General features: G+C 43.7%; 9 protein-coding genes across 13 annotated transcripts; 4 read left to right on the top strand and 5 right to left on the bottom strand.

Annotated features, from left to right (window-relative positions):
- Positions 1–56194: 56194 nt before the first annotated feature.
- On the bottom strand, positions 56195–62079 carry Zmat2 (zinc finger matrin-type 2). 2 transcript variants are annotated; one of them, XR_008219126.1, is made up of 7 exons: positions 62047–62079; positions 61621–61714; positions 59983–60106; positions 58638–58711; positions 58045–58190; positions 56993–57195; positions 56195–56337 (listed from the first exon to the last, which is right to left on the bottom strand). XR_008219126.1 is itself a non-coding variant. In XM_052741948.1 (6 exons), exons 1-6 carry the CDS (start codon positions 62062–62064, stop codon positions 57052–57054), a joined length of 600 nt encoding a protein of 199 aa, XP_052597908.1. In that variant the 5' UTR covers positions 62065–62079; the 3' UTR covers positions 56195–57051. The 2 variants fall into 2 exon arrangements, 1 of the variants encoding a protein (XP_052597908.1); XM_052741948.1 differs by having other exon boundaries at positions 56195–57195.
- Positions 62080–64182: 2103 nt separating this feature from the next.
- Hars2 (histidyl-tRNA synthetase 2, mitochondrial) lies at positions 64183–72622 on the bottom strand. The gene is made up of 13 exons (XM_052741943.1): positions 72370–72622; positions 70376–70450; positions 69902–70021; positions 69685–69780; positions 68537–68662; positions 68134–68241; positions 67872–67970; positions 67466–67559; positions 66856–66983; positions 66527–66769; positions 65688–65804; positions 65350–65496; positions 64183–65127 (listed from the first exon to the last, which is right to left on the bottom strand). The coding sequence occupies exons 1-13, from the start codon at positions 72475–72477 to the stop codon at positions 65068–65070; spliced, it is 1521 nt and encodes a 506-aa protein (XP_052597903.1). The 5' UTR covers positions 72478–72622; the 3' UTR covers positions 64183–65067.
- A 122-nt stretch (positions 72623–72744) lies between these two features.
- Positions 72745–85699, top strand: Hars1 (histidyl-tRNA synthetase 1). Its single transcript, XM_052741942.1, has 13 exons — positions 72745–72879; positions 73127–73216; positions 76964–77083; positions 79100–79195; positions 80273–80398; positions 81215–81322; positions 81489–81587; positions 81777–81870; positions 82056–82183; positions 82277–82519; positions 84501–84617; positions 84816–84962; positions 85268–85699. Exons 1-13 carry the CDS (start codon positions 72790–72792, stop codon positions 85337–85339), a joined length of 1530 nt encoding a protein of 509 aa, XP_052597902.1. The 5' UTR covers positions 72745–72789; the 3' UTR covers positions 85340–85699.
- Positions 85700–85830: 131 nt separating this feature from the next.
- On the top strand, positions 85831–88782 carry Dnd1 (DND microRNA-mediated repression inhibitor 1). 2 transcript variants are annotated; one of them, XM_052741947.1, is made up of 4 exons: positions 85831–86123; positions 86257–86374; positions 86738–87199; positions 87928–88782. In XM_052741947.1, exons 1-4 carry the CDS (start codon positions 86100–86102, stop codon positions 88380–88382), a joined length of 1059 nt encoding a protein of 352 aa, XP_052597907.1. In that variant the 5' UTR covers positions 85831–86099; the 3' UTR covers positions 88383–88782. The 2 variants fall into 2 exon arrangements, with proteins under 2 accessions (XP_052597907.1, XP_052597906.1); XM_052741946.1 differs by having other exon boundaries at positions 85831–86374.
- Wdr55 (WD repeat domain 55) lies at positions 88658–92625 on the bottom strand. Its single transcript, XM_052741945.1, has 7 exons — positions 92360–92625; positions 90409–90509; positions 90238–90325; positions 89969–90148; positions 89703–89802; positions 89442–89611; positions 88658–89362 (listed from the first exon to the last, which is right to left on the bottom strand). Exons 1-7 carry the CDS (start codon positions 92560–92562, stop codon positions 89038–89040), a joined length of 1167 nt encoding a protein of 388 aa, XP_052597905.1. The 5' UTR covers positions 92563–92625; the 3' UTR covers positions 88658–89037.
- Positions 92626–96189: 3564 nt separating this feature from the next.
- Ik (IK cytokine) lies at positions 96190–109177 on the bottom strand. Its single transcript, XM_052741935.1, has 20 exons — positions 109040–109177; positions 108057–108123; positions 105303–105395; positions 104476–104535; positions 103981–104148; positions 103697–103811; positions 103374–103444; positions 103220–103266; positions 102067–102230; positions 101163–101271; positions 100464–100503; positions 100110–100335; positions 99857–99875; positions 98969–99047; positions 98194–98274; positions 97953–98010; positions 97008–97096; positions 96718–96826; positions 96506–96540; positions 96190–96418 (listed from the first exon to the last, which is right to left on the bottom strand). The coding sequence occupies exons 1-20, from the start codon at positions 109053–109055 to the stop codon at positions 96391–96393; spliced, it is 1674 nt and encodes a 557-aa protein (XP_052597895.1). The 5' UTR covers positions 109056–109177; the 3' UTR covers positions 96190–96390.
- Positions 109178–109314: 137 nt separating this feature from the next.
- On the top strand, positions 109315–118321 carry Ndufa2 (NADH:ubiquinone oxidoreductase subunit A2). Of its 2 annotated transcripts, XM_052741941.1 has the most exons (4): positions 109315–109449; positions 109568–109674; positions 111204–111314; positions 117654–118321. In XM_052741941.1, the coding sequence occupies exons 1-3, from the start codon at positions 109349–109351 to the stop codon at positions 111293–111295; spliced, it is 300 nt and encodes a 99-aa protein (XP_052597901.1). In that variant the 5' UTR covers positions 109315–109348; the 3' UTR covers positions 111296–111314; positions 117654–118321. The 2 variants fall into 2 exon arrangements, with proteins under 2 accessions (XP_052597901.1, XP_052597900.1); XM_052741940.1 differs by lacking the exon at positions 117654–118321 and having other exon boundaries at positions 111204–111407.
- On the bottom strand, positions 111477–118876 carry Tmco6 (transmembrane and coiled-coil domains 6). Its single transcript, XM_052741937.1, has 12 exons — positions 118662–118876; positions 118403–118515; positions 115858–115973; positions 115572–115755; positions 115260–115364; positions 115007–115092; positions 114680–114796; positions 114369–114480; positions 114087–114273; positions 112745–112839; positions 112016–112183; positions 111477–111805 (listed from the first exon to the last, which is right to left on the bottom strand). The coding sequence occupies exons 1-12, from the start codon at positions 118744–118746 to the stop codon at positions 111692–111694; spliced, it is 1482 nt and encodes a 493-aa protein (XP_052597897.1). The 5' UTR covers positions 118747–118876; the 3' UTR covers positions 111477–111691.
- Positions 118877–118932: 56 nt separating this feature from the next.
- Positions 118933–131347, top strand: Cd14 (CD14 molecule). Of its 2 annotated transcripts, XM_052741939.1 has the most exons (4): positions 118933–120647; positions 123186–123335; positions 129679–129808; positions 129891–131347. In XM_052741939.1, the coding sequence occupies exons 3-4, from the start codon at positions 129806–129808 to the stop codon at positions 130998–131000; spliced, it is 1113 nt and encodes a 370-aa protein (XP_052597899.1). In that variant the 5' UTR covers positions 118933–120647; positions 123186–123335; positions 129679–129805; the 3' UTR covers positions 131001–131347. The 2 variants fall into 2 exon arrangements, with proteins under 2 accessions (XP_052597899.1, XP_052597898.1); XM_052741938.1 differs by lacking the exons at positions 118933–120647; positions 123186–123335 and adding an exon at positions 123403–126907.
- The last annotated feature ends 9414 nt before the right edge of the window (positions 131348–140761 follow it).

Genomic DNA, 140761 nt, shown 5'->3' with positions numbered 1-140761 from the left:
GATCTTGTCATACTTAGCTTCAGCTGTCAAAATGACACAAACCTAAAGCCACCTAAGAAGAGAGAACCACTACTGAAGGATTGCCTATATAAGATTGACCTGTGGTCATGTCTGTGAGATGTTTTACTTAATTGTTAATTGGTTAATTTCTTTTAGGCTTTAAGAGTGTCCCTGTGTGTTGTCTGATTAACTTGCCTTATAACACTGCAGCTCACCCATTCTGCTAGACTAGCTGGCCAGGATATTCCACGGATTCTCTGGTCTCCACCTCCCCAGCATTCCAAGAGACTTTGAACTTTGAAGTTGTAAACATTGTTGAGACTGTGATAGACTATAAGGTTTTGAACTTTTGAAGTTGGATTAAATGCATTTTGCATTATGATATTGTTACAAGCTTATGGGGACCAGGGAGTGGAATGTGGTAGTTTGGATGTAATTGGGCCACATAAGATCATAGGAAGTGGCACTATTGGGAGGGGCGACCTTGTTAGAGAACAGAGGGCCCATCCCACTGTTTTGCCATCTCTAGGCAGATGGTCCTAGGCCTTATAAGATAGCCAGCTAAGCAATACACAGAGAGCAAGCCAATAAGCACATTCCTCTATGATTTCTACTTCAAGCCCCTGCCTTGAATTCTTGCCTTGGCCTCTGCTGTGGAAGGTCATTCTATATGCTGTGATGTGTTTCACTCTGATTGGTTGATAAATAAAATGCTGATTGGCCAGTAGCCAGAAAGGAAGTATAGGTGGGACAAGCAGACAAGGAGAATTCTGGGAAGAGGAAGGCTGAGTCAGAAGTCACCAGCCAGACACAGAGGAAGCAAGATGACAAGGCAGGACTGAGAAAAGGTACCAAGCCTCATGACTAAACATAGATAAGAATTATGAGTTAATGGCCAGGTGCCAGGTTTAGCTCCAAAAATCCAAGCGATGAGAGAAAGGAGGGATTCTGCAGGTGGGGGACTTTGAGATCATGATGGGAAGACATGCAGAGATGACCAACCACACTAGTGGAAGTCCATGAACTGCAGACTAGTGGCTGTGGAGTCACATGGGACTGCTGTGGAAGGTCGTTCTATATGCTGTGGGACTGGACTAGGCCCTCTGGATATGGAAGATGGTTGTTTGGCTCAAACTGTTTGGGGGGCACCCATGAAGGGGGATTGGGATCTATACCTGGTGAATGGGCAGGCTTTTGGGAGCCCGGTGCCTGCAGTGTGATGCTTGTGCAGCGTTGGTGCAGTGGGGAGGGACTTGGACCTGCCTAGGCTCAATGTGCTGACTCCACATGGAAGACCTTGATTTTGGGGATGTGGGGATGTGGGGTGGCTTGGGAGGGAAGTCTAGGGGGCGGGAGGAGGGAGGTGGTAGGATCTATGGGTGGTATGGTAGAGTGAGTAGAAAATTTCTTAATAAAGAAAAATAAAAAAAGAATTATGGGTTAATTTAAGTGTAAGAGCTAGTCAGTAATAAGCCTGAGCTAATGCCAAGCAGTTATAATTAATATAAGCTTCTGAGTGATTATTCTATAAGTGGGCCATGGGACTGCAGGGGCGTGGCATGACCCAAGAAAAAATTCTACTACATTTGGTGTACCAATGTGGGGCTCTCCAATTTCCATAAAGCCTAAAAGAGTTTTAAAAGGGCTTTTAAACACACAATAATGGAGCTAAAAACAGTTTTCTACTTCATGTCTCATCCAGTTCAAAATATAGAGACATGAAAATACAGAGACACTAAGGTATACAGATGCCATGGCATGCACACTTGAGCTACAGTATGGCAGGTTCACAGCATATGGGCTTGACTGCAGCATGGCAGATTCCTGCCACTGTACACAGTGTCATCTCCAAGCTGCACAGCATGGTGTGTGGTGAATATAGCTTTTGCTAGTACAGACCAAAAAAAAAGGAAAGAAAGAAAAGGGTTTGGGGCTATACACGGCTGGATGGAAGCATAGAACCACTGCTTCACAAAGTTAGCAATGAGCCTGATTCCCCCAGAGCTGGCAGTAAATGTAATTCCACCATGTTGGAAAGCTGAGGTGGGTGGAGCCAGCAGGCAAAGCTGCCATTTCAGGCATAGTCAAGCTGCAGTTTAAAGCAATAGATTCACAATAAGACAGATTCAGATGGGGAAAATACAGTCTACAGGGTGTATAAAAATATACATAGGCTTGGAAAAGAGAAGAAAATGAATATAGACAGTTATATAAAGAAATAGAAAGTTTTAAAAAATAGTCTTTAAAGAGAAAGTAAAAGTAATATAAAAAATAAGTCACATAAAGATGGAAATCACACAGAGAGTCGGGATTATATTGTCTTTGGGATTTTTAACTGCCAAGAGACATTTGATTGTAAAGGCTGCTTGGTTAAACTAATATGTATATTTTAAAGGTGTTTTGACTACAAAATTTGGATCTAAGGATATGTTGCTTTGGAAAGGAAGCTCTGTTTTTGTTTCCACAAGAAGCAAGAGGCTATGAATTTGTTTCAGGTTAAGATGGTTCAGATTTGATCAGTTCAGATCTCCTGAACCTTAACAGATGCTAACTATCAACAAAGATTATAGCTGGTTTTCCCAGGACTTGACCATTACCTTGAATTTTCTCAGGATCCCCATAAGACTACCAGTGCCCACAATCAGCAAGAAGTCGCCTAGAAAACTGTACCCACATTCCCAAAAACTGGATTATGGACATTTGTCTTTATTGAGAGATTGGTTACAAATTGTTATTGGTCATAGTCAATATCTTTCTAAAGAAAAAAGGGGGATAGGATATAGATGTGATAGGATAAAAGTGATTACTGAATCACTTTTAAAGAACAACTTATTTAAAATGTTTTACATTACTATGGATTTTAGCTTATTGATACAAATTAAAAGTTAATTTTGTTATGCTGTATGTATATTTCTACTCTTGTTTAAATTGTTTTATAGACAGAGCCCACCAGCGCTGATTGTACTAAGAGGCAAGTCTTTGTCCTCATAGCCAAACACTGCACTGTAGCCTCTAGGCTTTGGGCCCAGGGGCTCAACATTGTGCCTCCACACCACCACCCATTGCAGTCCCAGTTTCAGGCCAGTAGGCAGGTCTCTTGCAGACAAGTCGGACTACCACCAGCCCCCACCAGACACTGTACCCTCAAACACCACTCTCCCAAACCCCACCCTCCCTCAGAGACTGCAACTGCTCCCTGAGACAGAGCCTGCCAGTGCCAATTGGACTAAGAGCTGCTCCGTGAGACACAGAATCCATCAGCACCGACTGGACCAAGAGTATCAATTAAGAGGCTCCCTCAGACACAGACAGCACTTGTATTAAATAGAGGAAGAGATGGGTAGATGCCAGTGCAAAAATACAGTCAACAACATAAAGATGAATATGGCTCTATCAGAACCTAGTGGTTCTACATCAGCAAGACTGAACATCCCAACACAGAAGAAACAGGAGAAATCAAACTTAAAAATGACTTTAAGAAGATAATAGAGGCCTTTAAACAGGAAATGAAAATTTACCTTAAAGAAATAAAAAAAAGACAAACAAAAAATGGGAAGAAATCAATAAATCCCTCAAAGAAAGCCAAGAAAAAGCAATTAAATAGGTCCAAGATTTGAAAACTGAAATAGAACAATAAAGAAGACACAAGCTGAGGGAATACTGGAAATGGAAAATCTGAGTAAATGAACAGGAACTACAGGTGCAACCATAACCAACAGAATGCAAGAGATGGAAGACAGAATCTCTGGCATTGAGGATACGATAGAGGAAATAGATTCATCAGTCAAAGAAAACACTAAAGCCAAAAAATTATAACACAAAATGTCCAGGAAATTTGGGACACCATGAAAAAAACCAAACCTAAGAATAATAGGGATAAAAGAAAGAGAAGAACACCAACTCAAAGGCACAGAAAATTTATTCAACAAAATCATAGAAGAAAACTTTCCCAACCTAAAGAAGGAAATGCCTATGAAGATACAAGAAGAACACCAAATAGACTGGATCAAAAAAAGTCCCCTTGCCACATAATAATCAAATCACTAAACATACAGAATAAAGAAAAAATATTACGAGCTGCAAAGGAAAAAAACAAAGTAACATATAAAGGCAGACCCATCACAATAACACCCAACTTCTCAATGGAGACTCTGAAAGCCAAAAGGTCCTGGACAGATGTTATGCAGACACTAAGGGACCATGGATGCCAACCCAGACTAGTATATCCAGCAAAACTCAATTGTCATAGATGGGTAAACAAAATATTCCATGATAAAACCAGATTTAAACAAAACCTATCCACAAATCCAGCCCTACAGAAAGGAGAAGAAAAAATCCAACCTAAGGAAGTTAGATACACCCATGAAAACACAGGCAATATATAATACCACACCAACAAATACCAAAGAAGAGAAACACACAACACTACAACAAAAAAATAACAGGAATTAACAATCAGTGATCATTAATATCCATTAACATCAATGGTCTCAATTTGCCAATAAAAATACAGGCTAGAAGAATGTATACAAAAACAGGATCCATCCTTCTCCTGCATACAAGAAACACACCTCAACTTCAAAGATAGACACTACCTCAGAGTAAAAGGCTGGGCTGGGAAAAGACTTTCCAATCAAATGGACTTGAGAAGCAAGCTGGTGTAGCTATCCTAATATCTAATAAAATAGACTTCAAACTAAAATCAATCAAAAGAGATTGGGAAGGACATTACATATTTATCACAGGGAAAATCCACCAAGATGAAGTCTCAATTCTGAACATTTATGCCCCAAATACAAGGGCAAACACATTTTAAAAGAAACATTACTAAAGCTTAAATCACACATTAACCCCACATACTAGTAGTGAGAGATTTCAACACCCTATTCTCACCACTGGATAGATCTGTCAGACTGAAACTTAAAACAGAAATAAGGGATCTAACAGAAGTTATGACTCAAATGGACTTAATAGAATCTACAGAACATTCAAACCTAACACAAAAGAATGTACCTTCTTCTCAGCACCCCATGGAACCAGATGGATTTAGCACAGAATTCTACCAGAAACTGACCACATGCTTGGTCACAAAGAAAAATCTCAACAGATACCAAAAAAATGGAATAACCTCCTCTATTTTATTGGACCACCATGGCTTAAAGTTAGATTTCAACAACAACAAAAATTACAGAAAGTCTACAATCTCATGGAAACTGAATAATGCCCAAATAATCACCAATGGGTCAAGGAAGAAATAAAGAAAGAAATTAAAGATTTCCTAGAAGTCAATGAAAATGAAAGTACAACACACCCAAACTTATGGAACACAATGAAAGCAGTGCTAAGAGGAAAATTCATAGAACTAAATGACCACATAAAGAAGTTAGAGAAATCTCACACTAGTGACTTAACAGCACACCTAAAAGCTCTAGAACAAAAAGAAACGAACTCAACCAGGAGGAACAGATGACAGGAAATAATCAAATTGAGGGCTGAAATCAATGAAATAGAAACAAAGAGAACAATAGAAAGAATCAATGAAACAAAGAGTTGGTTCTTGAGAAAATCAACAAGATAGACAAGCCCTTATCCAAATTAACTAAAAGGTGGAGAAAAAGCATCCAAATTAACAAAATCAGAAATTAAAAGGGAGGCATAACAACAGACAATGAGGAAATCCAGAGAATCATCAAGTCATACTTCAAAAACCTATACTCCACAAAATTGGAAAATCTGAAAGAAATGGACATTTTCTGAATAGGTACGACATACCAAAGTTAAATCAAGACTAGATAAACTATTTAAATAGACCAATAACCCCTACGGAAATAGAAATGGTCATTAAAAGTCTCCAACCAAAAAAAAAAACCAAGACAAGAAGGTTTCAGCACAGAATTCTACTAGAATTTCAAAGAAGAGCTAATACCAGTACTCTTCAAATTGTTCCACACAATAAAAACAGAAGGAACATTACCAAACCTTTTTATGAGGCTACAATTACCCTGATACTGAAACCACACAAAAATGCAACAAAGAAAGGGAATTACAGACCAATCTATCTCATGAACATTGATGCAAAAATACTCAATAAAATATTGGCAAACTGAATCCAAGAACATATCAAAAAAAAATTATCCACTATGACCAAGTAGGCTTCATCCCAGGGATGCAAGGATGGTTCAACATACAAAAATCTGTCAATGTAATACACCATATAAACAAGCTAAAATCCACATGATCATCTCATTACATGCTGAAAAAGCCTTTGACAAAATCCAACACCCCTTCATGATAAAGGTCTTGGAGAGATCAGGAATACAAGGAACATACCTAAACATAATAAAGGCAATTAATACAGAGAAGCCAAGAGCCAACATCAAATTAAAAAGAGAAAAAAATCAAAGCAATTCCACTAAAATCAGGAACAAGACAAGGCTGTCCATTCTTCCCATATTTATTCAATATAGTACTTGAAGTTCTAGCTAGAGCAATAAGACAACAAATGAGGTCAACAGGATAGAAGTTGGAAAGGAAAAAGTCAAACTTTCAATAATTGCAGATAATATGATAGTATACATAAGTGGCCCCAAAAATTCTACCAAAGGACTCCTATAGCTGATAAACTCCTTCAGTAAATGTGGCAGGATACAAGATTAACTCAAAAAAATCAGTACCCCTCCTATATACGAATGGTAAGTGGACTGAGAAAAAAATCAGAGAAACATCACTCTTTACAACAGCCACAAATAATATAAAATACCTTGGGGTAACTCTAACTAAGCAAGTGAAAGACCTGTAGGATAAGAACTTTAAGTCCCTAAAGAAAAATTGAAGACAATATCAGAAAATGGAAAGAGCTCCCATGCTCATGGATGGGTAGGATTAACATAGTAAAAATGGCAATCTTACCAAAAGCATTCTACGGATTCAAAGCAATCCCCATCAAAATCCCAACACAATTATTCACAGACCTGGAAAGAACAATACTCAACTTCATATAGAAAAACAAAAAACCCAGGATAGCTAGAAGAATCCTGTACAATAAAGCAACCTCTGGAGGCATCGTGATCCTTGATTTCAAGCTCTACTATAGAGCTACAGTAATAAAAACAGCTTGGTACTGGCATAAAAATTGACATATGGACCAATGGAATCAAATTTAAGACCCTGGACATTAATCCACATACCTATGAACACCTGATTTTTTACAAAGAAGCCAAAACTGTACAATGGAAAAAAGAAAGCATCTTCCACAAATGATGCTGGCATAACTGGATGTCAACATGTAGAAGATTGCAAATAGATCCATATCTATCCCCATGCACAAAATTCAAGTCCAAGTGGATCAAAGACATCAAAATAAATCCAATTACACTGAAACTAACAGAAGAGAAAGTAGGAAATAGCCTTGAATGCACTGACACAGGAAACCACTTCCTAAATATAACACCTGTAGCACAGACACTCAGAGCAACAATTAATAAATGGGACCTCCTAAAACTGAGAAGCTTCTGTAAGGCAAAGGACATGATAAATAAGACAAAATGGGGCTGGAGAGATGGCTCAGAGGTTAAGAGCACTGACTGCTCTTCCAGAGGTCCTGATTCAATTCCCAGCAACCACATGGTGGCTCACAACCATCTGTAATGAGATCTGGCACCCTCTTCTGTATACATAATAAATAAATAAATAAATAAATAAATAAATAAATAAATAAATAAATAAATAAATAAATAAATAAATCTTTTTTAAAAAAGACAAAATGACAGCCTACATAATGGGAAAAGATCTTCACCAACACCAAATCTGACAGAGGACTGATATCCAAAATATATTAAAAACTCAAGAAACCAGACATCAAAATACCAAATAATCCAATTTTAAAATGTGGTACAGATTTAAATAGAGAATTCTCGACAGAAAATCTCAAATGGCTAAAAGACATTTAAGCAATTGCTCAACATCCTTATTCATCAGGGAAATGCAAATCAAAATGACTCTGAGATACCATCTTATACCTGTCAGAATGGGTAAGATCAAAACACTGATGACAACCTATGTTGGAGAGGACATGAGGTAAGGGGAACACTTCTTCACTGCTGTAGAAATGCAAACTTGTACAGACACTTTGGAAATCAGTATAGTGACTTCTTAGAAAATTGGAAATCAATCTACCTCAAGACCCAATGATACTACTCTTTGGCATATACCCAAAGCATGATCAAGCACACCACAAAAACATCTGTTCAACTATGATCATAGCAGCATTATTCGTAATAGCCAGAACCTGGAAACAACCTAGATGCCCTTCCATTGAACAGTGAATAAAGAAAATGTGGTACCAATACACAATGGAGTATTATTTGGCTATAAAAAAACAGTGATATCATGAAATTTGCAGGCAAATGGATGAAGCTAGAAAATATTATCCTAAGTGAGGTAGCCCCAATTCAGAAAGATAAACATGGTATGTACTCACTCATAAGCAGATACTAGATGTAAAGCAAAGGATAATAAGACTACAACCCACAGCTCCAGAGAAGCTAACTAACATGGAGAACTCTAAGAGGGACACATGGATCACCTGGGAAGGAAAAATAGATGAGATATCTGGAGTAAACTGGGGGTGAGGGGGACAATAGAGGGGTGGGGATGGGGGAATGAGAACATGAGGGAACAGAATGGTCGAGCTGGGGGAGGGACATAGTGGGAGAGCAATGAAAGAGATATCTTGATACAGGGATAAATTATGGAGTGAGGGAGAAATCTGGTGCTAGGAAAATTCCCCACAAGCCTCAAAAATGACCCCAGCTTAGACAACTAGCAATAGTGGAGAGGATGACTGAACTGCCCTACCCCAGTAATCAGATCAGTGACTACCCTAACTGTCATTATAGAACCTTCATCTAATAACTGATGGAAGCAGATGCAGAGATCCACAACCAAGCATCAGGCCAAGCTCCAGGAGTCCAGTCGAAGAGATGTAAGAGGGATTATATGAGCAAGGGGTGTCGAGATCATGATGAGGAAACCCACAGAGACAGATGACCCAAACTTGTAGGAGCACAGGGACACTAGACCAACATCTGGGGAGCCTGCATGGGACTGAACTAGGACCTCTGCATGTGGATGACAGTTTTGTAGCCTAGTCTGTGGGTCCCCTGGCAGTGGGACCAGGATCTATCCCTAGTGAGTGAGCTGGCCTTTTGAAGCCTATTCCATATGGTGGGATGCCTTGCTTACTCTTGATGTGGTGGGGAGGGGATTGGTCCTGCCTCCACTGAGCATTCCAGGTTTTGTTGACTCCCCATGGGAGGCCTTACCCTTTCTGAGGAGTGGATGGAAGTGGGTTGGGGGAAGTAGGGTTGGAGTGGGATGAGGGGAGGGAGGGGGAACTGTGGTTGGTATGTAAAATATCAATTTAAAATTTTTCCACATAGGTGACATGGGTTACATATAGTTGAACCTTCCTGGCTGAGACTTGGCACCACCTCAGTAGCTGTCTTACATTTCTCTTCTATTTTTGAAGCTATAGGAAGTCATCCACATATGGTAATAGGGTTCTCTCTGGATACCTTTGCCAAAAAGTCAGGAAGGTCAGCACTTAAGGTGTCATCAAAGAGTGTGGGAGTTTTTGAAACTTTGTGGTAATCTAGTCCAGGTCAGTTGGCCCATAAGTCCTCCCTTTTGATCAGTTCACTCAAAGGCCAAAATGGGCTAACTTAAAGGTGCCTACAAGAGGCAAAAGAAGGCATCTTTTAAGTCCAGTACTGTATATATTTGTTTCTCTGGTTGAAGAAGACTTGGAAGGGTGTAGAGGTTAAGAACCATGTAATGGATGGTCTCTACCCTTTTGTTGATTTCTTTGTGATCCTGCACTAGTCAGTACTCCTTAGTGCCCAGTTTTAGAACTGGGATCATGGGAGTGGTTCAAGGGGAATGGCAGGGCATAAGGAACCCTGCTTCCTATAACCTGTTCATGTGTTTAGCAACCCTCTACTTGACTTCCCAGCTCATAGGATACTGTTTGACCCAGTACAGGTCAAACAGTATTTATTAATTGGATGACAATTAATGCTTGGTGGATAGCCAATCTTGGTGAGTTATTCTCAACCCAGACTCCCCTGTACCACTATAGCAAAACCTATAGGTATCCCAAAGTTTAAGTGTCATTTTCAAGACTTGTTCCAGACTTGGTTGGAGGAGGTATTCCTCCAACCAGGGCAGGTCACAAGAATATAGGCTAGGGGCTGAGTAGGAATCAAAGTAAGATGGATGATTGAAAGCACCACTGCTTACTTTCCAAGCCAGGGTCTCCTGATATGGTCCATAGGAATTAAAACCAGGCCAGGTCAGAGGGGTCCCAGCAAGAATGAGGCTGAGACAAGTTTATTACAAGCAATCAGACTTTTTATACCCTTTTCAGAAACAGAATATAATGGTGGTTGCCAGGAAGAATACAATTGTAGTTGCCAGGATACAATGATGTTTGCAAGCTATACAGAGTATACAATGTTAATGTCTAAGACTATTGTTCTATCAAGCTTCTGTATGCTTCACTGACTTCTAGGGAACACAGGGGTGGGGCTTGCTTAAAGTTTCAGAGGTTTAGTCCATTATCAGCATGGCAACAAGCAGGCAGATATGGTGCTGGAGGAATAGCTGACTGTCCTACATCTTGCAGGTAACAGGAAGTTGACTGAACAGTCACACTGAGGAAAACTTGAGCAAAAGAGACCTCAAAGCCCATCCTCACAGTGACACAATTCTTCCAAGACCACACCACCAAATAGTGACACTCCCTTTGGGGACCATTTTCTTTCAAACCACCATAGTGTGAATATGGGAGTTGCTTCTGCCCAAGGGAAATTCTACCAGGAGCCCTGATAGCAAGAACCACTCCATGTGTGTGGAGGGGGGATGGACCAGAGGTAGAAGAGACTGCCTCCTCTCCACAGAGCTGGGGGAACTATTTCCCTCTCCCCAGATTCAGGGGGCTGGGATGACTGGGACATATGGAAGGGGAAGTCAGCGTCTTCTTTTGGCAAGACTGAGAGAACAGGTGGAGGCTTGGGTCAACCCAGCAGAACCAAGAGATTTGAGTTCCCAGCAAGAGGGCACAGGTCTTAAGCCAAGAGGGTAAGTCTTGTGCCAGAGAAGGCCAATTGTCAATGTAGGGAAATTCCAAATGGTCTAAACCTTTTGAGGGTCCAGAGATCTGTCATTGGACCATCTGGCTCCAAAAGAGGGCCAATCTATTTCACAAAAGATCCAGGGTTTCCTAGATGAGAGACTGACACCATATCTGTCCTTGTCAACAAAACCTTCCTTGAAGTTTGAGTTTTTGTTTGTTTTGATTTGGGTTTGGTTTGGTTTCATTTGGCTTTTTTTTTTTCATTTTTTTAAGTCAGGCTTTATCTGTGTAGCCTCAGCTGCCCTGAAACTCGCTCTGTAGATTATGATGGCCTCGAACTCATAGAGAGATCCACCCACTTCTGCTTCACAAGTGCTGGAATTCAAGGCATGCACCACCACCATCTGGCATAGAGCCACCACTGTCCAGCCCTTGAAGTTTTTTAACATACATTTCAATGGTATCTTGGGACTGCTCATTCCCTCTCCCATCACAGCTCCCTTCCTTCCAGCCAACAGAATTGACAAAAACACACAATCAGACACATACACAAATGACAATAAGGACAACCACAGGTGGCCACCACACAGACTTAAACCAGGGGATCCAGTAACATCTCTCCAGCATTCTAGAAACTGGAATTTTGGCTGCATCTAGTCTTTCTTAAGTGTCCAAGCCGGAAGGCACCAGAAACAGACTCATCTCTGGAGGAGACAGATCCAGGTGAGCCTCTGAGGCATCAGGGGTATAGGCAGGAGAAGTTTGTGGGGTCCTGAAACATGGTGCTCACACTCTAGGAACTGTCACCACAGAGGAGGTCTGAGACTCCTGGTGTCTCAGTGTCTCAATCTCCAAGGATCTCTTTGGTGCCTCCAGAATGTTACAAGGTAAATCCACAAAAGAATACACATGGAATTTTTTTTAATTAATTTGCTTTTTATTCATTTTACATACCAACCACAGTTCCCCCCTCCCTCCCCTCATCCCACTTCCACCCCATCTCCCCCAACCCACTCCCATCCATTCCTCAGAAGGGGTAAGGCCTCCCATGGGGAGTCAACAAAACCTGGAATGCTCAGTGGAGGCAGGACCAATCCCCTCCCCACCACATCAAGAGTAAGCAAAGCATCCCACCATATGGAAAGGGCTTCAAAAGGCCAGCTCATGCACTAGGGATAGATCCTGGTACCACTGCCAGGGGACCCACAGACTAGGCTACAAAACTGTCACCCACATGCAGAGGTCCTAGTTCAGTCCCATGCAGGCTCCCCAGATGTTGGTCTAGTGTCCCTATGCTCTGACAAGTTTGGGTCATCTGTCTCTGTGGGTTTCCTCATCATGATCTCGACACCCCTTGCTCATATAATCCCTCTTCCATCTCTTTGACTGGACTCCCATAGCTCGGCCTGGTGCTTGGCCGTGGATCTCTGCATCTGCTTCCATCAGTTACTGGATGAAGGCTTTATGGTGATAGGTAGGGTAGTCACCAATCTAATTACAGGGGAAGGCCAGTTCAGTCATCCTCTCCACTATTGCTAGGGGTCTTAGCTGGTGTGATCCTGGTGCATTTCTGGGAAATTCCATAGCATCAAGTTTCTCCCTAGCCCTGTAATAGCTCCCTCTATCAAGATATCTCTTTCATTGCTCTCCTACTCTGTCCCTCCCCTAAAATGACCATCCCATTTCCTCATGTTCTCATCCCCATGCCCTTCCCACTCCCAGTTTACCCAGATCTCATCTCTTTCCCCTTCCCAGGGCGATCCATGCATCCCTCTTAGGGACATCCTTGTTACCTAGCTTCTCTGGAACTGTGGATTGTGGTCTGGTCATCTTTTGTTTTACATCTAGTATCCACTTATGAGTGAGTACATGAACCCAAGTATACTGAATCTGATAGAAGAGAAAGTGGGAAGAAGCCTTGAATGTATTGGCACAGGAGACCACCTCCTAAATATAACACCAGCATCACAGACACTAAGAGCAACAATAAATGGGACCTCCTGAAACTTAAAAGCTTCTGTAAGGCAAAGGACACCATAAAAAAAAGACAAAATGACAGCCTACAGAATGGGAAAAGATCTTCACCAATCCCACATCTAATACAAGATAACAAAAGCTGCTGGCCTCAAAGGCTTTCTCCCGGAGTTCTAAGAAGACTCTACAACGGCTAAGGATCTAATCTGAGGGATAAGAAAATTAATCTACACACGCCATGCTCTTTCAGTCCATTTCTTTATTGTTCTAAGTAAACTTCTCTAAATCTGCAGCTTCTTTTCAGCTCTCATTCTTATCTCCTCTCTTGCTTGACTATCCATACATTTCTAACAGGAAACCCTTGTAATCTTGAGAAAAGTTTCAAAACCCTCAAGGTCATAGCACATTCCTAGAATAGGTGTTAAAGAGCAGAACCATTACCATGGTAATGCAAGGTTCCAAGGTCTCAGGACCAGAGGGAGGAGGCGCAGTGCCCAGTGTGACAAACTGTGAGACATAGCTTTTTATCAGCAGACTTGGCAAGTGAAGAATTGGCAGGCTATTCGTGGGGTGCTTTGTTTTAGTAATCTTGGTAAGATACCTGCAACTCTGACTTTGTGCATAACTACAAAGTTTTAAACTTATGATCTATTTACAAGGTCTTTAGTCTAGTTTGAACTTACTCAGAGATAAAAATGAGCTAAATGTGTGTAGTTTGTGCTAGACTGAGGAGAGATGTTTATATTCTGTGTTAGTCTGAGCAAAAGTAACAAAGCTGGCTTTAAGTGTCTACAGTCTCATGGGACTATGGATCTGGCTATGAAGCATATCCTAGTATATTTTCTATATATCAAAATTATACAGATAAATGAAAAGTCATTTTCCTGACCACCCACACACATATGTGCCCATGAGACTGAGATGTAACCATGAGGTTACATATATACATTACATGAAGATGCATGGCAATGGGGAGATATCATAGTGTAACTGTACAAGAAGCTTACAATAAGAAACAGCCAATTCATTCAAAAGGCAATAATCCCAAAATGCCTTGTGTGATGATTTCCTCCACAAGAACCCTTAGTTCTGATAGGTTGACCTTTATCAATGATGGCTGAATCCCTACTGCATAATCCTGCAGCCTGTATTATCTCATGTTAATGGCTCCTGACAAGAAGACTGATACACAAAGTACATAAAGAACTCAAGAAACTAGACAACAAAATACCAAATAATCCAATTAAAAATGGGGTACAGATCTAAACAGAATTCTCAACAAAAGAATCTCAAATGGCTAAAAGACATTTAAGGAATTGCTCAACATCCTTAGTCATCAGGGAAATGCAAATCAAAACAACTCTGAGATAGCAACTTTCACCTGTCAGAATGGCTAAGATCAAAAACACTGATGACAGCCTATGTTGGAGAGGATGTGGAGTGAGAGGAACACTCCTTCACTGCTTGTGCAAACTTGTGCAGACACTTTGAAAATCAGTATGGTGACTTCTCAGAAAATTGGGAATCAATCTACCTCAAGACCCAGCACTACCACTCTTGGGTATATACTCAAAGGATGCTTGATCATACCACAAGGACACTTACTTAATTATGTTCATAGCAGCATTATTTATAATAGCCAGAACACGGAAACAACCTAGATATCCCTCAACTGAAGAATGAATCAAGAAAATGCGATAACTAGGCCCTCTGGATAGGCAAGACAGTTGTTTAGCTTGAACTGCTTAGGGGCCCCCCAGGCAGTGGGATAAGGATCCATTCCTGGTACATGACCTGGCCTTTTGGAGCCTAGTGCCTATGGTGAGACAACTTGCGCAGTCTTGGTGCAGGGAGGAGGGGCTTGGACCTGTCTCAACTGAATGGACCAGGCTCTGCTGACTCCCCATGGGAGACCTTGCCTTGGAGGAGGTGGGAATGGGAGATGGGTTGGGGTAAAAGGCTGGGGGGAGGGAGAGAGGAGGATCTGTGGATGGTATGCAAAATGAATAGAAAGGGGGGAGAACAAGGGAATCCGTGGCTGATATGTAGAACTGAATTATATTGCAAAATAAAAAAATTTTAAAAGAAAATGTAGTACATTTACACAATGGAGTATTACTCAGCTGTAAAAAATAATGACATCAAGAAATTTACAGGCAAATGGATAGAACTAGAAAAAAATCATCCTGAGTGAGGTAACCCACACCCAGAATGTGGAAACTTTTAAAGCCAAAAAGAAAGTGTTGCTGGCCACTGGTTCCACAGGGAACTTGCCTAAATCATGCAGCCCTCAAGCCTCACAGTTTTCTTTCATGCACAGAAACCACTGGTTAACACATCTCAGTTAGAAAGAACAATTAACAAGAAGCAAAACTACCGAAGGTAAGTTCCTGAATCCTGGAACTATGGACCAGGTCTTTCATGGATTAGATCTTTGATCCTGTTTTGGCAGGTGTTGGAGCTTATGTACTGGGTTTTAAGGTCAGAATGATGCCTTAAATATGGTGATATTTTATTTGTACTGAAATGTGATTTTATTTGTATGTTAATAAATAAAGTTGTCTGGGGGTCAGAGCTAATAGCAAGCCATAGCAGAGCTGGGTGTTCGTGGTGCACACCTTTAATCCCAACACTTGGTAGCTAGAGCTAGGTAGATCTCTGTGTGGTCAAGGATACAGCCAGCATTGGAGACACACACCTTTAATCTCAATACCAACCATAGAAGACTTGGAGGTCTGTACAGACAGGCAGTGATGAGGCAGTCATGTGGTTGGGTTTACAACCAATGAGAAGGCAGAACAGAAAGTCTATATAAAGACAAACACACAGGAAGTAGGTCTCTCTTGGCTGAAGAGGATCACTGAAGCAGGAAGGGTAAGGCTCTTAGCTCTGACCTCTTGGGCTTTTATCTTTACATTGGCTCTGTGTTTCTTATTTAATAAGATGGTTACTTCTACACTTAAGCATGGTGTCAGTTGTGCTAAGGTCTGGAGGCCTATTTCACTAGGTTCAGTTTAGACACCTTGTCTAGGGGGCTGGAAAGAGATGGCTCAATGGTTAAGAGCATGTGTTGATCTCTCAGAGGACCTGAGTTTGAGTCTCAGCATCTATATGGCAGCTCACAATTGTCTATAACTCTCTGGGGGTTCTGACACCCTCACACAGACACCATGTAGGCAAAACACCAGTGCAAAAAAAATAAATTATTTTAAAAAGAGGCCTTGTCTCAAAAAAAGAAGGTGGAGAGGCAATTGAGAAAGACAACCACACAGGCACAGGCACTTGCACAAAGATGTGCACACACACACACACACACACACACACACACACACACACACACATACACACAAGAATACATATACTCTCACCCCCATAAAAAGACAAAAGTCACATTGCAAATGTGTTAATGAACTGGGAATTAGGCTCAGTGGGTAAGAGAGTTTGGTGTGCAAGCATGAGGACCTGAGTTTGAACCCCCAAACCCACATAAAAGTTAGGCATGGCTATGTATGCTTATAACCCAAGCATTGGGAAGAGGAGTGGAGAGAGGGGAGATCCTGGTAGCTCACTGACTTTACCAAAATTGTAAGTTCTCAATTCAGTGAGAAACTCTGTCTCATTGGAATAAGGCAAAGGGTGATACAGGAAGACATATGTAATCTCTGTCCTGTACGGCCTCTGCATGAATGTGTCCATTAGCATACACTCATATGTATGCACCACATGAATGAGCATACACACACACACACACACACACACACATACATATGTTTAAGAGAAAAATATGTTAGCCAGGCAGTGGTGGCACATGCCTTTAATCCTAGCACTAAGGAAGCAGAGGCAAGCAGATCTCTGTGAGTTTGAGGTCAGCCTGGTCTGCAGAGTGACTTCCAGGACAGCCAGGATTATACAGAGAAACCTTGTCTCAAAAAACCAAAAGAGAGAAAGGGAGGGAGGAAGAGAGGGAGGGAGGGAGGGAGGGAGGGAGGGAGGGAGGGAGGGAGGGAGAGAAGGGAGGAGAAAAATGTGTTGTGGGATAATCTTTTTGTACACTGTGAAGGTGTGTCACTCTGACTGGTTTAATAAAAATCTTAACATCCAATAGCTGTGCAGGATTTTTGATACAAAGAAGACACTGAGAAGAAGAAAGGCAGAGTCACAGCCAGATGGAGAGGGAGAAAGACATTCAGGAGGACAGGTGAAATCCGCAAGTCACATGGCAACACATAGATGAATAGAAATGGGTTAATTTAAATTAAGAGAGCTAGTGAGACAAGCCTAAGCTATAGGCCAAGCTTTTACAATTAATCATAAGTCTCCATGTCACTTTTGTGAGCTGGCAGCCCAAAGAAAAGCCTGCCTACAAAAATCTGTTAGCAAGAATGTCTAAACATTCAAATACTTGAGCAGTGTCAGTATAATTATAAAATGATATAGCCTCTATAGAAATCAGAATGATTATGTACGTTCCTTACATAATTAACAATAGAATTATAGGGGTGGAGAGATGGCAAAGTGAAACATGATCCTAATTAGTCTTAACAATAAAAACCCAGAGTCGCAAGCACAAGGCCCTGGGTTCGGTCCTCAGCTCTGAAAAAAAAAAAACCAGAGTCAGATAATGAGAGTGAAAGCTGAAAGATCAGAGAAGCAGAGCAGCAGCCACTAGAAACTTCTTACTTCTATGATTCCTGAGCTGGAATGGGGGGGGGTGAGATCCTGTCTCCACCTACCTTATATTCCCATTTCCACATCCTTATTGTGCTGGGATTAAAGGCTTGCACCACCAGCAGCTGGCTCTGTTTATCTTTTAGACTGGTTCAATCTCATGTAGCCCAGGGTGGCCTTAAACTCCTGACCTTTCTGCTTCTTCCTCCCAAGAGCTGAGATTAAAGCAGTGTGCCACCACTGCCTGGCCTCTATGGTTAACTAATGCCTAGCTCTGCCCTCTGATTTCCAGTAAAGCTTCATTTGTCAGAACACAAACAAAATATCACACATTTCTCCCTTTTGTCTAAACAAAAAGCAAAGGTTTTAACTAGCATAGAAAAACTTTATACAACAAGTACAATAAGTATATACAAATATATACAGGCAATAATTACATTAACAATGTCTAGTTCATTAGCATTTGACAAATTTAGAGAAAATACTCCATTATTGATCCTATCTTGATGAGTCCAAAGTGTTGTAAATAATTCACTTTCTTTCATAACTTGCATTACCAACACAAAACTATCTTTTCATGTCTCTCAACCTTATATACCTTACACCTCTTTAGTGAGTTTCTTTTCTGAGTTTGATAACAATGGAAACTGTAACTATAACTATCTGGTCTTCAACTCCATCAGAGACCTGAAAAGGATATAATATTAAGTGGTGATATTTTATTTATGCTGAAATGTGGTGATATTTTATTTGTGCTTTAATAAATAAAGTTTGCCTGGAGATCAGAGGAAATAGCAAGCCATTTTAAGTAAACAAAGAAGTCAGGCAGTGGTAGCACATGCCCTTAATCCTATTACTTAGCAGGCAGGATCTCTGTGTGCTCAAGGCCACACTCAGGAACAGAGCCAAGTGTGGTGACACAAGTCTTTAATCCCAGTATCAACCATAGAGGCATGGATGTCTGTACAGACAGAAAGTGACAGAGCTGTGTAGGAAGAAGAAGTGAGGTAGCTGGGCTAAGAGAGCCAATGAGGGGGCAGAACAACAAGGCAATAAAGACCTGGGTAGACAGGAAGTATCTCGCATTTGGAAGCTGCAGAGTAGGTGAGGTAAGGTTGGCTGGTGGCTTTCCCTATTTCCCTGATATCTCTAAGGCTTTCACCCCTATATTTAGCTCTGTGTTTTTTATTTAACAAGGCCATTTAGAAATTCATCCACAATATTACCTAAATAAACAGGAAGTGTAGAGCAGACAACTTCCAAAAATAAGAAATGACAGAAATTGCTGGCTGCTTGGATAGTCACCCAAGGTTCTTCTGCAATGTTGGGGCATCCATCTTCAGTCTACAGGCCTAGAATATCTGACAGACTTATCCATGAAGCAGGATTTTTGAAGGACTGTTCCATCTTGTCTTGGCCAAGTTCAGCAGTCACTTTCTTTTCTGTCCTGCTTGTCCAATTTGGACAGCATACTGTCAGCAGTCAAGGCAAGGGCAATTTCTTGCCCAGTGACTAACTTTTGCCACAAAGTAAGTGAGCTCCATAGAAGTTTCTTCAGCGCCCATCATCTTCTCTGAAGTAGATTGGTATTGCCAGGAACAGACATGTCTCATTGTCACAAACAAAAGAATCCTGTGTTATTAAAACATCTTAAATGTCATATTCTGTAGATCTCTGAAGGGTTTGAAGACTACCTGTCTATCTAAAATAACCTCTGTTTGACCTTGAAAACATACCTAACATAACTAACTACAAGTTTAATCATAATAGGTGACTAACTGATAACCTGCATTTCTTTATTGTCCTAAATAGTTTGTAATAATAACTTTCAAGGACCAGAAATTTACATTACATTGTTAGATGAGCTGTATAGGTACAATGCCTTGAACAAAAGTAGAAACATATGTACAGTATTGTTCTAGCCAAAACAACCTTAAATTTGTATCAATAAATGAAAATCTATATCAATGTAAAATATTTAAAAATAATAGTTGCTTTTTCGGTTTAAAAGTAGATTTGACCTGGTCTACAGAGCAAGATCCAGGAAAGGCGCAAAGCTACACAGAGAAACCCTGTCTCAAAAAAACAAAAAAAAAGTAGATTTGATAATCTACCTTTTTGGCCTATTGTTTCTATAACATATATACAGTATAGCAAAAATAGCCTCAAATTTGAATCAGTATACAAAAATCCAAGCCAATGTAAAATATTTAAAACTAGTAGTTGCTTTTTAAAGTAGACTCAACAATCTGACTTTTTACCCTATTTCTATATCCCCTCTTTTTCTTTTTAGAATGAGATCCCTGAATCTAATCTCCTTTGTTCAGGTTTTTTCCTGACCATTATCAATAACAACTTATAGCCAACCCCCCTAAATGATGACAAATATCCATAACCCACTAAATGACCAAAAACCACCCACTCCACCTCTTGGGAATGTCAGCATCATGTATTTAAAGTTCTCCTTACTGTCTGGGGGCAACAGCATCTTTAGGGGACCCTGAAAAAATTGGGATTATTGTCAAGTCCTAGGAGAGCTAGCTGTGTCATTTGTTGTTCAGTCTCTGTGTAGTGGGAAAGTGCAGGGCTTACTTCAAGTCCTAACTAGAGTAGTCTGTGAGGCTGGACTAGCCACCTTGGAATTATCCTGAGTAGTTTGTAGTCCAAAGCCAATCTTTGGGTGGTGTTTGTCATCTTAGTGTGTAGTGGGTAGCTGTTTCAGCTTTGACCTGGAAGTTCTACTCCCATTGAGGCTTCTGGTAAAAGTCACACCTACCTATGGCCTGCCTCTGAGGCAGGGCAGAGACAGGAGCCCTTAAGACCCAAGATCCAGATGTGCCAGCTCTCTTGGTTCCTGGTGATCCTGGATGCTAGATGTACACCAAGCAGATTTCTCCAGAGAACACCACTGGATTGCATTTCACCTCTCCTGGATCCTGTAACCTATCCTTTTACTTGTTGTAAGTAAAACCCCCAAATAAACATCCCTTTTAACTATGTGGAGTTGCCTTAATAAATCCTCCAATATCTGGTGCTCACGTGAGGCAAACTCCAAAGGCCTGGGTAGCTTCCACCCTCATCCTCCTCTGTGGCTGCTGTGGCATGCTTTCCACACTTACCACACTTCCCTGTCTCTTCTCCCCTGTCTCTTTTTAAATTCCCTCCTCTCCTGGGGACCAAACACTTACCCATTCAGCCCTTAACCTCCCGGTACTGTTTCTTCCCTTCCTTTGCTTCCTCCTCCCTGACTGGTGGGCACCTGCACCTGCCTGCTGAGTTCAGTATAACCAGGGAGCACCTCTGCGGTTTCATTCCCAAAGAAAGGGAGCAGCTAAGTCTGGTCTCAGTTCCCCCAGCAAGCTTAGCCCCCAGACCAGCAAAAAGCTACCATGAGTGAGCCGTTCCCCCACCTCCCTGCACACTGGCTCCCCACCCAAGCCTAAGGCTTCCACAGTCTCACCAGCACTCTCAGAAGCTGCTCAGAACCTGCCTGGTTCCCTGAGGGTGCTGCTTCTGCAGCTGCAGAGGTGCTGAGAGAGGTTTGGAGCCACCTGGAGCCTCCGTGCCCTGAAGTTCCAGGGAGTTACAGGAAGAACTGCCTGTGCTACCTCGTGAACACTCCGCTCCCACCTGCAGCTGCTGCCAGCCAAAGCCTTCAGCGGGACCTGATTTAGAGCTATACCAGCAACACCTGCTGGCCAAAAAGCACTTCTATACCCAAAAAAAAAAAACCATTGAAAGGAAGGTAAGACAGGCAAGCCAGTGTTTGATTTCAGGTAAGAGTACTTGATAATTTTATACCTTAAAGCTGACTAACAAATTTTGAGTAATTCTTATAATATGGCCAAAAACATTACCTCACAAGAATTTTAAAACTTTTTTGCCTGTATGATAAATGGCATTTCCTGGAAATATACAACCTTCCTAAGGTGAATCTGGCCTGTACCATTTTGGCATTTACTATAATAATTCACATAGCATTCAAATACAAGTTTAATAATAATAACAAAGATGAATTATTATTGGGACTCATACAGACTTTAAAAGATAACAATGAAGACTTACATCATAAAAAGATTCTTTCTCTGGAATCTGCTAACCAGGATTTACAAGATAGTAATAAAAATTTACAAAACAGGCTTCTTAGTTTGGAATCTGCTAACTTAATAAAAAGAATTTCAATCCATTAATAATAAATGTATAGCCAAAATTGATTTTATTGATAATAAATATGAATATTTAATGGATAGAACAATAACTCTCCAGGGTGAAGTTGTAGCTACTCAGACACTTTATAAGGAAGAAAGATTATCATTAACTGATAAAATAAGGTCTATGGAATCATGTGTTTCAGAAGAATATAAAAAGTTTCATGATTCCATGAGAAATCTGAAATCCCTTGCAAGAGAGGTTCACTCCCTAAAAAAGACCCTGGGTGCTTGTTTGCAAGCCCTGGAGAAACTCTCAGTAAACATGACAAGGGACCTAATAAGCAGAAGGGCAAGACCATACAGGTTGTAACATCTCCAGATGGCTCTCATACAATGGCTTATCCTGTCATCATCCATGAGAAGCCAGCAGATGATACATACCCTGAGCCATATATGACATATATGTTACAACCAATACCAATGAGGGATTTTAAAAATATGAAGGAAGTGATAGTCATGTATGGAATACACTCTACATATGTAAGACAGATGTTAAATTCGTGGTGTACCTCACATAGAATCATTCCAGATGACTGGCAATAGTTAATTTCAGCTGTTCTAGAATATAGCCAGCAGTTACAATGGAAAAGCTCATTGAGAGAAGAGGCAAGAAAATTAGAGCAACAAGATAAACTCAGAGGTTTTGAGATCTCCCAAGATCAAATTCTTGGTGCGGGATGTTTCACTGATAGGAATGCATAAGCCACTTATGATAAGCATACAATATCCCTATGCTGTACAGCAGGTCTAAATGCTTGGGGAAAATTCCAGAACCAGGAAAACCAAGTGAGGTATACACAAAGATATTTCAGGGACCATAAGAACTTTTCACTGATTTTTTACAAAGGCTGATCACAGCTGTAACAAAAGCTGTGTTAGATAAAGAATTAAGAAAAGTATTAACTGAGTCCTTGGTGTTTGACAATGCTAATACAGAATGCAAAAGAATACTTACACCATTAAAGGTCAGATCAGCTCCTTTGGAATAATGGATTCAGTATACTACTGGTGTTGAATCTCTTAACTATAGTAATGAGGCTTGGATAGGAGAGGCAAATCCCAGTGGTAAAAGAAGGCCCCATGGTACCAAATGTTTTAAATGTGGTACACAAGGCTATATAAGTAAAACTGTACATGGGGTGCTCCTAGAAGTAATACTCCTTCTAGAAATAACCCAAACAGGAGACCCCAACCTTCAGAATTATGTAGAAGATGTGGCAAAGGCCAACATTGGACCAATAAGTGCAGATCAATAATAGATATATGAGGCAAACCTTTACCAATGGGAAATGCTTCAGGGGGCCTCTTGCAGGCCCCCAAATCAAATGTGGTCCAAACATTTCCAGCCACTGTGGAGTACATTCCTCTCCAGGACAATTAAATAAACCAATGCCTAATGTAAAGAATGATACTGCAATGAATTATAGAACAGCTCTGACAGATGAAACAAAAATTCCAAAGAACACAATAAATGAATAATTTGGCAGACTTCCATAAATGAACAAAGACCAAAGCTTAGAATTCTAATTAATGTCCTTGTTCTGGAGGGCCTGACAGACACAGGTGTGGAAGTGGCTATATAATTACACCAAAATCATGGCATCTGAATTGGCCTCTTCAAGAGATAGATGTCCAATTTCTAGGGATTGGAACCCTATCTCAGATAAAACAGAGTTCGAGATGGGTTGAATGCATAGGACCAGAAGGAAGAGAGGAAGGATGAAGCCATATGTAACAAATGTAGCAGTGAATCTTTCAGGCCAAGATCTGTTACAACAGTGGAATATCCAGATTAAAATTCCTACACTCTCAGAAAAGGAATACAGACCAATGCATGTTTCTAGGAATAATATCATAACATGATATAAAAAACAGTCACCAACCATTCAGGCTGTACATAAACAGAGCACAACTACTGTTAAAATCTCAGAAGTACCAACAGCCTTACCTTTAAAATGGCTAACTAATAAACCTATCTGGGTTGTACAATGGCCTTTGACAAAAGAGAAGCTACAAGCTTTAGAGCAGCTGGTTCAAGAGCAGTTAAATGCTCAACACATTGAAGAATCTACCAGCCCTTGGAAATTCTTCTGTATTTGTTATATAAAAAAAAAAGTCTGGTAATTGGAGAATGCTGACAGATCTGAGAGCTATTAATAAAGGAATTCAGCTGATGGGCTCCCTACAAACTGGAATGACCTTGCCCTCTCTGCTACCCAAAGAATGGCCTATAATAGTTATTGACTTAAAAGAATATTTCTTTACCATATTCTTACAAGAAAATGGAAGAGAAAAATTTGCCTTCACAGTACCTAATTATAACAATTCCCAACCAGTCAAGAGATATCAATGGAAGGTCCTTCCACAGGGATTATTAAACAGCCCTACCCTGTGCCAATACTTTGTGCAAGAACCATAGGAGATAATTCATGTGAAGTTTCCACAATCCATAACTTATCATTATATGGATGATATCTTATTAGCTGATCCAAAGTTAGGCACATTAGAAAGCATGTTTGAAGAAGTAAAAAAGTTTTGCCTCACTGGGGACTTCAAATTGCTGAAAAAAATACAAAGAGGAGATTCTATTAATTACTTAGGATATAAGATAGAACTACAAAAAATAGACCCCAAAAGGTACAACTAAAGCATTTCCAGCTTACTAGGTATCATGGGAATACCCAAAGACGGACTACAAAATTTGGCTAATACTCTAAAAGGGGACAAAGAACTAAATAGTCCAAGAGAATTATCAGCTGAAGCTGAGAATAAATTGGCTCTAGTAAAAAAGACAACTTGAGAAGCACGTGTGGATCATGTGAATCCAGAACTTAAGTGCATTCTGGTCATACTCCCCTCCAGACATTCCCCCACAGGGATTTTGATGGTGAGGAAAGATGTTATATTGGAATAGATACTTCTACCACATAAACCAAGTAAGAAGTTAAAGAATTATATAGAAAAGATCTGATTTGATTCAAAAAGGTAAATTAAGACTTCACCAGTTGACAGGAATGGACCCAGAAGAAATTGTAGTACCTTTAACTAATGAGGAAATTTCCTCACTATGGAAAGATAAAGAATTACTGACAAGAGCCTGCAGTAACTTTTTGGGAGAGATTAACAACCACTATCCCAAAAGCAAGAGAATAGAATTCATAAAGATGAGTGAATGGGTCCTTCCTCACATTGTATGACAAAAGCCAATTTCTGGAGTCCTCACATTCTATACTGATGCAAATAAATCAGGGAAAGCAGGATACAAATCAGGAGACTTAAGTAAAATGGTTCAAAGTCCATACAGCTCTGTACAAAAGACAGAACTGTATGCCATTCTTATGGTACTGATGGACTTCACAGAACCTCTCATAATAATCACTGACTCTCAATATGAAGAGAGAGTTGTTTTGCATATTGAAACTGCTGAATTTATTCCTGATAATACAGAATTAACTTCATTATTCATACAATTGCAGGAAATCATCAGAAATAAATAGGGAACATCATATATATATATATATTTCACAGAATTTAGAAGATTAAAGTATGTACACCATACCATTGACATCTATTCAGGATTTCAGTGGGCAACACCTATGAGGTCTGAAAAGGCTGATTCTGTGATTACACACCTATTAGAAGTTATGGCCATCATGGGAATACCTGTACAAATTAAGACAGACAATGCCCCAGCATATGTCTTCAATAAAATGAGACAGTTTTTTGCTTATTTCAGTATAAAGCATGTTACAGGTAGATCAAACAATCCCATAGGCCAAACAGTCATAGAAAGATCCAGTCAAACTTTAAAGAACTTGCTAAATAAACAGCAACAGGTAACAATGACTTCTAGAAATAGATTGCATAGTATTTTGTTAACTTTGAATTTTTTCAATGCTGATGAGAAAGGAACAGCTGCAGAGAGACATTGGATGACAGACAAAACTTCTGAGCTAAATCAATCAGTTTATTTCAAAGATGTGTTGACCTCAGAATGGGAACCAGGATACATCCTATGTTGGGGAAGGAGTTTTGCTTTTGTTTCTGCAGGAGAAGGAAAACTACGGATACCAACAAAATTAACAAAAATTTTATTCGAGCAGGAGAAATCCCTTGATGAGGAGAGGTAAAACCTCATCCACCAATGTGACACCTCTACAAGTCATAAGAGAAATTTAACAAACAAAGGTTGGGATAGGGTTCTGTTTTTGTCTTTCCAGGAAAATATAAATACTCATCTTCCAGAAATCATAAGGCCTTGGATATCCATATGTCTACAGCAGAAAGAAAGAATCTATTAGTACCAATCTACACAGGGTAAAATCTCACTGCCTAACATCTATATCTCTTTAAATCTACAAAAGTTGTGATTCCAATTCAATTACATACCAAGCTGGCTTTGGAGTTGGAATTGGCTCACTCCTTCTCTAAACTCAAGCATATTGCTAAAAGAAAAGGTTGAGAGATTCTTCTGTCTCATATCAAAAAAGCCCTCTTGTGTGGGACAGAAGAAAACCAATAAAAAGGGACCATTGTCTTCAAGATTCTAATTCTCTCCATGCTTACTCTTGATTTCTCAGAATCCTTTCTTACGTATCTTGTCATCTTTAAATCCAAACTTTCCATTTTGATATTAATAATGTTCAAGTTTTTGACAGTAAAAAAATGATTTTTTCCAATAGCAATCTCTGACATCTCCAGAAGGAAGATGGGGCCCCACAGCAAGTCTACCCAGTCCAGAATGATGCCATGGTGCTCATCATATGATTCTAGCCAGAATCTCAGACAATCTTACCCATTACTCTAAGACTGGCTGCAGAATCTACAGTTACTCCAAATGAGACTTAACTATCTGAGCTTTCTTACAGAACCCAACAGAGATACCATCACCCCTCAAACAGCAGGAAGCAATTCTAAGAAAATGGCACCCCTTTTCCCCAAAGGTTTCATGTTTCTGAGGGTTATGGATAATGGTTGAGGGTGGAAGAAAACACTGAACTCAGTATTCCCCTTAAGAAAAGAAAAAAGGGGAACGAATAGGTATAGGATATTAAGGTAGATTATTGTATATACTAGTAAACTAATTTAGTAAAATATCAGCCTTGGATAAATTTCACTGTTATGGATTCTTGTATATTGATACAAATGTAAACTATTTTATATTCTTATTCCAGATTATTTGTATATTGATACAAATACAGAACCATATTTGTTGTAATGTACATATATTTCTACTCTTATTTGAAATGTTTTGTATATTGATACAAATGTAAAATTATATTTGTCACTTTGTATGTATGTTCTACCTCTGTTTAGGATATTTGGTATAATGATATATATTTAGGATTATTGCCATGTTGCATGTTGTACTATACATTCCTAACTCTGCATTAGCTATTTTGCATATTGTCACAATTTTGAGGTCATTGTCCTTTTACTGTACAATTGCTTACAGACTATTTACCCTGTTTATGTGAAACCTTAGTCCTTAGGTTATCTAGGTAGATAAAACTTGCAAATTTATAATCACCTGCTGTGGGATGTTCTGTATGGCAAATGTGTTGCTCTGATTGGTCAATAAATAAATCACTGATTGGCCAGTGGCTAGGCAGGAAGTGTAGGCAGGACAAGGAGGAGAATAAAGCTGGGAAGTGGAAGGCTGAGTCAGGGAGACACTGCCAGCCACCACGATGACAAACAGCATGTGAAGATGCCGGTAAGCCACGAGCCATGTGGCAAGGTATAGATTTATAGAAATGGATTAATTTAAGCTGTAAGAACAGTTAGCAAGAAGCCTGCCATGGCCATACAGTTTGTAACCAATATAAGTCTCTGTGTTTACTTGGTTGGGTCTGAGCGGCTGTGGGATTGGCAGGTGAGAGAGATTTGTCCTGACTGTGGGCCAGGCAGGAAAACTCTAGCTACAGTCACCTATGCTTGTCATCTCTATAGTTATATTAGTTAGGTTCTCTAGACTTACCGAAACATATGTCAGATAGTTAGGTAATCTTCAAATACTTCATAGACCTGGAGAATATGGCATGTAAATGTTTTGATAACTTGGAATTCTGTTAACGTGAGACATGATTGCTCCTGGCAGCACTGTTCTGATGCCGAGAGAATGTTGGATTTCTGAGACATTTCCATTTGGAAATTTGCCTTTACCTTGGCACAAAATGGCCTACTGGGCAAAGAACTGCCCTTACCTCAACTGCTGACAGTAAAATGGTCTGACAGATACTCTAGGCCTGTAACCAATTTGAATGCACCAATGATGCTGAGAAACTTTAGGTGACTGTCCAGGCTGCCAGCTGTCTCTGTCTACTCTCACAAGACTCCCAAAAGTTGCTTGCATCCTTCTCCTGTTTCTCAAGTATTATTATATTCCTTCTCAGGTCTTTGATGGGATTGAAGACTAACAGTTGTAGTTACAATCTTCTTGTATCTTAGCTAGAACTTAGTAAGTATTAGATTTGGGTTCTTTAGGATAGGACACCCTTTGGAATGATCTTTGTAACGTGCCATTTACTATGCTCCAGACTTCTTTAGATTTTAGTATGTGTCTCTTGTTTGATATTGTTTGTGTTGGTTGTAGTTCCATCTTGTCTAGGTCATTATCCCTTACTCCTCCTGGACAATATTTGCTAATCATTCCTATTGTATATAGTTTTGTATTACATTAGAACTTTCTTATTTAGACAAAAGGGGGAGATGTAGTGGGTAGCTGTTCTAGCTTTGACCTGGAAATACTACCCCCATTGAGGCTTCCAGTAACTGTCAAGCCTACATATGGCCTGCCCCTGAGGCAGGGCAGAGATGGAAGCCCTTAAGACCCGAGATCTGGATGTGCTGGCTCTCTTGGTTCCTGGTAATCCTGGATGCTGGATGTAGACCAAGCAGAGTTCCCCAGAGAACACCACTGGACTGCACTTCACCTCTCCTTGATCCTGTAAACTCTCTCTTTACTTGTTGTAACTAAAACCCCCAAATAAACTTCCCTTTTTAACAATGTGGAGTTGCCATAATAAATCCTCCAATATTAGTGGTGTTACCACAGTCCAAGTGGAATCATTGTTGTGGAGCCCCACTATCTTTTTGGATACTTCAGAGATCACTGTTAGGAAAGTTTATTGTTCACTATAGAAAACTTAAACATCAGTAATATCAAAAGAGAAAGTTTAAATTTTAAGATTGTACTATACCTAAAAAAATGGTTTAAAGAGTCAAAATAAATTTGAAGGGTAAGAGATTTATGACAATAATAGTCTCTCTATTTTGGTCTTCTTCTGTACCATACCAGGTGGCTCTTCTGATATGAAACAGAGACTCTGAATTTTATTTTAACAACATGTTTGGATTTAGAGAAGGAGAGAGCCATGCTCCATCTCCAAAGCCAGCTTTAATTTTTAATTTAACTGAGATTACAAAAAGACCATTTGCATTATGTGTCTGTAGAGAACAGCAGAAACAAACATTTAGGAAGCTATATGAAATTTTATCATGTTGAAAATGTGATATACCAAAAAGCCAATTTATTCCTTTTCTTGGGACATTTTCTCTGGATGGTTCATCCTTTTTCTTCAGATATCTCATTTGTCCAGTAGTCTTCAGAATCATTAGTTGATTGCCTTCATTCTATTGGAAAGACAAAAACAAAACCCTGCCCCAACACTTATTTGGGGAGTTTCCCTTTTCGCAAGTTATATCTGGTCAAATAAAAAGCATTTGTTAGTCTTATAAGTTAGTTTAGATTGAAGGTCATGCTGGTTGATAAACTATCACCTTTTCTAATCAAGAGGTCTCATTTGTTCAAATCTAATCTTTATCAACTTTGTTGATATCCATAGCTTTTCTTCTCCTATGGAAATAAAAGCAAAACCTCTTCCCCAGTCTAACACATATTCTGGTTTTCATTCTGAGGTCAATACATCTTTAAAGTATATAGGCTGATTTAATTCAGTAGTTTTTTTTTTCTTTTATCCAATGTCTGTCTACAGCTGTCATTCCTTTCTCATTAGCATTTAGAAAATTTAAAGTTAATAAAGCCTTATGCAATCTATCTTTGGGGGTCTTTATTACCCCTTTCTGTTTATTATGCATATCCTTTAGAGTTTGATTAGATCTTTCTATAACTGCTTGCCCTGTAGGATTGTATGGTATACCTATAATATGTTTTATGCTGTAATATGCAAAAAAAAGTTTCATTTTACTAGAGACATATGCTGGAGAATTGTCAGTCTTAATTTGTACAGGTATTCACATGATGGCCATGACTTCTAATAGATGTGTAATTACAGAATCAGCCTTTTCAGAACTCAAAGCAGTTGCCCATTGAAATCCTCAATATGTATCTATGGTATGGTGTACATATTTTAATTTTCCAAACTCTGCAAAATGAAATATGTCCATTTTCCAAGTTTTATTTCTTTGAATACCCTTTGGGTTACTTCCTGCAGGTAGTAAAGTTTGATCGTATATACGTGGAACAAGTAGGACATTTTCTTATAATTTCCTTGGCTTGTTATCAAATGACGGAAAAATCTTTTTTCAAACTCTTGTTATTGACATGAAGACTTTCATGAAATTCTGAGGCTTCTAGAACATTTTCTGTCAATAGTTGATCAATTTCACCATTAACCTTGTGCCAGAGGACCTGGAAGACCCATATGGGATCTGATAAGTGGTATATGGGGTGAATCCTATTCCTGACTAGTTCCTGTAATCATATAAATAGCAAAGTTAATTCTGACACATCAGGAATAAGTTCAGGAGTTTAAATGTGTAAAATAAGTCTTTCTGCATATTGAGAGTCAGAAAATGTATTAAGAGATTCTGTAAAATCCATTAATACCATGAGAATAGGATATAATTCTGACTTTTGGACAGATTCATAAGGGCTTTGAGCCACTTTACTTAAATTTCCTGATTTATAACTTGCCTTTCCTGATTTTATTTGCATTAGTATAGAATGTAGGGGCTCTAGACATTGGTGTTCCCTGTACAATGTGAGGAAAGATCTAGTTAGTTCTCTTTTATAAACTAAATTCTCTTGCTTTGAGGATATCTGTTGTTAATCTCTCAAAAAAAGTTACTGCGAGCTCTTTGCCAGTGTTCATTTTCTGCCCATAAAGAGGAAATGTCCACATTGGTAAAAGGTATTAAAATTTCTGCTGGGTCCATTCCTGTTGATTGACAAAGTCTTAATTTTCCTTTTAGAATCAACTCAGAAACCTTTTCTACATATTTCTTTAATTTGTTACTCTGTGTGGTAAATATATATATATACCACACAGAGTAACAAATATATATATATATATATATATATATATATATATATATATATATATCCATTATAAGATAATGTCTTCCTTCTGCATTAAAATCTCTGGAGGGGAATGTGTAAAAGATAAAATAACCAGATGCAATCAAGCTCTGGATCCAAATGATCCACATGTGAATCCTGTAATTTCTTTTCCACCAAGCCAATTCTCTCTCAACTTCTGCTGATAATTCTCTGGGACTATTTAAGTCCTTGTCACCTTTTAAGGTTTGAAACAAATTACTTAGTTCTTGAGTTGTTACTCCATAGTAAGCTGTAGATGGGCAATGTCTCCCAGCAATTTTTGAATGTTATTAAGAGTCTGCAATTGGCTGGGTGGTGGCAGCCCATACCTTTAATCCCAGTACTTGCGAGGCAGAGCCAGGCAGATCTCTGAGTTTGAGGTCAGCCTGACCTACAAAGTGAGATCCAGGACAGGCACCAAAACTACACAGGGAAACCCTGTCTCAAAAAAAAAAAGAGTCTGCAATTGATCTCTCCTGATTTGTACCTTTTGAGGATAAATTTTTGCAGACCTTTTTTATACCCTAAGTAATTAATAGAATCTCCTCTTAGCATTTTTGGGAGCAATTTGTAATCCCCAACAAGGCAAAATTGTATTTACTTCTTCAAACATTTTCTCTAAAGTATCTAGATTAGACACTATCAGCTAGTAAGACGTTGTCCATATAATGGTAAATTATAGATTGAGGAAACTGTAAATGAATCATTTCCAAAGGCTGTCATACAAAATAGTGGCACAGAGTGGGGCTGTTTAACATCCCTTATGGAAGAACCTTCCATTGATATCTCTTAATAGGCTGAGAATTATTATAAGTAGGCACCATGAAGGCAAATTTTTCTCTATCCTTTCTTGTAAACATATAGTGAATAAACAGCCTTTTAAAGAAATAACTATAACAGACCATCCTTTAGGTAATAGAGAAGTCAGGGGAATTCCAGACTGTAAAGAGCACATTGGCTGAATTATGTTATTAACAGCTCTTAGGTCTGTTACCATTCTCCATTTTCCAGCTTTCTTTTCAATGACAAATACAGGAGAATTCCAAGGACTGGTAGATTCCTCAATATATTGAGCATTAAGCAGCTCCTATACCAGCTGTTCTAAGGACTGTAATTTTTCTGATGTCAAAAGCCATTGTTCCACCCAGACAGGTTTGTCAGTCAACTATTTTAAAGGTAGGACTGTTGATACCTTTGAAAGATCAGCAGCTGTTGTGCCCTGTTTTTGTACAGCCTGAATGGTTGGTGATTGTTCTTTATAATACCTTCTAGTATTTTTTTTCCAGAAACATATATTAGTTTATGGCTTGTTTCTGAGATTGGAGGAACATTAATCTGGGTATTCCATTGCTGTAAAAAAATCACATCCCCATAAATTCATTGTTATATTAACCACATATGGCTTTAATTTTCCTCTCTGTCCTTCTGGCCCTATACACTTAACCCATCTCACACTTTGGTTTACCTGAGATAAAGTTACAATCCCTAAAAACCAAACATTTACCTCCTAAAGAGGCCAATTTGGATGCTAAAATCCAGAAGCAACTGTTGTTAAATCTGCTCCTGTGTCTACAACACCTTGAATTACAATGTCATTTATTCCTACCTTTAGCTTTGGTCTTTGATCATTTATAGAAGTCTGCCTAAATATTTGTTCTATGGTTTCTTCTGAAATTTTTGTTTTATCATCTAAAGCTCTTCTATCATCCAAAGAGTATGGTTTTTTACAATAAGCATTAGGTCCTTAATTGCTCTGGGAAGGAGTTTCCTCCACAATGACAGGGAATGACTGAACCAAGTTTGACATGGGGGTCTGTGAGAGGCCCCCCAAGGTGTTTCCCTATGGCAAAGGGCTACCCTGTCCATCCCTTGATGATCTGGATTTATTGGTCCAATATCAGCCTTTACCACACCTTCTGCATACTCCAGAAGGGGTAGGTCTTTGTTTGGATTATTCCTAGAAAAAACATTGTTTCTAGGAATGTCCTGTCTACAGTCCCTTTTTAAGTGACCTGGTTTGCCACAATTAAGATATGTGATGTTTTGATTTTTCTTCAAGCCTCTGGAAATCACCTCTCCTATCTAAGTATCATCATGATTATGAGATTTAATACTGACTATATATCAGATCCATTCATCTATGGGTGCTGATCTTGACTTTAAAGAACTAATTACCTTTTTGCATTGTGAATTACCATTTTCAAAAGTCAAAGATTCAATTATTATTTGTCTAGCTTCTGAATTTGATACCATTCTATTTACAGCTAAAGTCAATCTTTGTAAAAAAAAAAATCAGTGAAGGTTTCTATTTGGCCTGGTATAATTTTAGTAAATGACTCAGTTCTCTTTCTGACTTTTTCAGAAAAAAAAGCATTTTCTGTCCCAAGCATTCAAAGCTGCTGCATGGCATAGAGCCAGGGTGTGGTCATCATATAGAGACTATCTTTGTATATCAGTATAATCGCCCTCTCCAAGTAGTTGGTCTTGAGAGATTTCAATACCTCTAGCCCTACTTCTTTGTTTAATGGTCCTAGCCTCATCTATTCACCAGGTCCTCTACTATAACTGAGGACCAGGCTTCAATACTGCTGTAACCAAGTCTCTCCAGTCTTGTGGACAATTCTGTTACTGGTTGACCATAAATTTAACATCTGCTTCACAAAGGGTGAATGCATACTATGTGAGACTATCACTTTCTTAAATCTCCTCAAATCTAACATTGCCACAGGAATCCAGTCAATTCCACAGCCTTGGGGATATCTGTCATTTGGTAGTTGTTCCTGTAAGGTGAGTGGATAAATTAAGGTTGGTTGTTTAAAAACCTTGTGCTATTTCTCTCTAATTTTATAATGCAATGATGAAGTTGGTTCTCCTTTAAATTCCTCTGTCTGGGTCTGAATATCTCTATGATCCATTTTAATTAATAAGTTTTTTTAAGGTTTATTTATTTATTAGGTATACAGTATTCTGTCTGCATGTGTCCTTGCAGGCCAGAAGAGGGTACCAGATCTCATTACAGGTAGTTGGAAGCCACCATGTGGTTGCTGGGAATTGAACTCAGGACCTCTGTAAGAGTAGTCAGTGCTCTTAACCTCTGAGCCATCTCTCCAGCCCCTTAATAAGTTTTCTTAAGGCCCATATCTTGGCAATCATATCAACCAACCTTTTTTAGGGAAAAACCAAGAATTATCAAGCCAATAATATAATTATCAAAATGATAATCAACATTATGTCAATTCCAGTTAAGTTGATTATCCATTCATTTAATTGTTCCATTTTTAAACTATGCACATGTATGCAGAGACATAACTCCTTCCACTGTAATAGTGTTTCCCATTTTTTAACATGGGAAAAAAAACCCTCTTCTAACCCATTCCCCCCTTTAAGAATTCCCAGTTGTCTCACAAAATCTGCTGTTGATGATAGTGAAGATGATGGTGAAGTGTGAAGCTGACTGCTGCTGTGTAGAGCAGTAGAAGCCTGAGTGGATGTCAAGGCAGCTACCTAGTGTGGCAGAAGACTGAGGAGGGGGGTCCAGAGAAAGCCCACAACCCACCCAGAGAGAAGAACCAAAGAGCTAGCCATCTGCAGAGGGGAACATGCAAAAGTGGCTAACTCTGGTGGCATTTGGGGCCCAAGTGCCTGTGGAGTTTGCTGCAGAGAGGTTGCAACAGAAAAATCCCAAACTCACTCAGAGGTTTGGGGAAAAAATAAAGGAAAATGTAGCTGCCGAGGTGATGACTTGTCAGGAGCAACTGTCATGAGCTATTGTGGGCCATGACTCAAATACAGCTTATAGTAATTGATAATTCAGATGTCAACCCACCAGAGGAATCATACTCTGATACAGTAACCTATCAAGCAAGGCTTACTCTGAAAACCATTCCTTCCATCTGTAATTTCTTGTGCAATAATAGTTGTGATATCTCCCCATTTACCATGCATTTTTATGTAATGTATACATGTAATCTCATGATTACATCTCAATCTAATGGGCACACATATTTGTGGATGGTCAGGAAGATGACTTCTCATTTAACTGTATAATTTTGATGAATAGAAACATACTAAAATATGCTTCATAATAGATCCATTGTTTCATGTGACTGGCAAATTAACCAGACCAAGTGTCCTTGCAGAACTTTCACAGAGCAGAATTGCAGGTATGTAGCCTTGTTGGATCTAAGCCCTTCAAAACATTTATGGAAAACTAGAGCAATATTGCCTTGTTATATCATAGTCCTTCAAGAAATCAATAGCAGCTATGTTGCCCTAAACTTCCTCCACTGGCACCTCCCCACTCTGATTCAAAAAGCAATTAACACTTTGCATGTACTTCTACACCAGTTTTTAATGCAACTGTCATAACGAGAAATCCATGGAACCTGTTTAATGGGCAAAGAATTTATTAAGGGGAAAAACTCACTGTACAGAATGTGGGAGCCCACAGTGACTCAGTTTCTCACTGTGACTCAGCTTGAAGCTGAAGTCCATTCTGACCCAAAAGAGTTCAAAGCTTGCTTGCTCTAGTCTCTTCAGAAGCTGTGAGAAAGCTCTGATAAGGCCCCTGTGAAAAGTAGAGGGGTTGTGAGAAAGTCCTGATTAGCTTGTGGGAAAGAACTATTTAGCAAATGCTCAAGTCTAGGCATGTTGCTGATGTTAGCAGGTGGCATATGTTTGAGATAACAAAGCTGCCTTTTCCTTGATTTAAGGACAGGCTAGACTGCTTGTGTTGTGCTTTATTCTACTTTAGCCTTTTAGTTTGTATATAAGCTAGTTGTGAAATAAACTCAGGGCTTGCTTGGTATTGACCAGGAGCCCTCCTGGTACTTATTTTCTGTCTCAGTCTATTCTTTTGTCTCTGTTTTTTCCTCAGCCTCACACGCTACTCAGCTACACTAGTCAACTCATTGGCTGGCTCCAACAACAGAACATAATTGACATAGGTTCTGGAACACTGTTCCAGCAACCTGAATCATTCCTGCACCCAAGTCCCAAGAAAGAAGGAAGAGAGCAATGTCTATGTGTATCTCAGGTCTTAAGGATCACCAAGAGAATACACCCCAGGGGCATGTATTTCAAGGTCATAGACAGGTGTAGCAGTTATCTACTATATCTCTAGGGGCAGTTTTTCAAGGTCATAAACAGAACAGCTATCCACTACATCTCCTACTTTTGTCTAAATAAGGAAGTTTTAACCTAATATAAAACTATATACAATAGGGACAATTATCAAGTATCATCCAGGAGAGGGGAAAGGTACTGACCTAAACAAAAATAGAAATATAACCAGCAAGAAAAACATCAAACAAGAGACATATACTAAAATCCAAAGATGTCCAGAACATAGGTAAATGTCATGTTACTCCAATAGCTATCCTATCCTGAAGAATCTGAATGTAGTACTTAATACGTTCTAGCTAAGATATGAGAAGGTTATAACTGTAATTATTTAGTCTTAAAGCCCTGAAAAGGAACAAAATATTACTTGAAAAAATGGAAAATACAAGCAAGTAATTTCTGAAATTCTTGCAAGAATAGACAGAAACAGCTGGCAGCCTGGCCAGTCATCTAAAGTTTCTCAGTATCATTGGGGCATCCAATTTGGCAAGCCCCAAGGGAATTTTGGTATCAGGGATGCCTACCTCAATGTGCGCTAATGGGGCAGGTATGACTCTGATCCAGGGCCAGTATTGGATGAAAGAGAAATACCTATTTTTTGTTGTTGTTGTTGTTGTTTTTTTGTTTTTGTTTTTTCGAGACAGGGTTTCTCTGTGTAGCTTTGCGCCTTTCCTGGAACTCACTTGGTAGCCCAGGCTGGCCTCGAACTCACAGAGATCCGCCTGGCTCTGCCTCCCGAGTGCTGGGATTAAAGGCGTGCGCCACCACCGCCCGGCGAGAAATACCTATTAAGGCCAGCTCAGGGAGAACAAAACTCTTTTGACTAAAGAAACCTCCTGTAGTAAAGAAAAAGTTTGTTTGCTCTTTCTTTTCAATACGAAAACAAGCCTGGTAAAAGGGAACCAGAAGTTGGCTCTTGGACCCAAAAGGCTTTCTGGGAAATGTAGTTTTACAGCTAAAAATGATGGTACTGCTCAGAAAAAGAACATGTTTTTTCAGCTTGAAATGAAATTTCTTTCCTAAGCATGGCAAGAAAGCTTAGATTTACTTGCCAAAAAGCTGAGAGCAAACAAACAGCTTGCCTCACAGGAGATAATTAAGACAAAAAAAAGCTTATGAGATCGAGTAGTGTTTAAGATTCCACAGAAACACTGATATCATTAAAAAATGCTCACGGTAAACCTAAAAAAACAGTTTTTAAAAAAATTAAGGCGTAAAGCTGTCTGAGAGTTTGTTGAATGTCAGCTCCAATGATAAACTGAAAGGATACAGAGCTCGGAGCTGTGCCACTTTTGGCTATACAGGATCCTTCAAGAAAATGCCTTATATTGTCTAATAGCTGCGCAGAGTGTTTTTTATGGTAGCTGGATAATAAAGAGCTACCTATAAGGGCAGTGGAGTCACTTAGAAATACATTATGCCCCTTAGAAGGTTTTTCTTCTCATTTCCTTTTTGGGTTTGATAACAAACAGTTTAATTTTATTTCTATTTTCTAAATGAAGTCCAAAGAAAATTACTGTCTTGTTTAAAGATAATGTAACATCTCTTCTACATGCTAAGAAATCTTTTCTAAATTTCTTCTAGGCCTTAAGAAATCTCTTTCAGGTGTTTGCTAAGTTACATATTTGCTAATAGTATCCCTATAGAGAGTTTGCTAAGAGATTCTTCCTAGTGTAAGTTAGTTCTGTTAAGAGTAAGAAGTATCTTTGCTAAGGTAGTCCTGTAGAGTTTGCCGAAGAATATAAGCCTATAAGAAGTATAAATAAGTATATGTTGAATGTGAGTTTGTGAAAAGTGTAAATATTGAATGTGAGTCTAAATGGTTAATGTAAATACATGTAGTAAATGGCCATGCTAGTTGTAAATGTAAGCTTAAATAAAAAGTGTAAATAGTAAGTCATAGAAAGGTACATATAACATATTAAGGTAGGATATAGGCTTTAAGTCTAGGGTCACAGTGAAGGTTTAATAGAGGGATTATATGGTGAAGGTTTAATAAAAAAGTAATTTAGAGTAGAGTAGGAACCTGGGACACAGAAAACAGTGTCCACAGCAGACTGCAAACTTGGCAGTTCCAGAAGCAGCTAACAACTGCAAAAAGCAGCTTCAGAGACTGCCAGCTTCAGAAACAGCAGCAGTAGAACATGTGCAGCTGAAACCCATGAGGCATCAGTGCAGTGCAGGTGGCAGACCCCTGAGACAGTGAGAGTATCAAGGTTCTGCAACCTTTGAGATGCTACACTGCAAGAAAGGCAAATGGCAGGCAGTGGCTTGGAGAGCCCAGTGGCTTGCCTCACCTTGAGAAAGGTGAATGGAGAGCAGTGATGAGCAATGGAGACTGCAGAGACCAGACTGCTTCTGGAGGCTGAGAGCAGAGCAGTGTTAGCACCAGACAAGCAGTTGAGACATGCAAGAACCTAGGAAGTTGTGGAGGTGAGAGCCATGATCCAGACTGAACAGCCAGACTGGGGCTCTGCAGGAACTGCTGAGATGCAGCAGAGCTCCCAGGAGCAAGGTGTGGCTGGAACCATGGAGTTACCCTGGGGCTACATCCAGCGATGCAACGGAACAGCATATGAAGGATTCTGGGGACCCAGGGTGCTGAGCATTGGACCATCAGCAAAGCAGGTAAGGGGACTCAAAGAAGCCACACAGTTCATAGCAGCTTGGTTTCCTCTCAAAGCCAGGGTTGCTGTAGGAAAGCCACAGCTCAGCTCTTAGCCACTAGAATGTGGAATGAGGCAATTGAAAGTTCTCTAGCCTCAGGACCCAGGGGTCCAGAAATGGCCTGGTTATGGAAGGCTACAGACTGCAAAGTGCAGCAGTAGCTGAAAGTGAAAGTTTCAGAGAGGCTTGCTTGAACTGAAAAAGAGTTTTGGTTATAGGACTCCTCATATTTCTAGCTGTTTGCTATAAAAAGACTTAAGAGCAGCTGATAAGGCAGGCCCTGATTTCAAGTGCTCAGAGGAACTTTTAGACCTGGTACCAGAATTTATTCTTTTGAACTTTATGGACTTAAATGAAATGGACAGTAGTGATTTCATTGCAATGGGACTTATGCATATAAACTGTGATGATTCATGAACTGGTTTTGTGTTAGAAACTGAATTGTTGCCGGGCAGTGGTGGTGCATGCCTTTAATCCCAACACTTGGGAGGCAGAGCCAGGTGGATCTTTGTGAGTTTGAGGCCAGCCTGGTCTACAGAGTGAGATCCAGGAAAGGCACAAAGCTACATAGAGAAACCCTGTCTCGAAAAACCAAAAAGAAAAAAAAAACTGAATTGTTTAAATGAAGAAGTTTGGATTTTAAAAATTATAAAGAAAAGAGGGAATTAATATTTCCCAGTGTATTTAATTTAAAAAAATATTTTCTTGTTATTTGAGTGGATTAATGTTATGTTTGTATAGTTATATTAAGAGATTTCTTTAAAGTGTAAAAAGTTCAGTCCCCGCCGGCGGTCTGTCATGCTCTCATGTGTAGCGGGTCCCCATCATGCGTAGGGACCCAGGTCCAATGCAGAGAGCCATTCATCCTGGGAAATGAGGTGTGGCCAGAAAGAGGGCCGCCCTCTCACCTGTCACATTGAATGCACATTCGTGTGGAACCTGGCACTAAACCATTCATAGACAACCTGCTTCTGGGTCATGGTTTCCCCTGTCCTGGAAACATAACTTACAAAGAACAGGCTGGCCTCCAACTCACTCATTCATGCCTGGATTAAAGATAGACCAGGCTAGATCCACCTGCCTCTGGGACTATACACCAGCTGGTCTGGATTGACTGCAACTGCCCTCCTTCCCCAAGTCACGAATTACACATATAAAAGAAGAAACTTCGTCACCCCAACATAGGAAAACATCTCTTCCCCTACAACCCATGCCCTCTTCCATGGTATACTCAATGAAATAAATTAAATAAGTGAATGGAGAAAGAAAGGAAGGAAGGAAGGAAGGAAGGAAGGGAGGGAGGGAGGGAGGGAGAGAGGGAGGGAGGAAGGAAGGAAGGAAGGAAAAGTTTAAAAAAAGTATAAAGAGTTCTATTAAGAAATTGCTTTTGGCCGGGCGGTGGTGGTGCACGCCTTTAATCCCAGCACTCGGGAGGCAGAGGCAGGCGGATCTCTGCGAGTTCAAGGCCAGCCTGGGCTACAGAGTGAGTTCCAGGAAAGGCGCAAAGCTACACAGAGAAACCCTGTCTCAAAAAACCTAAAAAAAAAAAAAAAAAGAAAGAAATTGCTTTTGGAAAGTTTTTAAAGTGTTAATGGTTATATTATGAGTATTGCTTTTGAATGTAGGTTTGTCGGAATTAAAATTGTGTATAGTAATGTTTATGTTAGAGTTACTTATTATGTTAAACTATTGATATTGATGCACCATGGTTTGGTGAAGTTAAGGAAGTATGTAAGTTTGATGTAAGTACAACAAAAGTTCATCCTATGTTTTATTAGCAAGAAATTCAAATGGTTCTATTAAGAGTTTGCTTTTGGATGTAAGTTTGAGAGAACTGTAACTATGTATAGCAATATTTATGTTAGAATTATGTCTACCTGTTAATGTTAATGATGAAGCTAAGGGAGTCTTTAAATTTGATGTGGTTGCATCAAGAGTTTTTTTATTTAGAAAGGGCTTGACGCAGCTAAGACTGCTGTAGTCATCTTAGACCCATTTCAAAAAGAAATGCCATCTTTATCATCCTCTACTCCTATACTGGGAGGTGTGACAGCTATGGAGATTGTTTTTTACATACATATTAAGGGGGACCTATTGGAGCCCATTTAGGTCTCCTAGTGGCTTTACCCAGCAGGTCTTCATAAAGAGGATGATTGGATGACCATGGGTCTGAGTACCAGGTGTCTGAGATGGTCTGCACTTAGCTGTGCTGTGAGGTCTTTTGCTCCCTTGGCATTCCTTTAAAAGCCCTTTGGCAGAGACAGTCAGAGCCCGATGGATTAGGATCCAGGCCCTCCAGAGACTGTTCTCTCTCTCTCTCTCTCTCTCTCTCTCTCTCTCTCTCTCTCTTTCTCTCTCTCTCTCTCTCTCCAGCTATCTTTCTATTTCATATTCCATGCTGTTCCTGCTCAAGAGTACCCTGAGGAAACATGGAGGTGGGATGGCCCCCCACAAGGCAGTTATAGCTATTACACCTGCCTATGACCTTGAGGTACCAGCCTCTGGGGCATAGCCACTGGGGACCCTTAAGACCTGGGATGCACATATGCATCCTCCCTCTTAGCTACCTCATGGTTCTGGATGCTGACATGTTGGACCAAGCCATTCAGCATGGGACATAGCTCAGCTTTCCCAGACCCTATGATAAATCTCCCATGGTTGTGACTTTACCCCCAAATGAATTCCTTTGATCATTAAATAGACTCCATGGATTAATCCCAATAACTAACAATTGTTAATGAATGGGTGTGTGTGTGTGTGTGTGTGTGTGTGTGTGTGTGTGTGTGTGTGTGTGTGTGTGTGTGTGTGTTTGGGAATTTGTAATGGAAAGAAGAATAAAGATAAAGAAGAAATAAGAACATACAACCATTGCTGAGGGTTGTGGTCATATACAGCAGGTGACAACTAGTGTTTGACAAGTCAACCTACCAGATGTGCATCTCCCTGATGGGATTCCCACCTGGCAAAGCCTTGGGGTCACTGGCTGTGGAAACCAGTGGTTTTCTATCTGTAACTTTCTTGGGTGCCACTGCTATGCCTTCTTAATAAGAATAGCTGTGGGGTTCTTTCCCTTTTCACGGCCCTTTGGTAGTGTGTTTTACATCTTTGAGCATACCTCTAGTTGTGGATGGTCAGGTTATGATTTCTGTTTCAGCTGTATAATTCTGATGTATAGAAATAATACCAGAATATTCTTCTTTACTGACACAGGAAAGTAACAGTATTCTCAGGCTCAAGGACAGCCTTTTACACATTTTGCAAAGACCTTAGAACAAGTCCAAAACAGACTAAGCTGCCCCTACAGAATATACACAAAGACTAATTCTCAGGTATTGTTTATTGCTAAATCAAAGCCAGGCTGTTTGCACTGAGATATAGGTTCTCACAGTAGTTCCCTTTCTGCTTGTACCCTGATGGCTCAAGGTTCAGGTAATTGTTTATTATCTGGGATCCCTCACCAACTTAGAGGTACATGCATGGGTCAGTATGACATTACTAGCCTAAGAGAAACTACATGACTTATCTTGTGTTGTAGGAATGGGTAGGGCCCTGAAAATGTAACCTATAATTGTCCAGAGTTTGACTGTGGAGCAGCAGCAGCAGCAGCATGGAGAAAGATGGCTGTGTAGAGCTATGTGAGAGCTGCTGCAAAATATGAGTGAAGTGTGTGTGTGTGTGTGTGTGTGTGTGTGTGTGTGTGTGTGTGTGTGTGTGTTGAGTGAGAGATGAAGAAAAAGCATGAGAGAAGTGTGAGGGAGTGAGTGGGTGAACGAGTGCGTGAGTAAAGAGTGAGTGAATAATCTACAAGTATGTGTGTGAGAGTGAGTGAGTGTGAGAGAGAGCTGTGTGTAAGAGCTTCTGCTACATAGAGGAGCTGTACCTAGGAACTGTGTAAAGTGCTGTATGGTGAGAGAGCTGTGTAAATGAGATGTGTAGCTGTGGCTGTGTGGAGATTTGTAACTGTGCGGAGGCAAGGAAGATGAAGCTGTATAGAAAAGAGATGTAGGAGAGAAATGTCTGTAAAAGAAAGATTGTAGACCTGTGGAAATAGATGTAACTGTATACAGATGTATGGCCTATGTATATAAACAAAGATATGTAGCTGTATGTATAGAATGTAGCAGTGTGGAGATACGTAGCAGTGTGGAGACAGAAAGATTCAGAGACCATTTCTTAAGATGAAGTAAAAGAGAAAGTCACCATCAGAAAGCATGTGTGTTTCCTTATTTCACCAGTCATACATAGATTAAAACTTATTCCTAGCCGGGTGGTGGTGGCGGCGGCGCACGCCTTTAATGCCAGCACTCAGGAGGCAGAGGCAGGCAGATCTCTGTGAATTCGAGGCCAGCCTGGTCTACAAAGCAAGTTCCAGGAAAGGCACAAAGCTACACAGAGAAACCCTGTCTTGAAAAAAAAACTTATTCCTAAATACCCTCAGATTAAAAAGTTTCCCATCCCTCACTACTCTGAGGCATTCCTTTTATTACCCTGAGCTGATCATGGGAGCTGGTCTCTCACAGTCTGCAATAAACAGTAAAGAGCATATAGAATGAAAAGCATTTGCCCACATGTATGAAATTATTATAGAAATCCTTCAATTCTCACTGCTGAGAAGCATTCTCTGAAGTTACCCTGGGTAGTAGCTCTGAGGGCTAGACCCCCCAGGCTACCAAAGTGATTCCAGCAGGAGCCCCTGCGTGCACCTCCAGCATGTGCTGGTGGCTGCAAAGCCACAGGCAAACAGCTTTTTCATGAATTTATGCCCCAAAAGTTGAACACCAAATGAAGTGTGATCCTAATTAGTCTTAACAATAAAAACCCAGAGTCAGATAATGAAGGTGGAAGTTGAAAGATCAGAGAAGCAGAACAGCAGCCACTAGGAACTTTTTACCTCTACAATTACTCAGCTGGAATGTTGGGTGGCCAAGATCCTGTCTCCACCAACTTTATATTCCTATCTCCACCTCCCAATTGTTCTGGGAGGTGTACACCACCACCACCAGGCTCTGTTTCTCTTTTAGACTGGTTCAATCTTGTGTAGTCCAGGGTGGCCTTGAACTCCTATATTGGTTGTAGTATTAAGGAAACTCCATGTAGTTGGTGGTTCAGTGGTAGAACTCTTGCCTGCCACACGGGAAGCCTGGGTTCATTATCCAGCCCATGCACCAGCCCAGCTAGCTCAGTCAGTAGAGCATGAGACTCTTTTTTTATTATTATTATTATTTTGCAATACAATTTAGTTCTACATATCAGCCACAGATTCCCTTGTTCTCCCCCCTCCCGTCCCCCTCACCTTCCCCCCAACCCCCCCCCCCATTCCCATCTCCTCCAGGGCAAAGCCTTCCCAACAAACTGAGATCAACCTGGTAGACTCAGTCCAGGTAGGTCCAGTCCCCTCCTCCCAGGCCGAGCCAAGTGATCCTGCATAGGCCCCAGGTTTCAAACAGCCAACTCATGCAATGAGCACAGGACCCGGTCCCACTGCCTGGATGCCTCCCAAACAGATCAAGCCAATCAACTGTCTCATCCATTCAGAGGGCCTGATCCAGTTGGTGACCCCTCAGCCATTGGTTCATAGTTTATGTGTTTCCATTCGTTTGGCTATTTGTCCCTGTGCTTTATCCAACCTTGGTCTCAACAATTCTCGCTAATTGGACTCCCAGAGATCCACCCAGGGCCTAGTCATGGATCGCTGCATCCAGATCCCTCAGTAGTTGAATGAGGTTTCTAGCACGACCATTAGGGTGTTTGGCCATCCCATCACCAGAGTAGGTCAGTTCGGGCTGTATCTCGACCATTGCCAGCAGTCTGTTGTGGGGGTATCTTTGTGGATTTCTGTGGGCCTCTCTAGCACTTTGCTTCTTCCTATTCTCATGTGGTCTTCATTTACCATGGTCTCCTATTCCTTGTTCTCCCTCTCTGTTCTTGATCCAGCTGGGATCTCCCGCTCCCCCAAGCTCTCTTTCCCTCGACCCTCGCCTTTCACTACCCCCACTCATGTCCAGGCTGTTCATGTAGATCTCATTCCATTTCTCTGTCATTGGGCTATCCCCGTGTCTTTCTTGGGGTCCTGTTTTCCAGGTAGCCTACCTGGTGATGTGAGTAGCAGTCCAGTCATCCTTGTTCCACATCTAGTATCCTGCTATGAGTGAGTACATACCATGTTTGTCTTTCTGAGTCTGGGTTACCTCACTCAGAATGATTTTTTCTAGATCCATCCATTTGCCTGCAAACCTCATGATGTCATTGTTTTTCTCTGCTGAGTAGTATTCCATTGTGTATAGAGCATGAGACTCTTAATCTCAGGGTCGTGGGTCCAAGCCCCACGTTGGGCACCAGATTGGTTGTAGTATTAAGGCAATTCTACATAGTTAAAAGTGAGGTTTATTTTGTGGGATAACTTACAAGTAAAGGGATAGGTTATAGGGTCTGGGAAAGGTGTAGTGCAGTCCAGCGGTGTTCTCTGGAAAACTCTGCTCAGTCTACCTCCAGTGTCCAGGAACCAGGAACCAAGAGAGAGCACATCCAGATCTCAGGTCTTAAGGGTTCCTGTCTCGGCCCCACATTGTAGGCATGACAGTTACCGAAGCCTCAATGGGGGTAGTACTTCCAGATCAAAGCTGGAACAGCTACCTACTATACTCCTGATCTTCCTGCTTCCTCCTCCTCCCACGTGCTGGAATTAAAGCTGTGTGCCAACACTGCCTGGCCTCTATGGTTAACTAGTGGCTAGCTCCACTCTCTAATTTCAGGAAAGCTTTATTTGTCAGAACACAAACAAAATATCATACAACAGCTAAGCAGTTAAGAGTACTTATTGAGGGTTGGGGATTTAGCTCAGTGGTAGAGCTAAAGTGCAAGTGCACCAGCAAGTGCAAGGCCCTGATACGGTCCTCAGCTCCGAAGGAAAAAAAAAGAGTGCTTACTGCTCTTGCAGAGGACCAGGGTTTGGTTTCCAGCACCAACAAGGCAGCTCACAACTATCTGTAACTCCAGTTCCAGGAGACTTAACACCCTTCAGACTCCAAGGCACCAGGCACACACGGTACATAAACATATATGCAAGCAAAACACACACACACACACACACACACACACACACACACATACAAGAGAAATATGAATAAATAGATTTTTTTGTTTTTTTGAGAGAGGGTCTCTCTACATAGTCCTGGCTGTCGTGGAATTCACTCTGTAGACCAAGCTGGCCTCAAACCCACAGAGATCCACATGCCCCTGCCTCCTAAGTACTGGGATGAAGATATGTACCACTGCACCCAGCATAAATAAATAAAATTACCATGAAATGGAAGTTCTTATTCTAGGTATAACCTAGAATAACTGAGCACAGAGATTTAAACATGTATCTGCATACCCATGTTCATAGAAGCATTATGTTTAGCAAAACTAAAACAACCCTTATGTCTAGCCACAGATAAATGTTTAAACAAAATGTAACATTTCAGGAAACAAATTTTTTTCTTGCATATTTATGTTTTCAGATGTTTTTTATTTTGATTTATGTGTATGTGTCTGAATGTTTGGCACATATGAGCAGGAGCCCCAAGAGACCAGAAGAAGCATTAGATCTCATGGAACTGGAGTCATAGGAAGTTGTGAACCACCTGACGTGAACGTGGGGAACCAAACTCAATATCCTCTGGAAGAGCATTCAGTGTTCTTAACTGCTTGGCCATGACTTAAATGGCATGTCCTATCTACCCTTTTTTAAAGGAATGAGATTCTGACAACACATGCTACAACATAGACGAACCTCTTAGACATTTTGCTAAGGGAAATAATTCACTTAGAAAAGACAACTAGAGCTGGGTGTGGTGGCAAACACAAAGTTTAATCCAAACACTTGGGAAGCAGAGGCAGGTGGATGGATCTCAGTGAGTTTGAAGCCAGTATAGTCTACGTAGGGAGTTCCAAACCAGCCAGAGAGTTACATAGTGAAGACCCAGTTTCAAAACACTGAAAAGAAAAAGAAAAGACAAGTATGAGCTGGGTGTGGTGGTACATTCCCAGTATTTGGAGGTGGAAACATGAGGATTGGGAGTTCAAGACCATTCTTTGCTATGTAAGTTCATGGTTAGCATGGGATACATGAGACCTTGTCTTGAAAAACAATAAATAATAAAAAAAACAAATATTGTATTATTCTACCTTTATGATATACTTAGTAAAATCTGTTGGGGAATATTAATTTAAACTGTGTTACTTTTGTTTATGTTGCATTTGTTTAACATTGTGAAACTGTGTTACTGTGCCTGTCTAAAACACCTGATGGTCAAATAAAGATCTGAATAGTCAATAGCAAGGCCGAAGAAAGGACAGGTTTGGGCTGGTAGGCAGAGAGAATACATAGGAGAAATCTAGAAGAAAAAGAAGTAGCCAGAGAAGGAGGACTTCAGGGGCCAGCCACCCAACTACACAGCCAGCCATGGAGTAAGAGTAAGATTTACAGAAGTAAGAGAACAGGAAAAGCACAGAGGCAAAAGGTAGATGAGATAATTGAAGTTAAGGAAAGCTGACAAGAAATAAGCCAAGCTAAGGCCAGGCATTCATAAGTAAGAATAAGCCTCTATGTGTGATTTATTTGGGAGCTAGGTGGTGGGCTCCCCAAAAGAGAAGAAAAACTAACAACAAAAACTATGGAGACAAACAGAACAGTGGTTGCTAGGGTTTAGAAATAGGAGGGAAACAGGAAGTTGTTATGTAATTTGTATAGAGTTACAGTTTTACAAGATAAAGAGTTCTGTAGATGGTCAGTGAAGGTCATTGCATAGCAGCTTGAATGCACCTACTGCCACTAAATTGAACAATGGAAAAATGTTAATATACTCAATTTTGTTATGTGTATTTTACCATAATCAAACAATTTTAAATGTTTAGATGTATTTATTTTATTTTATGAGTTGTGGTGGTTTGAATGAAAATGGCCCCCATAGGCCCATAGGGAGGGGCACTATTAGGCTGTGTGGCCTTGTTGGGGTAGGTGTGGCCTTGTTGGAGGAAGTGTGTCACTGGAGTTCGCCTTTGAGGTTTCAGATAATCAAGTCAGGCCCAGTGTCTCTGTCTCTCTCCCTCTTCCTGCTGACTGCAGAACCAGCACCATGTCTGCCTGCACACCCCCATGCTTCCTGCCATGATGATAATGGACTAAACCTCTGAACTGTAAGCCAGCCCCAATCAAATGCTTTCCTTTGTAAGAGTTGCCATGGTTATGGTGTTTCTTCACAGCAATAGAAATCCTAAATAAGACAGAAGTTGGTACCAGGAATTGGAGTATTGCTGTGATAGGCCTGACCATGCTTTTGTTTGGAGGAATTTGGGACTTTGGGAATTTGGGTTAGGAAAGCAATGGAATGCTTTAATAGATGCTTAATGGACCATACTAGTAGAAGCATGGAAGACAGTGGTGCTGAGGGTGATTTGAACTGTGGGATCTTGGCTCAAAGGTTTTAGAGGAGAATAATATTAATATATGGCCTAGATATTCTTGTGATATTTTGGGAAAGAATGTGGCTGCTTTCTGCCCTTGTCTAAAAAATCTGCCTGAAGCTAAATTAAAGAGTTATGGATTAACAGCTTTGGCAGAGGATGTTTCGAAGCAACCTAGCATTGGTTGTGTTGCTTGGTTATTAGTGGCCAGTATTGTGCAAATCTGTAATGAAAAGGAGAAAATTGAGAAAGAAAAAATACAAAATATACAGTTTGAGAAGAAAAGAGCTCCAGGAAAAAGTTTAAAGGAAAGCCTGATGCTAAATAAAGGGAGTGGTGACCTCAGGGCAAGACCCCACTCAGCTAAGTTTCCAACTTGAGAAAAGGAACTAAAGAGTAGCTTAGGTCTAGGTATGGTGGTACACACCTTTAATCCCAGCACTCAGGAGACAGAGGCAAGCAGATCTCTAAGTTCAAGCCCAGCCTGGTTTACAGAGTGAGTTCCAGAACAGCCAAGCTTAGGCAGTGAAGGAAACCATCAAAAAAAAAAAAAACTGGTGAAGATATAATTGAATGAGGGGGCCATATTCCAGAGAATATTCAACAGAACTTAGTAGCTTCAGCCACATGGCTCTGGCTTTAGAGTCAAGGATAGAAGGCAGGGCTTATGGAATCTCCCTCCACAGCTAAGGAAAGCTGCTGAGGCCAGGCATGTGTCAGGGGAGTCCCTGCATGGAGGCCCAGAGAGGCCATTGTGTGAAGCTGTGAAGGTGAAGCCTGTATTGTCTTGGAGAACCCAAAATGCTGGAGATGCCAAAGTCATGAGAGAGCTGCTAACAGGGAATGGAACCAACCAAGAGAAAGAAGTCAACAAAACTGAAAGGAGTTGGAGATTTGAAGAGCATTTTGACATCAGACATGGAGATGCACTTTGGAGTTTGCTCATCTGGTTTTCAGTCTTGCTTTGGTCCTGTATTTCCCCACTGTGCTCCCTTTTGGAATGCTAATGTATATCCTGTGCCATTGTGTGTTGGAAGTACACAATCTGCTTTTTCATTTAAAGGGGTTTACAGTTAGGAGAATGCACAAGTCTCAGAAGAGACCGTGAACTTTGGACTTTGGCGGGGCGTGGGGGTGGGTAGGGTGTTCAAGACAGGATCTCTCTGTGAAGCCATAGCTGTCCTGAAACTCACTTCGTAGACCAAGATGGCATGGAACTCAGAGATCCACCTGCCTCTGCCTCCTGTGCTGGGATTAAAGTGTGCGCCATCACTGCCCAACATGAACTTTGGGCTTTTTTTTTTTTTTTTTTTTTTTTTTTTTTGGTTTTTCGAGACAGGTTTCTCTGTGTAGCTTTGCGCCTTTCCTGGAACTCGCTTTGGAGACCAGGCTGGCCTCGAACTCACAGAGATCCGCCTGGCTCTGCCTCCCGAGTGCTGGGATTAAAGGCGTGTGCCACCACCGCCCGGCCCGAACTTTGGGCTTTTAAATCGTGCTGATACTGTGATAGACTACAGGCGAAGGGGCTCTAGGCAACCTGAGAATGGCAACAAGGCTCTGGCAGGTCTTCCTCTTCCCTCTCTCCTCCTTGCTAAAAACCATTAGATTGCATTCCTAAAGCTAGCCACCAAGATCTGTTCCCTCATTTGGCCACTTCCTCCTCCTGAGGCTGACCACCAAAGTCCAGCTACCAAAGTGTTGAAGTCTAGTAACCAAAAGCCCCCTTTTGGCTGCTCTAATTAACATGTCCAATCAAAACAAACCAACTCATCCTAACACTGGGTTTCCTCTTTCCCCTTATAAACTGTCATTTGCCTAGGGGCCACATGTGTCTCCTCTCTATTAAGAGGAGTCCTTTGTCCCTCCAGGGCAAATATCTTTGTCCGCTCCCTCATTCCCTTACCCTTCTCCCTCATCCCCCTCCTATCTTGGTCTCTTATTCCCTGCTCTTTGCCCTCTGGGATAAATAAACTTCCTTTGTACTGAGAACTTTCAAAGGAGACTTTTGAAGTTGAACTAACTGAATTTTTCATTATGATATGGCTACAAGCCTATGGGGGCCAGGGAGTGGAATGTAGTGGTTTGAAATGAAAATGGCCCCCATTGGCTCACAGTGAGTGGCACTATTAGGAAGTATAGCCTTGTTGGAGTAGGTGTGGCCTTGTTGGAAGAAGTATGTCTGTGGGGGTGGCCTTTCAGGTTTCAGATGATCAAGTCAGGCCCAGTGTCACACCCTCTTGCGGCTGTCTGCAGATCCGGATATAGAACTCTCAGCTACCTCTTCGGCACCATGTCTGCCTTGTGCCTCCATGCTTCCAGCCATGATGATGATGAACTAAACCTCTGAATTGTAAGCCAATCCCAATTAAATACTTTCCTTTATAAGAGTTGGCCTGGTCATGGTGTCTCTTCACAGTAGTAGAAATCCTAAGACAGAAGTATGTGTTTTTGCCTGCATGTATGCATGCGTGTGTACCACACAAGTGCCTGGTGCCTGAGGAAGCCTGAAGATGGAGTCTGATCCCCTGGAACTGAAGTTACAGATGGTTGTGAGGCCAAGACGGCACACGGTAGGCTAGAAAGCAGCAGGGGCCAGCCAATAGTGAAAGACAGGTAAATCCATTCCCCGAAAAACTGCAATGGAGAAATTATGCCAGTACATAGAGCTGCATACGAAAAGAACTGAGAAAGCTAAGAATGTCCTGAAAAAGCTTGAAACGAGGAACAGCAGTCTGAGAAGCAATCCCCTCCTGGGGAAAGAGATGATGTGAAAGTATGTACATCGTGAGAGCTTGATTTTGAGAGAAGGAAGTATACAGAAAAAAACAGTCCCGCAGTCACGAAAAAGAATAAATCCTAGAATCAGACCTCGATCTAACCAAACAGGTGCATTCTGCTTTACGGACACGAGAGGGCACTCTTGAACTCAGAAATCTGATTACTCTCATTGGAAATTGCTGAAACGGGAAAACAAAACATTCAAAACGCACAGAACATAGCAGGCATCGCGTTTCATGAAAAAAATTAAAAATTAAAATTAATGATCTTCTTTTAAAAACTAACCATGAAATATGAAAACTGGAGAGCAACACTCCAATGAAAGAGAAAAAAAAAACTATTTAACCAGAATTATAACTCAGAAATTGACAAAAAAAAAAAAACTTAAAGAACAAGAACAGAGTTGGCTGAAGTCACAAGACGTTGAAGAAAATATATCAATTCAGAAAAAAAAGGAACAAAATTAAATGTTAGATGTCCTAAGAGAAATTTTAATTTAAATATAACTATTAATATTAAGTAAAAAAAAAAAAAAAAAAAAAAGTAAAATCAAGAAAGTGGGTCCTTGGAGAACAAGATAGATACGGCTCCCAAAGAAGAAAATAATAGAATACATTCAAAGTGTTAACATCGGAAAACTTTCTGGAATAAAATTTGTATCTGCACATTGAAAAGGTGTTACAAGAACTCACCTGGAATGGCAAATTATGAGTATCTTAGAAAGATAGTTAAAAGAGTATACTTAAAAGAGGCTGGAGAGATGGTTCAGCGGTTAAGAGAAACTGGGTTCGGTTTCCAGCACCCAAGACGCCCCACATATACATTCACACAATCACATAGACATAAATAAAAATAAAATCTTCTTAAATGTTTTAAATTAAATGAAAAAACCCTCCAGATTTCAAAGGGGGAAAAAAATGACACTATAAAAAATACAAGTATACCTAACTATTGGAACCAAAATATTACTAAGTAGTCTAATTTTTTAAATTAAGTCCTGTTATTGTTGTTAGACCTTCCACTATTTTCTGGAGGTACGTAAGACGTGCCAAGGATCTCAGTATTTGAAATCGCAATTTATCCAAGAAGTTTTAGTTATTTTCAACGTGGAAAAGTAGCCGAGGGTTCGTAGCAGCAAAAGGACTGGAGAGCGCCCGCGGGCCCCGAACCAACCACTCACTGGTTTTGCAAGCGGTTGGTTGATGGTGCTCGAACTCCACCACGAGTGGCAAAGTAGCGAACTGAAGCATCGTCGAAGTAACCGCTGAGCTAAAGCCAGTCCGGCGGTCCCTTCCGCGATTTTTCTACATGACTGTGAGAGAAACATACGTCATCCAGACGCTGAAAGTTGTGCGGTGACAGGGCGTGCGAGACTGACCAATCGGATCCTGTTCCGGCCACTAGGCGTGTTCTAACCGGGTGCCCAGAGCGCCTGCGCGGACTCCCGCGCTCACCAAGTATAGCGCTCCTCGCTTTGTCCAGGTCGCTTTGCAATCGTACAACTACCATCCTCGTCCCTGTGTTACCGTAAGCTTTTTCAGTCACTGTCTCACCCACCCAAGGAAATGGAAGCTTTGCAAAGTGCAAAAGGTTATTTCAGACGTAGCTCGGAACTTCATGGCTTAAAGCGGCTCTCCCAGATATATATTCGCATTTGTTCTGTCTTATAATTTCAAATACCTAGTCAACTCTTGGACCTTTTGTGCACTGAAAACAACTAATTTTCCTCAAAATTCCTGTCTCTCCAGTTAGCCACCATAATATTTGTGTGGATTCCAGACACAATGTAGGACTTTTGTTGTTTTGCTATGAATGTTTGATGGGTAGTCTTTTTATTTAGTTAACTCAGACACAGCATTTAGAAAGTAAAGGCAGAGATTGGCTACATAAGATCCTGTCTCAACAAAAACAAAATTAAGTCTTGAAGAGTTTTCTCGAGTTATATAACTCATCTCCTTTGTAGCACTGGCTTTAAACTTTCCTTTGTATCTATTGATGTACACAGAAGAATGCTATTTGTGTATGACTTTAGTTTTGGAGACAAAGTCTCACTCTATAACCCAGGTTGGCCCTTAAACTTGCCATCCTCCTGCATCAGCCTCCCTAGTAGGAGATTATAGAGCACCATCACACCAGTTTCTGTCTTTGTAGGGCTGGGAATCAAACCCAGGGCCTCGTGAAGGTTATGCATACCACAAGAATCATTTTTTTCTGTAGACAGGGTTTCATATAACCAGGGCCTAGAACTTGTTATATAGCTGAGGATGACCTTGAGTTTCTGCCCCTCCTGGATTACAGTGTGCCCAACACACCTGGTTGTAAGAGTTCCCAGGGACTGAACCTGGGGCTTTGCACATGTTTGGCAAGCACTTTACCTACTGAGCTATATTCCCAGCCCCTCAAGTGTTTTTAAAGATAAACTTGGTGGCAAATGTCTGTAATTCCAACAATTAGGCAAAGTAGAGGCAGGAGGAACAGGATTCAAGGCCATCCTTGGATACCTAGTGAGTTCAAGGCCAGCCTAGGCTACATGAGATCCTCTCTGAGAAGCCACGGAGCCACCTTGCATTCCCTGTTTCTGTTCGGTTTGACAGTCTCACTATGTAGCCTTGGCTGGCCTGGAACTCGATCTGTAGACCAGGCTGGCCTCAAATTCAGAGATCTGCTGCCTCTGCCTCCTGAGTCGTGAGATTAAATGCATACTTCACCACATCTGGCTCCTGGTATTTTAAATAGTAATTCCACCAGAAGGTAAATCCCCTACCTGTAGATCTTGACACCTTGCTCCAGAAGATACCAATGACTTAACCAGGTATGATCATGAGTGCCTGCAGTCCCTAAATACACGGGAGACCGAAGCAGGGGGATCATAAGATTTTGTCTCAAAGTTTATCTCCTAAACACTCAATGAATAAATGAACACAAGTAGGACAGTAGGTACATTCAACTAAAGTACAAGCTTTCCAGATTAAATTTCTCTTTCAGAGATTCCCGAGTTATCTGGAATTGTGTTCTAAATTCCCACCCCACCCTGTTTCTACCTTCCTAACTCCCGTCTTAGCATCCTCCCCTAACAAAACCTAGCCACATCATTTACCTGTCCCCAGAGTTTACAAAAGCTAGAACACATGATTACAATGGAAATGGCACCATAGTAAATGCTCATCATTGCTGAGTTGAATGTGTAACTTCTCAAAGTTAGAATCTCCTCTCACTAAAACCTTATCAGTCTTAAAAAATTAAAAGGATCCACTCAACAAGGGTACTTTCTCTAGGACAGGTAGTGTAAGTAATCTTGCCAACGAACGCATCCGTGAACTTACCTGCAACTGGCCTGCAAACTCGTTTGATAGGTCTTGCTATATAAACCAAACTGGCCATGATCTTATAGCAATCCTGTTCTGCTTTCCAAATACTGGGGTTACAGGTGTGCATTACCATGCTCAACACTGCATTTAAATTCCTGAGTCAGGCATTAAGCCAACATATAGATGCACATATTTATTCAGCATTCCCAATAGCCAAATTCTATATGAGAACTCATTAAGCAAAAGGCAGACCTATCAGTAAGTTAATCTTACATACAAACCCAAAGGGTGGGGTCCAGGGCTTTGTGGGATCCAGTGTTTCAGATAATACATAAAAGTGAGGAACTACATAGGTCAGAGAAAGAGTCATATTGTGGCAGTCTTGTTAACTCAAATGGACCCCTTTATTGAGCGCATAGAGCCAGCAAAAGGAGTTTCATCTGTTTACATGACTTGTATGACTGTCCCCTATGCCCTCATCCCCATTTCACCCTTGAACCCCCTACACAAGGCACAGTATGTGATCCAGTTCTCAGTGTTGGTTTGTTTTGCTTTTTTGGGGGGTGCATTTTTTTAAATCATTTTTTAAAAAGATTTATTATGTATACAAAAGAGGGTGCCAGATCTTATTACAGATGGTTGTGAGCCACCATATGGTTGCTGGGAATTGAACTCAGGACCTCTGGATGAGCAGTCAGTGCTCTTAACCTCTGAGCCATCTCTCCAGCCCATGGGGGGGGGGGTGCATTTTTTGACCAGTCTATGTACTGGAGTTCACAAGTTACACCACAGTGGGGAAGTTTCTTAGTCATTCCAATGGGAGAGCCATTTACCCATTTCCAGGGAACAAAGATATTTTCAGTTGTCAAAAATTGGATGGAAAGGAGTGCTACTGACATCTACTAAGTGGAGGCCAGGGGTGCTGCTTAACATCCTATAGTGCAGTCCTGGCCAAGCATGGAGGCACAAAACTTTAATCCCAGCACTGAAGAGGCTGAGTCAGGTAGATCTCTGAGTTCAAGGCCAGCCAAGTGAGACTCTGTCTCAAAAATACAAAACAGCCGGGCGGTGGTGGCGCACGCCTTTAATCCCAGCACTCGGGAGGCAGAGCCAGGCGGATCTCTGTGAGTTCGAGGCCAGCCTGGACTACCAAGTGAGTTCCAGGAAAGGCGCAAAGCTACACAGAGAAACCCTGTCTCGAAAAACCAAAAAAAAAAAAAAATACAAAACAAAAACCTCAAAGACTTACCTAGCTCATCAACAGTGCCAAGACTGAGTAACCCAGTGCCTGCCCAACTGCAGACAGGTTCAACCCTGAGCTCTTCTGCTAAGATCAGAGGATGCTAAAATTACAGGAGGCTAAACTGTTTTGTTCAGACTCTCAAGGGCACAGATCCTATTAGCAGAGGGGAAAACTCACACTGAGGAAACCTATACTGCGGGGGGGTGGGAGTTTCAAATGAAAGGGAAAGGTTCTATATGGAAATCCTTAGAGCAGGAACTTGCGGGACAGGGAATGATATGAAAATGTTCCCAACAAATGTGAAACAGGCCCAGTCAGTGTCATTTATTGTACACGTTGAACAGTGTCTGAGAACCAAGGTCTCCCAGAGTTTGTTTGGTTTTAGGGTTCTTTTGTCTTGTTGTTTTCATTCTTTTTTGCATCAAACAGGTTCTTCCAAGAACCTGTTCCCGAGGAAGACAAAAAGAGAAATCCTCAGTGAAGTGAAACAGAAGAAACAAGGTTAAAAACTCACCAGACACAAGCCACACCAAACACTCATCCATTTAATTTCCTGTTACATGCACCGAGGAAACCAAGAACATTAGGCCCCAGGGCAGCAATGCTCTGAGATTCTAGCTCAGACATATCATGCACACATACCCACACACACGTTGACCCAGGCAGAAGTCACAGGCATGCACAGGTGGCTAGAGAACCGCTGGGCAGGATGGGAGGAGGAGCTGGCCAAGGCTATGCCAGACAACCCTTCTGTTGCAGGCAGAAGAAGATTAAAGATTAAAACAAAAGCAGAACACAGGAAAAGGGAGGATGTTCAGACAAGAGGTTGGACAGATGAAGAGGGAAAGATGCAGGGGAATTTGGGGAAAGCAGCCTCAAAGAGGGAGGTCTTTCTTTATTGGGAACACAGATGGGCAGAGGTTCTGTGACTCCAGTAATATACTGTGGCTGACAGAATCTGCCACAGCATCACCTCTACATCCTGTGCCCTCTTCCCAACGTAGAGGGAAACCACAAAAACCCACCCTCCACCCCTGCCCATTAACACTCTTAAGGACTTTCTCCAGTACCCAAAAAAGAAATGACACCCCACCCCACCTCAACACACACTCAAAGTTAGGTCCAGTACAGGCCAAAGTTAGGCCCAAGAGAACGCCTCAGTAGCTCTTCTTGGCGGAGCCAAAGCCAGAGAAGCCCATCACAGCCGCCATCTCGCCATCCTCCTCAAATGTCAAGTCCTCCTCGGCCCTCCTTTTCTTCTCCTTCTGCTTCTCCTTCTTGTATGCTTTAGCCTTTTCCTCCTAAAGGGCAAAGGAGAGAAAATCCCTCAGAATCAGGTCACTCCAGCGCTGATAGTGCTGAAAGAGATATGTGAGCTTCAAGATTCTTTTCCATCTTTAAGCCTGAATAAAAGCCACGGTAAAGATTCAAAGGTCAGTGATAAAGCACTTGTCCAGCATGCATGAGGCCCTGAGACTGACTGCCAGGTTGGCAGTGGGAAGACTGTAAGCAGATTGTAAGGGATAAGAAGAGATTCATTAAATCTCTGAAGTTCTTAATTCTACACCCTCGTTCATCTCTAGTTCTAACCAGACAACATCCCGGGGCATGCAGGATATGCTAAGATCTGTTCTCGGTTCTGTGTAAATATTATCCTAAGATCTCCAGTGCCGAAAATGAGGTACACTGAGGTTATTTAACTTTCCCAAAAGTCATGCAAACAAATGGAAGAAAAGGGGATTCTCACCCTATAACCTGGATCATAGGCCAACTAGGGACTAGGTGTATTTAGTTAATCCCTCTTAACAGTTTAAAGAGGAGTAAAAATTATAGGGGAAGCTGTATGTGCATGCACTGGGGACAGGATGGCAATGGGAAGTTCTGAACTTTCTTCATTTCGTTATGAACCTAAAATTAGTCTAAAACAAACCTGTCTAAATGAAAGAATAATTGCCAAATGATCTGGTCAAAAAGCCACAGAGAAATGGATTAGGTTTTAAGCCATTCTCATGAGTCTCAAACAAGGATGTCCTAGTACACAGAAACCCAGGCACAAGACTGGAGATCAGAGAATGAGCCAAGGAAGAGGGCCATGCCCAATTCACAAGGTACAAAGTCAAAGGTGAGAAGCAGGGTCAGGAGAGCCTCACCTCTTCTCTGAGTTCCTTCATCCTTTCCTCAAAATCATAATCTTTCTGCTTCTCTTCCATCTTCTTCTTGTTGACCTCAAAACGTTTCTTTACCTGATCCAGAGTGGAGCGTTCCACACGCATAGACATACCCAGGTTTCGTTGATCTGGGTGAGGTTAACAGTGAAGGCAACCAGTCATTATAACATTCTCAGACCCTCAAAAAGTCTGGTCCTGGCTTTCTTTTTTTTAAACCTTTTCAAAATAAAATACACAACAAAAATAAGTATGACTTATTTGGGTCTCACTGCTCTCAGAAGTGGCAGCCACAGATAAAAAGCAGGTAGCTTTCAACTGCATTTACTAAGCAGATTATCAACCAGGTCAGCTAACCTCCTCCTTTGGCCTCTGTGCTCTTGCACAGGAGTCACATATTCAGTGATACACATACACACATACATGCACACATACATACATATATACACACACACACACACACACACACACACACACACACACACACAGCCCAAGAAAACTACTCTCCTGCACTCCCCCTCAATCAGACCTTTAAAACTCAATCCTAGCTCCAGTCATGAACTACCTCCAAGTCTTACGTTTCTTTCCATTAATGTGGTCCAGGAAGTTGATGGAGTCCTTCACCACACAGTCACAGACATTGCAGTAGTAGCTGACAAATGGGAAGAAACAGCACATGCGTCAATGTGGTTTTTAAGGATCTTACTGTTTTCAGTGAAGAAACTCTGATTCTTGGTACACTTCTATGACATCTGTTTTGTTAATGGAGACCTTAAGTGGCCTGGGACTCACAATGTGGACCGAGCTGGCCTCAGATGTGCAGAGCTCGTCCTGCCCCTTCTTAAGTGATACAATTACAGATGTGGTGTGTGTGCTACAGGCCTGGCTTTTTTTATTTTTTTGGAGAAAAGCTCTAACCCTGTAGCCCAAGTAGGCTTTAACTTGCAGCAATCCTCCTGTTTCATCCTCCCAAATGCAGGTATTACAGGCATGATCTACTTTACCTAGCTCCCAGCATCTTTTTGGAGGCATTTTCATAAAGCCTTACAAGATACTCTCCAGCCTCCAAGGCAGCCAGACTCTCCTTGTCTTCCCACCCTTTGTAGCGTCCTCCCAATCTGTGCCAAAATGTTCTGTGTGATGAACAGAACGTGTCAAAAGAGGTGGTATATCACTTCCAAGATTAGATATTGTAAAGAGTGGCTTCTGCCTTTGTGAGGATGACTTGGTTTGAGGAAACTCATCTCTTTATGCTTTATTGTGAACAACCTTACAAATAGGCCCACGAGGCGGCGAACTTCAGCCTCCAAACCATAGGCATGTGAGAGCCTGGAAGAGGATTTTCTACCTTTACTTAAGCCCCAGTGAATGCAAACCTAGTCAATTCCATGACTGCACCCTCATTGGAGATCCTGATCCAGAACCTCCAAGGTAACTACCCCTCAATTCCATGCCCACGAAGCTATGAGCTATTATTATTTAACTTGCTAATTTATACAGCAAAGGTATCAAAACAGTGGGTTTACTAAATAATCTACAGAAATGCGGCTAACTGCTATCTGCATGTCTCCTGATATAAATTCTAACTTGAAGAAATGTTGGAACTCTTCTGGGTCACAGTCTTGGTGTACAATAACTATAGTTAACAGCTTCCCCTAATACACCTCAGTGCCTTCAGGTCTAACAGACTATATAACCTCTTTGAAGATATCAAGGAAGTAATACACAGCAGCCCACAGAACAACCCCTCCTTGAGTTGACTTCAAACTTTAGGGGGCAAAGAAAAACAAAGACTCGAGTTATGGTCGATAAGGTTGCCATCCCGGGCCTAAGATTCTCCTCAACACATCCACATTTATATTGGTTTTAATATAAATACTTTATTAGGCCAGCCTTGGTATTGGAGGACAAAAGGCTACTCACCCTCCCATTTCAGACTGTGGGGTTGTCTTGGTAATGACGATTGTCTTCCCAAGCTTGGACTCCAAGTCCACCTTGTAGTCTCTGTGCCGAAGAAGCTCCCGCTTGACGGGCTGCACTGGTTTTCCTGAAACAGAATGAGAAAGAGGGTCCCTTCAGTGTTGCACTTTCTTTCTTTCATTCTTTCTTTCCTTTTTTTTTTTATTTTTTAAATTTATTTACTTATTATGTATACGGAAGAGTGTGCCAGATCTCATTACAAATGGTTGTGAGCCACCATGTTGGTGCTGGGAATTGAACTCAGGACCTCTGGAAGAGCAGTCGGTGCTTTTAACCTCTGAGACATCTCTCCAGCCCTCTTTTTATTTTTTTTTATTTTATTTATTTTTTTTTTTTTTTGGTTTTTCGAGACAGGGTTTCTCTGTGTAGCTTTGCGCCTTTTCCTGGAACTCACTTGGTAGCCCAGGCTGGCCTCGAACTCACAGAGATCCGCCTGGCTCTGCCTCCCGAGTGCTGGGATTAAAGGCGTGCGCCACCACCGCCCAGCTGTCTTTTTATTTTTTAAGAAAGGGTTTCTCTGTGTAGCCCTGACTGTCCTGGAACTCACTCTGCAGACCAGACTGGCCTCGAACTCAGAGATCCGCCTGTCTCTGCCTCCTGAGTGCTGGAATTAACAGTGAGTATTACAGTTTCTTTTTTCTTTTTCTTTTTTTATAATGATCACAGCTCATATTTACTGAGCTCTTTTTTTTTTTTTTTTAAAGATTTGTTTATTATGTATACAGTGTTCTGTTTGTATGTATGTCTGCACACCAGAAGAGGGCACCAGATCTCATATAGGTGGTTGTGAGCCACTATATGGTTGCTGGGAATTGAACTCAGGACCTCTGGAAGAGCAGTCAGTGCTCTTAACCTCTGAGCCATCTCTCCAGCCCCGTATTACAGTTTCTTAGCCAGAACGGAAAAGAAATGCATGAACCCCAAATTCAGATGACTACTCTCATTCATTTTTTTGGGTTCCTCAAGGAAGGGACACAACAGATACTTTTATGCAGCAGTTAAAAGAGGCCAAAAAAACCTACTCTAATTAGCCTGGAACTCACTATGTAGACCAAGCTGGCCTCAGACTTGGAATGGCAAACCCAACTCTCAAGAGCTTTTCTGAACTCTAACGCCAGGAAACTTAAACAGCGGTTCCTATGTGTTGTCTAGCTGAACTGAGGAGTTCTGACTTTTTGCTCGAAGCAAACCTTTCAAAAGAGGGGAACTCACACTCTGTAGCATAATGTTCAATGTTTTCATGCCGTGCGATGGCTAATACTGGTTGTCAACTTCACTACATCTGAAATCAACTAAACTCAAGCAGCTGGGCACACTTGTCTGCAGGTTTTGTTTTGTTTATTTTTGTTGCGGGGGAGGCGGGGAGACTGGATCATTTAAGATGAGCAATCCCACCCTGAATATGGGCCACACCTGGGGGCAGCTCACATAAAAGAAAAGGAGAAAGTAAAAGGAAAGGAGAAAGCTTTAGGTTTTTGCCTGCTTGTCCTCACACACTGTCAAGCGATCTATCCTGTTGCTGGGCATTCCTTCTTGACCCACTCTACCATCCCCTTAGCCCTTCATGAAGCAAGCACCCACCATCCTTCTTTTCTCTCTCTTCTGTGAGTCTCTTCTCCGCGAGTTTCTCGTATTCATCTTTGTCCCACTTTCGGCGAAAGTCCAAGTTTTTTGTCTGTAGGAGGAAAAAGCGCTCAAGACCCGTCGTTGTGCCTGTTCCCCTGAAGAAACTAAGGGAACCGCCTAACTGCCACCAAGGCGGCCCCAGGACCTTTCGAAAGAGAAGTCTCTCTGATACGCCCGGGGGTCTGGGGTACTCGGGACCCCAACCCGAGAGACTTCCGAGATTCCACTGTCCCTGCGCCAAGGCCTTACGGGGGAGTTCTCGAACCTGGACCCTGAGGTCGCGAAGAGGAGCCAGGAAGTCAGCCAAGTCTCACAGCCTGTCTCTACATAGCTCTGAAAAACCACCCCAGAGCCCTCAAACCTCCTCACACCAACACCTACCCCGCTGCCCGACGCCATCTTCACAGCGAAGTGAATGGAAAGCCGTAAAATGCCGTAAAACGCGCCCAGAAGCCATAAGGCAAGATCACGCTCCAATAAGATTCGAGCTTCGCATTCTAACTGCGTTAAGGACTGGAGCGATTCTAGGCTGTCCTGTTGGCCCCGCCCTCTGTTCCAAGGAGACGGCGCAGGCGCAAAGGGCGCGTGAAGCAACACGGAAGTAAGGGCACCGACCAACGTTTCTCTCACTGGCTTTCAAAACAAGTCTTGGAAGAACAATAAATAGCTCAACTCTTCTATTTCACAAAGAATCGGAGGTTCGGAAACAGTGCCCCATGATCTAAACAACTTTACCTGTATCTTCAGGGTTTCTAAACTTTTTTGTTTTTTTTAAAGACGGGTTCCCAGGTAGCCCAGACTGGACTCTAATTGGCTATGTATTGGAGGCTAGTCTTGAACTTCTGATTCTCCTGCCCCCGCTTCCTAAGTGCTGGGTTTACAGGCAAGTGCCACGATGCCCATTCATGTGTCGCTGGAGCTCGAACTCAGGACTTCGTTCATACTATTGAGCACTCTACCAATTGAGCTACAACCCTGCCTAGTAAACCTTGTTTTAAAAGCTAAAACACGTATCAGTGGCTCTGGATGTCCCATTCACCAGCATGTACTATGAGTGTGGCTCTAATTTATGCACAAAAGACAAGCACTTTTACATTTGGGTTCTTTTCCCTTGAAATAATGATACTACTCCTTGGTTAAACTCATTTCCATATCTGGAGACCATTTAAACTCATTCAACTTATACAGTACAGTTTAATCTTGAAACTGTCATCTGCCAACACCCCAGAATGAAGCACTCCGCACTCTGTCAAGTTTGTGGGAAAGGGTAATGCTTGAGACAGAGTCTCACGTACCCCAGGCTATGATGCAGAGAGGATGAACTTAAACTCCGGAACCTCTTTTCTCCACTTTCCAAGTGCTAGGATTGTAGGTGTGGTATGTTTTTAGACAAGATCTTTTTGGCCCTGGCTGACCTGAAACTCTCTTTATATAGTTTTCTCAGTGTATTACTGGAGTCACAGAACCTCTGCCCATCTGTGTTCCCAATAAAGAAAGACCTTCCTCTTTGAGGCTGCTTTCCCCAAATTCCCCTGCATCTTTCCCTCTTCATCTGTCCAACCTCTTGTCTGAACATCCTCCCTTTTCCTGTGTACTGCTTTTGTTTTAATCTTTACTCTTGTTTAGCTGACCTCAAAGAGTCTACTGCCTTGGCCCCACCACTCCACTACTGGGATTAAACGTGTACTATCAGGCAGAGGTTTTGTTGTTGTTGTTTTGAAAAAGGGTCTCATGTAAACCTAAGGCTGAATTTTTATGCATTTCTTTATTCATTTATTGGTTTTGGGTTTTTGTGTTGTTTTTTGTTTTGTTTTGTTTTTTTCAAAACAGGGTTTCTCTGTTTAGCCCTGACTGTCCTGAAACTTGCTCTGTAGACCAGGCTGGTCTCAAACTTACAGAGATCCGCCTGCCTCTGCCTCCGAGTGCTAGGATTAAAGACATGCACCACCACTTAATTATCTTTAGACAAGGTTTCACTAGGTAGACATGGCTGGCCAACAACTCACAAACAATTGGCCTGTCTCTACTTCCCTTGCACTAGGATTAAAAATCCTGTGCCACCTTGCCTGGTCCCAAAGCTGACTTGGAACTTCTCACCTCCTGCTTGCACCTCCCAAGTGCTAAGAGGCATTCTATCGAGAGAGCTATATCCCTGGCTGTATGTTGGCGTTTTGGTGGGTTGTTTTTTACATTTCACTTTGTATGTAAGTCTGCATGTGTGCTTCACATGTCACAGCAAGTGTATAGAGGCCAGAGGACAACCCAAGAGAATCTGTTCTCTTCTCCATGTGGGCCCCAGGGATCAAATTCAGGTCAGTCTTCACCTGCTGAGCCATCTCACCTGCCCCAATATTGATTTTTTAGCAACATGAGAGAAGAGGAGGAATTCTAGTAGTTCTCTTCACTGAACACAGAAGCATCTCTTAGGAAGGTTACCTGGAGCTCACAGGGCTCTCCAGTATCTGAGGTCTACACAAATTAATCCTTTGGTAACAAATTACTCAAAGTACACTTACTTTTTTTAAATTATTTTATTCTTAATCATGTGTATGGGTCTGTGTGTATGTGCACATTAAGTGCAGATGTCTATGGAGCTGAGAAGAGGGCCTCAGATCCCCTAGAACTGGAATTACAGGTAGTTGTAATCACTTTGGTGTGGGTGTTAGGAACTGAACTCAGGTCCTCTGCAAAAGCAATATGCACCCTTAACCAATAAGCCGTCTCTCCAGCCCACTAGTACGTTTTTGAAATGTAGCATACTATATAGTCAATCCTAGAACAACCTCCAGAGCAAGATATGGAGTCATCAAGAGAAGTTACTGTGGCAAAGGGAATGGTTTCCACAATCTCAAAAGATCAGATCACTGACTGATCATCCATTAAATTCAATGTCCAAAATCATTCAACAGCCCCACCCTTCTACTGTTAGCTGGAAGAATCAACAGATGTACTCCTGGGTCCTTGGGACATCATCTCTGTTCACTGTTCATTCTTGCTGTCAAATACTCCATGGACAAACCATAGTCTGATGTAGACAAATTCTCCGAACTCTGGTTCCCAAGCTACAGTTAAAGTGAAGTACATTCAGCTTCTCATTTCAATGGGTCAGAGTCTTAGCCTGAGGCGACTCTTCCAGAGCCTTGCTCACAGGAACCATCTTAACATCTCTTGAGAGAATTTAGAGACCCTTCAGCTCTGCCTTTGCAGTTAGAGTGTGCATTCAAGCAGAGTAGCTGCTAATCCATGAGTCCTTAGGACCCGTCTACTTCTGTATCCAGGACGGATGGAGGCAAAAGGCACTTGGACAACATCCATGCTGGTCAGCTGTTGGAACATCCACCAGAATTCAGTCCTAGATGAAAACTTTTCTTCTGAGGACAGCAGATGGAAATTAGGCAACAATCAAGACTCAGATAGTCGCTTCTGAATTTCAGCCACAAGACTTTCTCGATTAATAGTCACCTAAAACATAAGAGAATCCTTGTGTGACAAACTAGAAAATGATACTAATGTCTTAGCCAGTTTTTCCAAATTCACTTCATTCTGCATCCATTCTCACTATTTACACCTGGGACCCATATGGTGGAAGGAGAGAAGTGACTCCTACAAGATGCCATATACACACATGCATGGGATATATGTACGCGCGCATTTAGAACTCTATTTCTGCAAGCTCTCACTCACTTCTTCTCTGCTGGCCACTGTACGGAGCTTGACGACACCTTCATTCTGTTCTTGCTCACCAATGATAACCATCAGAGGAATGTATGTTTTCTCACAATAATGCAGCTGGGTTAACAGTTTGGGATTGTTTTTATATAGCATCTCTGCCTGAAAAGGATAAAAAGAGAGTATGGGACTTAAAGTGATTGTAGCACATAAGTACCCAAGGACATACATTTCCAAGGGAGCCAGAAATAAGTAGCTAGCCCTCTAGTGGTAAGGTAAAAATGTCCTGAGTACCACTGTAGGCATACGGTAGAAATGAGCCATGATTATCGTGTCCACATATACCCAGATACCTTGATCCCAGCATCCCAAAGCTCTGCGATTAGCTTCAAACGCTCTCGGAGAAAGTTCTTCTGGGGTGTGGCCACAAACACTTGGGTCTCTGTGGTTCGAACCCTCTTACCAGAAGCCTGATAAAACAGAGAGAAGAAACTAAAACTACAGCCTAGGGTAGCTCTCACAACTGTAATCCCAGCACTCCGGTGCCTAGGGCAGGAAGACCCTAAATTCAAGGCCCAATTGAGCTCAGAAAGAAATTCAATTTCAGACTGCTCTTTTAAGAAAGTGGGGGTGGCCGGGTGGCGGCGGCAGCTCATGTCTTTAATCCCAGAACTCGGGAGGCAGAAGCAGGCAGATCTCTAGTGAGTTTGAGGCCAGCCTGGTCTACACAGCGAGATCCAGGACAGGCTCCAAAACTACACAGGGAAACCCTGTCTCGAAAAACCAAAAGAGAGAGAGAGAGAAAGAGAGGAACAAACGAACGAAGGAAGAGGGAGGGGGAGGGAGTACAGAGGGAGGGAAGGGCTAGAGAGAAGGCTCAGCAGTTTAGAGTACTTGTTCTTTCAGAGGATCCAAGTTCAGTTCTCCGCACTGACATGGTGGCTCACAACCACCCATAGCTCTGACCCTCCACTTCTGACCTCCATTGGCACGAGGCATACACATACATTCAGACTAAACTCTCGTACACATAAAAAGATAGAATAAGTCTTTAAAAAAAGAAAGATAGATATTTCCTTTGTACTTTCAATTCCAAAAAGCAAAAGGATCATTAAAAAAAAAAAGGTCCAAATGCCCCTCCAGAAACTAGTTATTAGCTTTCAAAGTCATTTTACATCTACCCAGGACCTACCTTCATCTTCTGCTCCACAAGGTAGAAGATTCTCTCTACTCCAATGCTCAACCCCACACAGGGCACGTTATGGCCCTTGGGATCAAACTGGGCTACCAGGCCGTCATAGCGTCCACCAGCAGCCACACTACCCACATTCAGCGCCCCCTTTCCAGCCTGACCCCGAGACTGCAGGAGCACCGCTTCATAGATCACTCCTGTGTAATAGTCTAGGCCCCGGGCCAGACTTAAATCAAAGGAGATCTGTAAGGGAAAAGCTACAGTCAGTCCCCGATCGGAATCCGAGAACCTAAGAGTTCAACAGAAGGTCCAATCCCAGCTCTGCCGACCTTTTCAGCAATTCCAAATAAAGTCAGGTAGTCAAAGAGCAGCTTCAGGTCTCCTAAGCCCTGCAGGGCCCGCTGGCTTTGGGACAGTCTGGGATCCTTGGACATTTCCTCTACCAGGGAAATCCCCCCTGGAAAGAAAAGTCAGGTAAAGTCTGTGCTGTTTACCCAGGTGTGTTTCATACGAATTGATCTATGTTTTTGTTGTTTTGTTTTGGGTTTTTGTTTGGTTGATTTTAGTTTTGGTTTTCTCTACATAGCCCTGGCTATCCTGGAATTCACTATGTAGACCAGACTGGTCTAGAAATCACAGAGAGCTGCCTGCCTCTGCCTCCCGAGTGCTGGGATTAAAAACATGTGCTACCACAGCCAGTTTGAATCTATCTGCTCTAGCCTGTCTTCCTCATTTTCTTTAAAAAGACCACAACCTTGGGCTCAGGGCCAGATCTTCCTCTCTGCTTCTGCCTTTGCCAAGAAGACATAAAGCAGGTACAATACCTAAAAGGGAAATTTCTTTATCTAGGCCAGACTCTGGAGCTGATCCAGAGGTACAAGCTGGACACTTGTCGCCCTCAGCCTGTTCTAGCACGGCTCTGAAAACACCAGTTCTTACCATGACACTGGACATACGCCCCAATTCGATCAGCCACCTCAGGAGTTAGGCCTTTCTGTGCCACCATCTCATATCTCACATCTTCCCAAGACATCTGCATTAAGACCCAAACATTAGCTCAACCCCAGTCCCTCTTTACCTAACTGAAGCAGGATCTCTCATTTTCATTTGGTATCTTAAGGAACTAACAGGCAATTCAGCAAAACCACAGGCAACTTAAGAAACCCAGCCATAATCCCCACTGTATGGCATAACTCAGACTTTGTTTAAAAATGTCTCCTTAACCTTTTTTTCCCCCATAAAGCCACTTCCAGCCATGGTCTCCTTATTCTTCCCTAATGGCATGGATTAGAGGGCAGGGCAGAAACCCAGACAGGGTCTGTTTAAAGTATGTTTTCTTTGTTACCTTGTCTAGTTTGTCCATTGATGTACAGATGGTACGGAACTTGCTCTCAGGAACACCACAGACAGCAAACATCCCATCTACAACCCGCCGGTCATTTACCTGTGAACTCAATGTAATTAACCCAAGTGTCCTGTCAATCAGTGCTCTTTTCCTCAAAACTATGGCTATCTCTAAATCTCTTTACTCATAAAAGCAATTCAAAGACAATTTCATAGGCCCAATCCACACTTCTCCCTCACCATGTACACCAGGCTGGTCTCACCTTAATGAGAAAGTCCCCCAGTTGCAATCCACTTAGGATTTCACACATGATCTTCAAACATTCTGCATCAGGGATCATAGGGTCAAATTCACCAGCAATGTCAAAATCCTACAGGAAAAAAAAAAGGAAGAAAGCAGAACATATTGGCCCACGCCTTTAATGCCAGCACCCGGGAGACAGAGGCAGATGGCTCTCTCAGTTAGTTCAAGGCTAGCCTGGTCAGTTTCAGGACAGCCAGGGATACACAGATGTCTCAAATACCTGTCTCAACAAAACCAAAAGCCAAAACCAAACCAAACAAACAAAAAGGGAGAAAAACAAACCTCCCACTGATTGGCAAATCCCCAAAGTAACTATCACTAAACACTGGTCTAAATTATCACTTAACTGGTTGGTCACTTACACACTGGCAGAACTCCCGGTAGCGGCCCTGGACTATGGCTGGGCTCTCTCGCCGCCACACCTTTCCAACTTGATATCGTTTCATCTTCTTCAGTTTATTCATGGCCAGATAGCGAGCAAAAGGAACCTTATGTAAACAGGTTGAGGAAGAAAGATACTATGTTCAATGTCCAGACCCACCATTCAGATGGGAGGGAGAACTGGGTTCCTAGAAATCATCCTTATCTTACAGTGAAAACAAGGACCTTTCCAGGCTTTTCCCACTGTCTCTGAAGCCTCGCAGTATTGGTGTTGATGAAGGCATTTCACTTACTGAAACTGAAGGCTGACCAGAAAAAAAGAGGCAGGAATAGAAATGACCTCAGATACTTAGGCCTGGTCCATTTCCTCCCATTCAGATCATTATCCAACCAACTAAAAAGCCGTCAAGCTTCAGAACTGAATTTGCCTACAATTTAAAATCCTGTTTCTGAAAGTACGGGCCAAAGACCACATGCACATTTTCCAGGATTCTGTTTAGAGAGGTGGTTCTCAACCTTCCTAATGCTGCAACTATTTAATACAGTTCCTCAGTTGTGGTGACCCCACACACACACACACCATAAAATTATTTCATTGTTACTTCATAACTAATTTTGCTACTGTTATGAATTGTAACGTGAATACCTGATATTCGACCCCTGTGGGGCTGAGACCCACAGGTTGAGAACCTCTGGGTTAGCACTTGCAAGATGAGGGAGGTTTGCAAGGTGAGGGAGGGGCATGCTGCACAAGTCTGACTATCTGTGTTCCATCCCCAGAACCCACAGAGGAGTTAGGAGAGAACTAACTCCACATAAACACCATCTACACACACAATAATTAATTTTCTTTTATATGCACATTTATAAATACCACTCCAGTTATGGAATTTAGGGTCTCTGGAGCTAGGGTCAATAATCTGTGTTTCTGCAAACTTCCTAGAAAGAATCCCCATATGCACGGAAGTTAAATAACAGGGCCTTCAGGTTAGGCTCTCCAGGCAGAACTGCTTCCTAGGAGAAACTGGGAAATGAAAGGTGCTGTCAAAGTTCCTCTCCTCCCTTCTGCCAGAGAGAGCCCTCGGGATCTGGGGAGAAGCAGGTCAGGCTCCAGCACTCAGAAAGATACAGTAAGGTCATATCGAAGAGACAACAACTCTCCACCTTGATCCTTCAAATCGTACATGAGGCCGAAGTTGTCTTCATACTTCTCGGTGAGCATTTCCTGCAAGAGTCAGACAGAACAAGCCACAGTTCAATGACTGACTACAGAACACAGATGGGAAGCCCTGTGGGAAACTGAAGGCAGGTAAACAATGAGGTTCTCAGCACCCTTCTGTCCTTACTGTTAGCTCAAATGCTGGCGTATCCAACCCCTCTGCCCCATGACGCTTAAAGCAGCTGACAATCTTATCAAGAATCTTCTCCCTCACAACCATCTGTTGAGGACTTAAATCCCTGGTGCCCTGGAAAACAAAAGCAGTCAAATAATAATCAAGGCCATTTAAGACTAAAGGTTAAATCATGTCCATAACCTAAGGTTTGGAACTAACTTGACCCCCAGCTAGAATTTTAAGAATAAGCCGGGCGGTGGTGGCGCACGCCTTTAATCCCAGCACTCGGGAGGCAGAGCCAGGCGGATCGCTGTGAGTTCGAGGCCAGCCTGGGCTACAAAGCGAGTTCCAGGAAAGGCGCAAAGCTACACAGAGAAACCCTGTCTCGAAAAACCAAAAAAAAAAAAAAAAAAAAAAAGAATAAAACGCCCCACACACCCCCCACTCCACGGCACTCTGCCAGACAGGGTGGGCAAGGGGTGTTACCTTTGGAACCTTGATGATAAAATTTGGTTTCTCTTGATGTGGTTTCAGTTGGGATGTTAACACTGCCTGTGCAACCTAGGAGAAAAAGGAACATGAGATGTGCCTTCTCTGGACACTGGCCAGTCCTGTGACATCTTTGACCCTGTGGACCATCAACCTGAGAAGACCCTTGATCCCACACAAAAGATTTCCCAAACACCATTTTGTCTACCCTGATCTCCTTCCTCCCTCAATAATCCATGTTGCATTTCCAATTATACCTGTAATACATAGTAAGTTCAGTCTTTATTACACAAACTTCTTCACTGTTTGGAGTTTTTAAGTGTCTGAAAAAGTTGAAGCGCCTGAGAATAATAAAGACACAGAACCCACACCTGCCACCACTAAACTTCTACAAGTAGGGATTAGAACTCCAGTTCTCTACTGGACACGATGACATATACATGTAATCCCAGCACTTGGGAGACAGAAGCAGGAGGATCTCTGTGAGCTTGAGGCCAGCCTGGTCTACAGAGTGAGTTCCAGGATAGCTGGAGCTACATGGTGAGATCCTGTCTCAAACAAATAAACAAAATGAACTCCAATTCTCAGATCTTATTCAAACAGCAAAAAAGGTGATGCACGCCTTTAATCCCAGCAGTCGGAGGCAGAGAGAGGTGGACCACTGTGAGTTTAAGGTCTACACAGTGGGTTCCAGGCTAGCCAAGGGTGCATAGTGAGACCTTGTCTCAAAAACAAACAAACAGAGTCAGGAGACAGGATAAACGGAACATAAAGACAGAACCAACCCAAGAAAAAGGTCCAAACCTGGGCCAAGGAGATGGTTCAGTGGGTATCCACCTGACCACCTGAGTTGGATCCCTGGGACCCACTCACATAGTTGAAGGAGAAAACCAATTCCCACAAGCTGTCCTCTGACATACTTACACTCATATGCAATAAAACCTATGGAATGAGAGGAATAAATTTCCTGGTTGGAAAAAAAAAACCAGACTAGTAAAATGCTGTGACTTAAAATGAATAAAAAACCTGAACTCTGTTGAGCATGACGGTACAAAGTATCTGCTTTCAGAGAGAGGTAACAACCACTGACATAGTGTTGGTGAAATGGCTCATGGGTAACGGTGCTCGCCACTTATCATGACCACCTAAGTTCAATGCCCACACTCCACAGGTGAAGAAAAGAACAGAAATGCGCCATGGCACACCAACACACACACACACACTAATTAATATATAAATGTACTTTAAAAAAAAATCAGGTTTGAAGACCTGAAGGTTGTATGTCCTTCCAGAAATAGAAATGGTGGTAATTTCATACTTTGGAAAGTCCCCAAAGAGAAGTCTGAGTTCAAGTCCACAATCCCTTATTCTAATTCCAAAATCCAACTATCTCTGAAAATGTTTCTCTGGGATTCATTTTAGGGTAAGTTCATTTGATGTGCATAAACTCAGTCCATTTATAGTTTGGGGGGGCATTCTATTATAGATCTGGCTCAAATTCTAACATGTTCAAGAATTTCATATGATTGAGAGTAAACCTCATTATAATACTTAGCGGCTACGTATCCTTAAAAGCCATTTAACCCTGCGATCTCCACTTACTCAGCTGTAAAATGGAGAATAAAACCCTCAACCTCTGAGATTGCTCCAACAATAAAATGACAAAAGCATCCAAAACGCTTAGTTCAGTGCAGGTACAAAGTGGCTAATCAACAAAAACCAATTTCAGGGCTGGAGAGCTGGCTCTTTTAGAGGACCTAGGTTCTATCACCAGCACCCACAGGGTGGCTCACCACCGGCTGTAACTCCAATCTCAGGGGCTCCTCTGTGGGCACCAGGCGCATACGCAGTGCACACACACACATGCAGGCAAAATCCCCATACACATAAAAAGAAATAAACCTTCAAAAATAAAATAAAAATGTAATAATACAATATAGGCTGCGAGTCTATGCTTTCAAGCCAGGAGGCCCCGGCTCAGGGTGGCTTACCTGGCTGTGACAGCCAACCGCCCGGATGCACACTGCGCGGGGAGGTCGCAGGAGCTGGCCGAGCAGCGCAGCCCAAACCCCGCGGCGCAGGGGTCCCAGGTGGGACATCGTGCAGCAGGACGCCGGTTTCCTGGAAAAGGGAGCCAAGGGCCTGGGGACAAGGCCAGTCCACCCTCAAAAAGGCGACAGAGAGTCGAAGACCCTAGCACCAGCCCCTGGGAACACCTGAGGTCGGAGTTAGTCCGGGGGTGGAGCTGAACTCCGAGTATCTCACGCTCCCTGACCCGGAAAGGTTTTCGCTCTCGCTGGAGACCTTCTAGGCACGAAAGCCGTTGACTCGATAGCCGGAAGTCATCCGAACCTGGGCTAAAGACTACCAAGGCGGGGTTAGGCAGCAGTCAGTTCCGGTTGGCAGCCAGGATGGCAGATCGTGCTGCGCTGGAGGAGCTGGTGCGACTCCAGGGAGAACATGTGAGGGGCCTCAAGCAGCAGAAAGCCCCCGCTGAGCAGGTGCGACTGAGATGGAAGGACAGGGGCCCGACAGAACCGGAGGAACACAGAGGGCGGTCTGGCTGGAGGACAGGCATGTGAATGAAGGGGCTAGGCTGAGAGAGTAAAGGAGGCTGAGTGAGAAGGTAGCCAGGGTGGGTCCCCGAGAGAAGCCAGGCTAGGCCGATGAGAGACGAGTGTGGAGTGCATGGGAAGGGAGGGACGGGAGGGACGAACAGACAGTCCAGCGGCGTTTTTCCCTCCACAGATCGAGGAGGAGGTGTCGAAACTCCTAAAACTGAAGGCACAGCTGGGCCATGATGAAGGCAGACAGAAATTTGTGCTCAAAACCCCCAAGGTAAACTATTGCTGTGAGAGGCCTCAGAGGGAGGTCCTGATCGCAATCTGAAATATTGCAAAGGCGTCAGTAGTTGGTGTAGGCACTGGGCTGGATGGATCTCAACCTGAGTCATTCGGTGATGACGGAAACAAAGCTGCTCAGGGGAGTCAGCATGCTAACTGCTGCTCCTTTCATTCATTACATAGTCATTGAGCAAATCTATGTGTGTGGTATTGTGCACTGAATATACCATACTGGACGCCTTTGTGATGCTTACATTCTACTGAGACAGAGATTTAAGACAAATAATTCCACGCAGGGATATCCAATTACAAAATATGACTGGTGATATGAAGAAAGTTAGGGCTGGAGAGATGGTTCACAGCAGTTTAGAGCATGCAGAGAAGCCAAGTTTGAAAAGATATTATTGAGATAGTTAGGAGAAATTAAACACACTTGGTATTGGATAGCATTAAGGGATTACTGTTAGTCTGTGGATACCAAAATCTACAGCTGAATAGTCCCTTTTGGGAAATGGTGTAGTATTTGCATATAACCTATGCAATTTTCTCATGTACTGTAATGTCATATCTAGGTTACTAACAGCTAATAGAATGTAAGTAGGTACTGTTCAGAGATAATGACATGGAAAAAAACCTATATTTAATACAGGCAAAATTTTCTTTCAACTTCAAGTATTTTCAGTGCAGTTTATTGAATCTGTGGATATGGAACCTGCAGATACAGAGAACCAACTGTATGTATACCAAGTATATGTACATTCCATGCACTCACCATTAAAAAAAAAAAAATGGGGCTGGAGAGATGACTCAGTGGTATAGAGCACTTGTTGCTCTTGCAAAGGACCCAGGTTCGATTCCCAACATCCACATAGTGGCTCAGAAGCTGTAGTAACTCCAGTTCCAGGGGATTCAACACCCTCTTCTGACCTCAGTGGGCACCAGACATACACACGATACACAGACATACATGTAGGCAAAGCACCCATACACATAAAATAAGATAAATCTTTTAAAAAATTTTGAACTTACCTTAAGAATATTTTTACAGGGGGTGGGGGTGGGGGCAGGTTGGGGTCCCTGGAGAAATAACTCAGTGGTTAAGAGTACTTGCTGGAAGCTCAAAACTATTTGTAACTCCAGGGGATCTGATGCTCTTTTCTGACTTCCATGGGTACCAGGTATGATTGTGGTGCAAATAGATACTTGCAGGCAAAACACTCATACACATAAATCTAAAAATAAATAAATAAATAGATGTCCTTTATAGGTAAAATTATTAATTTTATTGAATTTTGACCCTTGGCTATAATAAGTATCACTAGTAGGAGACAAGGACATATATAAAGCATTTCTGCTACAAAGCAGACATCTGATGGCTTTTCAGAGTTGACTATCTGGCAGCCATTTTGGTGATAATAAAAGAAGTGGGCTTTGCTAACTCAAGGAAATCTTCTGGCAGTGATATGTTGGCTAATGATGAAACTCAAGCACTCACATAAAAAATTTTTGGAAAACTTAAATATCTTTTACCCTGAGTTTGATAACTTCTCAATACTTAGATTTTCCTGGTGAGATATGTGGTCCAATATTATGAGGATCTCTTATGACTTACTAATGAGCCAGTGTTTTCTAGATGACCAGTGAAGATGTCATAAAATCATACATGAATAAAAGAGATCTTTCAATGTAGAAGATACAATGGTAGATTATTTATTTATTTATTTATTTATTTTCCCCGAGACAGGGTTTCTCTGTGTAGTTTTGGTGCCTGTCCTGGATCTCACTCTGTAGACCATGCTGGCCTCGAACTCACAGAGATCTACCTGGCTCTGCCTCCCGAGTGCTAGGATTAAAGGCATGCACCACCACCACCAGCTCAATGGTAGATTTTAATGTATAGTTCTGCAGCATGAAACATATTCATATTATTGTATAACCAATGCTACTCATCTTTTTTCTTCTTCCAGATAGGGCTTGAGTCTGTGGCCTAGGCTGGCCTGTAACTTACCACAATCCTGCCTTGGCCTCCCAAGTGTGGAAACAGGAGCTGTTATACCTGCTTTTCCAGAACTTTTTAATCATTCAGAATTGAAACCACCCATTTAACAATATTCCCCTTCCCACCTTCCCTTCAGTCCAGAGGTGATCACTCTCTCCATGTATTTAATAGCTCTAGTTACCTTATATAGCTGAGAACAGTGCTTGATGAGTTTTGTTTTCTTGAGACGGAGTTTTGCTATGTGTTCCTGGTTGACCTGGAACTCACTATGTAAACCAAACTGGTTTTGAGCCTCCCAGATACTGCTATTATGGGCATGCACCGCCCTCCCCAGTTGACTAGTGCTTCTAAATGTAACAACAGGAAAACTCCATTGCTGTAGCTTTTAGATTCCACATTCCAACCAGTCTGTAAGAAATAAGCACTTGGATTTTGGTGTAGTATCAAAAAAGAATATCCACAGTTGAGGAGCTCATTAGAATACTCTGCCTTTTGTAAGAACCCACCTGAGTAAGATTAGAGTTTCTTCATACTTTTCAGCCAGACCAATATACAGCAATAGAAATTTAATACAAAAAGACACATGGGAAAATTGGCTGACTGTAAAGATTTGCAGAAATGGGGTTGGAGAGATGGCTCAGCTGTTAAGAGCATTTGCTGATCTTCCAGAGAACCTGGGCTTGATTCCTGGTACCCATGTGGCAGATTACAACTACTTGTAACTCCAATTCCAGGGGATCTGATATTCTCTTCCGGCCTCCATGGGCATCAGACATGCAAGTGATGCATGGAACATACATACGTGAAAAGCACCCATACACATAAAGAATAAGATTGAAAACAAGATTTGCAAAAAATGTGATCGATATTACTCTTCTTGCTACATTTTTTAGTTGTCTTAAAATATTATTTGTGTTCATATGTAATGGTACATTGATAAATTTTTGCACTTATAATTTCAAATGTGGCAAATGTACACAGAAATAATACACTTTGAATTGATAGTAGCTAAGAATGTGGTAAGGTCCTTACACCACAGGTTTTAGAGCAGGCTGTAACAGCCCAGACTAAAAACTCTGGCCTAGATGGGAACAGACTACTACACACTTGCTGAGTGCTCTTAGGAGTAACTTGACTTCTTGACAGCTTGTAATTTAGCTATAATATGTATCTGCCAAATTATGTTGAAAACTTGCATGCAAACTTTAGAATTCAACCCACTGAGCCGCTTTGAATTGGTAATATGCTTGTCTGGTAGGTACTGTCTGCTGTGCAAGCAAATGTTATTCCTGAGTTTTCAAAAAAAAAACTCGGAGCTGAGAAAACGGTTCTGAATTCTGTGAAACAGTATCCAGCCAGCTAACTGATGGCAGTGGCTCTTGGGATTGGCAGGGATTGTTCTGTGCTGTCGCCCACTAGGTGGCATGTAGGAAAACACACTCTTTCGACATCATTTGTGTTTCTTGTTGCTCAACTAGATTTTGGATAGTTCTGCAGTGTATTGTTCTTTGTTTTAATTTATTTCATGTGTGTTTGGTGTTTTGCCTGCATTTATATCTGTATGAAGGTGTTGGATCCCCTGGAACTAGAGTTACAAACAGTTGTGAGCTGCCATGTGGGTGCTGGGAATTGAACCTGGGTCGTTTGGAAGAACAGCCAGTGCTCTTAACCGCTGAGCCATCCCTTCAACCCCTTGTTCTTTGTTTTAAATGTCATCCTTGAGTTTTGATTTTGACTCCCAAGGGCACAAGAGACTACAGTCCCCGGCAGATGGCAGTTCGGGAAAAGGTGTTTGATGTCATCATCCGCTGCTTCAAACGCCATGGAGCAGAAGTGATTGATACACCTGTGTTTGAACTGAAGGTGAGAGATGGGTAAGGAGAAACTGAAGAGTGGAGCTGTGGGCTTATGAATACCAAAGAGGCCAGGGAAGGAGTCTAAGGTTGCAAAGGTTAGAATTTTAACACCTTAGTGGGGTCGACAGAGTTCAAATGTTTGAGTCCACTCACTGAGGATTTTAAAGCTTTTTAAATCTTGGCCAGTTTGGTCAGAGGGATATATTATAACCGGTTGACGACATCAGGGTGCATAGACTGCTGTAACATCCTGAAGACATTCTATTTCGGTTTCTGACATTGTTCAGATCTCAGGCGTTGTAAAAGCATCTATGTTTGCTAACCTGATAATGCATTCCTACAAGCTTATCTTCAAGAAAAATACTCAAAACCAGAAAGCTGTGTGCACAGATATGCCTGTTGACATATTTTGGAAATGTATTTTAATTGGAACAATATAAACATCTAATAGAATGGTGCTAGCAAAGTGCAGAGCTCTGTACTGTTGTTCTGAGACAGTCTCATCATAACCCAGGCTGGCCTTGAACCACAAGCAGGGTGCTTCTGCCTTTCTAGTGCTACAGTTACAGATGTATCTCACTACCCCGAGAGTCCCACTGGAAAATTATACATCTTTTTTATTTATTTACCTTTTAATGATGGGGGTTAGACTTATTTTTAATTATGTGTTGTGTGTGAATGTGTGTACATGTGTACACATGCCTGAGGAGGTCAGAAGTATAGGATGTCCAAGGAGCTGGAGTTACATTAGGTGGTGACTGACATGGGTGCTGTGAATCGAACTTGGGGTTTTCTTCAAGATCACTACAAACCCCTAACTACTTTATCGGGGCTGGAGAGACGGCTCAGCAGTTAGAGCACTTGTTGCTCGTGCAAAGGATCTGGGTTCAGTTCCCAGCATCCATGTGGTGACTCACAACCATCTGTAACTCTAGTTCCAGGGGATCCAACACTCTCTTCTGAACTCCACAGGCACTAGACATGCATGTGCTGGGCATACACACATAGATAAAACATACGTACACATAAAATAATATTTTTTATTTTAAATAATAATACCTTAGGCCTGACTAAGATGGCTCAGCTTGGGTAAAACATTTATTACCAAGCCTGATGACCTGAGTTTAATCTTCAGAACTCACAAGAAGGAAGAAGAGAACCAACTCTCACAAGTTAGCCAATGACCTTATGCATGCTGTGGCATATGAATGCACACAATAAGCATAAATGATTGTTTTAAAAAAAATTAAATTAAAAGTAATACTTTCGGGGTTTGGCACACACCTTTTATCCCAGCACTCAGGAGGCAGATCTCTGTGAGTTCGAGGCCAGCCTGGTCTATAGAATGAGTTCCAGGACAGCCAGGGTTACACAGAGAAACCCTGTCTCAAAAAATGAAGGAGGAAAAAAAAAAAAGTAATACTTTAGCTTTTGCACAAAATAGAAAAAAGCAGAATATCAACACAAAATTGTTATTCCCTTTTATTTTTGTTTTGTTGTGTGTTTTTGAAACAGGGTCCCTCTATACAGACCAGGCAGGCCTTGAACTCGCAGAGAACTACCTGCCTATACCTTCTGGGTCCTGGGATGAAATGTGTGCCTGTTACTACTTTTTTATTGTAACTACTTCAGACTTGTAAGCATTAGTAATGAAAAGCAGAGAAATTATAGAACTATAGACAGGTTAAGATTAGTCACGTTAGAGGAGTAAGTTTTTGTGTTCATAATGGTCTTTAAGGGTTGGGGATACAGCTCAGTGATAGAGTGATTGCCTGCCAAGTACAAAGCCTAGGTTCAATCCCTAACATCACATGATAATAGTAATAATAATAATAAATAAAGTTATTTCTATCCAGGCACGGTGGCTCAAGCCTTTAATCCCAGCATTCAGGAGGTAGAGGCAGATAGATTCCTGGAAGCCCAAGGCCACCCAGGGATACATAGTAAGAGGCTGTCTCAAAAAAAAAAAAAAAAAAAAAATGTAATTTATTATTGTGATCACATTTCTTCTTGGTTTCTCCAGGAAACACTGACTGGAAAGTACGGAGAAGACTCAAAGCTTATCTATGACCTGAAAGACCAGGGTGGGGAGCTGCTGTCCCTTCGTTATGACCTCACTGTATCTTTCTAACTTGAGTTAAGGCTTTGGATGAATTGGCACTCACTGGGGTTGAACTTGGGTTTGGGGACAGCAGGCATAGGTTAGATTAAATATGAAGGCATTTACAATTAAAGGATTTATTTCTCTAAACCAAGATAAAGGACTTTGGCTAAGTGGAATATAGCCTTAGAAATCTTCATCTCTCTGTCAGGGCCCTGTTCCTAGTTTAACAACAGTCTCCTGGCTCAAGAATAGCTTGCTGGGTGGTGGTGGCGCATGCCTTTAATTCCAGCACTCGGGAGGCAGAGGCAAGTGGATCTCCATGAGTTTGAGGCCAGCCTGGTCTACAGAGCGAGTTCCAGGATAGGCTCCTCTCCCCTGCCCTCCCAATGGACAGAGTTTTCTGTAATTGAACATTATTTCCTTTATCTCCAAGTGTCTTAGTCAGTGTTCTGTTGCTGTGAAGAGACACCATGACCAAAGCAACTCTTAGAAAAGAAAGCATTTCATTGGGGGCTTGCTTATAGTTTAGAGGGTTAGTCCGTTATCATCATGCTGGGGAGAATTGCAGCACACAGGCAGGTGTGGTGCTGGAGAAGGAGCTGAGAGACAGACAGACAGAGACTGGGCCCATGGTGGGTTGTTAAAACTTGAAAGCCTACTCCCAGTGACACATCTCCTCCAACACTACCTAATCCTCCCAACAGTTCATCATCTGGGGACTAAGCCTGCAGATACACAAGCCCGTGGAGACCAGTGTGGTTCAGACCACCACACCCAGCCCCTCTGCCCGTCATCCACGCAGGCATTCCACATGCCCTTTCCTGTTCTGTCTGATCTGTCGGGCCCCCTTCTCTCCCCTAGTCAGCATAGTCCAGGAGAGACAGGAGCAAGAGGGAGAGGAAGGAGCCGAGTCTTCTTTCCACTCAGCTGCCTTCATGATTACACAGTTCATTCTTCTGACAGTCACAAGTGCCGTCACCCTTACAGGGAGTGGTTTTATCTCTACAAGCAGGGGTAGACCCCAGCTTCTGTGGGTGACGATGACTTCCCGCAGCCACAGGAGGCTCTTTTTCCTTAACGCTCTGTTATCAGGTCCCTTTTGCTCGGTATCTGGCAATGAATAAACTGACTAACATTAAACGCTACCACATAGCAAAGGTGTATCGCCGGGACAACCCTGCTATGACCAGAGGCCGTTATCGTGAATTCTATCAGTGTGTGAGTGTTGGAAAACCATGGAGCAAGATGGGTAACTCAGGCCCTCTCTGATAGGATCTACTGGGTGCTGTGGTGTCCTGAACAAACTGGATGACCTCGAAAATGCTCTTAGATTTCTAATATTTTCATGTAGACCTCATAATGGCTTAGTGGAGATGAAGAATAAGACATTGAATCTGAGGTTTGGGGACTGGTTTGGTAGTTTTGATTATTTGGGGGAAGTTGTTTTATTTGGGAAAAAATTAGTTCTGTTTTTCAGTGCTGGGGTTCAAATGCAGGGCCTTGTTCACACTAGGACACTGGGCAGTTGTTCTACCACTGGGCTACATCCCTAGCTCCAGGCCCTGTGTATTAAACCACAGTATTACAATCACAACAGAGAACGGGGAAATTCAGTGTGGTGTTGTCAAATCTTCTAGACTAATGGCGGGACTTCTGACAGAAAAAAAAAAAAGCAAAAGACTACGGTGGGAAGGGCTGGGGCTGTAGTTCAGCGGTAAAGTGATTTGCTCACATGCTTGAAGCCCTAGGTTCAATTCCCAGTATTACCACAGAGAGAGAGACAGACAGACAGACAGAGACACTGACTAAGGCTGGGAATTGCCCCCACAGCAGTAGGAGAAGTTGAGGAAGACCATGAAGAAGTGGGTGCTGAAGAAGAATAGTTCCATAATGGACCAGGGAGCAGGACTGGTGAGGGCCCAAGGGCTGAGGAGGAAACAGGAAATGAAGGGGAAGGCCTGTGCTTCGATGCAGACAGCAGAGGTTTCGAGAGTCTGTCACAGGCCACCCCTCTCCCTCTCTATTTCCCTGCAGGATTTTGACATTGCTGGCCAGTTTGACCCCATGATTCCTGACGCAGAGTGCCTGAAGATCATGTGTGAGATCCTGAGTTCACTTCAGATAGGCAACTTCCTGGTCAAGGTCAGAGCTGGGTGGGCCTGGGAGGTCAAGGTAGGGCCTGGCCTCTCACAGGGAGAAGTCCTTGTGCAGAGAGATCAGTAGCCCATGTGATAGAGACGACTGGGAATTGTGCAAAATAAGCAGAAAATAAGCAGCCTCCTTCTTCCCTATACCTTGCTCCTCACAGGTAAATGATAGGCGCATCCTAGATGGGATGTTTGCTATCTGTGGTGTTCCCGACAGCAAGTTCCGTACCATCTGCTCCTCAGTGGACAAACTAGATAAGGTAATAACCCAGACACCTGACTCTTTCTACATCCTACTGTTTTAAGCAATGAGAAAGTTTAGGAGGAAGAGGTAGCTGCCTCTGTGCCCACTGGAGGAGTTCTGGCTCCAGCATGTAGGTTGAAGGGTCCACACTTGTTCTGTGGTAGGGAAGCTGTGTAGTGGCCTCTGACTGTTGTTGTGTGCCCAGGTATCCTGGGAGGAAGTGAAGAATGAGATGGTGGGAGAGAAGGGCCTTGCACCGGAAGTGGCTGATCGCATTGGGGACTATGTCCAACAGCATGGTGAGAAAAGAACCCAGCAGCCTCATCACTGCCCTGAGTCCTGAAATTGAAATGTGCGTGCATGTGTGCGTGTGTGTGTGTATGTGAAGCAGGAGTGTTCATGTGTACATGTCCTGCAACCCAGACAAAAGGCAAACCTACTGTTTTTTTTCTTGTCGGTCTAACCTACAAATTTGTTTCCTCAGGTGGGGTGTCTCTGGTGGAGCAGTTACTCCAGGATCCTAAACTCTCCCAAAACAAACAGGCCTTGGAGGGCTTGGGAGACCTAAAGCTGCTGTTCGAATATCTGACCCTGTTTGGCATTGATGACAAGGTAAGTCAAGTTGGAGAGAGGAGCCTTAGCTGATCGCTGTGGCTTGGGGTCCCTGATCCTAATCTGCTGCTGACCGTGACCTTGCCTCCACAGATCTCCTTTGACCTGAGCCTTGCTCGAGGCCTGGACTACTACACTGGGGTCATCTATGAGGCAGTGCTGCTACAGATGCCAACCCAGGCTGGGGAGGAGCCCCTGGGTGTGGGCAGCGTAGCTGCTGGAGGGCGCTACGATGGGCTGGTAGGCATGTTTGACCCAAAAGGGCGCAAGGTGCCATGCGTCGGGCTCAGTATTGGAGTAGAGAGGATCTTCTCCATTGTGGAGCAAAGATTAGAGGTAAGTCCTGGGGTCAGTAGAACACAGAAGGGCAGATGATGGTACCCAAGCTACCTTTGATCTCTTAGGGACAGGTGCTGCTTTGGACAGAAGAGGTGGTTGTTAGCCTTTAGAGTCTCAATCCTTTATAGGCCAGTTTTGTGTCTGTCTGTCTGTATGTTTTATGATACTGGAAATTGAACCTGGGCCCTGTGCATGCTAGGCAAGCACTGTTATCACTATATGCTATTTTTCACTTAATTTGAGACAGGGTCTCACTAAGTTGTCCAGGGTGGCTTTGAACTCAGTGTGTAGCCAGGAGGGTCTTGAATCCTCCTGGCTTACTCTGATTGGCTGGGCTAGGTTGAGCCATGAGGCCTGGCTTGTAGGATAGTTTTGTAGCTCTCCACTGGATCAGAGCTATCAAGAATCTAGGCTGGTGTATCTAAGATGCACATCTTCCTTGGGGCAGACTACTTCATGTTGACGAGGCCTACATGCTTGGTGCATTTTCAGCTAATGTAGTTCTGACACAAAACAACTGAGAGTAGCTGAGTTTGTTATTTTTGTTTCTCAGATAGGAAGCTAGATATTAACGATCAGATAATTTGCTCAAGATCATGACACTTGTAAGTAAAAGAGTCAGAGTGTGAATCCAGATAGTCAAAACTCCTAAGTCTTACTGTTAGCCACGCTAATGCTGCCTCTCGGTGGAAAACATGTCTGAGGCCCTGGGCTTGCTCCAATGGCTGCTCTGACTCCCTGGGACTTAGAGTAACACCACGGAAGCTCCCCTTTGTTGCTGGTACTCTTTTTGTTTGTTTGTTTGTTTTTGTTTTTTGAGACAGGGTTTCTCTGTAGCTTTGGAACCTGTCCTGGAACTGGAACTCACTCTGTAGACCAGGCTGGCCTCAAACTCACAGAGATCTACCTGTCTCTGCCTCCCGAGTGCTGGGACTAAAGGCATGTGCCACCACCGCCCAGCTTGTTGCTGGTACTCTTAAATGGCTCATTGCATTTGATTTTCAGGAATGCTCCAGCAACTTTCCTAATATTCCTGTTTTTTTCTCTAGGATGACACCACCCATGTTTCCCATATGAGTTCATTATTCTAGTAGGCATTTTATGTTGTAACTCTGAAAATAGTTTTCTAGAAAAAGTTGAGGGGCAATAGCAGCCTTCTTCCTTATTCCTGCATCCACATAAACCTAGTCTCACAGAAGGTGAAGACTGGATGCCACTGGTGGTTTGAGGTGGTCTCATAGTACTCCTTCTTTGTGATTGTGCTGTGGCCCTAACCAAATGGAAGGGAGTTTGAACTTTACTGTACTGTTACCCTGGGATAGTTAGTCCTTTTTGTTGGTGTTGTGTTTTGTTCTGTAATTTTTATTTTTTATTTTTATGGGTGTGGGTATTTTGCCTGCTTGTATGTTTGTGCCTGGTGCTCACGGAGGCCAGAAGGGGGCTTCGGATGCCCTGGGACTGGAATTACAAATGGCTATAAGCTGCCGTGTGGGTGTTGGAAATCAAACTCGGGGTCTCTGGAAGAGCAGCCATCTCTTAACTGCAGAACCATCCCTCCAGCCCCCTTATTTGTTTCCTTGGTGTTGTGTGTTTTGGTTGGTTGGTTTGTTGGTTGGTTTTGGGGGGTGTTTTGTATTTGTTTTGTTTTTGTTTTGTTTTTTGAGACACACTAGCCTCAAACTCACATATTCAGGATGAGCCTTCAAGGCCTGATCCTTCTATCTCCACCTCCCAAGCACTAGAATTAGAGATGTACCCCACTTTCCAGTCATCATTTATTCTGACAAGTCATGCAAGTCAGTTCATTTCATACACCTTCTAAGAACTATTTTATGTCCTACTAGTAGATGAGAAGGCTGGGACCTTTCCCTACTGGAGCTCACAGAGTTGGACCTAGTCTCTCAGGATCCTAACTACAGCCTTCCCCATTGTTCCTGATTACTTAGTCCCACTCTGACCCTTGCCTGCCTCTCCCCAGGCTTTAGAGGAAAAGGTACGGACCACGGAGACACAGGTGCTTGTGGCATCTGCACAGAAGAAGCTGCTGGAGGAGAGACTGAAGCTTGTCTCAGAGTTATGGGATGCTGGGATCAAGGTACAGGAGGCAGTCCCCAGGGTGGTAGCAAACTTGGGAGTACTAGGCACAAACTAACAGAAGTTTACATAGTGCCTCCCATTACTTCTTGAGATGTAGCAAAGAATAGGTACCTGCTGCACCCCACCCCCACCCCATCCCCAGAGTTCCTCCCCGAGAACAACAGAAGCCTTCGTTTTCTTCTTTGGTCATGTGCAGGCTGAGCTGCTGTACAAGAAGAACCCGAAGTTACTGAACCAGCTGCAGTACTGTGAGGAAGCAGGCATCCCACTGGTAGCCATCATCGGCGAGCAGGAGCTCAAGGATGGTGTCGTCAAGCTCCGTTCAGTGACTAGCAGAGAAGAGGTAAGGAGGCAAGCAGGAAGGCTGACGAACAAGGGGGCATCAGCTTCTGGTCGGCCCAGGCCTGTTGGAGATCTGAGCCGCATAGAGCACTAACTTCTGAAGAATCTGGGGGCTTAGACTTTAACTACAATCATGACGTTTCAGATCCCCAGCATCCACCTGCACGTGTTTTCCTGGGGGCATTATCTACCCTGGGCTGTCTAACTGGGTACATGTCCCAGTGAGCCAAACCTGGTACTAGAAGTAGGCACTCAGTGAATAGCTGAACCGAAGATGTTCATACCTTCTTTCTCCTTCCTGGCCAGGTGGATGTCCGAAGAGAAGACCTTGTGGAGGAGATCAGAAGAAGAACAGATCAGCCCCTCTCCATCTGCTGAACTGAACAAACTGCAAAGGAATCAGAATTGGCCTTATTTGAACTGAAACAAAACTGCATATGTATTTAAACAGTTCGCGTACTTCTGACCCAGGAGAAGACTGAAGGGTGGTCAAAATAGTGGCTTTTTTGTTTTTATCATTACCTTATTATTGGTAATCACTGGCAAAAAAAAATGGCCAAGAACTACCCTTTCCTTGTCGGGGATGGGGAGGAGCAGTATAGGTGGACTAATCAGGACTCTGCCTCCTAAACTCCTGTGTGGACCTGAGGTGGCTTCACTGCAGAGCCACACACCAGATGAACAGATGCCTCCCTACAACCTACCGCCAAAAAGTTCAATAAATGTCTCCACCGCTAACGCCTGTCTGTGTCCATAATGCCTAATGCTACCTTCCGCCTCGGGTCCTGAACCATTCAAGCTGCTTTAGTGACTGGTGTGAAAGAGAGGAGGCCTCCCCAAACCCACCGGTTAAAGGGCACCCTGTGGGCCCGGTACCCATCCTGCCCCTGCTCGGCCCCACCCCCCACCTCTGATGGCGCTCCTCCCACACACGTCCTAAGAGAGTTGAGAGATTTCCAGGGGCTAGCGCGCCTCCAAGCGTTCGCGCACGTGCAATGGATGCCTCCTTGAGAGGCGGGGTCGCTCTCGGAGCCAATGAGAGCTCGAGGGGGCGTGGAAGGCAGGGAATCTTCCAGAGGCAGAGAAGCCCAAGGGAAGTTCTAAAGAAGGTCCTGGCAGGCAGACCTAGGAGAGGGCTATGCAGTCTAAAAGGGAGTGTGAGGTAAGTAATTAAAGACCTAAGGGGTCCTTGGGCCCCCCCTCCATAAGGAGCGGTTACGGTGACCCCAATACCCAAGCGAGGTGGTACTGGGCCGGTGATGCGCCATTCCAACCTACCTACCTCTTTCCTCCAGCAATGGTGTGAACGGGTGAATCCAGAGAACAAGGCAGCCCTGGAGGCGTGGGTAAGGGAGACTGGCATCCGCCTGGTACAGGTCAACGGGCAAAGGAAGTATGGCGGGCCACCCCCAGGTATGGTAGCCCCACCCCGTGTGGCACTACACAGCCTTGGCCACTCTTGTAGGTAGGGCCTGTCCCCTAGGCTCCAAAGTCAGAAAACCCAGACTACCTGACATAGCCTCTATCAGGTGCGGATATTTGTCTGGCTCCCCTTCCACTCTCCCCGTCGAGGAGAGTACGCCCACCCACTCGGTGCCAGCCTAGTTGTTTACGCCGTCCAGTCGCCCAGTTCTGCTAACGACCGGGAGCCAGAAGGGTGTCAGTATTTCTAGATGGCCTTCCTCCTCGCCTCCCACATCCTAGCTGTTTCCTGGGGCTTAGAAGTAGAACCATCCCGTTTGACGACAGTACCCCCTTCCTATCCTCTCCCTCCAGGCTGGGTGGGCAGCCCGCCACCTTCAGGCTCCGAGGTGTTTATCGGGCGACTGCCCCAGGACGTGTATGAGCACCAGCTGATCCCACTCTTCCAGCGCGTGGGGCGTCTCTACGAGTTCCGCCTGATGATGACCTTCAGTGGCTTGAACCGCGGCTTTGCCTACGCGCGCTACAGCTCGCGGCGCGGTGCCCAGGCCGCCATTGCCACGCTGCACAACCACCAGCTGCGCCCCTCCTGCCAGCTTCTGGTGTGCCGAAGCACCGAGAAGTGCGAGCTGACAGTGGACGGGCTGCCTCCCAGCTTGAACCGCCGCGCCCTCCTGCTCGCCCTCCAACCGCTGGGTCCCTGCCTGCAGGAGACATTGCTGCTACCCAGCCCCGGGTCGGCGCCCTCTCAGATTGCACTGCTCAAGTTCAGCACACACCGAGCCGCTGCCATGGCCAAAAAGGCCCTGGTAGAAGGTAGGGGTGGAAGCTGCGGGTGGGCGGCTGGCTACTTTAAAAGCATATCCCCAAATCTTAGAGTCAGACATGCGTGGGGTTCACAAACTGCCGGCATACGACAGTGCTACAACCACTATTTACCTAAATTGAAGCTCCCGCTCCCATAGTTTGTATCCTATTTTGTTTTATTTTTTGAGACAGGGTTTCTCGTGTAGCCTTGGCTGGCCCGGAACTCGCTTTGTAGACCAGGCTGGCCTCAAACTCAGAGATCCACCTGCCTCTGCCTCCCACTTGGATTAAAGGTTTGCGCCACCACCACCTGCCAGTGCATCCTGTTCTAGTCCTCAGTATTTCCAGGGGGGAAAAAATTGGAGTTGTATACGAGTTCAGGTGAGCCTGCTTATCTTTGTGGTGCCTGTTTCCTGGGGTGAATTAAGCAGTGCTGCCTCCTGTTTTCAGCTTTCATTGATCAGAAAGGTTAGCTATTGTGATGGTGACTAAGTAAACAAAGCCTGAATGCCCTGTACTGCCCCAGGGATAATTAGATAGTATGTGTTGTTACAGCCCCTTTACAAATAAATGAAGTGAGGCTTGGAGAAGTTGTCACGCCACCAGGAAGTGGAGAGGCATTAAACATAGCCTGTAGCGAGTCACTCCCAGGCCCCTTTACTGGCCAGCTCCTCCTCAGTGTCCGGCTCCAGTCCCTGTACTCAGATCTGCCCTTGTCTTCTGCCTCTTTCTTGCAGGGCAGTCACGCCTCTGTGGGGAACAGGTGGCTGTGGAGTGGCTCAAGCCTGACCTGAAGCAGCACTTCCGCCAGCAGCTTGCAGGTCCCTCGCTGCGGTTCCTACGGCCAGAAGGCAGCCAACTAGCCCAGAGCAGGGATAGGCTAGGGTCCCAAGGGGCTCGGGCTGCTCTGCAGCTGCTGTGTCAACGGATGAAGCTGGGCAGCCCAGTGTTCCTTACCAAGTGCTTAGGCACGGGGCCTGCTGGCTGGCATCGCTTTTGGTACCAGGTTGTGATCCCTGGACACCCAGTGCCTTTCAGCGGCCTCATTTGGGTTGTGCTGGCCTCTGAATGGCAGGATGGGCATGAGGTGGCCAAGGATGCTGTGTCTGCACAGTTGCTGGAAACACTGAGTGAGTCTAGAACCAGCTTGTGGTCTCCTGGGGCTGAAGCAGGTATTATGGTTAGGCAGTGACCCCCTCCCCCTCCTCTCTACAGGCAGCCTAAATGGGTGGACAGAACCTGTGCCAGCCCAGCCCAGCAGGCCTGGGCAGCCACTACTGGATCACAAAGAGACAGGGGCCTGGTTACAGCTTCCTTGCTGGGGAAGGACCCTGTCACACCTAAGTGCTACTTTAGTTGTGAGGAACTCGGCCCTTCCCCCACTGAGCCCAGGGTCTGATTTGACCTCTGACCTAGTATCCTTGGTCACTTCCCAGTTTGCCAAAATTACCATACCCACACAAAAAGTTTACTATGAATCTTTGTTTTTATTTGAGCCAAAGGCCCTTCCTTCCACCACTTGCCACTGATTTGGGCTTATATGTCTTTTTCTATACTGGTTGTATTTATATTAAACCCCTGGTTGGTATTCACATGTCTGTCTGTGCTGTCTTACCATAACAGTTTGTTTTACAATGGTAGGGTGAGCAAATACTTTCCCACTTTGGGGCCATGAATTTATACAACAGAGTATTGGAAATTCCTGTTGGGGGGCTGGGGGGATCAGTGGTAGATCTAAGCTTATACTCAAGGTTGTAGGTTCAATCCACAGCATCAAAAAACATTTCTTTAGGGGCTGTCCCAGAAAACATAGCTCCTTGTCCTGACATTCTCCTCATGGCCTCAGCTCAGTCACTGTCATTATCGCTCTCCTTCAGTACCTCCTCTGGAGCCTTGGCATCCTCTCCATCTTCTCTCAACCCTGCAAAGAAGTCGTCAGTGCTCCAGGCCTTACTGCTCAGAGCACGGAGGGGCCCTCCCTTTTTCTTGCGTCGCCGATAATCGTCCACAACCACAGTTCGCAGCTGAGTCATGTTCCAAAATTTGAGTCGCTGGTCGTGGCCACTACTGGCCAAAAACTGGCCGCAGTGGGATAGGGCTAGTGCCTCCACAGGCTCCCCAGCATGCTGGCCCACGGTGCCTACCACTCGGTTTGGCAGGATGTTCACAGCCCTGGGCAGAGAAGAGTGTTAGGCACTGGCTGGCTTGGCCTGGCCTCCCTGTGCGCCAGGGCTGCACTGGCTCCCCTTACCTAATGATGCCATCCGTGGAGCCAGTGCACAGCAGATTCTCAGTGACCGGAACCATGCAGTCGATGGACTCTGCTCTCAGGGCAAAGCGGTCACTTGTCGCCCCAAAACCATTCCAGTTGAAGAGGTAGATGGTACCTTCACTAGATCCACAGGCCACCTTCTTCCCATACTGCAGGTTCACAAGGTAAACCATGTTTGTGGAGCCACTTCAGAATACACCCCCTAGCATGCATACCCTATCCCATCATACCCAGCTGTACTTTCATGAGGGTGACGGAGGTCAGATCGCCTGACTGAGGCTCCGAGAGTAACTCCAAACGGCGTCTCTTGATGTTGAAGACACCAAGGCAGCCATCCCCACTGTAGAGAGCAAACAGATTGAACGGGAAGCTCCATTTGAAGAAGACTGTAATACCAAGTGGGTACCTACATCACCAAGTGGGTACCTACACCACCAAGTGGGTACCTACATCACCAAGTGGTCTCGAGGGAGGAAACCAGCAGGGAGCAGGGTTTAAGGTTGTACCTGGCTGTCAGCAGCAGCTTTTTGGCTGGGCCTAGAGCCATGTCAGCGATGTACTCCTCATGCTGCCGCATATCCATTAAAGGGCCCTCTTTTCGCTGGTCCCAGAGCCGGATGCCACCTGTGTCATCCCCAGTGACTAGAACATTCTCATCCACAAGCAGCAGACTATTAATGGGGGCACTGGAGAAACAGAGAATATGAATTTGTTCTAATGGAGACCTCTCAGTCCTTACCCCTCACCAGGTACACGTACATCTGATTTTTCTTACCCGTGAGCCTTGGAAATGCGTCTTTCCAACTGTCCCTGTTCGACATCTAATATATGGATTGCTTTGTCCTTAGAGACAGTAACAAGTTCTAGGGGGGAAAAGGCCAGCTTATGGTATGATCATTGCCCTCTCCCCTCTACCACACTGCTGGCTGCCTTCCCCAGTACTCACTCTGCCCATCCTCTGAGAAGACAACGGCTCTGCAGGACTTGAGGTGGTGTCCCGAGGACCAGAGTTCCTTGGTTTCTCCCTCCTGACAAGAGTATGAAAAGCTGAGGAAAGGAAGAGAGTGAATCATCCCATACCACACCTGCAATGCACAGAGCACAAAAAAAAAAAAAAACCACCACTTTCCTATGTAGATGAGAGTACTTCCAAGACCAAAGAGCCTACCACTCTTGTTTATCGATTTTCTTTGTAGTATTGGAAATGGAACTTCACACATGCTAGGTAAATAGTCTGCAAATGAGCCACACACACCCAGCCTATTTATCCGTTTTCTCTTTATATTTTTCTTTTAGTTATTCTTTTTTTGTTTGGTTGGTTTTGTTTTTGTTTTTTTTTTTGAGACAGGGTTTCTCTGTGTAGCCCTGGTTGTCCTGATACTCAAAGACCAGGCTGGTCTTGATTGAACTCAGAGATCCACCTGCCTCTGCCTCCCCGAGTGCTGGAATAAAAGGTGTTCACCACCACTGCCTGGCTTATTTATCCATTTTCAATTAACTTCAAATATTAGATCTTGTTTCAATACATATTAATTCAAGATATATTTGTATAGGACTATTTTGGGGAACGAATCAGGTTGTGACAAGATCTCATTGCATAGCCAAATCTAGCCTGGAACTTGTTTTCTTTTTTTGTTGTTTTATTTGAGACAGGGTTTCTCTGTGTAGCCCTGGCTGCCCTGGAACTCCATCTGTAGACCAGGCTGGCCTCAAACTCAGAGATTCACCTGCCTCTGCCTCCCAAGAGCTGGGATTAAAAAGTGTGCCACCATTGCCTGGTTTGGCCTGGAATTTGTAATCATTTATCTCATCCTTCAAGATGTTGAGATTACAGGTACACATCATTACAGTCCACTCTTCACCATCCTCAAAAGCCCAAGCCTGGGGAAAGATTGGGTCTGGACCACTGTGGGGGCCCAGAAATACATGATTAAACTAATGGCAAGCTGGGTGTGTTGGTGGGTGCCTATATTCTTAGGAATTCTGGCTGGGCAGTAGTGGCAGATGTCTTTAATCCCAGCACTCAGGAGGCAGAGGCCAGACTGGTCTACAGAGCAAGTCCAAGGACAGTCAGGGATACTAAAAAACCTAGGGGAGCCGGGCGGTGGTGGCCCACGCCTTTAATCCCAGCACTCGGGAGGCAGAGCCAGGCGGATCTCTGTGAGTTCGAGGCCAGCCTGGTCTACAAAGCGAGATCCAGGACAAGCACCAAAACACCACAGAGAAACCCTGTCTCGAAAAAACAAAAACAAACAAACAAAAAACCTAGAGGGGGAAAAAAATCTGAGACCAGAGCAAGAGGATCCTTTTAGACCACTCTGGGCCATAGTGAGATCCTGTCTCAAAGGAAAATAACTATTAACAGAAATCCAGAAGCTGGAAGGGTAATAATCAGAGTCCACAGAAGCTATAGAAGGACACGGTTAATTACTGTATATTCTGGCCAATGTCACCGTGCTGACAAGTTAAATTAAAATAGAGGTGGAGGTCTGGAGAGATGGTTCAGGCCTTGGGAATCCCCAAAACCTATGTAAAAGATGGGGCAAGTATGGTGGCCAACTTTAATTCCAGCACTTAGGAAGCAGAGATGGGTGGGATCCCTGAGGCAAGCTAGATAGCTAGGTAAGACTAGCAAGGATCGTCGAGCTCCAGTCTCAACACCTTGCCTAAAAATTAAAAAATTAAAAAGATGGAGAGGGATGTGGGAAGACATCTGGAGTCAATTTGAGAACCCCACCAGCACACTTGCTGAAAGTTACTGAACGAGTCGGGCCGTCTGATCAGATCTCATAAAATATGTCTTCCCGCCACACGCTCTACCCCACCTCCAACCCAGAGGAGCTTTAAGACCCTGGCGCCCACGCGCCGACCACGCCTCCGCCCTACAGCCCACTCACACGAACACGTCCCCGTCTACGTCCCCTGCCGCCAGCAGGTCTCGAGTGGGATGGAACGCCAGGCCACTGGCTGGCGCTTCCAGCACGATGTCTTCTGGGGTATCACGGATCCGGGGTGCTGCCTTCGTGGAGTCAAGGTCTTCCTCTTCATTGCTTGAATTCTCCGCGGGACTCTCCTCGCACATGCGATCCATAGAACCCATGCACGCCGAGGAACCAACTACATTTAATGGGGCGTGGCTTAGGTCGTTGCTTCCGGGAGAGGGCGGGATCGGAAGTGCACTGGGGGGAGGACGTCGGAAGGGGAGGGCCTGTTGCCTCTGGTGTAGATGGAGCGGTCGTGGCATGCTGCGTCCTCTAAGAATAACTACCCTACCCCCCCTTTTTTTTTTTAAGATTTATTTATTGTGTATACAGAAGAGGGTGCCAGATCTCATTACAGATGGTTGTGAGCCACCATGCGGGTGCTGGGAATTGAACTCAGGACCTCTGGAAGAGCAGTCGGTGCTCTTAACCTCTGAGCCATATCTCCAATCCCTTTTATTTTTTTAAATGAAGCTAAGTTGCAGTTGTTTTTTTTAAATATGTTTTAAACAGGGCTAAGAGAAAAAAGAGCTGAGGAAGAAAGGCACAGCAGAAAATATGGGCGTGGTTTCAGAGACTCCCCGTCCCTCCGACCCTCCCGACCCTCCGGGTTTTCCTGTGATGAGTGCACGACGACGCATGGAAGTCAGAGAACCACCTTAAGGAGTTGGTTCTCTCCTCCCACTTTACGTAGGTCCCAGTGACTAAACTCCGATCCTCAGGTTTGCTCCTCAGGTTTGCTCTACAGCCGACTTAGCGACTGTACCATCTCCCTGCTCCCCAACCCCCAGACCCATCTTACCAGACCCACTGTGGCCTGTGCTTGGGGCTAGCTAGACTGTGTGACCTTTAAGGCCTGCCCTCCCTCCCAGCCGCTTCACATATTTGGGAACACCCTCAATTGTTCCCTCCATCCAGTCCTAGCCTAACAAATAGGAGAGGGGGATCCCAGTCATTCCTGACTTGGTGAAACCTAAGACCAAGGCTAGGGGCAGGCATGTTGCCCAAGATGGAAAGAGTCCTCCCATCCCTAAGTTAACAGGGATCATTAACAGGAGGCAGCCTTCACACATGCTCAAACTGCTGCCCACGCCAACATCTTCGTGCCTCCAGAGAAACAGTGAACAGTACTGTTCTAGAATAGTTTAGCTCCTGACCTTTGATGGGCATGACCTATTGTACTTAGGCTACCCAGGAAACATTCATGACAGCTGATGTTCTGGGCATCCCTGTTAATGAGGGTTCCAATAATGAGATGCTCTACATGGCAGGACAGTCCCTGAGGCTAGCTGAAAGTGACCTGCTCAGATTTCTGGGCAACGAGGCCTTCTAAGGCTTGTGCTGGCATGGTAGCACACATCTTTGGGGGAGGGGGATAAAAGCAGGTGGATCTCTTGAGAATTCCAGGCCAACCTGATCTATATAGTGAGAACCTGCCGAAAAGGAAAATAACATGAACATGAGGGGCTGGGAAGATGGCTCAGCAGTTAAGAACATTGGCTGCTCTTCCAGAGGGCCTGGGTTCAATCCCAGCACCCACATGGCAGCTTATAACTCCAATTCCAGGGCATCTCACACAGACATACATGTAGGCCAAACACCAATCAATGCTCATAAAATAAAAATAAATAAATTATTGCCAGGCAGTGGTGGCACACACCTTTAGTCCTAGCACTTGAGGAGGCAGAAGCAGGCAGATCTCCAAGTTGGAGGCCAGCCTGATCTCCAGAGCAAGTTCCAGGACAGTCAGGGCTACACAGAGAAATCCTGTCTCAAGAAAAAAAAAAAAAATGAACACAAGGTGAAGTTAAGAGTTTCAGAGGAGGGCTGGAGAGATGGCTCAGTGGTTAAGAGCACTGGCTGTTCTTCCAGAGGACCTGGGTTCAATTCCCAGCAACCACTTGCCAGCTTACAACTGTCTGTAACTCCAGTTCCAGGGAACCCCACACCCATGGCAAGACATCAATACACATAAAATAAATTTTGCCGGAATCCCAGCACTCGGGAGGCAGAGCCTGGCTGATCTCTGTGAGTTCAAGTTTGGACAGGCTCCAAAGCTACACAGAGAAACCAAAAAAAAAAAAAAAAGCTTAAAAGGACAGAAATAACCTATCTGCAGAGTGATTAGAGGATTAGAGTACTTGTAGAAACAGTATTAAATTGGCAGCCAACCCTCAGATCTTGCTTTTATTGATTCTGGGTATCCATATGAATCATGTCTCTGACCTTTTTCCTAATTAGAACTGTGGCCTACAACCATAGGACCAAGGCATCATTTGCCTAAAAGCCATTCTAGGGACTGTTGAACAGTCCATTTTCTACTTCTTTTTTTTTTTTTTTTTTTTTTTTTGTTATTTTTCGAGACAGGGTTTCTCTGTGTAGCTTTGCGCCTTTCCTGGATCTCGCTCTGTAGACCAGGCTGGCCTCGAACTCACAGAGATCCGCCTGGCTCTGCCTCCCCAGTGCTGGATTAAAGGCATGCGCCACACCGCCCGGCCCATTTTCTACTTCTTAAGCACTACTGGCAAAGCTGGATTCCTCAAACTCTTTCCCACAGCTGGGGCTTTAGCTTAGTGGTGGAGTGTGTGTCTAGTATGCAATGCCAGCAAAACAAAATGCCCTTTCCTATCAGGATGAATGAAGATGATCAAAGTCAGTAACAGCTGAGTCACATCCTAACTTCCCCTCGATCTGGTGAAACCACAGTTGGGCTCAGTATTCAGCCAGAAAAAGTGGAGACCCTAAATGAACACCAGACCAAAGTGCTGGCCAAGAACAGAAAGGAGACATAGTAGGCCCCCTGGGCCTTAGCAAACTTCTCAGGGTGAAGGACACCAAAACCTTTTGGACCAGGATAAACCAGTTTTACCCTCAAGGAATCCCCATCTCACCCCCACATCAGTCCCTTACTTGAGGAGGACTTGAGTTGAATTTAGCACTAGTGCTCCCCTAAGGGCAGAAACTCATAAAAGGCTTTTGTTTCCACAAGTGATTTTTATTAATACAGTTTCACTAAGAGCTTGATCCTATGTAGCCTTGACATTAGTCTAGCAGCCAATCAGGATGATCTTAGTCCCCAGAGAATCTCTACTTTCAGACTAGGACCCCAAATAAAACTAAGTCTGGCCATTCAACTGGACATCTCTCTCACCCATCAGAGACTCATTTTTCCCTTCTCATTTGGAAACTGGCCTAGTAAACATCCTTAACTGTCTAGGAACCTAGAATCAATGCATGAAACACAGAGAAAACTATTTTATTGAATGAAAAAAAGAGGGAAGGAGGACATGCCTGCTCCTAGGTATGGTGGAAGAGATTTATTATAGATATGAGGGAGAGCATAGCCAGAGGTATCTGGAAGGGTCCAGACTGAACATGAGACTGGGCCACATGAGAAGGGTGGGGAAGAGGGGGAAGAGGGACAGAGGGTAACCTGAAGCAGCAGCCAAGAGGCCAAAAGGAGCACATAACCAAAATGGCTGGTTTGTATAGGAATCAGAGAAGCTGGGAGAAGAAAAAGCCCAGCCTAGGCTCTGGGCTACAGTTTAGGGTAGGGGGTTGGGTATGCCAGCCAGGAGGACACTGTAGCAGGTAGGGACTAAAGTGTACTGGGAGAACCTGGCAACCGGCCTCAGCTCTGATATGTTAATAGGTACCTCAGTTGAGACCTAACATTCATACAACGACTGGAACTATCTTCTTCAAGGGGCCCTCAAGACAGAGTGTCCAACACAGAAAAGAAGACAGCAGGTTTAACTGATTTTAATGGAACATGTTGGGCATGGGGGCATGCCATTAATCTTAGCACTTGGGAGGCAGATCTATAAACAAATAGTTATACAATAAAGATTTATAAACATTCACAAACAAAAACAGTTTGCCACCTTTCTAGGAACTGTAGAAACAAACAACCACAGAACAGCCGTGTAGTGACAGTTGGAACTGGATTAGTACTTTGGTCTTTTCACTTCAACCCTGAAATCAAAGGAGAAGTAGATCAGCAAAGGACCAGACACTAAACAGTTCTCCCCAGGCCCAAAGAGAAAAGGCAATGCTGCTCACCCATCGGCTTCCATCTTCTTCCTCTTCTCAATGATCTGTACAAGAACAGTAGTAGTTTATATGCATGCTGCTAGTCTAAATCTAAGTCCACCTAAAGCCCAAAGGTGACCTCTCTCAATTTCCATGGCTGCCCCACCCTGCCTGTTCCTGAATCTGTTAGTAAGTGTCTCTTCTCAACTGAAACCCTGCCACCTAAGAAAGAGTCCACTAACCGCACTTATTTTCTTCCACTGGCGATCAAGCTCTGCCTTGTCATTGGTTTCTTTGAAGCGTCTGGTTTTCCGTCCTTCAGACATCTTGATACCATACTGGAATGCAGCCCTGAAAAGGATCATTGTGGGAAGAAGGCATTAGAGGTCTCACAGCAGTAGCAAGATTTTTTTAAAGGGCTCTGTGGGCAAAGTACCTATCTGGAAACACCGCAGTTAGACTACTGCCTCTAACCCAACATGGGCTAGTCCACCAAACGCCACATCCTCATTCTCTGCCCATATTTACTCACTTGGGCAAAGCCTCCTTGTTGTTCATATATTCGCTATATTCCTCCTGAGTATCAAAGTCCCAGCGGCCTAAGGGACCCTTCTTGTTACCCTGTGGTAGAGCAGATGGGAAGGAAGCACTATCGGTGGAAAAGGAATTTTCTCTGAACAAAACCAGATGCCCACAATCTACAATAATCCACCAGTAATAAATCTTACCCTAATAAATAACGTTTCCTATGTACTTACATTATACACATTACTCTGAACACTAATTCTTACAAATTACACCTTAATTTTTACAAAAATTCTAAAGTGAGAATTATATTTCTATTTTTTATGATGTAGAAACAAAGGCAGTTGTAAACAGGGAAAGAATATGGCAAGGTCACAAAACTAGCAAATGGCAAAGACAAAACAAAACAAGGCTCCAAGATTAAACCATGTTCTTGGGTATGTGGCTCAGCAGTAGAGCACTTGCCCAGCATGTGTGAAACCCTAAGTTGGATCCCAAGGACAACAGAAAACAAGTTTCTCTTAGTCCAGGATGTACTCAGTAATACAGTACTTGCCTAGCATGCAAAGGTTCCTGGGTTCAATCTCCAGCAGTGAAAAATAAATAAAAATTTATTTTATCTGAGCATGGTAGTGCACACCCGTCATTTATAATCTCAGCACTAGAGACATGGAGGCAGGAGGATCAAGAGTTTAAAGTCATCCTCAGCTACACATCCAGCCTGGGCTACAAGATCCTGTCTCAAAAACAAACAAACAAAAACAAAACAAAATAAACAGCAACAATAACAACAAAAAACATGTTCTTAACCAATCACTTCAGGAGAGAACTGACTCCTGCAAGTTGTCCTCTGACCTCCACATTCATGCCATGGAACATATTAAATAAATAAAAAATAAAACATTACTGATCAAAGGTCCCCAACATCCTTAAACACCCTTTAACGTCATACCTGGTCCATTTTGCTATAATCTACTTCTTCATCACTATCGACAGCCATGTCATCCATCCTAAAGAGAAACAGAAGTTAGATGCTTCAGATCCATAGTACTGTAGTTTATTCAGAAACCCACCTGATAAGCATCTCAGAACTAAATAGAAGAATTCACCCAAATAAAAAATTATTTAGTTACCAACAGGTCAAATTTAAATCTCATAATCACCCCAACCTCCCTGACTTAGGCCTCACTTACGTGGCTGGATAGCATTCTGCATAACTATTGGACATGCCAAAGAAATCACCCAGCTGCTTCTTGTCTTCAGGCTTCTTCAACATAAATGCTATGTTAAAAAAAATTCCATCACTTGCAGAAAAGATTAGGTAGAGGTAACAGAGGTTAGAGGTGTCAAGATGAACATTTCAGAAACCAGCTGTAAACTTGAATTGGTTCTCTAGTTGATACAAAGCATGATTTCATCCCAGCCAACACACAGCATAAAACAAAGAGAGCCAGGCGGTGGTGGCGCACATCTTTAATCCCAGCACTTGGGAGGCAGAGCCAGTTGGATCTCTGTGAGTTCAAGGCTAGCCTGGTCTACAAAGCGAGATCCAGGACAGGCACCAAAGCTACACAGAGAAACCCTGTCTCGAAAAAAAACAAAAAAAAAAAGAAAGAAAAGGAAGGGAGGGAGGGAGTGAGGGAGGGAGGGAGGGAGGGAGGGAGGGAGGAAGGAAGGAAGGAAAGAAGGAAGGAAGGAAGGAAGAAAGGAAGAAAGAAAGAAAGAAAGAAAGAAAGAAAGAAAGAAAGAAAGAAAGAAAGAAAGAAAGAAAGGAAGGAAGGAAGAAAGAAAGAAAGAAAGAAAGAACGAGCAAAGCCAGAGAAACAACTGGAGTTGGAAAAGAAAATGTCTCCTACAACCCAGGAACAGCCCATGCCTTAATCTCAACACTCAAAAGACAGAGGTGCCGTCTCAATATAAATAAGGAAAAATAATTAAAATTCAGGAAGAAATACAATAAAAGGATATGATTCAGTGCCTTCCCAACCAGCAGACCCAGCAAATTTTTCATTGATGGACTTGATCAACTCTTTGGCAGATCCAGGTCCTGGAAGAAAAGACAACTCTGTTTGGACTTGAACTGATGTTTTTACAACCTCCTCCCACTAACCTGATTCCAGCTTTAAAAATGTTTTATGGAGCTCACAAGACAGTTAACAGGTAAGAACCCTTGCTGCCAAGCCCAACAACCTGTGGGCCAGGCAGGAAAACTGTAGCTACAGGAACCAACAGGGTGGAAGGAGAGCGCCAACTCTTAAAATTGACTTTAGACCTCCACAGGTATGCCCTAGCACACCCAAGTCCAAATAACATACAAACACACACACACACACACACACACACACACACACACACACACACACACACACACCCCAAATAAATAAATATGGTAGTTTTTTGTTTTTTGGTTTTTTTTTTAAGTTTTTGTTTGCACTTGAGACAGTCTCACTATGTAGCCCAGGCTGACCTAGAACTCTGGAGTTTAGGCTAGCCTTGAACTCCTGATTTCACCTCAGCCTCCAGAATGCTGAGATTATAGGCTGAGTACAACCACATCTTGCTAATTAAAACATTTTTAAGGCAAAGGAACCCTTTTATCTATCAAAATTTTAACCAAACTCCAACTAATGAGCTACTCTGGCAAACAATAAGATCTCTAGAACACTGTATATTCAACCTCAGCCTCACCTCAAAAACCTCATGTGCCCCCCTAGTCCATAAATTAAGAGATGGTTCTTATGAGAGCCCCAAACTAGGCAGTCCCCCAAATGCCACCTTCATCAGCTTAGAGCAGCAGGGTTCTGTAAGGAGAGTAGGACAGCTAGCGCAACGCACGATGCCACTGGTACAACCCACCTTTGTCAACATCCATGGGCTAGAAACAGAAACAGAAGTGAGGATCATTATGAGGAATTTCCACTCATCTCTCCCTCGAATCTGAATCAATTCCCTAATCCACTTCTGTCCCATTTCCATGATGGTTCCCACCCTAGGTTAGTTATTGCTGTGAAGCCACAAGGCTGCTGAGGAGGAAAAGGGTCCTGCACCTGGCGAGAATGCATTTCTAGGGGCAGTTTTCACAGCCTGATACCAAGGGCCCACATCTCACCTCATCATCCACTTTTGGCTTCTCAAAGTAGCTGTGCCTTTTCTTTTCTTCCTCTCGCTCCCGCTCCCTGTCTCGCTCCCGGTCTCGCTCCCGCTCCCGGTCTCGCTCTCGCTCCCGGTCTCTGTCCCGTTCCCGATCACGTTCGCGTTCCCGGTATCTCTCCCGCTCCTTGTCCCGAGGTGTCTTGGTTGTGGAGGGGACATAATCCCCAATGTCTTCAAAAATGCTGGGGAAAACAAGTATCACTAGTTCCTAAAACTGGACATACTCATGCCGGCCGTTTCTCCAGAAGGGCTAAAGACAAGAAACACACAAACTCTCTTGCTCACAGATGCATGGGACTGGGATACATACTTCATGTCTGCCTCAGGAGGTTTCTTTTCTTCCAGTTTTCCTGCAATGGAAAGAGCTTGTCTCAGTACCTTTCTAATTTTTAAAAATTTTATATATTTAAAAAAAAGGTGAGCCATGGTGGCACACAACTTTAACCCCAGCACTCAGGAGGCATAGACAGGCAAGCTCTGAGTTCAAGGTCAGCCTGGTCTACACATGGAGTTCCAGGGTACTCAGGACTACATAGAGACCCTGTCTTTAAAAAATGAATAAAAAATTTTATGCATATGGGTGTTTTGCCTATATGAATGTCTGTGCACCACATACGTGCCTAGTACACTCAGAGGCCATAAGAGGGTGCTGGATCCCCTAGATCTGAGTTCCAGATGGTTTGAGCAACTCTAAGAGTGTTGGGAATCAAGCCTAGATGTTCTTTACAAGTTCTGGATGCTCTTCAGTGGCCCCAGTGCCTTTTTAACCATCTGCTGTAAGAATGGACAAAACTTCCCACTCTCCTTGGCAATTCAAAGCCAACCAGTGGGCTCTGAGTGGGTCAAGCAAAATTTGGACACACTCATCTGCCCCAGTGTTCCATTTCATCATTTTCCTTTGTTGTCTAGAAGTCATCCAATGTCTACAAGACAGAGGCTTCAAGAGAGCTTGGTTTCACCACCAAATGCCCCCCCAAGAGTAAGGTTTCCTTCCCTTCCCATCAGGTACCTTTATCCTTCTTCTTGAGCTTCTTGTTTCGGGTACCCTGCCTCAGGTATGACAAAATCTGGGTGAGCTTGCTGATAACGATGTCATTTGTAGTCAGTGTAGTCTGGGCCTGGAAAACCCAAGGAGCAAGAATAATATCCCTCTTAGCAGGGCTCACACCACCTATTATCAATTCACTTAAATTCAAGGACAAGTTACACAGTTGTTAGCTAGGAAGATGACGTGTAAGAGGGCAGCAACGAAGGGACACACCAAACAGATGAAAGGGTGTGGAAAAAGGCCCTGATCAAAAAGTGCAAATAACACATTCAAGAAACCTAGGAGACCCAGAGAACAAATAGGGAGGCATGTTGGAAAAGGCTACAAAGTCCAACTGTTGCAGGGGCTCACAGACTTTTTACTCTGAACCCTAAAAACAAGAAACCACAGAAAACTTCTACATAGTGGTGAAACAAAAATTTGCACTTATAAAATATCACCTTAGTCATGTGTAAAATGCATTAATGGAATCTAGAGCAGAGAGATTCAGGTAATAGATGTTAAAAGAGTGCAGGGTTTCTTTGGTGGAATTTCTAAAATTATGGTAGTGGTTATACAATTTGGTGAATATGATAAAACTATTTGAAGTAGAAACTAAAAGGGTAGATTACATGGCATGTGAATTACATCTCAATTTAAAAAAAATACACTGGACGGAGTGGGAAAAATAACCAATCTTTTAATAGCTCCAGTAAGAAATTGTGGTTTAGACAAGAATACTGCTGGTGGAGAGGGATGGATTCAACTGAGACTGAGATTTTTTTAAAAAAAGAACAGAACATGAGGATACTGTAGATGAGGAACAGGACAAGGGCAAGGCAGATTTGAAGATTGTATGACAGGTTCTTAGAACTTGACTACTCACCTCCATGGTGGGGCAATCAGCCTTGCTGCGGATAAGAGTGGTGGGGATATCCGTGTCTGCATACTCATCATCCAGGTCTACCACATAGGCCATCCGGCCTGGTAAGAACAGCTCATTTCGCTCATATGATTTACTCTTGAAAAGCATTCGATACACATTTCGGCCTACACAACAGGAAAGATTAACAAACAGCCAATGAAAAACTTATATTGTTACAGTAGTCATTTACTGATTACCTCCTCTGTACTGGGCACCAGGCCATGTGCTATTTGTGCTCTGCTACACCAAATCTTCAAATAACTCTATGCTGTGAGAGATGGGCATTAATACTTTTTACCGATTAAAAACACTAAAGCTTCCAGACAGTGGTGGCGCAGACCTTTGAGCACTTAGGAGGAGAGGCAGGAGAGGCAGCCAGTATGGTCTACAGGGCTAGTTCCAGGCCAGCCAGGGCTACACAAAGAAACCCAGTCTCAAAAAACAAATTAAATAAATAAATAAAAATCCACCTATCTCTAGGCCCCCAGCACTGAGATTACAGGAGTGTGCCACCATATTCAGCTCCTACACACGTGTTCTGGTATCAATGCAGGTCCTCCTGCTTGTACATGCAAAAAAACAATAAATTATCTTTCGAGTCCTCCATACTACTTTCTTTTTTGCTATTTTACGTTCAGCTTTTAAAAAATTAATTGGCTTTATTTATTCTTTCACTTATTATTTATTTCAGATGGGAGTCTCATGCAGCCAAGAGTAACCCAATTCTTGATTATCCTCCCAAATGCTGAGGTATGCACCACCATACTATCAGCTAGTTTGGGCTTTTTGAAGCAGGGTCTTGCTATGTACCCAATGCTGGCCTTCAACTGGCAATCTTCCTGCCTCAGCCACGTGAGTTCCAGGACTATAAGCATGCAGCATCACCCCCAACCCATCCTACCTTCTTTGATGCATACATACTAAAGACCTGGAAAGGCTTCCGGTCTAACTAAGGAGACATAAACGACATGGAAAATAATCCATGTCTGAGTTCTATAAGACTATTTTATAGGAGAAATCTGGTTTAGGGGCAAAAAGAAGAAAGTATATCCTAGTGTTACCATATTCCTTCCAATCCACCTAAAATGCAGTCACTACTATAGAAACTACTCACCAAGTCGTGTTTTAAATTCAATTTTGTTTTCGGGATCCTCATCTTTCCTGAAAACAAAAGAAGAAAACAACGTTGGGGGGGGGGGGACGCTAAAATGTGTCCCACCTTAGGTGTCCTCTTCTAAACTTTCAAGCCCTCACTGCTATTTACTCACTTGGTTTCCTTTTGGGGCTTTTCCATGAGTTCCTCTTCCTCTTTCTCTTTGCTGGCAATCTCAGCGCGTACCTAATGAAGTACAGGAGTGTACAAAGAAGGAAGTGAGGGATCTGGGCCCTTAATCACACCAGGGAATCAGGGAACACGTCCCCAAGGAATTCGTACTAACAGAAAGATGAGCAGCCACTAGTTCTACCGACGGGCCACCTTTAATTCGACTGCCAACTTAATGGTCTAGACCACCATGTCTTTCACCTCACAAAGGTCCAAACATGAGCATTCAACACAAGTAGTTCTCTCCACTCTTTAAATACAACTCACCTTTTGAAGCAAAGCAAAATCCAACCCTTTCACCAAATGGGTGTGTTCCATATCACCACCCAAGAATTTGGACTCCTGAATCAACTGTCTTCTCTTCTCTGCAGCTGATTTGTCCCTGAATAAAAGAATGAAAGAGCCTTACTGAAATAGTCTTTTTGAATGACAAATTCCTTCTGAAATGTCTGGAGTATGCTCCAGAGTAGGTTAAACTGTAAGAAACATTTATAGTGTGACTATGTCTCTGACAGGATGAAAACAGGCCTTAGGATCCCTGCAGTACTCACGCCTCAGCAGTGGGGCCCACAGCCCGATAGTTGGCTGTGGTACTAATCAGTTCAGTCTCTTCATAATCTTTGTTCACACCATCTCTCCGTTCCTTGGCACGGTCCCGGTATTTCTCTGCAAGTTCTCTCTCCCTCTCAATTTCTTGTTGGCGTAGCTTGGCATAATAACTGTGACCAGAGAAAGAGAGCATGTAAGGTTTACCAGCTCCTATCTCCAGGTCAACACAAGTGTTCCTGTTTTCCTATAACTTCAAGTAGCTCTCAATGGTGAAAACCAGGCTTGTCTTTATAGAACTCCCAGTCACCTCCTGATGGTCCTCAACATCAGAAATTCAGTTTCTTTCAACTCCGATTTGTTTTGACTGCTACCCCCTGCCCTTTCATAAACATATTTTCACAGTAGGAAACTCCATCTGTTACTGTAGAAGTCCTCGACTCCTTTCCTCACCAACAGTACCCACCTTACAAAGCAATCATCTTCTACCATCCCTTTACCTTTTCTTTTTCCTCCTTCGTGCAGCTGGGTCTTCATCCTCATTGTACTCTCTTGGCATCCTAGAAGACACAAGAAACTCACTCATAGTAAAGTAATGCTCCAGCCCCCAAAACCCACAAGGCCTGAAGGATATATCAGAGGTTGAAAGAATAGGGTAAGTTCAAGACCAGCCTAGAATACATGGTAAATTCCAGTCAAGCCTAAACAATGTCTCAAAAAGAGAGAGAGAGAGAGAGAGAGAGAGAGAGAGAGAGAGAGAGAGAGAGAGAGAGAGAGAGAAAAACAGCCAGTAGAGATGGCACACACCTTTGAGCTCAGCACTCAGGAGACAGAGGAAAGCAGATCTCTATGAATTCAAGGCCAACCTTGGCTACACAGTGAATTTTAGGCTAGCCATGGCTACATAGTCAGGCCATTCTTAGTAAAAGAGAAAAAGGAAAGGAAAAACAACACAACACAAAAACCAGTATTGATCAGGAAATCATATTATCAATATCTATATCTCTCCAACTTTAAAAAGCATCATCAACATCTAATTGACAGTAACATTAAGACATCACCTAAAAAACCTTCTGTAGAGCATGAGTCTACAAGGTAACAACAGGCCCAGAAATCTGACCATTTGTACCAACAGTGACTCTATTACAAGTATTCATAAGGGAACAATAAGAATCCAGAGCATCTCAGTCATCACTGAAACTTCAGTCTTTATGACAAGAAAAAAAAAAATCAGAAACAGAGGCTTTAAAAGAGGACTGGCTTTCAAAAACCTACCAAATTCTAGTTCCACAGAAATGGACAGACAGGAAGGAGGAAGGCTACTTACTCATGGTGACGTGATTTTGAAGGTGGTGCAGAAGTAGGTGCAGCCCTTGGGGTCATGAGAAGTTTCCTGAAGTCTTCATTGGTAAGTTTTGATCTATAAAGAAATTGCGAAGATTTTTTAAATTAGAAGCCAATATGAAATAGAAAAGAGACCTGTAAACACATGGTTAACTTTACTAAAACAAGGGAAATGCAAATGAAAGCAGACAGGTCACTTTCAACACGTTACTGTTAACTACTAGAAGCGTGAATTTTTGTTTGTTTTTTTTTTGTTTTTGTTTTGTGAGACACAGTTTCTTTGTGTAGCCCTGGCTGTCCTGGAATTCACTCTGTAGACCAGTCTGGCCTCATGTTAAGTACTAGAAGTTTAAATTTTTGGGTTTTTTGTGTTGTTTGTTTGTTTATTTAATTTATTTTTCTTTCATCAGCTTGATACAGTATAAATTCTTATCCTAATAGTGAAATGTTTCACTAAAGCTTGCCCAGTGATTGGGTAAAACCAAAACTTATTATAAGCCACAGTCATCCTAGGGTCCCCCCTGCTAGGTAGCCTCTCTGGATCTGTGGGTTGCAGTCTGATTGTACTTTGCTTTATATCTAGTATCCACTTATGAGTGAGTACATACTATGTTTGTCCGAGTCTGGGATACTTCACTCAGGAAAATATTTTCTAGTTCCATCCATTTGCCTGCACATTTCATGCTGTCATTGTTTTTCTCTGCTGAGTAGTACTCCATTGTGTATATGTACCACATTCTCTTAATCCATTCTTCAGTTGACGGGCATCTAGGTTGTTTCCAGGTTCTGGCTATTATGAATAATGCTGCTATGAACATAGTTGAGCATGTATCTTTGTGGTATGATTGAGCATTCCTTGGGTATATGCCCAAGAGTGATATGGCTGGGTCTTGAGGTAGATCGATTCCCAATTTTCTGAGAAACCGCCATACTGATTTCCACAGTGGTTGTACAAGTTTGCACTCCCACCAACAGTGGAAGAGTGTTCCCTTTGCTCCGCATCCTCTCCAACATAGACTGTCATTAGTGTTTTTGATCATAGCCATTCTGACAGGTGTAAGGTGGTATCTCAGAGTCGTTTTGATTTGCATTTCCCTGATGACTAAGGATGTTGAGCAATTCCTTAAATGTCTTTCAGCCATTTGAGATTCTTCTTTCGAGATTTCTCTGTTTAACTCTATAGCTCATTTTTTAATTGGATTGTTCAGTATTTTGATGTCTAGTTTCTTGAGTTCTTTATATACTTTGAAGATCAGTTTTTTGAGACAGAGTTTCTCTGTGTTGCTCTGGCTGTCCTGAAATTCACTCTGTAGACCACCCTGACCTCAAACTTAGATTTGCCCGCCTCTGCCTCCCAAGTGCTGGGATTAAAGGTGTGTGTGACCACCATCCAGCTTAGAAGTTTTATCGACTCAAATGTGAGTGAAATTTTGGAACACGGATACTCTCATACAGTTGCAAGAATGCTGGAATGGGAGCTTAATTCTTTACTAAAACTGGGAATACAATAAAGGACGAGGCTTAGTCAAAAATGGGACTTGCTGGTCATGGTGACAAATGCTGGAAACAATGAGGCAAAAGGATCGCTAATTTGAAGCAAACATGAGCTATACCTAAAGGGCCAGGGCCTAGCTCATGTATAAGGTCCTAGATTCAATCCCCAGCATTACAAAAAAAAAAGAAAGAAAGAAAAATGGGATTCTTGGATTACAGTGTGAGAGCACACACCTATAATCCCAGTACTTGAGAGGCTGAGACAAGAGGATGATTAGATTGAAGTCTGTCTCAAATAAATAAGTAAAAAATTTTTTAAAAAGTAAGATACAGTAGTTCATGCCTACAATCTCAGCACTCAGGAGACTTGAGGGAGGAAGAATGCCAAGCGTTCCATGCCAGCCTGGGATAAAGTGTGAATCTATCTCCAAAAGAAAAGAGGGCTGGGGAGAGAGCTGGGTGAGTGCAGTGCCTGCCTTACAAGCCCAACAACCTAAGTTCAGGTCTCCAGAACCCACGTAAGAGCTGCGCACAGCAGTACAAGTGTCTGCAGTATTAGCCCGACCCTTATCAGGGGACAGGAGAATCATCAGAAACTTGCAGAACTAGCAATCTTGCTGCCAGCAGGGAACAAAAGACACCCTATCTCGAAACAAGGTGGAAGACGAACACCTACACCCATAGTTACCCTCTGATCTTCACATGTGCACCCACTCACACACTCAAAGTAATAATAAATACGAAAGTGGTTGAGATTGTGAAGTTACAAAAGACAATTTTACTCTCATTTCCGATGCTTAATTTTCACCAGGAAAAATTTCTATATATGTAATAAAGCAACACAAACACTAGACTTTTCCCTGCCATAATTTCTCTTCTAATAATCTTACGTAGTGTTCCTGATTCACAAAGTTCAGGGATAAAGGGCTAAATGGTCCAAAATTTTTACAGTTCATAATCACAACTTTACTAAAAAACAGACACCCAAAGCAATCATTCTGTGTAAGTTACAAAATTAAGCATAACTACACTATCTTGGTAAGGTAAGTGAACTTAGGATAAAGCTTTCTGTGGGAAAATAAATTTAGCATGTGCATAGATTAGCGTTTTCCTCTCAATAAGCCACCTTCTACAAACTTTTTGAGCATTCTTGCCAACAAAATATTCAGAATTCTTTCACTATCCCTACATCCCTCTTGCTCATTGCTCAACTTATTCCATGGTTCAAGGACAAAATACTCACTGGTGGAAGGAATGAGGATCGTCCACATCGTGGCCATCTGGGGCTAAAGGGTTAGAGAAGGGCTCACCTTAAATTAAAAAAAAGAAAAGTTGACATTAATCACTCGTTTTTGTTTTGGGAGACAGGGTTTCTCTGTGTAGCAGTCCTGCTGTCCTGGAACTCGCCTTGTAGTCTGGCCTCGAACTCACTGGGAGGATCCACAGCCCGGCTTCATTAATCCCTCGATTAATGTGTGAGTTCCGTGCAGAAACTGGCAATTATAAAAATGAGCAAAAGACAGGACAAGAAGAGGTGCAGCGGTTATGCAGTAAGCGGTTACGATGAAATGGGAGGGCTTCAAGAAGCTATGCGACCAGAAGCTGGGGGCGGTGACTGACACCTGTACACCCAGCACAAGGGAGACCTGGGGCAGCAAGACCGCCAAGAGCTCAAGGCCAATCTGGGCTACACAATCAAGACTATCTCAAAAAGGAACCGGCCAAAGTGCCGCTTGTGGTGGCCCACGCCCGTCACCCCAGCACTTGAGCAGTGGAGACAGAAGGATCAAGAGTTCGAAACCCATCCAGGTTCGAGCTTTCCGTCTCACTTGGGGAAAGAAAAAGTTATAAAGATGGGTTTTCCCAAACGAAGTGGAGAATTAACAGAAAAAAAATTTACTGCATGAAAGAGCCCAGCAGCCGGTGACCCCAGCTAGTCGGGATTCGGAGGTTTGCCTGACAGCGAAGCGAGCCCCTCCCCTCCCATTGTCAAATAAACACACCAAGTCCCCGAAAGAGAGGCACAGCTATGGTTCACTAAGGAGGGAGGAGGGAGGTGGGACTGCCTCACAAATTCAAAACGCCGCTCCTCGACTGCGGAACGAAACTCGGGGGGCAGCTCGGCCGGGCCTCTCCCGAAGACCAAGGGTTGGCGCGGCCCCAACCGTACACAACACCTGGCAGAAACCTCCAGTCCGACGGGCAAAGGAAGAGTGGTGGACTTACTGTCTCGTTCTGGCATTTTGGCCGCGGTCTCTCAAGGCCGGCAATCGTGAAGTCTCCTCCACAAAACAACAGCGCCCAGCTTTCTCCCACAGTGCACCGCGAACACTTGCCACCAGTGCTTTGCGTTCCGGGCCTTCCGGCTTCCTTAGCGTCCTGCCGCACCGCCGCTACAAAGGCCTCGCGTCATTGACCGAGGCTTGTCCCGCCCCTCCCTTCGTCATCCAATCGGTGGCGGAGACTAGAGGGCCCGCTATTGGTCCGATTGAGGCGGCTGCAAAGTCGTGATTGGGCGCTCCTTGGCTAGCGAAGATGGCGGCCGCCGCTGCTAGCCGGGCCGTGGGTACCCAGCTGGGGCTGCGGGAGATTCGCATCCACTTATGCCAGCGTTCGCCGGGCAGCCAGGGTGTGAGGTGAGCCGTAGCGTGGGGAGGCGAGTGGGCTTCGGAACCTGGAGTTGTGACCTTGACCTTCGGGGGGGGGGAGGGGTCCGTGCCCTTAGCACTAGCGGCGGTCTCTCCCGCCCTGCAGGAATTTCATCCACCAACGTTACGTGGAGCTGAAGAAGGCGCACCCCAGCCTGCCCATTCTAATCCGCGAATGTTCGGAGGTGCAGCCCAAGCTCTGGGCCCGCTACGGTGAGTACTGGTCGCCGGAGGCAGGGGCCCGGGTCGCAGAATAGGGGTTAGACAAAAGAAGGGGCCTCCCAACGTCAAGGGAAAAGGGGGCGGAAGACCAAAACTCGAACTTCCGCGGATGAGGAAATTCACATTTGCCTAGTTGTGTGATGCTTTTTATTCCTGTATTCCTGGCAACATACATACGGAGCCTGGCCGGTTCTTGGATAAGAACCAGTAGTTTTTGCAGTTCAGAGTGGACTTCAGGTAAAAAACATGCTCCCCATGACACTGTCGGTCCTTCTGAATTACACCTTAGCCAGTGCAAATTCAGAGACTGAGAATTTCAGTAATGTTGAGCATTTCATGCCTAGGGCTTGTGCTGTGTACTTTCCTCATTCCCAGTAGTCTTCATTAATCTTATGAATGGGTGCTTTTCTTTCGTGGTTATTGTGAGTGGGTGTTGTCTTTTGTAGATATTAGAAAACTTAACCCAAACATAGAATCCGCCTAAAGTTATGCAGCTAGAATAGAACAGGGTTGAGCTTTTACGTTGTGTGCCCCTTCCCTATAGAGTACTGATAATATGGTTGGCTCCCATCATCCAGGTTGTTTCTTGCATCCAACCATTTATATTACTGTCTCAAAAAAGACATTCCTGAGCCAGCCTGTAAATCCCAGCTACAGATCCTCCCAGGCAGAGGCAGGAGGATCATGAACTCAAGGCCTGTCCAAGGCTATAAGTGAGTTCAAGTCCTGACTGGGAAATTTAGTGAAATCTTGTCTCAAAATTTTAAAGGTACAAAGAAAGCCGGTGATTGCCTTTCATATGAGAGGCCCTGGGTTTGATTGTCAGTACCAAAGTAAGGCATTCCCTGACCAGTAATAACATTACCTATTACATTACACTAGTTCTATTTATTACAATCTGATATTTTCTTAACATGTTGACCAAAAGATAGTAGGTAGGTAATACATTAAATTTTAATCATTCCAACCATGCCCAAGGACTACCTGGGAGTGGAGAGAGTCACATCCTACTACAGATTGGTTGGAACCAAAGACTCCTATACACTATAATATTAAACAGGTTCCTCCTAAAGCACACAGAAGGACCCAGTCAAGAGTAACTTTAGTGTGTAGTACTGCATGTGCATAGTGCCACATATTTAAGTGGACTATGGCCAGCCAAAAATGGACAGTCAGGCAAGGATAGATAGACCCCTGCTTGGTAGTTAATGCCTACAATGACCTTAAAGTATCACTCAAACACCTTTCTTCTCAGATAAAATTCTAGTAGCACCTGGGATTCCCAAATAGATTCACTGGATTAATGCTAAGCACAGCAAAACTACCTTTTTTTTTTTTTTTTTTTAAGGCAGGGTTGCATAGTATAGCCATAGCCAGCCTGGAACTAGCTATGTAGGCATGAAGCCCTATGTTCCACAAGCCATATCTCTTTCCTTTCTTATCCTAACAACTTTGAAATAAAGACCCTTTATGATTTGTGGCCCATTATATAGGTTATTCATTTAATCACCTTTCCTCAGCTTTTGGCCAAGAGAAGAATGTGTCTCTGAACAACCTGAGTGCTGATGAGGTATCCAGAGCCCTGGAGAATGTGCTGAGTGGCAAAGCCTGAATTGTCTCCACTGAAAACTGTGAGCAAGAGCACTAGGACCTGGGCTCTACTAGACTGGCTACAGTGTGGGGAAATGTGTTCTTCTGTTCCTTATAAAGCTTATCTATGTACAGTGCTGCTTCAGAATGTTCTCATCCTTATTCCCTTCTCCCCTTATTGTGCAGACACTGAGGCAAAGCAGTTTTACATAAAAATACAATTTTATTTCTCATCAAAAACCACCAGCTGCCAGCTGTGGTGTCACATGTCATTAACCAACTTAAGACAGTTAAACAAGACAGTCCCAAGTTCAAGACCACCCTCGGGTACATAAAAAGCCACCAGCTTCTAAAACACAATAGGGGACCCTGGGATAAACAGACCACAGGGGCTAGGGAGTGACATTAAGCAGCCAGGTCATCCACGAATAGCTGTCTGCTGGAGAGCAAGTATCCTATCCTGAAGCTGGGCTTCCTCCTGATGCCTTTCTAGGGCCTGCAGCCCTGATTGCTGCAGGAAGGCCTGGGCAGCCTAAGGAACAGAAGAACCAACATTTAGATCCTAAAACCCAATTCCTATAGTTCATGGGTCAGCCCACTTCTTAGACAGTACATTCCTAACAAAATGAAGGTTCTGACCTTCAGCCCACATAGGCTAGCCTTGCCCAGAGAAACAAATATAGAGATGGGCACCACGGTGAGATCAGTGGCTTCTAATCAAGGGACTGGAAACCAAACCCACCTCCGGCTGATACAGGAATAGCAGCTGCAGCAACTCCAAACTCTGGCCTACTACTTCAGTGTCAGAGAGAACCAGTGTTTTGAGCAAACAGGAGAGCAAGGGCCCTGGCCACAACCGCTGGCAGTAAGCTGGACCCTTTTCTACAACATTGCACAGAACTGTAAGCACCTGTAAACACAAGGACACCCCCCCCAAAAAAAATGATGAAAACCAAGAATTATGATAGCATAAGCAAGGCTGACTATGTGTCCAAGTACTATTACAAACTCTTTTATATGTAATTCCCACAACCACCTCTGTGAGATAGTACCCACTTGTAAGTGAAGAGGTTGAAGCTTCCAATGGCTGATTTACCCAAGGCCCATAAGCAGTAGTCTAGCTTAAAGACTTACACCACACCTAGGGGGCTAGAGAGATGGCTCAACAGTTAAGAGAACTGCCTGCTCCTCCAGAGGACCCAGGTTCAATTCCTAGCACCCACATGTCAGCTAACAACTGTCTGTAACTCCAAGATCTGACAGCCTCACACAGACATACATGCAGGCAAAACACCAATGCACATAAGAATAAGTTATTACAAAAAGAAGGTTACATCTAGACTATTAGCTCTGAAACCAAACCACACCACCTACCAGCTCTCAGTTAAGGGTACTTAGAGAGCCCAGGTCTACTCTTCCTATTTACTTTGACCAACAGTTCATGGACCCAAATTTTGATACCAATACATACCAGCACACTTGTCACATTTGATAGTGGCAACAGCTGCAAGAGGGGCTCAATCAGATCCAGAGAAAGCAAGGAGGTACAAAAAGCAGGACTATTTGCTGAAAAGGAAAATGTCATATGAAGTACCTGTAGTTCTGAACTGCTACCCTCACAGTCCAATCTGCTACAGCCTAGGCCATGAGGAACTACCCTCTACATCTAAAGGTCCAGATCCTGCTCGGTCTGAACTAAGTGTTGCTGCTGTCCAAATGGGTGGCAGTGGGCCTTCAAGGACAAGAAACATGTCTACTGTGATGGTTGCCAATCTGTCCCTGGAGCATGTGCCATGTGCAAGAGGACTTTAGCATCTTCCTTGCGCTTCCACTCCATCCCACAAGTCCCCTGACCACAAATTTGGCCCCCAGGAGGATGACAGTATCAGATACTTCCTTACTACAACTTTGAAGACCCAACATCCCCAAACCTCTGGTGAGGTGTGATGGGGACAGGCTCTCCTCCCAAGATACCCATCCTGTTGCTGAAGTCCTCTGCCCTTGGTTCTTCTCCCAGCTGAATTGGAAAAGTTTATTCCTATTTCATGTCTCCAGTAGTTTCAAGCTCTGAGGTCTAGCTACCAAGAGGCTAAGGATGCCATGAAAGAGTTTTGTGTTTGTAACATGTATATACATGGCACCCAGAACTTATGTGTGTGTTCTACAGATGAGCAAGAAACTGTGTGTCCACATGGGGGAGCTCTTACTACATTTTTCAGTCTCCTAGTTCCAGGAAGCCATGAGGCCTAGGTTCCTTCCACCTGCCCCAGAATTTTCAGAATGACTAGCTCAGAAGAGGAGACCCTTGGCTGGGTGGGTCGGCAAGAAGTGAGAGCACTTCATCTGGAAGATTTTTCTGACCGAAGATTTGATGGAGTATTATTTGTTTACTGAGCATCTCTGGAAATTCTAGGGAACAAGCTAAGGTTGGAAAAGAGGAAGAGGTGTAGGGCAGGTAACTCTGAGCATGAGGTAGGGATCCCTCAGATTGCTTTTACTTCATCCTGAAGGAACTAAGACCCAGGCAGTTTATTGGGAAGGTGAGGAGGGAAAGATTGCCTAACAGCCACAGGAGTCCTTTCAGGGGCTAAGGAACCCTGCGAGCTGCTTATGAGATGGGAGACCTTCACTGACAGGGGAGGCAAAAGGTGTGGGCTCCTCCTACAGCATTTGAATCGCCTTGCCCAGCCCCTTTCTCTTCTTTTCCCTCCAGTCTGCACTTTGTTTCCTAACAAATCTACCCCCTCCTTTGGTTTTAATAAATATTTTAATGATGATAAAAGACCAGGCCTGTGCAGATTCTAATAACGTACCAGTGAGGTTGTTGAGGAGCCAGAGGCCCTCAGGCAGCAAGGTGGGCTGTTTCTGAAGGAAGAACTGGAGAAGGATAAATAAGGCTGCCAAAACTCGCTCGTCTCTGAGCTCCATTTGCTCGCCCATGGCCTCCACTGGTACTTCTGTTAACAGGTTGCTTAGGCACCGAAGCACAGGGCATGCAAGCTGCAAAGACAGGTTGAGTGTGGTGGAAGGGGGAAGAGGCAGCCGATACAAGAGGGCAGCGTGTAAAGAAAGGCTCACAGATCCTTTTTACTTACTAGCTCTAGTCCCTCATCATCCATTCTCTGGACAGCGCCAGCCAAGTCCAACAGCAGCATTGCCAATGTGGACAGAGCCCCAAGGGTGAGAAGCATGGCATTGTTGACCTGGCTGGGCGACAGATAGCAAGCAATCACTATCAAGTCTATGTTTAAGCTACAAAACAACTAAGGTCTGGGTTTCCTGAGCAAAAGAAAGCACCAGAGGGATGAAAACTCACCAAAGCAATTCTAAAAACTAAATTCAGTCCAAAGACTTAAGTCATATGTAGGAAGCACCAGGAAAGACATTTTCCCAGTTGGCCTGTTACCTGCAAATGATGTAGTGAAGGCACCAGGCAAACTCCACAGCAACCCCAAGGTTCAGCTTCGGGCCTGGTTGCATGAGTCGTAGCATGTGCTGGGGAAGACTGGAGTCCAGAAGAGAGCTGCCAGCAGAAGCAGGCTGTGAGCAGGAACCATGGGAGACCAATGGCTCTTCTCAAACACTTAGAGCAAGAAAGAATCCAAACCCCCAAATTCTCTAGAGCTAGACACAAGAGTTGAAAATGTGGAAATCAGATCTGATCAGGCACCATGGGCTACACCACCAAGAGGGTCAACCATGGCCAGGTATCTGAAGACACCATTTTACTCACGGAATGATCTTCTCCGGAGCTTCCTCAGCCTGCAGAAGCTGGGACAAGGCATATCCAAGGGCTTCCAGCACAGCCACATGGGGGGACTAGAAACAGACAGCGTAGGGAATGTGACTGGAAAACGGGTCTGAGGACCCAGAAGACTTTAACCCCTTTGACCATGGCAGAGAGTGGAGCTACCTTGCTAAGCCAGTGGAACATGTGGAGAGGAGCTAGGGGAGGCTTGCTAGGGAGAGACCAAGGAAGCACTCACCTGGATGCAGGCAGCCAAGGCCGGAACAAGGCCCTGTGCCAGGAGCTGCTTTCTCACAGCCTCGCTCTCCACGATGAGGTTCCCCAGTGTATACAGACACAGCTCCTGAGAGCAGGCAACAAAAGCACTGGGCTGGGCTCATCTCCCACCAGGGAGAAGGACAGCATGACCCTGTCCTTGAAGCTCACAAGAAAAGAGAAATGGGGGGTATGTGCCCCGCTCTTTCTTTTCCTATACCTGCCAGCTCGAGCTGGCCCCAAAGGCATATAGAAACTCTAAGCCCAGAGCACGGTTGAAAGGGACAGGCCTTACTATGAAGTCTGAGCTGTGAGCAGAGAGGTAGGTGAGGAGGTAGGAGGTGGCTGGCAGGCAGGCCTCGGCCACCGCAGGCTGCTCAGAATGAGAGAGCTCATGGAGGCAGCGAGCCGCCTCAAGCTGCAACAGGGCCCGGTTGCTGGTCAGGAGCCCGACAAGGGTCCGCATGCTGCCCTCCAGCCTACATGAACGACACCAGAACCTACTAAGCCTGTGGTCTATCCCCTCCACTCTCTCTTGTCCCTGGAAAGCCCAGCCAACCACTCACACCACCCATGCTGACCTGATAAAGGTTTGCTGGGTTTCAGGGTGCTGCAAGCCTCGACGAAGGCTGACCAGAGCCTTCTCCCTCTCCTTCTCATCTGTTCCCCGTTGGGCTAGCCGAAGGAACTGCTGTACCTGAATCCCCAAACAAGGAAAGGATGACATGTAATTGCCATGAAGCAAGTCCTAAGTCTATCAGCTTCATCTGTGACATCTTCAATACCACTACAATATCACTACTCAGAACTTGTTATTGGTAACAATATGGCCTGGTGTGGTGACACAAGCCTTCAATCTCAGCAAAGGCAGGGAGATCTTATCAAGTTTGAGGCCAGCCTCATTTACATAGTTCCAGGACAGCTGAAGCTATAGAGAGAGACCCTATCTCCTATCTCAAAAAAAAAAAAAAAAAAACAGCTCGGGCGGTGGTGGCGCATGCCTTTAATCCCAGCACTCAGGAGGCAGAGCAGGTGGATCTCTGTGAGTTCGAGGCCAGCCTGGTCTACAGAGTGAGATCCAGGACAGGCTCCAAAACCACACGGAGAAACCTTTTTGGCAGGTTAGACAGGCAGGTTAGCCCTGCTGCTAACTTCCAAAGAATCTGAAACTGCTTCCTCATCTGAAAAAATAAGAATGATATCTTCTCTGCCTTGTTTGTTTGGTTTGGTTTTTCATGACTCGTTTTCTCTGTGTGGCCTTGGCTGTCCTGGAACTCAATCTGTAGACCAAGCTGGCCTTGAACTCAAGATGTGCCCCACCATCGCCCAGCTTACTCTGCCTTCTTATAGGGCTATTTCTAGAATATTAAACCTCTCCATCTGCAAACCTCCCTCCCTCCAGCTATCCTCCCAAGCAAACTACACTCCAGCAACTCCTACAATAACATGTTTAACACTTCCAAGCTTATGCACATCTATCACCTCTGCCTAATACACTCCAGACTCCCAGATCTTTATGGCCTCAGGAAAGTTAACACCTTCTGGCTTCCCCCAACAAACTTATGAGTTTCTCTTGTGCCTCATGTTTCCTCCCATGATAAAAAATGGTAGGAAATCTGTTTCCTTCATTGGTCTTTGAACACTTATTATTATTATTATTGTATCTTTTTATTTTACTTTTATTGTATGAATGTTTTGCTTTGCATGTATGTCTGTTTACCATGTGTGTGCCTGGTCCCTGTGGTGGTCAGAAGAGGGCATCAGATCTCCTGGAACAGGAGTTACAGGCAGCTGTGAGCCATTATGTGGGTGCTAGGAATAGAACCTGGGTCCTCTTCAAGGGCAGCCAGTTTTCTAAACCACTGAGACATCTCTCCAGCCCCGCCTTTGAACACTTTGAACTCTATCTTGTCAGTCTTTGTGTGCCTCAATGCTCAATGTCCTGGCTTAAGGGACGCATACAATTAATAAGTGTCATACCTTAGGAGCAACTGCTCTATAGAAGTAATATATAAGCACAGATACTACTAAAACAAGACATAGCAATGCCTGCTAAATGCATAGACACTTTCATTTACTCATTCAGTAAATCTGTGCTGGGGATGAAGTGCAGTTTGTAAAGGCTTGCCCAGCTCATTCAAATTCCTGGATTTAGATTCCCAGCACCCCATAAAACAGGTGTGGTGGTGAACAACTATAAGCCTAGCACTTAGGATGTGGAGGCAAGAGGATCAAGGTTCAAGATCATCCTCAGCTTAAGAGTTTGAGTACACCCTGGGATACAAGAGACCCTGTCAAACAAAAAACAAAAGAGCAATGACATCTTTATTCCAGATATTGTGCAGGTGTCTGAATTCTTTATTTTCCTTTTTTACAGGGTCTTGGTATACAGCCGAAATTGACAAAAGACTCAGGTTCCTTCTGCCTCAACCCTCTAAGTGCTGGGATTACAGGTGGGACACACCACACCTGCCTCATGTCACCACCATCCCTTCATTTCGGAGGTCTGAATCTAGGGCCTGAAGCATACTAGGCAAGCACTCTACTGAGGGGCTACAGACTGCTCCTGAGTTTGTAACTGAAGACAGAACAGGGTCTAGTTAAGTCTAGTTTGGAGAGCTCGATGTGGTGGTGCATACCAGTAATTCTAGTACCTGAGCAATGGCAGGAGAGTTGCCAGTTTGTGACACTAAGAAAACAAAACAAACTTCGGATGTAGTAAAAGCAAAGCCCCTGAGACCGGAAAGCAGCTGGTATATGTTCCAGGAACTGAAAATGACAGTGGTTGGATTGAGTAACTGTTAAGTCAGAAAGAGGTTAGACTATGCTTAGTTTTTAGTAGGTCACTGGGAGGATGTTGGTTTGTGTTTCTAAAAACACGAATCAGGGTGGCAAATGCAGACCCTTTTAGGAAGATACTGTAGTATCTGAATGGTGAAGACACCTACGAAAGAGAGGCACGTAGACTCCGGAAATCTTTATCAGGTTTAAAAAAAAAGCAAAGATTTGATTTGATGGTGGATTAATGAAAGACAGTGAATTGTACAGGGTAATTAATTCTGCCTCCGGCTTGATCCAGCGGACCCAGTAGCTGGCATTCAGGTTTGGGTCATCCCGCTCGCTCACCTCGGCTTCCCCAAGGAGCACGGCTGCACTCTGACCTCCGGCTTCTTCCGGAGCATCTTCCCTTAGCAGCCTCTTGCTGACCAACTGCTGCTCCCTCCGCGCCTTCCGCAGGGCTGGGGGCAGAGGAATGGCTCAGTTGAGGAGAGGAAGCCAGGCAGCAGACACTCGACTCAGAGCTAGGGGTCTCCTTTCCCGACTCCCAACGGCAACACCCACTTTCCCCCGCCCTCGCCCCCCAAGCTCCCTCATCCGTTCGCACCTGCCTCCCGCTCCCGCCGGCGGCACCGCAGCTCCTCCACCCCGCACGCCAGAGTCTTTAGACGGCTTTGCCGCCGACTCCACATCGCACAAGGGAGGGAAATTCAAGAGCTCAGCAGCAACAGCTCTGCCGGGGAAAGCTAGAACCGCGCCGGCGCCAAACAGAACGCCAAGGCCCACGGAATCCACACTCTGACGGAGTGAGGGGCGGGGCTGTACGTGAGGGGCGGGACTCCGTGCGTGCGTGAGGGCGGGGCAAGGGCGGTGCGATGACGCGAGGGGCGTGATCAAGCTGGAATTCCATAGCTGTCGCTCAGACTCTGTTGTCTCTGCACTCCAGCTCAGGAAAGAGATCTGGACCTTCGACTCCATAGGTCCGCGGTGTGTCACCCTCCGCTCAGCAAACACAACTTACTCCCGTGCCATCCACGCTCAGTATAACAGCCGGTTTCACCAATTACTCGGCTTCCACTGATTGGGCACTTCCTAAATGCTTGAAGCATAATATCCCATTGAGGGTTTCAGAGCCGGCTTTAAGAACATTTACTACTCTTCCAGAGTGCCTGGGTTCAATTTCCAGCACTAGCCTCTGGCAGCTCACAGCTTGATACCTGTAACTCCACTTCCTATAGTATATGATGCACATAAACTCATGCAGGCATACTAGACATACCATAAAAATAAATCTTGCCTGGCATGGTGGCGCATGCCTTTAATCCCAGAGGCGGGGATTTTCTGTGAGTTTGAGGCTACCCTGGCCCACATAGCGAGTTCCAGGCCATCCAGAGGGATCCTCTTGAAAAAACAAAAACAAACAAACAGACAAACAAACAACAACAAAGGTAGGCAGATCTCTAAATTCGAGGCCATCCTGGACCACAGAGTGAGCTCCTGGACAGCCAGGGCTACGCAAAGAAACCCTGTCTTGAAAAACCAAACACAAACAAACAGCAACAACAATAATGCTCCACTGGATGATCCACAAGAACCATTATTCCCATTTTATGGATGAGATTGGGATTTTAATCACCTCATGTCCCTTTTTTTGGTTTGTTTGTTTTTTGTTTTTTGTTTTTCCAGACAGGGTTTCTTTGTGTGTAGCTCCAGCCTCCGGGTGTCCTGGAACTCCCTTTGTAGACCAGGCTGGCCTCGAACTCACAGAGATCTGCCTGCCTCTGACTCCCGAGTGCTGGGATTAAAGGCATGTGCCACCACTGCCCAGCTAATTTTTTTTTGCTGTTTTTTTTTAAGATAAAATAATTCAACAAATTTTGAATGTCATCACTCTACTAGGTAATGGGTGAGGTAAGTTCCTCACAACTCAAAATCCAAATTGTGGCCAACTAGGTAATGTATGGTGTGACTGTAACTCTCTTCTCTAGTCTGGACTGTAAGGGCACTTCACCTTACCGATCCCAGGGACCTTCAGTTTGTCTCTTGAATGAGCAGTGTTTCCTTCACCCCCTGAGCTAAGGCACGGGTTGTTCCCTCTGCCTGGAACTCTGCCCATTGCCTGCACTTTCCCAAACATCAACCTCAAGGTCCCAACTCCAGGCCAGACGTGGTTTCAGGAGGCTGAGGAAGGAGGTGTGCCATAAGTTTGAGGCTGGACTATATAGCAAGACTCTCAACAAACCCTCAACTCCAACTCCAATGTCACATATTCCAGACCAGTAGACCATTAGCCCTCTTACATATGGTGTGTTAAACATGATGTGGTAGTTTAAAAGAGATGTCCCCATAGTCTTGTGTATTTAAATACTTAGTCTCTATTTGGTGCTGTTTAAGTAAGTTTAGGAGGTATGGACTTGCTAAAGAAAATATGTTACTGGAGGCAGGCTTTGCACCTTTCTCTCTCTGCGTGATATTTGCAGCTTGAGATATAAACTCTCCGGTTCCTGTCACCCCATGCCTGCCTACTTCTCCATCATGCATACTTCTCCACTATGATGGACTCATGACGATGGATTCTTACTGCTTCTGAACTGTAAGTCCCAAATAAACTATTTATTCTATGATAAGTTGCTGTGCTGGATAGTTTTATGTCAACTTGACATAAGGTATAGTCATCTGAGAGGAAGGAACCACAAACGAGAAAATGTCTCCATAAGATCAGGCTCTAGGCAAGCATGTAGGACGTCTTCTTAATTAGTGATTGATGAGGGAGGACCCAGCCCATTGTGGATGGGGCCACCTCAGGCTGGTAGTCCTGGGTTCTATAAGAAAGCAGGCTGAGCAAGTCATGAGGAGCAAGCCAGTAAGCAGTACAACTCCATGGTCTCTACATCAGTTCCTGCTTTAACTTCCTGCCCTCAGTTGTCACCTGGAAGTGTAAGATGAAATAAAATCTTTTCTTCCCAAGTTGCTTTTGGGTCATGGTGTTTTATCACAGCAATGGAACCCTAACTAAGACACTCCCATTCTCCCTCGCTTCCTCCTACTTTCTCCTTAGTCTGTAAGTGGTCAGCTCTGGTTTTCCCCATCTAGAGACCCCTCTTCCTCATATTTTCTCAAGTTAAACCTGTTCTGTTGGAAAGTCACGTGTTTCCTTGTGTTTTTCCTTTCACCGACCCTTTCACAGCTGTCCCTCAGTCATAGTATAATCAGTTGCTGTTTTTCCTCTCAGACTCCCTTCCCAGCTCCAAGAGAATCAGTATTCTAGGGACATGAGAATTTTCCTTGGTGCCTCTAAGTTTTAGGAAGCTGCCACTTAGCTTAGGCAAAGTGCTGTCATAATGACACTTTGGCAGTAATGAAGGACTTTTGAAGAGACACTTGTGTCTCTTATTTTGACTCTCAGACTATTGAAATAATGAACCCCGAGGAACTGGAATTTTCTCAGAAATCTCATGCCGGGAAGAGAGGAACCCTCATGCAAGGTAAAGGAGGAACTTGCCATGCAGAAAAAAGTTCCAGGAATTCTGTGCTGTGAAAAGAAAAAGGCTAAGTAATGCCTGGTGCTGGCCAGAGGAAGACCTCGTCTTCTAGAAAAAGTGATTTCACATAGTGCTGAAGACTTGTCGGACCACTTGCTGGGGAGATTGGGGCCCAGATGATGATAGGCAGGACCACTTGACTAGGGAACTGCTTAGATATACATAGCCCTGGTCCTCTACATAAACTTCAACCTCACTTCAGGATCCTGAAGATAGATGGGAAGTGTGTGTTGAGGGGTGGGGGATCACTGTATCTCTTTGTTCCTCTTCCCAATGTGGTCACACCAAATATGTCTCCTTTGTATGGCCCCAAGTTCAGTAACAATACAAATGAAGAAAGGGGATTGTTCTTTTTTGTTTAAAGATTTATTTTTATTTTATATGTGTGACTGTTTTGGCCATGTGTATATATGTATGTACACCACATGTCTATTGCCCATAGAGGCCAGAAGAGGGTGCTAGATCCCCTGGAACTGGAGTTGCAGGTGGTTTTAAGCTGCCATGTAGGCATGGTGAACCCAACCCAGATTGAGAGCAAATGCTTTTAGCTATGGAGGCATCTCTCCATGAATTGTTTTACACATCAGCTTCCTCCCCCTGGATTTTTTCTACCCTTTGTAGTCAGCCAATGAAGTCTGCAATCTCTACCACAAAACAGTCAGTTAAACGTCTACAGATATTTAGCATCCTCTACCACCATCTCGCAAACCCAGTATCCTTCCAGCCCCTGGACAATCATTTACTGAGCACCTATTATGTACCATCCTGTGGTGATGGAGCCAGTGTCTTGACCCCTTCGTCTTGCAACAAGGTGGCATCAGTGGCAGTGGCAGCTTCTCCTCCTCCTTTGAACTGGTGGGGAGGAGGTATGTGCATGCCATTGCACACGTGTGGAGTAAGAGGACATGTTCATGGGGTTGGTTCTCTCCTTTATGTCATTTCTGGTGATTGAACTCAGACATTAGGCTTTTGTGGCAAGCACTAAACCGTGTTGGCCCCAAGATAGCCTCTTAAATTCACATCGAACTCCTGGTTGAGAAGATGAGATGGTGGCAAAGCTGTGTCCTGCCTGAAGTGCCTACTCAGACAGCTACCTCTGCCCAAACTGCCTTCTGCATCCATCTGTCTGACAACACTGCTAATTCTGCAAGAACCAGCCCCGTGCACTGTACTACCATCACCTTGGCTTTTAAAGTAGGACCTGGTTAGGGAATCAACATGAGGACCTGTGTTGGGATAATCTTTTTGTACACTGTGTGAAGATGTGTCTCTGTCCTGACTCACCTCCTAAGGCACCTTCTGCTTGGTTTAATAAAGAGCTGAATGGCCAATAGCTAGGCAGGAGAGGATAGGCAGGACTTCCAGGGAGAGACAGGAACTGGTGAAAAAGAATGGGAGGAGAGGGGATTTGCCAGCCAGACATGGAGGAAGTCAGATGTCTAGTACTGAGGAGAGGTAAGGAGCCACATGGTAAGGTGTGGATTAATATAAATGGGGTAACTTAAGTTCTAAGAGCTAGTTGGGAGCACACCTAAGCGGAGGCCAAGCTTTCATAGTGAATAAAACCTCCCCGTGTCATCATTCTGGAGCTGGCAGTCCAGAGAAAGACCGGCTACAGACCTGAGTTTGGGTCCTCATCGCTGGAGTTAGCCGGACAACTGGAACACCTGTAAGCGAGGCAACCCTGGGACAGAGGCAGAGACAGGAGGATCTCAGGACCCACCAACCTAGCCAAAATGGTGAGTTCCATGCATGTTCAATCAGAGACCTTGTTTTAGACAAATAAAATGGAAAGCAGTAGAAGACAAATTGGACAATAAACCTCTGGCCTCCACAAGCACACACATACAGAGAGAGAGAGAGAGAGAGAGAGAGAGAGAGAGAGAGAGAGAGAGAGAGAGAGAGAGAAAGGCCCAAATATATGAGGTCAAGAAACTTGCCCAAGTCAGGGTCAGGCTGGGTGGTCAGGTGGTGGTGGAGTCGCACGCCTTTAATCCTAGCATTCAGGAGGCAAAGGCAGGCAGATCTCAGAGAATTTGAGCCCAGCCTGGTCTACAAATCAAGTTCCAGGACAGGCAGGACTGTTACACACAGAAAACCTGTCTCAAAAAAGCAAAACAAACAAACAAACAGAAAAGAAACTTGCCCAAGTCTCATAACCTCAACAGTAGAGTTTGGATCCCATTCCTAGCTCTTGATTATGTGTATAATCAGCTATGTTTAGTGAAGGTCATCAGGGAAGGCAGTGACCTGGTCTGGATTTGGGGCATGGTTCATATAGGGAATGCTCAATGGGATATACAATAGGCAGTATGTCTGAGGTTTCCTTGTTTGGATTGAGAGAAGACACGCCGTCACTCATCAATTAACACCAGTAAAAATAAAATATTTTCACCAGGTATGGTGGCACACATCTTTAATCCCAGCACTCAGGAAGTAGAGGCAGACAGATCTCTGTGAGTTTGAGGACAGCCGGGTCTAGATAGCTAGTTCCATGACAGTCAGAGCTATACAGAGAAACCCTGTTTTGAGGGGGGGAAAAAAAGTGATAGATGAAGACATTAGTGTCAACCTCTGGTCTCCATAAGAGCATGCACCCTCCCCCTACACACACACACACACACACACACACACACACACACACACACACACACGGTGATACTTTGTGCTTTAACAAATAAAGCTTCACACACACACACACACACACACACACACACACACACACACACACACACGGTGATACTTTGTGCTTTAACAAATAAAGCTTGCCTGAAGATCAGAGTGTGGAGCTAAGCCACTAGTGAGTCATAGAGGCCAGGCAGTGGTGGTACACACCTTTTAATCCCAGCACTCAGGAGGCAGAGGCAGACGGATCTCTGTGAGTTCAAGGCCACTCTGGGCTACACGAGATTGTTTCAGTCTAAAAGAGAAACGGAGCCAAGCAGTGGTGGCACACACCTTTAATCCCAGCTCTTGGGATCTCACACACATTTAATCCCAGCAATAGGGAGGTGGAGAGAGGAAGCTATATGGCTGGGCAGAGAGAGGAATGTAAGGTGGGAGGAGACAAGCTCAGGTCTCCTTTCCACTGAGGAGTTGGTGAGGTGAGAGGTGGTTGTGGCTTATTCCTTTATCTCTCTGATCTTTCAGAATTACCCTGATATCTGGTTCTGAAATTTTATTGAGACCAATTAGGATTTGTGCTATACACACACACACACACAAATACACATTATCGAATATTAGTTGAAGATGTGTTACATTTATTTATGCTGTGGAACATTTGTTTTATGATGCAAAGACATGTACATTTTTTTTTATGTTGCATTTGTTTAACTCTCAAAAAATGTGTCCCTAGCTGGGCGGCGTGTTTAATCCCAGCACTCCAGAGGTAGAGCCAGGCTGATCTCTGTGAGTTTGAGGCCAGCCTAGTCTACAGAGCAAGATCCAGGACAGTCACCAAAACTACACAGAGAAAACCTGTCTCAAAAACAAAACAAACAAACAAACAAAAAAAGCTGGGCGGTGGTGGCTCATGCCTTTAATCCCAGCACTTGGGAGGCAGAGCCAAACGGATCTCTATGAGTTCAAGGCCAGACTGGTATACAGAGCAAGTTCTAGGACAGGCTCCAAAGCTACACAAAGAAACCCTCTCTCAAAGGAAAAAAAAAATGTATCCCTGCCTGACACTTATCACAAAAAGAAAAAAACAAAACACAAAACTGAAACAATTAATAAATATCTAGAAGATATGGTAAACACTTTAGAAGAAGCAGTTTTATTTATAGGTAATCAAATTCAAAACATTAGAAGTTAGATTGCTTTCTGACATTCACAGTTGAAATGGATTTGTGTCACTCCACTTCCACAGAATGCTTCTAAGGTAACCTGGACACAGGTTAGGTCCCACCTCCATGGTCTGTGGAACAATCTGAACTAGCTATAAACATGCAGTCTTTGCATTGACAAATTTCAGCCATTAGTTCAGCTCAACTGGAGTCCACCTCAGCTTCTGAGCTTACATATAGCTTCTTAGGATCTCTCACTTCTTTTGTCTCAGGACAGAGCTTTTGGTCTAGGATCATTAATTTGGGAGTGATCCTGAGAGTTATGTTTATTTCATCCTTGTCCTTCCCAGTCATCTTCCAAGGACTGAAAAATGCCCTACGTGCCACACAATAATATCTACAGACTCTTGAGTTAACAAAAAAGGGGGATATGGCACAGCCATATCTGAATGGAGTGGCAAAAGTCCTAAAGCCAGCCCAGCTGCTTGACAAAGATCCAGCAAAGCTGAGCTGCATGATGGCCGCCAGGCCACTTTTGGTTTTCATCTCTGCCTGTTGCATACTTGGGGGACTTTTAGTATTTGTACAATTTGGGGATACTGGACTGATGGAAAAATTCTTAGAAATAATTTATGCCTTCTCCCAAGAGTACTGCTTCTAAGCTTCCCCAGGAAAATCCTGAACATACTACCCCTCCTGCTTTTAGGGAGATATCCTTATCTACTTGAAGATCTTCCTTATGCCTTGGAGGTTGTTGTGACACACATAAAGAAGCCAGAGGTCTCTTTCTGAGGCTATGAGATATTCTTGAAACATCTGTCCCTGTACTTACTCAGGAACAAGATAATCAAAACGAAGTAAACTTAAAAAGGTCAACAAGATTCAGTGGGCTAGAGGAGTTGGCCACAGATCAGACTGCAAGCCTCTTCCCACTATACACTCAGACAATTATGTGATATGTACAGCAACAAAGTGAGATTAGCTGAAGTTACCTCTGCCCTACACAGAGACTTATACTGATGAACAAAGAATGATATAAAAAGATGATATAAGAATGAGATGTCAGGACCTCCCTTTCTTAAAAAAGTTAGCACATGCAGAGGCACTGTGATGTCATATGACCAAGGAACAACAGATTGCCAGGATTATACATATAAACAAATTCTATAAAGATATATTATGCCAGAATTTGAATAATAACTGCAGCAACTTGGTCACTCTGACCATTAAGAGTTAATAATACACTGCTTGGGACATGGCAATCTGCCCAGCTGGCTAGGAGATTTTGTTTTGGTCTAGGGTCCTTGAAACCACAAAAGCAGATGTAGCCCAAGAATAGGCTGTCATATGCCTCTAGATTCTGTTCTTTTTTTTTTTTTTAAGACAGGGTTTCTCTGTGTAACAGCCCAGCCGTCCTGGAACTTGCTTTGTAGACCATGCTGGCCTTGAACTCACAGAGATCTGCCTACCTCTGCCTCCTGAGTACTGGGATTTAAGGCGTGCACCACCACCACTACTACCAGGTATGGGTGTCTGGGTTTTTGTTGGTTTGTTTTTTGGTGTGCCACTAGATTCTTTAAAAAAAATGGGTTATGGGGTTAATGAGTAAAAATGGTTATAAAAGGTAACTGTTTATCAATGATGATTAAACTTGAGGGAAAATTATTGTAACAGATAACTCTGTTCTGTCACGGTTTATTAATGATGACGAAAAGATATGCAAGAGGAAGTGTAACATATGTCCAAAACCAAAAATGGTGTGATCTTTGTTTTGGAACAACAAAAATCTATCCTTGCTTACCGAATTCTGTATAAATAAACACTCTGGCTGCTAGTCAGTCAGGCTGCGAGATTCTCCTAACCATCATTCCTGGCTCATCCTTTCCTCACCGACTCCTTACCTCCTCTCTGGGACCTGTCAACTGCCGGAGCTAACCCTCAGCAAGTCATGGAGTAAGAAGCAAAGAAAGGTATATAGAACAGAGAAAGATAAAAGCCCAGAGACAAAAGGTAGATGGGATAATTTAAGAAATTTAAGAAAATTTAAGAAAAACTGGCAAGAAACAAACCAAGTAAGTTAAGACTGGGTATTCATAAGAAAGATAACTCTTCATGTGTTTATTTGGGAGCTGGGTGGCGAGCCCCCCAAAGATTAAAGAGCGAAGAGTTAAACACACACACACACAATGAATCCCAAATAGGACTCTCCCCAGAAGTCTAGGGATACAAACCCGTGAGGGCTATTATATTATAATTGTATGGTTGCAATCTTCCCCCTATGGGACACTTGTTTCTTTTCCTCTACAAACACATGTGATATACTAGCTAATTCTCATTCCACACAGTACAGCCCTAACTTCTAAGTTCACTGGAATTGTTCTTGGGAGAGAAAAAGAGAGAGCAACATTCAAATGGAAAATGCTTCTTTCAGACCAAATTGGAGGCTGGAGTTCCCCCCAAAAGCAGCTGCAAGGGAGTTTTCACAAAAGAGTGCCTCCAAACCGTTAGAGATGGGGGTCACTGGGTGTCCAAAGAAAGAAGCACCAAATGCTAGGATGGTCCATATAAAGCATTTATTGAAGAATTTACCTACCAAGAAGGGCTGCAACATCCTCAAAATGGACCATGAGAGAGAGAGAGATGTTCCTCCTACATATATGTCTGTGTCACGGGAAGTTTGTATAAGGGTTGGAAGCTTAAGGGTTGGCTGGGGCTAGTCTCCTCCAGTGTTTTAACAACCTAAATACCTTTGTTAATGCCCAGGATCATTCAAGGTCCTGGCTTGGGTTCAGAAAAAAACTGGCATCTAGCAAAGACAGACTATCAAGGCACTCTGAATTTCTTGGTCAAGACAAGAAAAAAAGCAAGGACATCTGGGGTGTCCTACAGGGAAAACTGCTTTAGAAAACACCTTGTTGTCTCTGGCTGTGGTGACACGTGGTTTTTTCTTTTTCTTTTTTTTTTTTCTTTTCTTCCCCCCCCCCCCCCCCCCCCCCCCCCCCCCGCCCCGGAGCTGAGGAATGAACCCAGGGCCTTGCGCTTGCCACTGAGCTAAATCCCCAACCCCTTGACACGTGGTTTTAATCCCAGGAGGCAGAAGCAGATGGATCTGTGTGAGTTCAGTTGAATCTACATAGTGAGTTCTAGACCAGCCAGGGTATAGTGAAATCATTCCAAAATAGTAATAGCTATAAAATAATAATAATAATAATAATAACAACAACAATAACAATAATAATAACAATAATAACAATAATAATAATAAAAAAAACAACCTTGCTTCCAAATTTGGGGGATGTTGTACATGACAATGTGATTTGGCCAATATATCTATCAAATACCACATTTTGCTTTGTTCTCTTTTTGAAACAGGTCTCTCTACGTAGTCCTAGCTGTCCTGGAACTCACTCTGTAGACCAGGCTGGACTTGAACCCAAAGAGATCCACCTGCCTCTGCCTCCTGAGTGCTGGGATTAAAGATATGCCCCATTAGCCTAGCTCCTCCCCCCCCTTTTTTTTCTGAGACAGGGTTTCTCTGTGTAGCTTTGCGCCTTTCCTAGATCTCGCTCTGTAGACCAGGCTGGCCTCGAACTCACAAAGATCCACCTGCCTTGCCTCCCGAGTGCTGGGATTAAAGCCGTGCGCCACCACCGCCCAGCTCTTTTTTTTTTTTTTTTTTTTTTTTTTAATTATTAGCTGGGCAGTGGTCTACAGAGTGAGTTCCAGAACAGCCAGGGCTACACGGAGAAACCCTGTCTTTAAGAAAAAAAGAAAAAAGAAGGACAAAGGAAAGTATTAACAAGCTGGGCATGGTGGCTTAAACAAGGTAATAAGAAAAGAGGGTTGTTCTTCATGCTAGCTCTCAGCCTTGAATTCATTCTCCCTCCGGAATTCATAGGTAAGTTCACAGTCTTTCCACAAACGTCCAGGCACGTTCTTGAGGAAAATCAAGGACTTGGATGTGGATGGAGCGAAACTGTTAGATACTAAGAGTACGGGGAAATGGAGCTGAATCTCTGGGATTGGGCAGTAGAGTGCTGATTAAAAGCCCTGGTGCAGCTCATCCTTTTCCTGTACGGACCAGACAAGACCGACGCGCTTAGGTCATCCTCCTGGCACCGAGTGCCCTAATGCCATGAAGAATTCTTCCTGTTTTGGTACCTCCCTGTAAAATACTTCATTGCAATATTTACTAGAAGTGAGCAGGGCTGTTAGGAGGAAGAGAAGTGGGGAAGTGATCAGAGTTCACAGTGGAGGGGACAGGGTGACATCCCACGATTACATAAACTCGCAGGGGCTGCCAAAGAGGGCAAACAAGCGCGTGGAACCTGGAAGCCAGAGAACATCGCTGTACAGGAAAGAAACTGAAGCCGTTTTCAGAGCCGGCCTGGGCCCGTAGAAACTCTCGGAATCTATCTACCATGGTGAGTCTTGGGGTGGAACCGGGGCCACCTGAGGAACCCCAGGGACTGGCTGGAGTCTCCCTGACCACTGCTGTTCCCTCAGGAACGTGAGCTTGGCTTGTTGCTGTTGCTCCTGACGCTGGCGCATGCCTCTCCCGCCACGCCAGAGCCCTGCGAGCTGGATGAGGACAGTGTCCGCTGCGTCTGCAACTTCTCAGATCCGCAGCCGGATTGGTCCAGCGCTTTTCTGTGTACCGGGGCGGTGGATGTGGAGTTCTACGGCGGCGGTCGCAGCCTGGAGCACTTTCTAAAGCGTGTGGACACCGAAGCAGACCTTCGGCAGTACGCAGATGTGGTCAGGTCCCTGCCCTGGCAGCGGCTTACCGTGGGGGACGCGCGGGTTCCTGCTCTGATGCTATTCGGAGTCCTGCGTATGCTCGGGTATTCCAGCCTCAAGGAACTGACTCTTGAAAACCTCGAGGTAACCGGCACCACGCTGCCGCCGCTTCTGGAAGCCACCGGACCCGATCTCAACACCTTGAGCCTCCGCAACGTGTCGTGGGCGACAGGGGATGCCTGGCTCGGAGAACTGCAGCAGTGGCTAAAGCCTGGACTCCAGGTATTGAGTATTGCTCAGGCACACTCACTCAACTTTTCCTGCGAACAGGTCCGAGTCTTCCCCGCCCTTGCCACCTTAGACCTGTCTGACAACCCCGAACTGGGCGAGAGAGGGCTGATCTCGGCTCTGTGTCCGAGCAAGTTCCCGGCCCTCCAAGTTTTAGCGCTGCGCAACACAGGGATGGAGACGCCCAGCGGCGTGTGCTCTGCGCTGGCCGCAGCAAGTGTGCAGCTGGAAGAACTGGACCTTAGTCACAATTCACTGCGGGATACTGCAGGCTCTCCCGGATGTGACTGGCCTAGCAAGCTAAACTCGCTCAATCTGTCTTTCACTGAACTGGAGCAGGTGCCGAAGGGACTGCCAGCCGTGCTCAGGGTACTTGATCTCAGTCACAACAGGCTGGATAGGAAACCTAGGCCAGATGAACTGCCCAAGGTGGATAAATTGTCACTTAAAGGAAATCTCTTTTTGACCCCTGAACCCCACTCGGAGGAGTACAACTCTGGTGTAGTCACAGCCCCAGTGCGTTCGTCCCTGGCAGTGTGCGTGTCAGGAACTCTGGCTGTGCTCCAAGGAGTCAGCCTTTTTACCTAATGCCAAAGGGAGAAAAAGGAACAATTGCATTGTTCTGGCTTCTGAGGGTCCGGTCAGAATGATCAGAACTTCTTGACCAACCAATCCTCTGCCTTACAATTATTAAAATCTTAAACCACGATGTAAGGGAAAAAAGACAGTCTTAGGTGGCTCAGTGGGTAAAGGCCACCAAGTTTGACACCTGATTTTGATCCTCAGCATCCACACGGAGGGAATGAACTCACTCCTGAAAGTTGTCTATCTGACCTCCACACACGCGCTGTGTGATACAGTTGTGTTTTGTATGTGTGTGTGTGTGTGTGTGTGTGTATACAAATGTGTTCACAAAATAAATATTTTTAAAATAATGTGTTGGTTTTGTTTGATTGGTTGGGTTTTGTTGTTGTTGTTTGTTTTTTGAGACAATCCGGCTATATAGCCCTGGCTGACCTCAAACTCACAGAGATCTGCCTGCCTCTGTCTCCCGAGTGCTGTGGTTAAAGGATGTGCCTGACACCCAGTTTAAACAATCATGAACCATGAGTCCATGTCATTCACTCCACAGATCTTTTCTGAGTATCTGTTACCCGTCAGGCTCAGTACTAGATGAGGAATTCATTCTTAGACTTTCTCCAGTTCCCTAGAAATCCTCCCTCCTCTCAAGGAAAGAACTGCGGGGTCGGAAGGAACAGAAAAGTGTTCTCAGGCTAGAGCTATGGGAGACAATGAATGTGTAGTGAGGACTTTCTGAACAGATTACTGGCACTTGGGTTAAAGAAAAATTGAATGGTAATTGTTGTGGTTTGAATGAGCTTGGCCCCCCCACAGGCTCTTATGATTGAATACTTGATCCCCAGTGGTGAAACTGTGCAAAGGATTAGGAGGTGTGGCCTTGTTGGAGGAGGTGTGGCCTTGTTGGAGGAGGTGTGGCCTTGTTGGAGGAGGTGTGGCCTTGTTGGAGGAGGTGTGGCCTTGTTGGAGGAGGTGTGGCCTTGTTGGAGGAGGTGTGGCCTTGTTGGAGGAGGTGTGTTACAGAGGGTGTGTGTGGGGGGGTAAGCTTTGAGGTTTCAAAAGCCTGGGCCATTCCCACTTAGCTCTCTGCCTTGTGCTTTGGGATCAAGACGTGAGCCCTTACCTATTGGGCCCTGCCAGCTGCCACACTCCCTACCATGAATAGTCATGGACTAACTGATCCTCCAAACTGGTGGTTCTCAACCTTCCTAACACTGAGACCCTTTAATACAGTTCTGCATGTTATGCTGAGCCCCAACCATACAATTATTTTCATTGCTACTTCATAACTGTACTTTTGATACTGTTATGAATCGTAATGTAAACATCTGTGTTTTCTGATGGTCTTAGGTGACCCCTGTGAGAGGGTCGTTTGATACCCAGCTTTCAAGAGCCAAAGGCCATAAAAACCCCCAGCCATTTTCTTATACTCTCCCTTTCTCTCCCACACCCCAGAAGTCCTTGTCCCTCATATAAACGTCTCTGATTTCACCATCTCAAATCCTCACCCAACAATGCGGGGTTTGGGTGCTGGAAACTGGTCAGACAGTCTGTCCTCAACCAGCGGTCTGTTTTTCTGGTTATGAATGTAAGGATAACCCTTCCAAACTGATTTGTTGATTTGCAGACAGGATGACATCTCACCCCTTAGGAATATTTAGTATCAGAAAATTGATCATCTCAAGACAGTTTCTTATATTTGAACAGTTCGATAAATAACACTTCATCAGTATACAAAGATGAGCCATAAACAAATTATACTTTCACATAATTCCCAATCTGCCAGTTAGACCGGCAGACACAAAAGATAGTTGTAATTCGGGGAGAGGGAAGAATCAACTCTATCTTGGAAGGAATTGCAGAAAATGAAACATTTAATCTGAGTCATACAACGTAACTATCACTTTTTCAGAAAGCACATCCCTCACAAAAATGGCCACCATGTTCAAGGCTCAGCGCCCAAAAACAGAGGAGCAAAACTGTTTCATCTGATTAGAAAGAGCTAAAGGCCATCGTAAGGGAAGCTGGACATATTTATTCACTTAAATACCCACTCCATGTCGCACTACACTAAACCCTGGGAATTCAGCAGGAATAGAGCAGAAGTTTCTTCTCTCACAGAGTTTGGATTCTAGTTGGACAGTGGATGCTATGGACCAGTTGTGTCCCTTTAAAATGCATATGTTGCAGAGCTGGGGACATAGCTTAGTTGGTAGAGTGCTTGCCCAGCATTCACAAAGCCCTGAGTTCAATAGCTATCGCCACATACACCCTAGAATCCCAACATTCAGATGCGGAGGCAAGAGGATAAAAAGTTCAAGGTCATCCTTGGTTACATAGTGAGCCTGAGGCCAGCCTAGAATACATGAGATCATGGTGGGGTTTTTTTTATCTGTTTATTCTATTTTATGTGCATTAGTGTTTTCCCTGCATGTATGTCTGTGTGAGGGTGTCAGATCTTGGGGTTACAGACAGTTGTGAGCTATCATGTGGGTGCTGGGAATTGAACCCGAGTCCTCTGGAAGAGCAGTCAGTGCTCTTAACAGCTGAGCCATCTCTCCAGTTCCAGAGATCATGTTTTTTAAGAACCCACTGAAATTCATATATTGAAAGCTGGGCATGGTGTCATGTACCTATACCTCCAACACCCAGGAGGCTGAGACAGGAGGATCATGAATTCTGAGCTACATAGTAGAACCCAGTCTCAAAAAGCAAACAAAAATTAATTTATTGAAGCCCTAATCCACAGAGTAGCAGTATTTGGAGTTAGGTCCCCAAGGAAGTAATTAGATCAGTCTTTAGGGTGAGACCCTGACCAGTAAATTAGTATCCTTATCAGAAGAGATACTGAGAGCCCACACACGTGCTCTCTTTATCCCTATATAGACTACTGTGCGAATATAAAATGTGAAAAGGAAGTGAGCCCTCACTAAAACCCACATGGTGTCTCACAACTGTTTGTAATTCCTGTTCCAAGGGATCTGATGTCCACCTCTGGCCTCGTAGGGCACCAGACACACACATAGTGCATATGCATATATGTAGGTAAAACACTAATTTACATAAAATAATTTTTACAAGAAGAATTATTGCAGAAAAGTAAGAAATTGAGGAGAGATAGGCATAGTGGCACACACCTTTGATCCCAGTATTTATGAGGCAGAGGCAGGTGGACCTTTGTGAGCTCAAGGCCATCCTGATCTACATAGAGAGATCCAGGACAGCCAGGACTACATAGAGAGACCCTGTCTCAAAAAGAAAGAGGGAGAGGGAGGGAGAAAGAGAGAGGGAAGGAGAAAGAGAAAATGAAGAAAAGAGGAAAAAAATTGGGAGGGGCATCCAAGGGGGAAAAGGCCATCGAACTTCCTTTGTCCAGGGCTTTTTTTTTTTTTTGGTTTTTCGAGACAGGGTTTCTCTGTGTAGCTTTGCGCCTTTCCTGGAACTCGCTTTGGAGACCAGGCTGGCCTTGAACTCACAGAGATCCGCCTGGCTCTGCCTCCCGAGTGCTGGGATTAAAGGCGTGCGCCACCACCGCCCGGCCTTTTTTTTTTTTTTTTTTAAGAAATATTATTTGGGGCGGTGGTGGTGGCGCACGCCTTTAATCCCAGCACTCGGGAGGCAGAGCCAGGTGAATCTTTGTGAGTTCGAGTCCAGCCTGGTCTACAAAGTGAGATCCAGGACAGTCTCTAAAGCTACAAAGAGAAACCCTGTCTCGAAAAAACCAAAAAAAAAAAAAAAAAAAAAAAAAAAGAAATATTATTTAGGGGCTGGTGTTGTGGAATATTTTTTTAACTAGGCAAAGATATGTTACATTTGTTTAATTTATGGAATATTACTTTAACTATGTGAAGGTGTGTTATATTTGTTTATGCTGCCTTTGTTAATGATATAAAGATGTGTTACATTTGTTTATGCTGTACTTGTTTAATTATGTAAAGATGTGTTGCTGTTTCACCTTGCCTGCCTAAGGCACCTGATTGGCTTAGCTGAATGTTCAATAGCTAGGCAGAGAAAGAATAGGCAGGGCTGGTGGGCAGAGAGACTAAGGAAGAGGAGAAATCTAGGCTCAAGAGGGAAGAGAAGAGGGTGGGGAGGAGAAAGAGAGGAACATGCCTGAGGCCAGAGGCCAGGCAGCTGTCAGTCAGACATGGAGACAGCAGGAAAGTCAGACATACAGAAAGAGAGAAAGGTAAAAAAGCAAACTGTAGATAAAGAGAAAAATTAAAATAAGATGTCATGATTTGGGAGCTGGTTGGTGGCTCAAAAGAAAAAAAAACCTGCTACAGACTGGAGAGATGAATCAGTGGTTAAGAGCACTGACTGCTCTTCCAGAGGTCCTGAGTTCAATTCCCAACAACCACATGGCAGTTCATAACTGTCTGCAACTGCGAGATCTGACACCTCACACACCCTCACCCTCACACACAGCAGGCAAAACACCAATACACATAAAGTAAAAAAAATTACTTTTTAAAAAGAAATAAATATTATTTAGTGTGTATATGTTTGTGTGTATGCCATTTGTGTGCCAACTCAGTAGAAGCCAGAAAAGAATATAGGATCTCATGGAGCTGGAGTCACAAGAGGTTGTGAGCCATCAACATGAGGGCTGGGAATCAAACTTGGGTCCTCTGGAAGAGCAGCCAGTGTTCTTAACCACTGAGCCATCTCTCCAGTTCCATCCAGGGCTTTTATAGAGTAATAGCAGAAACTGGACACAGCCGAAGTAATCTCTGTTAAGACTGGTTAATTTCTGGACTGGAGAGATGGCTCAGAGGTTAAGAGCACTGGCTGTTCTTCCAGAGGTCCTGAGTTCAATTCCCAGGAACCACATGGTGGCTCACAACCATCTGTAATGAGATCTGGTGCACTCTTCTGATGTAGTGTGCAGGCATGCATACACTATGTATACATAACAGACAGACAGATATCTAGATAGATAGATAGATAGATAGATAGATAGATAGATCTTTTAAAAAAAGACTGGTTAATTTCTGTGATATCATAGGTCAAGCTGATGAAGAGCCCACACTATGCATGTCCCCCTGGCCCAACCAGGAAGATGGTTGTGTGTGGCTCCTGCACTGCCCATCCAGTTAGGGGTATTTAAAGCCTCTCTGTTCATTTCCAACTTAAGCTTTGACTGAGTTGCTATCTGTCAGTCATTTGGCCAGCATTACTACCCTCTGATGCTGCAGTTAACTCAACTGCTGGCAATTAGACTAAGCTGTCTTTGTTCTCACATTCACCAGTCAGCTTGTAGTTTTACCATGGCAGAGTTAACTCTACCCAATCTTCCAAGAGATGTGGCTGTAGTCTTTCTTGGTTATTTCATGTGTAGCGCCTTATCTATGGAGTAGCCTCCTAGGTGGAAGCTTCTTATTAAGAGATCTTTACTTACAATTTAGTCTGTTACAATTAGCTGTATCAGAAGCAAGAATATACTAAAGGGCAATGGTGCCTTGCATATGTCCGTCCAAGGCTTCAGAGTGAGGCAAGGTGTGGGGGAGGAGTACGGACTGCCCAGATTCTTGTCCTTCTTATTCATTGTTTGTTTGTTTGTTTGTTTGTTTTTCAAGACAGGGCTTCCCTGTGTAGCTCTGGCTGTCCTGGATCTCACACTGTAGACCAGGCTGGCCTCGAACTCACAGAGATCCACCTGCCTCTGCCTCCCAAGGGATCAAAGGGATGTGCCACCCCCCACCCAACTGATCCTTGTCCTTCTCTGTTTGGTTTGACTGTCTTACACCCAGCAACAAGGCCTCTCGATTCATCTTTATTAGTGCTCTAAACTCCGCTGTTTTAACCCTTAATCTTCCTTGCAGTTCAAGCTTCTGTTCTCGCTGTAAGGCCTGTGAGCCGTTTGCAGCTTTCCGCATGTGGTGTTTCCTTCATTACCTACAGGGAGCTGGCTGATGGGAGATCCGCTCCCGCCCCGCCCCGCCAACAGTGGGGATATAAAGTCGTCAAGCAACTGTGATAAGCAACATAGCTCAATGAGACTAGGAGCCTCCCTTGTTCCACGATGAATCCCCAGCCCCCAAAGTGGTGCCTCTATGAATCCCAGCGTCTATGTGAATCCCAGCTAGTGCTCCACCAATCTTTACTGGAAGATTGACTGAATGAGAGGAACGGGTGTAGGGTGGGTACATGAAGACACAGAAAACAATACGAAACAGCACATACTCTAAGGCCGAACAAGAAGACTTTCCTAGCCGACTTTGCAGATTAGAAAGACTACGTGTCCTGGCTTCCAGTGTCAAGGCACGTGATATATATTTTCCTGGTGGCACCCAGCAGCCTAGAGAGAAAACGTGTTCATCTACGGTTGAAACGAAAGGTACAAGGCATCCTGAAGAAGACCCAAGATTGAGAAACTTGAACTGCTGGAGCAATGTATCCTCGCTGAGACAGAAGGAAGTGGAGGAGGGAAGGAAGGGGACAGGATTAGAGAAGTGAGGGTTCCACATGGCACTCTGTGGCCAGATATCTGGTGTGGGGTGGCTTTTTTTTTCTGCTGACGGGTAAAATGTGGTCCTAGGACTTTTCTGAGCCAAAAGCTGATTCCTTCCAGCTTCTTCTTATGCTTGTCTGACGCCTGGAACTAAACACACACAAATTCATTTTTGTTCTCTCTTATTCAGTCTGTTCCTTCCAACCGACACCCTCCAGCCACTTAAATACATATTCCATAAAGAACATGTGGGCCCTGATTTAAATCGTTGTGGCAAAAACTTTTCGAGGCTTTATTACATAGTCAGACAGCCCTAAAACTGGAAACTCTGATGCTTCTACATCCTGGGTGCTAGGTACATGTTGTCATACCCAGCAAGACATTTTCCTATTGCTAGTTTTCTTTTCTTTTTTTTACCTTCTCCTTTTTTCTTTTCTTTTTTTTTTTCTTTTTAATTTTTTTTGTTTTTGTTTTTGTTTTTTCAAGACAAGGGTTCTCTGTATAGCCCTGGCTGACCTGGAACTCACTCTGTAAACCAGGCTGGCCTCGAACTCACAGAGATCCAGCTGCCTCTGCTTCCCGAGTGCCGCCCTCTCACCTCAAGTTGCTAGTTTTCTAAGATGTGGTATGGTATATAGTAAGCATGATATTGTAGCTTAATTTAGGAAAGAAAAGAAACAAGGGGGGGGGATTTCAATGTCCTTTAATGAATATGGGCACAGGAACCCTCGGCAAATATTGGCAAACCAAATGCAGCAAAGAGAAAAAGAATTATGCATCTTGATTGGATTTATCTATCCCTGGATATAAAGTTGGCTTAAATCTTTCTTTTTTTCATGGTTTGTGTATTTTGTTTTGAGACAGGCTCTCAAGGAGCCCAGAGAGACTTTGAAGTCACTGTGACAGCTGGGGATGACACTGAACTTCTGGTCTTGTTGCCTCTGTTTCCCAAGTGCTGGGATTATAGGCATGAGCCACAACACTCAGATTGGCTTCATTTCTTCATGCCACTCTCATACCCCACAAGAGAGGAATAAACTTTTCTACAATTATTTGAATAGCTTCAAAAGAAAATTTTGACGAAATCCAACACCTTCTATGAAAAACATTCAACAAGAGGAAAATCTAGGGAGTTTCCTCTCATGGTAATGAAGTGTACAGAAAAATGTCAGCTGAGACTATATTTGATGATGAAAGACTGGATGTTTTTGCCCTAAGACCATCAACACAAGGATGTATGTTCTCAAGGCCCCTAACAATGGGCAGGAGGTTCTGGTCATGATAATTCATGGAAAGCATGACTTTGCCTCAAAAAACAAAATTAAAACAGGCTGGGAAAATGGCTTTATGAGTAAAGTGTTTGCTGAACGAGCATGAGGACCTGGATTCAGTTCCCCAGCTCCCACATAAAAGCTGGGCTTGGCAGCAGATAGTGTGACCTCAGCACTGGTGGAGGGGAGCGGAGGCAAGTGGGTCTGAGGGCTTACTGGCTGCTCAGTCCAGCTGAAAGAGTAAGCTCCGGGTTCACTGAGAGAATGAGTCTCAAAAACTACCATGAAAAGGTGGAGCTGGAAAGGCAGCTTGGCAGTTAGGAGCACTTGTACACTTGCAGAGGACCCGGGTTCACTTCCCAGCACCCACATGGCTTCTCACAACCGTCTGTCACTCCTTTCTGAGTGGGCCCTCTGTGCCAGCTGAATTGATTTGAAAATATAGTCTGAAGTAAGGACCCAACCTCATCCATCTGCAAGAGGATAATCTAGGTGTCACTATACCATTAGTTGGGACTATAGTGAGCTCCCATTTAATGCTATCAACACCACTTTCGTAATCATTGTATATAGACACGTGGATTTATTTCTGAGCTTTCATTTATTTTATAATGATATTTGTATTGATTTTTATTTTATTTATATGTATGTAAGTATTTATATTGATATTTATTTTATATTTTGTATTGATCACTACCTTACACTATTATCACATTGTCTCGATCACCATTGTTTAAACAATAGGATTTGAAACTAGGAAGTGTGAGTTTTCTAACTTAGTTCTTCTTTTTCTAAGCCTTTGTCTCCTTTCAATGTTGACACCAGGCTGCAGCCTGTTCCGAGTTGCTCCCTGTTGCATAAAACAGTGGTTTTTCCGGCTGTACAAACAGCATTTGACTCCATTCTGTGGGCAAACACGGAGGCTGATGACTCTGCACCTTTTGGACACATATACAACAACGTCTGGTGGGACCCATGAGACACAGACTGGTAAATAAACTACCCATAAAAGGATGCCGCCTTGTAATGTATCAAGGTAATTTGGGCCCAGGGATGTATTAAAATCTCAATAATAAACCAAAGCCGGGCATGGTGGCACAAGCCTCTAGTCCCAACACTTGGGAAGCAGAAGCAAGTCAATCTCTGTGAGTTCAAGGCCAACCTGGCCTACAAAACAAGTTCTAGGACAGTCAGGGCTATGCAGAGAAACACTGTCTCAAAGAAACAAAAACAAAAAAAAATTGGAAAACCAAGCCTGAGAATTTTTTTTCTTTCTTTCTTTCTTTTTTTTTTTTCTTCTCAAGACAGGGTTTCTCTGTGTAGCTTTGTGCCTTTCCTGGAACTCACTCTGTAGCCCAGGCTGGCCTCGAACTCACAGAGATCCGCCTGCCTCTGCCTCCCAAGTGCTGGGATTAAAGACGTGCACCACCGCCACCCGGCAAAGCCCAAGAATTTATCCAACACTCTATACTAAAGTACAAGTGTAACACCAGGGCCTGAGAGACAATTCATCTGTTAAGACACTAGCTGCTCTTCCAGAGGACCTGGTTTAGTTCCCACAACCCTGCTGTGGGATGTTCTGTATGCTGTGAATATGTGTTGCTCTGATTGGTTGATAAATAAAATGCTGATTGGCTAGCAGTCAGGCAGGAAGTATAGGCGGGATAAGCAGAGAGGAGAATTCTGAGTGAAGGAAGGCTGAGTCAGGAGATGCCAGTCTGCCATTCAGGGAGCAGCATGTAATGGCACACAGGTAAAGCCACGGAACACATGACGACATATAGTTTAACAGAAATGGGCTAAGTTTAAGTGTAAGAGCTAGTCAGTAGTTAGCCTGAGCTAATGGCCAAGCAGTTATAAATAATATTAAGCCTCTGGTGTGTTCGTTTGGGTCTGAGCTGCTGCAGGAGTGAGGGCCCACAGGGGCCGGGTGGGACCAGGAAAACTTGAGCTACACAACCCACAACAGGGCTCATAGTCATCTGTAATTCCAGTTCTAGAAAATCCAATGCCCTCTTATGGCTCCAGGGATACCAGACACACAT

This window comes from Peromyscus californicus, unplaced genomic scaffold (assembly GCF_007827085.1).
Source record: "Peromyscus californicus insignis strain IS unplaced genomic scaffold, ASM782708v3 Scaffold_17__1_contigs__length_78620276, whole genome shotgun sequence".
In the NCBI taxonomy this organism is placed as follows: Eukaryota; Metazoa; Chordata; class Mammalia; order Rodentia; family Cricetidae; genus Peromyscus; species Peromyscus californicus.
The sequence above is the reverse complement of the archived record's forward strand: the minus strand, read 5'-3'. Positions and strand labels throughout refer to the sequence as shown.

Bases quoted from the DNA above. Each gene is read 5' to 3' on its own strand.
- Zmat2 (XM_052741948.1), bottom strand. The intron at 60,107-61,620 runs GTGGGTGCTTGC...ATTCTGTTTCAG, and splicing joins AGAGAGAGAAAAGAAGGATG to GAAAACCAGTGCAGCCCGTC. The intron at 58,191-58,637 runs GTAAGACTTGGA...AACCTCACCCAG, and splicing joins CCACATTAATGGAAAGAAAC to ATCAACGAAACCTGGGTATG.
- Hars2 (XM_052741943.1), bottom strand. From the start codon at position 72,477: ATGTCCCACCTGGGACCCCTGCGCCGCGGGGTTTGGGCTGCGCTGCTC. The intron at 70,022-70,375 runs GTAACACCCCTT...TTTGTTTTCCAG, and splicing joins TTATCATCAAGGTTCCAAAG to GGCACCAGGGATTTAAGTCC. The intron at 69,781-69,901 runs GTAAGGACAGAA...TGACTCTTGCAG, and splicing joins CGCCAGCATTTGAGCTAACA to GAAATGCTCACCGAGAAGTA.
- Hars1 (XM_052741942.1), top strand. From the start codon at position 72,790: ATGGCAGATCGTGCTGCGCTGGAGGAGCTGGTGCGACTCCAGGGAGAA. The intron at 77,084-79,099 runs GTGAGAGATGGG...TGGTTTCTCCAG, and splicing joins CACCTGTGTTTGAACTGAAG to GAAACACTGACTGGAAAGTA. The intron at 81,588-81,776 runs GTAATAACCCAG...TTGTGTGCCCAG, and splicing joins CAGTGGACAAACTAGATAAG to GTATCCTGGGAGGAAGTGAA.
- Dnd1 (XM_052741946.1), top strand. From the start codon at position 86,221: ATGCGCCATTCCAACCTACCTACCTCTTTCCTCCAGCAATGGTGTGAA. The intron at 86,375-86,737 runs GTATGGTAGCCC...CTCTCCCTCCAG, and splicing joins GTATGGCGGGCCACCCCCAG to GCTGGGTGGGCAGCCCGCCA. The intron at 87,200-87,927 runs GTAGGGGTGGAA...TCTTTCTTGCAG, and splicing joins CAAAAAGGCCCTGGTAGAAG to GGCAGTCACGCCTCTGTGGG.
- Wdr55 (XM_052741945.1), bottom strand. From the start codon at position 92,562: ATGGGTTCTATGGATCGCATGTGCGAGGAGAGTCCCGCGGAGAATTCA. The intron at 89,803-89,968 runs GTACAACCTTAA...TGCTCTCTACAG, and splicing joins AAGCTGCTGCTGACAGCCAG to TGGGGATGGCTGCCTTGGTG. The intron at 89,612-89,702 runs GTACAGCTGGGT...GTGAACCTGCAG, and splicing joins CCTCCGTCACCCTCATGAAA to TATGGGAAGAAGGTGGCCTG.
- Ik (XM_052741935.1), bottom strand. The intron at 103,812-103,980 runs GTGAGTACTGCA...TCTTTTATTCAG, and splicing joins GTGGGCCCCACTGCTGAGGC to GGACAAATCAGCTGCAGAGA. The intron at 98,275-98,968 runs ATATCCTTTTAT...CATAGCATTTAT, and splicing joins GGTTGGGAAGGCACTGAATC to GTTGAAGAAGCCTGAAGACA.
- Ndufa2 (XM_052741941.1), top strand. From the start codon at position 109,349: ATGGCGGCCGCCGCTGCTAGCCGGGCCGTGGGTACCCAGCTGGGGCTG. The intron at 109,450-109,567 runs GTGAGCCGTAGC...CCCGCCCTGCAG, and splicing joins CCGGGCAGCCAGGGTGTGAG to GAATTTCATCCACCAACGTT. The intron at 109,675-111,203 runs GTGAGTACTGGT...ACCTTTCCTCAG, and splicing joins CAAGCTCTGGGCCCGCTACG to CTTTTGGCCAAGAGAAGAAT.
- Tmco6 (XM_052741937.1), bottom strand. From the start codon at position 118,746: ATGTGGAGTCGGCGGCAAAGCCGTCTAAAGACTCTGGCGTGCGGGGTG. The intron at 115,093-115,259 runs GTGAGTGCTTCC...GTCTGTTTCTAG, and splicing joins CCTTGGCTGCCTGCATCCAG to TCCCCCCATGTGGCTGTGCT. The intron at 111,806-112,015 runs GTGGGTTTGGTT...TCTGTTCCTTAG, and splicing joins TATTCCTGTATCAGCCGGAG to GCTGCCCAGGCCTTCCTGCA.